We start from the raw sequence: 144,179 nt of genomic DNA, 5'->3' as shown, positions 1-144,179 counted from the left end.
GGCGAAGCGCGTTTCGGGAGAAACACCACCCTTGCTCACGCCTCTCAGACGGAATGCAAAATGGTATGCTTTTTTAAATACTTGTATGGTATAGTGCAGGAGTGTTCAACTCCAGTCCTCAGGCCCTCGCAACAGGTCAGGTTTTCAGGATATCCCTGCTTCAGCACAGGAAGTGCAGGCTTTGACTGAGCACTGATTGTCACGGGAGATCAATGCTTTTAACACAAAAATACCCGGATCCTTTGATTGAGCAAAACGCGAGATAAAATAAATTGTATTTTATTCACACAATGAACATACACAGCTTCATTTACAAAATAATATGAAAATACACTTAGTTACGATGTTAAATCTGGTTACAGGAAAGATCTTAGATGGAATCTCAGGAGAATCTTTTTACAGCATGTTGAATCTATCTCCTCACTGTTGCATGGACTTTTAAAACCTCACAAGTCCTATCTTTACACTGTGCAACCAATCGCCGTGGGAACAAAACAACCCACCTTTTGGCAACGTTCGCCCTTACTTCAGGGAGCCTGGCAGAGGCTTCAAAGTATGCTGCGAGCATGTGCGAACTTTGCCTTTAAGCCGATTAGCATACCTAGCCAAGCCCACCTCCCTGGTGACATGTCTGCCTTTCCCCTGACACCTGGACATACGTCAGAGAAAACTATTTACCTCTCCCCCTCCCCACTCAACATTTAACACTTGACAGTGTCAGTTTCTTTGAACTACCAGACACGGGAACCGAATCATTATAATTATGCATTGCTTACTCACTGGGATTTCCTGCCATGTATTTTAAAGCCTAGTACTCACACTTTAAGTGTTACCTCCTGTTCTGGACGCCTGAAGGAAAAATCCCCTTACTGTATGTCTATAATGTTAAAACAGTTAAACTATGGTAACTTTAATTCATCAATTTTTATAAGGCTTTATACAAATTGCGTAATAACCTTTTTAACGGTTTTACCCCAGCAGCGCTCACCTCAAAAACTCAGTGCTCTAGGACGTTCCCTGCCAAAGTTACCTCACTGCTTATGCGCTACACAAAAGGCTGCTAGTTTTTAAAAACCTTTTTCCTTTCTTGCGGTTGGCAGTGAAACACTATTGCAATGCGCACACGATGCATAACTGATACAATGTAACTCAGCATAATGATGTGATTCTCTTATGCTTAGCGGGACACACAGACAATTCTATCACATTTACAGGCTTGCAGCCAGCTGTGGGCTGCAGAGCTGACACTTCACATTTACCCCATATGACTGAGGGGAACTCTGTTACATGACTTGTACATGCGGTCCCCTTATACCTAGCGGGACACACACAGACACATTCTAACACAATTACAGGGTTGCAGCCATTAGTGGGCTGCATAGCTGACACTTTACATTTACCCACTATGACTCAGGGGAACCCTGTTACATGGCTTATACAGCTGATACATAGCATTACTCTCGCCCCCTTATCCCTGGAGGGAGAGACACAGGCATTTTGAATACATTCGCAGTATTACGACCCTTGCTGGTTTGCAGAGCTGACACTCTACAATTCCAAATCTGGCTCAGGGGCACCCAGCTGGGCATAATACCTGTATTTATTGTCTTGGGTACCCCCTCACCGTCACTGATTGAGCCACCAGTGCTGACGCTGCGATATACTGAAAACCTAACCTGTTGGTGGCCCCTGAAGACTGGAGTTGGCCACCCCTGCACTATGGAGTGCAAGATCCTTCTAGTCCAGTGTGGTCACACAGGTCCCACAGGTAATAGAGCATAAAATCAACAAAAAAGGATTGAACCCCAAAAATAACAGGAAAATAGAAAGTAAAAAGCATATAGACATTACTAGTTAATGCTTACTGCCTATACTGTGTGGGGGAGGGGGACCACCACAGGACAACGTTTCGGGTCTTGCAGTGCCCTTCATCAGGTCTGGGATTTCTATGCAAATAGAGACATCACAACGGAGCTGTCACTGAATCCTGAAACCTTTTGATTTAGGGATTGACTGATGGCAGTGAAAATGCATCAAAACATTTATCTCTGTTATTCCCAAAATCCATTTCAGTTAACCCATTCGCTAGGTGTAACATATTGCTTACATTATAAAGCCATTGGACATGGAAGGGGTTGAGAAGAATTATGGTTGTGTAGAAGCCATAATAATCTTTAGGTTTTCTAAAGAGTAATTCAAGTTATACTTATACTGTAGTAGCATTTTTATACGTTGCAGAATGTAAATACAATCTGGGGAGTTGCAGACAAAATAGAAACTGATATTTTGAGAAAATACTAATATGTGTTTCACATGTTTCAAAATCAATAATGCTCATCTCATTTCTCCGCAGGGCACCAAAAATGACTACTCCCCACCCCCAAACCCGCCACCACCCGGATTAAAGTAACGCTTACAATCAAGAATCCTTGGTTCACTTATATTAGAAAAATATGTCATTAACAGAAAAATTTAGCAAAACGTGCCCAAAAATGCAATCAATCTCTTCAAAAGGTACTAGGTTCACTTAGAGCTCAAAGACAGCAGTTATTACACGTTTTATTTAATATTACAAAAAAGTGTACAGCGCTTGTTACAGATAAAGAGGATTACAGACTATATAAATATAAATGTCGATAGTTTTTTTACAAAATAAAAAGGATTAAAGCAGAGAGCCTAATACATTACCAACGAATACTACTAGGTCCTTGAAGAGGGAATGAAGATTATACATATGAAAATCCACGTGTTATTAAAACACCTCTGGGTGAATTCTGACTGTAGATTAATAATCAAATAAGCTTGATTGGTATGACAGAAAAACATTTCAGCATTGCCAAATAACAGGGAGTAGGGTAGAAAGATTGCACAGTACATGAATAACAGGGGGTAGGGTAGAAAGATTACACAGTAAATGAATAACGGGGTAGGGTATAATGATTACACAGTACATGAATAGCGGGGGGGTAGGGTAGCATGATTACACAGTACATGAATAACAGGGGGTAGGGTAGAAAGATTACACAATACATTTTTAACTCCTCCCTCTGCTTTGGAACCTTTCCATCCTCCTTCAAACATGCAACAGTCATACCATTACTCAAAAACAGCAAGCTTGACCCTACCTGTCTTTCTAACTATCGACCTGTCTCCCTCCTGCCTTTTGCCTCTAAACTCCTTGAACGTCTTGTATTCTCTCGCTTGCTCCATTTTCTCAACACCTATTCTCTCCTAGACCCTCTACAATCTGGCTTCCGCACTGCTTACTCCACGGAAACAGCCCTCACAAAAATAACTGAGGACCTCCATGCTGCCAAAGACAGAGGTCATTACACTCTGCTCATATTACTCGACCTCTCTGCAGCATTTGACACCGTGGACCACCCTCTTCTCCTTCACATTCTCCATACTCTTGGTATTCGGAACAAAGCTCTATCCTGGATCTCAACCTTCCTCTCCCATCGTACTTTCAGTGTCTCTTCTGCCAACACCTCCTTCTCCTCTATTGATCTCTCTGTGGGGGTACCCCAGGGCTCTGTCCTGGGACCTCTTCTCTTTTCTCTGTACACACTCTCTCTAGGTGACCTAATAACATCTTTTGGGCTTAATTATCACCTCTATGATGACGACACACAAATAAACTTTTCAACACCCGACCTTACACCTGCTGTACAAACCAAAGTTTCTGAATGTCTCTCTGCTATATCATCCTGGATGGCCCTCCACCGTCTTAAACTCAACATGGCTAAAACAGAGCTCCTCATACTTCCTCCCAAACCTGGCCCTACTACCTCCTTCCACATTACTGTTGGAACTACAATCATTCACCCAGTAGCCCAAGCACGCTGCCTAGGGGTCACACTCGACTCCTCTCTCACATTCGCCCCTCACATTCAAAACATTTCTAAAACCTGTCGCTTTTTCCTCTGCAATATAACAAAGATACTCCCTTTCCTCTGTTGCTCGACTGCTAAAACTCTGACTCAGGCCCTCATTCTCTCCCGTCTTGATTACTGTAACCTCCTGCTGTCCGGCCTTCCTGCCTCTCATCTGTCTCCCCTACAATCTATCCTAAACGCTGCTGCCAGAATCACTCTACTCTTTCCTAGATCTGTCTCAGCATCTCCCCTCATGAAATCCCTCTCCTGGCTTCCGATCAAATCCCGCATCTCACACTCCATTCTTCTCCTCACTTTTAAAGCTTTACACTCTTCTGCCCCTCCTTACATCTCAGCCCTAATTTCTCATTATGCACCATCTAGACTCTTGCGTTCTTCTCAAGGATGTCTTCTTTCTACCCCCTTTGTATCTAAAGCCCTCTCCCGCCTTAAACCCTTTTCACTGACTGCCCCACACCTCTGGAATGCCCTTCCCCTCAGTACCCGACTAGCACCCTCTCTATCCACCTTTAAGACCCACCTTAAGACACACTTGCTTAAAGAAGCATATGAATAGCACTGTGGATATTCTGAACACATGATACATAAAGCTTGGCCCCCTGCAGACACACTTACCAGAACTCCCTCCTACTGTCTCTCTATGTTCTCCCTACCTACCAATTAGACTGTAAGCTCCTCGTGCCAGGGACTCCTCTTCCTTAATGTTACTTTTATGTCTAAAGCACTTATTCCCATGCTCTGTTATTTATTTGATTACCACATGTATTACTACTGTGAAGCGCTATGTACATTAATGGCGCTATATAAATAAAGACATACAATACAATACATGAATAACAGGGGGTAGGGTATAATGATTACACAGTACATGAATAACAGGGGGTATGGTATAATGATTACACAGCACATGAATAACAGGGGGCAATGTATAATGATTACACAGTACATGAATAACAGGGGGTATGGTATAATGATTACACAGCACATGAATAACAGGGGGTAGGGTATAGTGATTACACAGCACATGAATAACAGAGGGTATGGTATAATGATTACACAGCACATGAATAACGGGGTAGGGTATAATGATTACACAGTACATGAATAACAGGGGGTGGGGTATAATGGTTTCACAGTACATGAATAACAGGGGGTAGGGTATAATGGTTACACAGCACATGAATAACAGCGGGTAGGGTAGAACGATTACAAAGCACATGAATAACAGGGGGTAGGGTATAATGATTACACAGTACATGAATAACAGAGGGTAGGGTATAATGATTACACAGTACATGAATAACAGGGGGTAGGGTGTAATGTTTACACATAGATAAAACAATTAGCCATTCATAGCTCCAAAAGTAGCATAACAAATAGAACTAGCATGAGTCCCATAATATGTTAATAAACAATAAACAAGTGAGTCTGGGTATAGTCAGCAGCTTTAGTATGCAGGTGTGCCAAAACGACTGTGAACTAGTCCAATAGTGAGAGAACAGGAGATAAAGACTTTATATGAGCAACTGGTAAGGGGAAAGCACAACAAAGAAAAAGTAAGTTACCTCTGAAGCCCCATTCCAAATAGGAGTTCCTTGTCTGGTCTCGGATATCACGGAGTATGGCAGCTCTGAATGAATCACTGTCTCTTGCTTACGTCTCTAGTGTCGCGGTGTAAAGTGTGGCAGCTCTGAATAAATCACCATCTCCCGGTCCGGTCTCAAAAGTCGCAGTGCGGGGCGTAGCATCTCCGATTGAATCACCATCGCTGAGTCCGGTCTCCAATATCGCGGTGCAGAGTGCGGCAGCTCCAGATGAATCACAGTTTCCTGTTTACCTATTGAGCGTAAGTCCCATGTGTCGAGCCTGCACGGCTGCTGTGCGTCCCACCAATCAGGATTCGGGAAGCAAAGAAGTAGCAGGGGATAGGCTGCACTGCGTACCCATAGAAAAAGCACTCAACAACCCACTGGGAACGTATAAAAGTAAACACGATTTATTAGACTACATAATAAAAAACATAAGGACAAAACAGGGGAATAGCACTCCCACGCGTTTCACGCTTAGCGCTTTCTCAAAGAGTATGCTGTAACACAGACACAGGGGAATTATATAGCCCCTCCTCTTTCAAAACAACATCTGATAGTAATTAAATGTAATCAGATGATGGCATAAATAACCATGACAAACATTAACTTAGATTTAAAAAAACAACTGCATGAATAGTAGAGCATTGTTCTTTAAAAAAAGAAAAGGGGAATAGTGCATCTGTCACTGAATGTACACGGAATGGTAGTAAGTCAATGGATGACTAAATAAAATTGTTCTTCCCATTGTTTTAGACTATATTATGGCCAAAAAAAATAAAACAGTGTATATTCATCAATTTGGTGTAATTCATAAAGAATTACAATATCTAACCGCAGTGGTAAAGGTGTATCACAGATGCTGAAGCCATGGTATAACCAAAAAATGATACAATTTAGAATGAACCAACATTGATACAAACAGCAAGAGAATAACAACAAAACAATTGCCCAAATTTAACTATGAATAGCAAAAAGAACAATGGCAGCAAATCTCACATTAATTGAGACTAGAATAGCTCAGGGAAAATAAACACCTGCAAATGTATATTAACTCCTAATTAAATTAGTTAGCTATTAAGAGATAGTAATAAACACAATCTAATATCTAATACACTATGTATAAAAGAACATTATAATGCAACACAGATCAAAAAAGCTATAAATTCAACAAAGTGTAGTATAATAGCTAATCCATTGTTGCACTCAATGATACACAGAATATATCAAAGAGAGTGTATTATAATTACCAATCTGTCCTAATCAAATGTTGTTTATAATAACATCTGAGAGTTAAATTATACAACATAAGTTCCAACATGAAATAACCGTTGAAGTGCTATAAATAAATGGAATACAATCAAAAATATATCTCTTTACTTGTATCCAAAAAGAACTTATATCATTTGTCAAAAAGACAAATATCCTCAAAGGAAATAACAAGTATAAATGGTGTTTTTAATATCTAAAAAAGGATACAAGAGAGAAATATAATGATTGCAAACAGTTGACAAATTAAAACAAACATCAGCAATTATATTGAACCAAAAATCACATAAAAGTAAAGGCATGGAACAAAAATATTATGTTATTCTAATGTTATTAAGGAAAATATTTTAAATCCCACTCCGTATTTAACCCTTTTGGAATCAGAATATCAAAAGAGAATATCCAATGAGCTTCTCTCTTGTAAAGGGTATTAGTTATATCACCTGTTTACACTGGACATGGGTGACAGTTACACACAGGGATGTGGGGGTTAGTGGGTGTCTCAGCCTGTGACAGGTGCTGATATAGTGTGCAGCCAGACCTGCTGGTGGTTTGTCTTCTCCTAGGAGGATCGCTATTTTTTGGTTCTCTTCTATAGTATTAAAGTTCTGGATAAGAGCTGTGAGTTTCTCCATGTGGGCACTCCTCACTTCAGAGTACTGTGTGCAGCACAGCAGAGTGTGTTTCATCTTCTACCTCTCCTAGCTCACATCGCTGGCACAGTCTCACCTCCCGGGGCTTCCAGTTCTGTCTGTGTCTGCCTGTGTCTCTCACACACCTCTCCTAGCTCACATCGCTGGCACAGTCTCATCTCCTGGGGCTTCCAGTTCTGTCTGTGTCTGCCTGTCTCTCTCACACACCTCTCCCAGCTCACATCGCTGGCACAGTCTCACCTCCCGGGCTTCCAGTTCTATCTGTATCTGCCTGTCTCTCTCACACACACCTCTCCTAGCTCACATCGCTGGCACAGTCTCACCTCCCGGGGCTTCCAGTTCTGTCTGTGTCTGCCTGTGTCTCTCACACACCTCTCCTAGCTCACATCGCTGGCACAGTCTCATCTCCTGGGGCTTCCAGTTCTGTCTGTGTCTGCCTGTCTCTCTCACACACCTCTCCCAGCTCACATCGCTGGCACAGTCTCACCTCCCGGGGCTTCCAGTTCTGTCTGTGTCTGCCTGTGTCTCTCACACACCTCTCCCAGCTCACATCGCTGGCATAGTCTCATCTCCTGGGCCTTCCAGTTCTGTCTGTGTCTGCCTGTCTCTCTCACACACCTCTCCTAGCTCACATTGCTGGCACAGTCATCTCCCGGGGCTTCCACTTCTGTCTGTGTCTGCCGGTGTCTCTCACACACCTCTCCCAGCTCACATCGCTGGCACAGTCTCATCTCCTGGGCCTTCAGTTATGTATGTGTCTGCCTGTGTCTCTCACACACCTCTCCTAGCTCACATCGCTGGCACAGTCTCATCTCCCGGGACTTCCAGTTCTGTCTGTGTCTGCCTGTTTCTATTTCCAGGCTGTGGGCGCTCATTCTGTACTGGCCCAAGGTCTGTCTCTGCTTTGGGTCTTTCCCTTCAGTAGGTAGGGTGCCAGAGTGTACTCTCTCTGTAGGCTGTGATAGATCTCCAGCTTCTTTGAGCGCTGGATATCATTTTTCCACATACTACTCCTCCATTTCGCTGGCGAATGAGTTGATTTGTTTATTTGGCAGGTTGTTGATCTGTGTGTTGTTTTCTTCTGGGAGTGAGAGGACAAGTTGTTTGATGGCACAGGGTTTAGTGAGGAGCTCCTGGTTTTGCTTTGCTCTGTAGCAGTAAGGCTGTGGTTGGCTGTTGTTTAAGTGAGCCCTTTTTAAAACCCAAATTTTCCTCTGCGACCAAAAGCAGACATGAGACAACTCATCACTTTCCCTGAGGACAGTTTAATGACTGAATTCTCTAACGGAGGGGAAATTATTTTAATTAATTGGAGTATAAAATATCCCATAACTCTCTCTCTCTGTAACCATAAGAGTAAAAATACCCAAACCTTTGCATTCCGATAAATCTGACACACACGGACACCACTTTTTGTTAGTCCCACTTTTACCCTTGCAAAGGAAACTAATGATCAGATATCTGCAATACTAGTGTACATAATGTATAACCCTGTTCACTTAATGTAACTATGTATTTGAAACCATGTATTATTATTCATCATAACTCTGTGCCCAGGACATACTTGAAAACTAGAGGTAACTCTCAATGTATTACTTCCTGCTAACACATTTTATAAATTAATGAATTAATAAAAATACAGATATCTTCCCACGTTATAGCATTATCATTGTGTACTTTTGCCCTTTTCAGATTTATACTGGATATTATTATGGGTTGCATCAGATATGAATGATCTTACATAATGTGAGCCTGGAATGATAACTGATCGTCTCCCCTCTGCCACTTTTGGGTCTGCTGGTCAGGAATTTACAACGCCCTTGGAAGTTTCTCCTGACAGATTGCAGATACTGTATGAACCATACTATCTATCTGTCATCTCATCTCAATGTAAGCATGGCGCACTCTTAATTGTTTTATTGGCCCCTAACATTAGAGTCTGACCCCTGACATGCCTCTGGTCAGAAGACAGATTTTATTTTTTGATGGTTTTTTTTTTTTTTTAGTTTTTATTGTTAAAGAAAGTTAACTCATTCGTTGCCAGACTGCTCACAGCCTTTAACCCAGGGGTGGCCAACTTCAGTCCTCAAGAGCCACTAACAGGCCAGGTTTTAAGGATATCCCTGCTGTTATCAAAATGACTGAGCCACTGACTGAGCCACCTGTCCTGTGTATGGCTTTATTGTGACATGTACTGTAAATCCTACATTTCATTTTTGAAGTTTCCTTTCAACATACTAAGAGTACCCAATATCACAGCAAATGTTTGCTCAGCTCAGACTGACCATCTTTGAAACTCATTTTCTTCCCGAGGACATGTTTTATAAATTAAACTGATTGCTGGGGGGGGGGGAGCGTGCGGCGTCTGTAATAGAGCAGCCTTCCCCCATCGACGTTGCAACGTCATGTGATGCTACGTCATCAAGGCGACGCGACATCACATGGCGACACGTTGCCATGACAATGCAATGACACGGTACGCAGCGACATCATGACGCCACAACGTTGCCCAGTGGCCCCTTCCAGCATAGTTACACCAGTGGTCTGTGTCCAACGTCTTGTGCTAACCATGGGGCACACACCTTGTTCAATTTATGGGTGGCTTCTCCGAGCTACGCTGTGATGCTTTCCATGGTGAGAATGTACCAAACTCTATTCTTTGTAGCCGCAAGATGTGGTCCTCTTGTTTTGTTCCGGCAGGCCGCTATCCATCTTGTAGACATAAAGATATGAGAGAAGAGATCATCGGATGTTTTGGGCATGTTCTAGGGGGGGTTCTCCCTAATGAGCCAGCGAAGAGTCTGCTGGGCAGTGCAACCCTAGCATAGTTTGCTAAAGTAAAGGTCTGCCTCCACACCACCTCATCCTGGGACAGAACCACCTTGTGTGGGAAAGGGGTCCCTGTTCACAGCCCCGATAGCAGCTTGAGGAGTTTGCATTGTTAATGGCCTGCATCCTGAAAGGTGTTAGGTGCCATTTTATTATTAAGTTGTATGCGTTCTCTTTCACCACTGTGCAAATTGAGCTAGAGGCTGCTGCATCACAAATGTCTTGCCAGTCCTCTTATCTCTTGGGCTGTTCCTAATTGTGCTTCCCATTTTAGCATGCATGGGCAATCAGCGCCCGGTATGGTATTGAGATTTGATCACTTCTTCATGTTTTAATGCTAGTTGAGGAACAGCACTCCCCAAAAAAATATTATACTCAGACTCTCAGAAAGGAATGTAGAGGGGGCACAGAGCAGTGGGCTCACCCTGAGGACCATTAAAACTATTCTGAAAATGTAAGAGATATATTCTACAGCACTCAACCAAATATATGAGATTGGGGTCCAATGGAAAAAGTTTTTTTTACTCATACACTATACCAGGAGTGGCCAACTCCAGTCCTTAAGGGCCAACAACAGGACATCCCTGCTTCAGCACAGGTGGCTCAATCAGCAGCTCTTCGACTGAGCGGCTGATTGAGCCACCTGTGCTGAAGCTGGGATATCCTGAAAACCTGACCTGTTGGGAGAGGGGCTTGTGGACTGAAGTTGGCCACTCCTGGTCTCAGTAAAAAAAAAAAAGTTTTTTAATTACACTCCAGGGTCTTCTCATATATTTTGTTGCGTCCTGGATAATATATCTCCTAAATGTCATAATCACTTCTTAATGTGTTCCCATTAAGTGGGATGCCATAGTGTGTAGGATTGATGCATTTTTTGCCTCATAATGAACTGTGCCAATTATTACTGTTAGCTCTGCCTTAAGATTAAATGGTTTTCCAGCAGGGCTAAAATCGTGTGGCGCTATCATTTTATTTCCTCTATTTAAATTCTCCGAAAGTGAGAGTAATGACATTAACTTGAGCGAGTTTGCCGACAAACAAGAAACGTATATATATTGCAGGGTCTTGTGCCTTTATTTGTGTCGCGGAAAATCCCGGAAATCCCGATACAAGACATGTAAGAGAAGTGAGTGCAAAGGGCTGGCGAGCCGAGGGTCTCCTGTTCCCATTCTTCGACCCCATGTGTATGCCACTTAAATAACCCTATAAACCCAGACTCGAGATGGATGTATGTATGTCTTTATTTATATAGCGCCATCCATGTACATAGCGCGTCACAGCAGTAATTCACGTGACACAATAATTAGGGTGACCATATTTGCTCCGGCATAAACTGGGACTCATGTCATGACTGCGCATGTGCGAAGAGCGCTTGCCAACCGCGCATGCGCGATCGCCACTTGCCGACTGCTCTTGCGCATGCGCGATTGGCACACACACACAAACACACACACACACACACACACACCCACATATATATACTACCATTTTCACAGATTGTGGTGGAAATTTTCAAAATTGTTGAACCCTTCAGTATCCGTCTGTCCTCATGGAACCTGTACAGTACAGATGTTTTTTTTTTCCAGTTGTTGCATGTGCAATGTCGGCGGATAGGAGCCCATGGTTTATTCTAGATCTGGTCAGGTTTTCAAGATATACTAGCTTCAGCACAGGTGGCTCAATCAGTCCCTGCTTCAGCACAGGTGGCTCAGAGTCTCAGTCTTTGACAGAGGCTTTGATCGAGCCACCTGTGCTGAAGCTGGGATATCCTGAAAACCTGACCTGTTGGGTACTGGAGTTGAGCTGAGCACCCCTGCTCTTGATCACAATGCGCCTAATGTTGTGGAAAACCTCTGAACTACGTGTCGACGCTGTGTACAAGATTTATTTTATGGTACAATGGACGGCATTTAAACCTTTAATAAATCACTGCATGAAATACATCTCAAACTCTTGCCATATGTTCACAATTACAATACAAGGTAAATAAAGTACAATGGGAGAAAGTGCAGCAAGTGCATAAGGCAAAGCGGGGCCCTCCCCAGAGGAGCTGACAATCTAAATTGATAATCTATCAGAAAATAGATAGAAACATTGTAAAACCTTTCTCATGTTGGCCCCAAGTTGCAGCCATACCACATACAAAAAACATGCATTGGCAAAAGGTCTCTTATTAGAGGGATAGTGCAGGCGAGTTAGAGGGAGCAGAATGAGGTCAAAAGGCTCTTCTAAAATGGTAATTAGAATTCCTCGTGGGTGCAACCATTGGCTGGTCCGGTGTGATGGTGGTGCCGTGGGGGCTCCCGCTCTGAGCCCCGAGGTAACAGAAGCCCCACGCTCTTCCCCACAACAATTAAACCGATTGCCGGGAGAGTGGGGGGGCCTCTGTAATTGCCACTTACCTTCTCCAGAACGTCATCTCCTCCTGCAACGTCACGTTGTCATGGCGACATGACGCCGCGACATCACATGGCATCGTGTTGCCATGACAATGTGACGTCACACAGTGCTGCCTTGTCATCACATGTCGCTGTGTCACAGAAGGAGATGCCACTCCAGAGAAGGTAAGACGCCTCGACAAAAACCCCCACTGCACTGAACCCCACAAAACTCCTATCCGGCTCTGACTATTGGACATATACAAAATCCCCCGAGTAAAGCAAACAAGGTGAATTTGGGTCGTTTGAGATTCCTGCAAAAAAAAAAAAAAAAAAACGAATGAAATAGTTTATAAAGAACGTCTGAAGAGTTCTGCACGTTCGACCAAACGCAGCAGATTTTCCAGATCAATGAGAACTGAAAACCACCAAATGATGGCCATTTAAACTTGTGCCGCTGTTATCCAAGCAAGTCGAAAACAGGCTCTCACAAGCTTGAAAGTCAACCCGTGTGTAATATTCTCTATGCGGCATGCCTTAAGCAATTTACATTAAAAACACAAAAAAATCAGCCATATCATTTGCTCCTAATTAAATGAACAGCTGTGCCGTCAGTGTAATCAGAATAAAGAAGATACAGTAACTCATTATTCAACAGATTATGTGCATGAATTACAGATCATTGTTGGACTGCAACATAAAGCTACTTTACCATATTCTGAGAGAACCCTAGTAAATATCATGTAAATCATTGCACGTAATCTGCACGGCTGTATTTCTGCACAAATACTGCAGCGATTATTGTGTTAGGCAAAGGTTTCTTGCACTAATGAGAAATATGGTGGCTGTTTGCAAAACGTTCTTGAGTGAACGAATGAAGGTGGTTTATTTATCCGTAAATCCAATGTTTCGGCTGGAAAGACTGCCCTTTTCAAAGATGGCTAAATATAATAGTGTGGGTATATATACCCTGAATAAACCAACCCTCCTACCTTGGTAGGCTACCCATCCTCCAATTAGGTAGGCCGCTCCCCCATCTAGCACCCGTGACATCAGCCCGCCACACACACATTGCGTCGGTCAGCGCGGTGATGTCGCAGACGGATTTTGGTCGGTTTTATTCCGAGCAGATTCATCAAAATCCGCCATTGGATACAATCCGCCCACGGGTTGCAGAATCCGCAGAGTATATTGGTAATAATAATTAAAAATTCACAAAACGCAAATCGCCTTTTGCGAGATAGATCCGCAGAAATCCGCAGACCAAAGGAACCGGACGATCCGCTGCAGATCCAAATCCGCCCCCAACAAAAAAATTCCCCCATCTCTACCAATGTAGCGGCATAGAAATGAGAAACTTGTACAATTAAAACTGGTACATGAGAGTCTGATTATGAGACAAATATACATTGATGCATCTGACTGGAAACAATAAGGTCCGCATGTACATCACGATAAACATACAAGCATGACAATGTACATCGGGTAAGCAAACACATCTGGTGTGTAAATGGATACAAAGGCTCAGAACACTGACCTCCAGGAATGGAGTGGTGTGTATTTAACTGAGGTGGAGGCGGGAGGCAGTGTGTGACCACAGTGAAGGCTGGAGATAAGAAGACAGTTCTGTTATCTGGGCATCAAGGACACAGCTGAACTGTTGCTGATCATTTAGACCCATTGGATGCATTGTTTGAAGTTTAAATATCCAGAAAGGCTCTTGTCTCAATAAAAGAAAATTGCTGTCAAAACCTTCCCTGTGCGTGACCTGTTCAATTCCCTTGATCTTTAAGGATGCTACAGAATGTATGTACCAAAAGTGTGGGTTCAATGCCTTTTTAAAAAGACGCTTTTACTGTATTTTCTATGAAACATTGTTTCAACATTCTTTTGTTTTTTTTCCCCACATAGAGAAGGCCAGAAGGACACTTTATAAAGTAGATAACGTGTAGAGATGCAGGCAATTCTTGAGCTTAACATTCATTTGGTTCCACTGAGGAGATGTGTGACGCTATCACATACTGAGCATCCACAACATCTATAACAGGGGTAGACAACTCCAGTCCTCAAGATGTACCAACAGGTAAGGTTTTCAGGTTATCCCTGTTTCAGCATAGGTGGCTCAATCGAAGACGGCACCACCTGTGGGGAAGCTGGGATATCCTGAAAGAATGGACCTGTTGGAACCTCGAGGACACTTCCCTTTACTTACAAAGTGAGGGGCGGCGTAATATTTATTCTCATCAGTTTTGATCGATGCGTCTGAAATGTTTCTCCCTATTTTAGGTAAATTATAGGAGGTTTGCAACTAACCTGGGATTATATCTGGTCGTGTTGGACAACACACCAATGTCTGTGTATTGATATTTGTAAGAACTTGCTTGCCCCTTGTGAATTTGGTCGGGAATAGAATTGCATCCTCATGTGCTTTACCCTTCTGTGTATTTACTTCCCTGTATAGTGCTTCTTTTAGGATCTCTTCACTAGAGATGGACGGAACAGTCCAAATCAGATTCCTGGATTTTTCTAAATTTGCCATTCAAAATCCGTTCCGCGTTGCAAAATCCGCACGGATGAACCAAAACCGCCACTGGATACAATCTCCTGGTGGATTTGAACAATCCATCCACGGATTCTGCAAACCACTGATGGATTTTAAGAACCCAATCCTCGGATTCGTGGATTGCTGAAATCCGTCAATTTGTACATCTCCTGCGTCTCGGGCAGGGAGAGCCCTAGAAGCATCGGCAGACTGCTTAGACCAAGCCCATAACACAAGAGAAGTGCTCTAGGAATCCTTTTCTCTACCAAGAGTTCTTCCAACATTATTTATACATGACGTTTGTTTAACCTGTGTAGTGTTTCACGTCGTGAATAGGATAACCACTGGAGCTTGTGGGTACTGTAAGTAAATTCTCACATTTTTGCTGCTGCAGCAACATGCACGGCTAGCACAGCACAGATTGCACTTAGCATCAGTTTCTACAGTGATCCGCCATTAGTTTCCCCTTTCGGAACAAATTAGGCAGAGAAGAGAAGAAGAGGTGACATACATGCACAGTTAGTGTTTGGACATCACATGGTTAAACCAGAGGAGCCCTTGTCAGAATTGTGTTTTGTGCTGACTTCAATGCAGTCCCTGAAAAGTAAGGTGCCCTTGCGATGCTTCGGCTGTTGGCAATTCCAATAATAAGGGTGGATCAATGAAGTGAACAAAAAACACCACCGTGAATGGGCTACACTGCCTTATCTCACTTCTTTGCTGCCCCTCGGACTGTGAAAGGGGGAAATGCAGCTTCACTGGCTACACCTTGGGAATGTCTTTTTTAATGTCAACTGTTCAACGATAGTCTTATGTTTGTGTGTTTTTCTGTTTGCACCAGTTGTCCCCAGTGAAATGATTTAGTTATGAATGATGCAATGTTATCCTCTGTGTACATTAATCATGACCACTGAACAGCAGGTAAGTTATACACCTGGGCAGTCCGCCCCATGGCATTGTGATGTCATTGTAGCCTACAGGAAGTGCAGCTGCAAGAAAAGAGCGAGACAGGCGAGGTGTCAACACCAACATCGAACAACAGAAAACACATTACAAATACTGGTCGGAAGGCCATCAATTTGCAGTGATGATGCTTTAACGAAAAAGGCAGTTAAGGCAATAAAGTCCAGAGTTATAAAAGGCAAGATCTGTTGGTCATATTTACTACGCAGTGTTGTTCTATAAGACAACGTTAGGTTTTGGAATACACCTTTCGGATCATTCCCTTGGATGGGTTGGATGGGGTCTTCTGCTGCTGGAAGGTGTCTTACAGAATAGCCCCGCATAACCTTAATTGCACTGATTTAGCTGTTACACTGCATGTTTTGAGTTCCTGTTAGGCCAGCAGGAGCTATTAAACATAACATTGTGTGTGTGCAGTAGGGTGCCAAGGTTAGGAGACTTCCGCAGGAATTGCTTAGAAGTATCTCCATTCATCATGGGCAGAGGAACTTCAGTGGTACCTACTGTAAGGTGCAGAATGTGGTCGGGTGTGGCACTGCTTACTAAACATGGGCCACATTATTAGAATAGATTTAACTAATCTGGTACATTTCAAAAGCGATTATTTTAGCATAATATACCTCCACACAGAGGCAGTGGTTTTCTCTGACCATGCATCACACTGACATGAATGGAATAGGAGATGACCTTTCTGTTATTATATTGTCAAGAAGAATGATTTGGAGAGAAGAGAAAAAAGGCAAATCTCTATCGTTTAATCATCTGCTCGGATTTCGAGCACATCATCATTGTGATCTAACAAGCGGATTCGCTGATGGTTACCGGTGAAAATGCCAGGCACTCAAATTCGCATAATAACAATTATCACTTTTCTTCCAACTCCTGTTTTTCTTTGTCATTTTAATAATAATTTAAGACTGTAAAGACCCCAATTCAATAAGTTGTGAAGCAGTTGGGGAAAGATTCAGTTCTAATGAATGGGACATACATCTTCTCCAGCACTGGAAAAAGGCTTCACAGCATAGTTAATGGCACCCAAGTGATATATTCACTAATGTACAAAATGTACTATGGTATTTAATAGCCACGAAAGTACAGTGCATGGTCAAAGATGAGTCTCAATGCCTTTTTCACGCCCACCAAAGTTTAGGCCTGGGACATGGTGATATGAAGACGCTCATGCTCTCCTGCTCAAGCAGGAGATTTTTCGTGTCCCTGCATGAGCGTCAGCGAGCGCGCTTGTGTTTTCCCGGGTGGGAGCCAGGCGGGAGGCGGGGCTAGGGCGCCACATCACGGACTGCCATTGGCTTCTGGCAGTCACGTGACTGGCCCTGCGCTTCCCTCAGCGGCAACATTTTAACTTGCCTGTCTCCTGCATTTCCGCACGCCTGCGGAAGCGCCGTCTACAGCCGCGCTGATAGGGATAATGTTTCCGCTCAGCGCGCCTCAGCACGGTCTTTTTGACCATGTCCGAAGCCTTAGGTTGCATGACTGCTCTTGCTGAATCAGTGGGGAAACGAATGTATTGTAGAGAGACTTTCCGTGTTTCAGACCTTCGTTCTAGCCTAGCTTCTCCCCGTACTCAACATACTCATCCCCCTCCCATTCTAGTCTTCCAAGACTTTATTCCCCAGCACGCTCACCGGCCTCTTCTCACCTTAAAAGCAGCCTTGCAAACTCAATGACTGAGCCACTGATGTCGCCATCTGCGCTTAAGCTGAGATATCGTGCAAACCTCACCTGTTGTTGGCCCTAGAAGAGTTAGCCACCTTTTGCCTTAAGTCCTTATTTTAAGATGGCATGAGAGTGACCCACACACGAAGAGGAACAATTAAATAAGTAAAGGTACTAGTACAAATTGGAGACAACCTTACCCCAGCTGAGGTAGGACCAGAATAACTGACCAGAGGGGGAGCACGCCTCATACCTGTGTCAAACAGGACGGTCCTACCCCAGCTTGGAGGAGGAGTTATCCCGGCTGTTTTGGGCTGCAAGGGAGGCTGAAGAAATAAGAACTGCTGCCACAATTTGAGAAATGATTCATTTACACACCAGCCTGGATCTTATTTAGCCCGCGCTCCTCATCTCATACAACGCATTTTAACTGTCAAGAATAAATATTTCGCTCATAACACGCAGTGGGATTTTCAATATGAACTACTGTATAATCTACAGAAATAAAATGCAAATATTAACACCTCAGACGAGGAGCTTTAGGGGTCAGAGCGGAATATTTTCCCGGCTGCGAGTGAAGCTGCCGGCAGATAATCAATAATCAGGGCTTTTCACTGTATTGCATCAGGCAGCAGCCATGCTAAGTGGCTCTATGTTGCAAAATTGGAGCAAAATACATTTTCTATTTGCTTCCACTGATTATTCTTGGTAAGTGCGCACACACAAAATGTCCCTCGGTGCCAATGTTTTTTTATTGATACTTTTTATTCTCTTCACATGTTGTATTGGGAAATCGTCTGGTATCGTAGGCTTCAGCGCAAATATAAAATAGCGTTCATGCAGCCGATGAAAACATATCTACAATCCCCTCAAATAAACATCTAATGTTAACATTAGGAGGTAACCATTAAACACGGCAAAATGGAGAAGATGTTGCAGGCCTGAGTGCTTTCATATCTTTGCGACGCCAATTTCGTTGCTTAGTGGACCTGCTGTTTTAATTGACCCATGTAATTAGCAAAATGTGTCCGGTATGGATAAGAGATGAAGCCAATGTATCCGGATTAAAACAGATTTAGAATGCATTCTCCCCCGAGCTGCTAAATGTGGAGATAACTCAATATTTGGGGGATTTACTTCAAAAAGAATCAAAATAAGAATCGCTCAAACACAAAAGTTTTCTGTTAGAAAGAGATGGTCAATAATTTAGAAGTCAGCTCATTAAAGATTGATTATTTGGATGCAAATTAGCAGTCTGTGTATTGTACATATTTTGATTTCCCTAACTAGGGCTCCAGTTTAGATTTCTCACATTATCAACGAGGTATAATTAAGTCAATAATTAATGAACAAAGAGGCTTAAAAGAAAAGTGGTGACGCAAAAGGATGGGACTTTTTGGCCACGGCTCATCCTGCCACCACCGACTGCCCACTGGGGTTTAGCCGCAGGGACGGGGGGGGGGAACCTCCTCCGCGCTGTCCGCTTAATCGAGAAGGTAAGTTTTAGGGTAGGGAGTTACCTTTAGGGGTTTTAGTGCTTAGGGTAGGGGGTTGTTTTAGGGGTTCTAATGGTTAGGGTAAGGGCTTAGGGTAAAGGGTTTTAGGTTTTTAGGGTAGGGGTAGCATTAGCATTAGGGGTTAACATTAGGTTTTTTTTAGTTTAACGTTAGGGATTTCCCTTAGTAGCAAAGCAGCTGGCGGTTATAAATAAGCAATATTTATGTAGAGAGAGGGAGAGGCTTCCTAAAATTAATCCACCCCCCTTTTTTTTTTCTTTCTTTAAAGATAAAGTGTTTTTGTAAATTCGTGAATAAACTAAATGTTGTACTCGGGTGTGAAAGTAATATGTTGTATCCCCCCAGTATTATCCCACGTCAATGGGTATAAAAGTCTGGAGAAAATGATATTGTAATTAAAAATATGGCTACACTGAAAGGGTAGTGAATAGATGGGACAGCCTCCTGACCGAGGGAATATAGTACAGAAATATAAAACTGCTTGGGACAGAGGGCTGGTAAAAGCGTTTAACACAGTGATCTTCAAACGGGGTTTCGTGGCTGATGTTGGGGGTGGGAGGTCCCAACTGTCCCAGGCCTGGCGGCTCCCTGGCAGCAGCGGTGGCCTGGAAGCTCTCCAGCAGTGGTGTTGGCTCCTTGGCTCTTAAGCAGCAGCCTGGCTTTCACTGCTATCAACTTCCTCCTCCAATCAGTGCCGGAGGTCGGGTCCAACTTCCACCCCCGACTGGAGAGAGGAGGAACAGCGCAGTACGGTGAAGCTTCCTTGCCCCAAGGTAAGAGGGGGTGCTGATGTGTGTGTGTGTGTGTGTGTGAGGAGAGGGGGGAGTGTAAGATGGGGAGGGAGAGGGGGGGTGAAAGAGTTGGGGGGAGTGTAAGAGAGGAGAAAGAGATGGTAAAATGTACGATGGGAAGACGGAAGAGAGAGGGAGGAGTGTAAGAGAGGAGAGTGTAAGAGGGGAAGAGAGGAGAGCAGTGCAAGAGAGGAGAGTGTAAGAGGGGAAGAGAGGAGAGCAGTGCAAGAGAGGAGAGTGTAAGAGGGGGATAAAGAGGGGGGAGCGTAAGGCTGCGCTTATAGTGCCGGTGACAACGATGCCGCGTCAAAACAAATGCATTGCCGTCGTCGCGTGCGCTTATAGTAAGCGCGACACGACGGCATGGTCGCGATCGCTGGAAGTCATCTCAATTTGATTTTTCCAGCAGCCGTAGCCTGACGTCTCCGTCGCCGGCACTATAAGCGTAGCCTAAGAGGGGGAGAGAGCGGAGAGGGGTGGGGGGGGGGGGGGAATGATGAAAGTAAGAGTGACTGAGGAAGAGACAGAAAGGGATAAAGTGATGACGGGGGGAGGGGTGTAGGGGGAGAAGGGAGAAGGGGAGAAAGTGATGACGGGGGGAGGGGTGTAGGGGGAGAAGGGGAGAGTTGTTTTTTTCCACAGAATTTCACAACATAAGAAAAGTTTGAAAGCCACTGGTCTAACATTATGTTTATGATGCTATGTTATGCTTCTGGTGACAAGTCTGGAACATAAATATGGTGTATTCATTACTACGTCTCCTCCATTAACCCCATCAGCGTGGGAGGCCAACTTACAGCCAAGGAAGGAGCTGGAAACACACAAGTATTGTCACTGTGACATCTAGAGGAAGAGAAGGGAACAGCATGAAGCCCCCTCAATCCTCCACTGATTCTCTCTTCGTTGCAATGGGTGGCAACAAAAGGGTTACGTGCCATGTTGATTACAGATGTATGGTATAAATGAACTGTCTGTAGGGGTCGGGGGGGCATAGAAATGTGGAGGTGCTGACCACTGCAGGAAAACACAATACGGAAGGGCTGTGCTGCAGAGACATCGTTTTAAACCCTTTGCTGCTGTTGGAGTGTAGAGAACGTCCACTCATTAAAATACAACTACTGCAGTATAGTGTAGGGGTTCTCAACTCGTCCTCAAGACCTCCAACAGGTCAGTTTGAGGATATCCCAGCTTCAGCACAGGTGGCTCAGTCGAAGACTGAGAACCCCTGCTATAGTGAAATAGCCTTTGGTTGGGTTATTTAAACAACACAGTAGGGTTGTTTCAATAAAATATATATATATATATATATATATACATACATACATACATACATACATACACACACACACAGTTTAGAATGTCATTTTTGTTCTTCTCTAGGAAGATTTTGTGAAGAACTCGCAGCATTTGAAGCCGGTAAATTTGGTTCCAATCCCAGTCTCACATCCCTAAGACTTACGCAAGTCACCATCTCCCTGTGCCTCAGAGATCACAAATTAGATTGTCAGCTCTATGGGGCTTCTGTTCCCATCTGTAACATTGAACGTGCAATGCTGCATACACATAACATTATTATTTGTGCCTCTCTGTGAAAATGTTATTATGACAAACGCAATAACCTTTGATGATGATGATGATGATGATGATGATGATGATGACAAATGGCGTGGCATTGGTTGATGTTGCCTAACCGTGTATGCTCTTTCTCAATCAGCCACTTGTGGGATAGTGTTGTTTTTTTTTTTAACTGTACAATATATACTGTAGGTCTATTGATTTTGTTCTTCGCTGTACTCCTAATAGAAGGAGCACTAGCGCAGCTCACTGTGGCGGACAATGCTGCCTGCTGTTCACAGAGGGGTTGATGACTACCATCAACATGATCATCACCTTCCTGCTGCCACCACCGACATACACATCATTAGGTCCTATACTACTAGCACCATCCGAATCCCTTAACTCCACTGCTTGTGCAGTTTGTGCACCACACACTGTCAACACCACACTCATCATCTTCATCACCCTCAATCATCATCTACCTCCTCCATCTCTGCCTGTACACTTCCCGTAGTCATCCCTGCTCCCTCCACCTCCCCCGAGTCTTGAGATGGAAGAGCTAAAGCCTGTGCATCCATCCTCCTGCTCCTGCACATTTAGCTGAGGATGTAGGAGAGTCAGACCCTTCCCTCACAGGTAGATCTGCTGGTGCCCTAGCACTGCCAGAGGTTGAGACCTCTGCCCAGTCCCCTCCTCCTCCTCAACAGAGTCATTTCTCCCCTCACTGACACTAGCCGTAGCAATAGCACGTGTGCTTGTTGGAACCAATTGGCTTATTGGTGTGTTTGGCATGGATGGCTGCTCTCTCTGAGCCACTTCAAGTGGTGCCAGAACTTGTATTCCTCACCTGATGACAACAATCAGGACGATAATTGTTTTGATCCTTTTGGTAAAAAAACCCTTTCTGTTGTATTTATTTTTATGGTATGAAGCAGCTGCTGAGGGCCAAGAACAACTACTGCTGATTTGGAATTAGCAGTTACTAGTCTTTTCTCCTACTAATTAATAGCCTTTTCCTGATGCCACCAGGGGTGTGATTACCACCACCATCTTCCCAATCCGCCTCCTCTGCAATAATCCAACATCATTTTGAGTGATGTATTATGTGCATCTAGTTCCAATAGTACTCCCAACGCACAAACATGTTTGTATATGTCCACACTCCCTCCCTCATAAGCACATGGTGGGTGTGCCCAATTTATAGTCTCCTACTTGTAACGTTCATGCTCACCACAAACCAGGACCGGGCCGCGGGGCTGAGGTGGCGATAGTGAAACACTGACCTTAGACCACGAAGCCGGGTCCGGATTGCGTACTCCGTAGTAGTGCGTAGCCGGGTGAGGGGTTGGAGAAGGCAGGGTAATCCGTAGGCAAGCTGGGGTCAAGGCAGGAGGCACCTGAGTGATGGTCGAGGTCACGGCAGGCGGCACAGGAGCAGAGTCGAGGTCACAAGCTGGGGTCCGTACAGAAATATGCTTCAGCGTAGAGGCGTCGCCATAAGAATAGTCTCTTGAAGGGGGTTAGTAGCGGAACGTCGTGGACGGTCCTGGAAGCAGGGTATGCAGATCGGTCATCGGGGCTGTGAAGGTATAGCACAGGGGATCCAGCACTTCAGCACAGAACAGCTCTCTCTAGCCGGATAGGAGCTGTGAGTAGTGGAGGCTTCTGGAAGCAGGAAGAATGCAGACGACCACCGAAACACTGAGGACTTTAGTGTAGATGCTTCAGCGCGTTATAGGCGAAGTCTGTCAGGAGCAGGGAACTTTGGCACAGGGACTGCGGTACAAGAAGGCCAAGCGGGCCCAGCAGCAGTGCTTGTGGTAAGCACAGTTACAGGGAACTAGGATTATGCTCAGCACCTTCCTGGCAGGGGGGGGGGGGCTGACTCTAAATAGCCTAGACAGGCAATAGGGGCAGAGCTGCACAGGAGGCAGAATCAAGCAGACTGCAGTGATTCTGTCAGGAATCGGCGTTCTCCACACTCCCCACTCAGAGCACTCCCTCCCCGCAGGGAGCCCCTGGACACACACTACAATCCTGCCTTACTGGCCTCCACGGCTCCTCGCTCCTGCCGCCGTCGCGGGATCACTCCCCTCGGCGATTCCTCTGCTCAGCGCCGGGCGCGCCCACGCCCTCCTGCACGCACACCTGCACCGTCCACTGGCTCGGTTCACACGCGTACACGAGTTACGGAGCACGCTCAGTCTGCACACTCTTCTTCCCGTCCCCCGGACCTCAGGCTCCGCCCCCGCACACTGCACAGGCATACTCAGGTTACCAACTAGACTCACCTGGCCTGTTATGCCTGCACCAATCTGCAGTGTCTCCCTGTAGCTCTTCCTGTCCCGCCTCCGTTCCCAATTGGACCTCCCTGCTTTATCTAGTTCCTCTCTGCTCTCAGTCTTTGCTCGACATAGTCTCTGTATGGAAGTACTTCTGGATTCTCTCAGTGGTTTCACAGGTTCTGACGCAGCTCGTACGATACCCCCTCTGGCTCTCGATCTCGGCACTCCTTGGACAACACTCACTCTGGTAACCCCTTGAACACGGCTTGGACTACGACCTATCTCCACTCTCCACTCCCTGACTTCGGCAAGGCATCCTTCACTCTATCTCTACTACCGGTACCGGCAAGTATTGTCTACCTTACTACACCTGGCCTGGCAACGCTTCATACCACACTCCGGACACGCTCCCTTTGCTGCGGGTGCGTGTATTACCACTTCCCCCTTCAGCTCAGGGGACGGGTCTGGTCTGCGGGCAGCACCGGCGTAACAGATTCCAGGAGCAGGTTATTCTGATTGCCAGTACAGGAAAGGATTTGCTTAGAAGTTCCATAGCCCTGTAAGGCCTCGTCCAGGGTGGTGTTGAGCGGGCGCTCGCGCTCACGCTGGACACGTTGCGACAATGCATGTGGCCTGCGTGAGCGAGCAAGGAAAATTGATTTTGCTGCTTGCAAGCGCGTCACGTGAGCGGTTCGCCCAATGAGAGCGAACCAGCTCTGTGACGTTGTGGCCGCGCCCCCAGACACGCGCGCACCTAGCCGGCCGGTAATTGCCCGGCCGAGCGCCTGTTTTCACCCTGGACGAGGCCTAAGGATGAGTTCCAGTCAAACCCAGGACCGGATTCCATACACTACTTAAGCGATTTAGCAAACGTAATAAAAAATACAGCCCATTAACTTTTAGCATTAAGCCAACGTGTTGCAAACTTTTGTATCGCAGTAAATGTTTTCGCCAAATCGAAATGGGTGAAATTCGCAAAGTTCACTTAAGCGAGTGAAACTTGCCACATCGCCAGCATTATCATCTGCACGAAGTTGAAACACATCTGTTCCAATTCCCCATTTTTAAGCCACGCCGACCCCCGTGGACACTGAGGGCTTACAGAATCTCCACGTTTATGTTGACCTTCAAGAAAGGGAAACGTAATTCCCTGGGCCTGCCGACCCTTCCGCTGGCCTGCAGAAAATGTCTAGCTTTGCGCTGTGACATATACATCAATGCAATTAATTTTCAGCTCATCCCTTGGAGATGTCCAGACACATTGCAACAAATTGAAATTCCTTGCAGAAATAACGTTTATCAGAGGAAATCTGTCATTAGTTAGTGAGCTTTCATCTGATAGCCTGAGTCTTTTGCTAATTTATTACATTGAGCCATTGTTATTTTTCTACTGTTATAGCTCACCAGTGTGTAAGTTCATAATTTTATTTACTTGTTAACCTTTCTAAAAAAAAAATAGTTAAAAAAACATACAGGCCCATATATTTACTAAGCAGCACTCCGACAGGAGACAGGCTATGGAGAAGGTTATGCAACTCAGGTTCCTGGAGGAGTAATATATGGAGGAGCCTTTGGCCGCGTCCGTGCTCACGGAGTGCTCGCGCGCGCATGCTGCGCGATGAGTTCCATTGGGACAATAGGAATGTCTATGCTGCGCGCATGCGTGCACGTGAGCGTCGGTAAGAGCGCTGCGTCGGCGAGAGCGCTGCGTGCGGAGACACTTTTTTATTGTCTTCACGGCGCGATGGCCGGGTCACGTGAGCGGTTCGTCGAATGAGGGTAAACCAGCTCTGTGATGTCGTGGGTACGCCCCTCCCAAAAAAAAAACGCTCCGAATCAAGCCTAGCTAGAGTCCAGGAATCGCCTCTGCTGCAAACAAGTGCAACGTCGCAGCGCTCCGTCTCGCACTCGCTAGCTGGAAGCATGGACGTGGCCTCACTGTATATATTGTAGATATGTTCCTCAGCATATAGAAGTGAAGTAGGATCTGTCACCGTTTATTGTGTTGTAGTAAAGTCAATTGTCAGGACCCAGGACCACTGACAGATTTCCTGGGGCCTAACACTAGAGTTTCGACCGGGGCCCCACCACGTGTAGGCGGCCTTGCAAGCACCCACCCCCCCATTCACACTAGGGTTGCCAGGTGGCTTCTCCAAAAATACTGGACTCAATGGTGAAAGGTGCGTCAGGTCACTATGTCCAGGGAGATAATACCGGACACATACATGTCCAGTATTACAGTACCTTTGATATTTTACTGGACAGAGTATCCAAATACAGGACAGTCCAGTTCAATACCGGACACATAGCAACCCTAGTGCACACACACTCCATCTGTCTCCTACACATTTTGCGAAAGCTTGTGTCTTCATCGCTACCGCTTTTAATTTTATTTATCCGTAGCCTTAAAATACATGAAACTACACCAGTATATATATAGTAGCAGCTGGAATAACTTGACTTAATTCCGGGAATCTGTATACAGATGTAATTGAAAGAATAAAACACAATCGCCACGAATCTCAAAAGCAGAGTTTCCATTAAATAAATGGGTATTACTGCCAGGACTTAATAGACATTTGCTACCAGAAATTTTATTGCTTACTGTTTATTAGGTTTAAACAAATTAACTTCCATCCGACATAATATCACTTTATATCACACTCAAAGGCGAAGGAAACGTATTGTACGCATATGTCTATATATTCATTTCTTTTTTAAAGCAAATTTTCACTGCAATTAATGTGTGTGTATTCATTGTTTGTCTCACACTCCATTTAAGTGGGTTCAGCTAAAGTGCATTCACTTCTGGGAATACAAAACTACCAGATGTTTTCTGCAGTAATAATATTAACCTGCAGCGAGCAGCCTATAAGGTGGCAAGGCGTTGCGCCAGACTAATGGATTAATCTTTGCTGCGGGTAGGACCTGTAACCCGTTGAAATTACTGTTCCTGGAATGAACCGGTTAAAAGGAGCAGATGCTCCCCCCCATTTGTTTTACCCTAGATGGGAAGCAGGGGGTCTTTGGAGCTGAACCGTGTTAATTTCAGCTCCAGGGACCCCCTGCTCCCGGAGTTACTTACCTCTGTGAGGGGTGCTGGTAGCTCCTCTGCAGGTTTAAATATCCCTGTCACACAGGCCAATAGGAAGCTGCCAGGGATGATGTCATGGCTTCCTATTGGCCGGCGTGACGCTGGAGTTTTAAAGCCGCCATTTTGATAGCCCCACACAGTTCAACCGGAGCTGCTACCGGCACCCCCTATGGAGGTAAGTATCTCGGGAAGCAGGGTGTCCCCAGAGCTAAAATGAATGCTGTTCCGCAACGGAGATTCCCTGCTTCAATCCTATAACTCTAAAGAAAAGGAAGCAGGATTGCTGCTTTAAATAATATTCTCTTTTCCTATCATTTGACGCCGGTGACGTCACATCACATGACCCCGTAGTGTCATTTGATGCCACGTTGCCATGGAGATGCGTCTGAATCCCGGCATTTAATTTAAATGCCTTGGGGAGGAGCGCAGGACCTCTGCAACTGCCCGCGCCCCCCCCCCCCCAGACAAATCTCCCGCCCCCCAGTTTGCGCACCGGTGCCATACAGCCTAATCATAGCACAACTCAATTTGGTGGAGTGTCAGCTTTTATACCCGGGGAAAGGGCTTGTAACCCCACCTCATAACAGGGCAGGTCTAGGTGCTGACACCATATACATGTGACCCAGTCAGTACCCTCCCCAGGTATGACACTCCAACTGCCGGTTTAGGCCTGCCCCTGGATAAGGCAACATAGTACCCATCCCCCCCACCCCCACACACACACATATCTCTCCCCTCTCCCACTGTTCTGGCCTAAGCACACCCTGATGGATGAGTAGGGACAGGCAGCTTAACTCAATCCCATATATCAAGCAAGGGAACCTTCTTACTTGCTGAAGTGTTTATTTGGGGCAACAGCATACAAATAAAAAGAGGGGAGGGGAGCTATGAGGGAACACTGGGACATGAGAGCAATGGAGGGGAGGGGCAGCTATGAGGGAAGTGGGATAAATGCAGGATATAGGGATAGGTACAAATCAGTAACTTTACCTGGATAGGAGAGATGACTGCTCAGGATGGCTGCTGGTACTAAGAGACAGCATGCTGGTCTGGGGGCTGATGGGAAATGATCTGGGATATTACCCCCTGGCAAGGGGAGGGGTAGCAGTCCATCCTGGTAAAAGGCAGGGGGGTTGCCAAGGGCAACTGTCTGAAGCCAAGAAACCCACAAGGGGTCGCAACATTGTTGCAACAGCGAGCCTGAGGAGTGCTGGCAGCCTGAAGACAGAGAAAAACACAATCCTGTTTCAGGACACCCACCCACCTCTCTCTCCCACTCACCCACCCACCCTCTGTCAGTGGCCTTGCGAGACCCCCCCCCTCTGTGCGGGGGGGGGGGGGGTAATGTGTGGGACCGCCCTAAATTTAGTGGTTGTTCCTTTATGAGGAAGGCAGGTCACACGACTGGGAGCCTGAGATTGGGGCCTACCAATGTGCTCTTCCCTGTGGGGTGGAGTGTGAACCAATACCTCTGCCTCCGCTAGGGAGGTGGGGAAGAGCTAGGATGGCTGTGGGTGCCCTTGGCCTGTAGTGGCGGTCCAGGGACCATCTCCAGTGAGAGCTGATCTAAAGAGACTGTATCCGGCAGAAGACTGCTGAGTAGCTGTTGTGTTACTACAAAATGTGTAGTGATAAACCGTTCCTGTTTGCAATATACCTCCGGCCTGGTGTGTGATCTAACTTGAGGTACAATTTCTACCATGGGAGATCGCCACCATATCCCTGGAGCCTACGGCAGATGGAGGCGCTGCACTGCTAAGTATTATGTGGGGTATGGACCCCAGAAGCCTGTTCCTGTGTCCCAAAGTCATTGCGGACGACTCAGCCCTCTTGTTACCAGCAGATATGCACCGCATACACCCAGTAATGGCACCTATCTGCCATTGGGAGGGGGGGGGGGGACACCTTTACATATACATAATCCCACAGAGTGAAAGTTTAGGATTTAAAAGACAGGATTGTACCATTACGACCACTGTGTTGCAGGACAATTTTAAACATCAGCTTTTCTCCAGGAATGTGCAGTATTCTAAGACCACTGCAGCTCAGCACTGATACAGCTCAGCACCTTTTAGATGAACCTCAGTGCCTGAAAATTATACTCTAATCAAATGCTGGTATTTACTAAATGTGTCTGCAAATCTCATAAGTAATCAAAAGTACATTAGATGTTGTATTGTGTTAACTCTCCACATAACTAGTTAACTGTAACCGCTAATATAATGACATCCCGTGAAGCCTGTCAAATAGAATTCCTCCAGAATCGTGAAGTCAGATCTACTCTTTTATATTTTTCTAAACCAGTGAGAAGTGCGATTTCAGTGTAATATTCAAATAAAAAGCTGTGTAAAAGATAATATGTATAATCAATCACAGATCCCACTTCTTGTACTGCAGGATGCACTTACAATGTCAGCCAAGCAAAGAGGCTGATAACATATTCTTCCAAACTGAAGAAATATACAGTATGTTAATAAAAAAGAAAAAAAGAGAATACTTTCAAAATAGGTCAAAAGACCTAAAAGATTCAATAATCCGAGAAGGTGTATTTCCCGTGCTGGAGAAAAGGGAAGGTGCCTTCATGGTAATCCACAATGTTAAAGAATGTATAATATAACACAGGGGTGACCAACTCCAGTCCTCAAGGGCCACCAACAGGTCTGTGTACATTTGTGTTGCCCCAAAGGCAGACGTCTGATGGGGTTCCCCAAGAGCTGCTCCCCTCTGCACAGGACCAGTGTGCTAAGGGTTAACATGTGCTTTTACTTTGTGGAACGTCAACCCCACCCACTGGAATGTTAATGAGCCAAGAGGACACAAAGAACTGTTTGTTCATCCCTGCATTGAATCACAACCACTCCAGTGTACTTCTGCGTTGCCCCAAAGGCGGACAGCCTTTGGGGCAGCCAAAGGGTGTGAGCCGTTTGCTGCCGTTCGCTGATGTTAAAGCTGCTCTATTTTAATCTGAAACTCCCAAGCCCTTTATCCCTTGTACCCAATTTTCCAACTCGTATCTGTCATTGAAATGTCTGTGAATTGCTTATAACCCTGTTCTTTTAATGTCACCATGTATTTTCTATAACTCTGTGCCCAGGACATACTTGAAAACGAGAGGTAACTCTCAATGTATTACTTCCTGGTAATACATTTTTATAAATATAAAAAAGTTTTCAGGATCTCCCTGCTTCAGCACAGGTGGCTCAATCAGTGGCTCAGTCTTGGACTGAGCCATTTACAGTATTCATTACCCGGTCCATAAGATTAAGTCAGAACATTAACAAGTGAATGTAACACCCATGGGTGTTAAGAGTGGGCACCTGTAAGAGATGTGCGCAGAGGTACGCAATGGAGACCGTTTAAAGTGAAACTTAAATTAGGCTTTATTGCGCCTGTCCCTTTAACACAACAAAAACATTCAAATTAAGCAAAAGAAAACCTACTCCACTTTGGAGAATATCTACACATGTAGTCCAGCCATCTCTAACTGGGTGGTTAGCTAAGCTAATTACCAGCCCAAATATATATACAGATATATAACAGTCCAATAAGAAAGTCTTATCTGTTTCTTGTAGCTGTAAGGGAAGGCCTCTCTGCTCTCCTGGGTCAGCACCCTTGTGTGCTAAGGCAATATCTGTCTGGGTATAGAGGTCTGTTCCCCTTGTCTTGCTATCAGCATACAGCCCAGTCCTTCTGCAGCTCAAGACATCTTTTTTTCCTTGGTTCAGCCCCCAATTGTGAGACCAAGGAATCCGTCCTGTCTCAGAACAGGCTATTTCTGAGAGAGCTCTAATCAGCCAGGTGGAGTTGGTTAATTGCTGGTATGCAATTAACCAGCACACTGCTGGATTAGAGGCAAGTTTTTTTAACAGGGATAAGTCCCTGTTACAGCACCCATGGAAGAAATGTATCCGAAGTGATAGCGGTATGGATGAAATGAAGTACAACTATGAAATTTTTATTGAAACTGTGACTGCAATGTTCCCTACACTGAGAACATGAATAAAGATTGCAGTTGTATTATAAACACTCCTGGCGCCCAACTTTTCCATCGCCCAGCTGACCACATCCAGCACCCTGAGACAAGGTAACATCCATGCTGATGTTCAATACACAACTATGTATCAATGTAACCTCTCCAGGGAACCTGGCAGGGCGGGATACTCCAATGAGGAAGCAGACATTGTATTTTTATTTATCAACCAACACATAACTAGTATCAGTGACAGTGTAAAAACAAAGCTAAAATATGTATATATAGTGACTCGTCATGTCCAATGTCCAAACTAATCAAGACCCCAAACTTGCTATAATGTCTCTACAGAACCGCATTGAGCTTTCACAAGCTAATCAGAACATATTTGGCAGAGAGGTACATTACCACTCACCAAGTGTATGCTTACCGCACCCATCAGTATATAGAAGCCCTATACTTGTGCAGCACATCTCTTCAATGACGGAAGGGTTTCTTTTGTACTGTAAGTACCGCTGGCTTGCTGGCACGTGATGACTATTTGTCCAAGTGGAGTGTAAATCTCTGACTTATCCTCCTCTTTCGCGTTATCTTATTTTCAGAGGTGCTTTGCGATATATATCTTATCTCTTTGATATCACCGCATTAAGCTTTCATGTCTGGCGGTTTGTACTTGGTCTTGATTGTATAGGACTTAACTGTGCCGTTACCCAAGTCAGAACATCGTAAAACAGCACATTGATATTAAAACAGCCCTTCCTTCGTCTTATAAGGATTATTCAGAAATTTTGTAACGTAAGACATGCCAACATGAAACTGCCCAAATTCACAACGTAGGAGACAGCTAGAAAACACAGCCAGGCAACATTCAGTGCATTATTTATAAGAGATATTTGCAGGCAGAATTTACGTGTCCTCTTCAACGGCAAAATGCATTTTGATTTCAATAAAGCTGCAGTCAGTATAAATAAAGCAGCAAATATACTTTTTTGGCCATTGTTTTCGCAAGTGGCTGAGTGAGTTGAACTATAACTGGACATTCCATCCATATTGCTTGCTGTGTGATTCGTCAGCCCCACCCTCTGGAATGTTTCCTGCCCTGGACAGAGGACTTTCAGAGTACAGCTGAATTAATTGAGAACCCCTTCATCCTGCATCTGCGTCGCCCCAAAGGCGGACAGCCAAAGGGTGTCAGCTGATTGCTGCCATTCGCTGATGTTTGTCAATGTTACAGCTGCTCTGTTACAATCTGAAACTCACCAACCTTCTCATCCCCTGTATCCTATGTTTCAACTTACCATTCCTTATAGATTGTAAGCTCTATGGGACAGAGCCTCTTCTAACACAGCACATTGCAGGCCTGTCCTTCCTCTTCTAACACAGCACATTGCAGGACTATCCTACCTCTTCTAACACAGCACATTGCAGGCCTATCCTACCTATTCTAACACAACACATTGCAGGCCTATCCTTCCTCTTCTAACACAGCACATTGCAGGCCTATCCTACCTCTCCTAACACAGCACATTGCAGGCCTATCCTACCTCTCCTAACACAGCACATTGCAGGCCTATCCTACCTCTCCTAACACAGCACATTGCAGGCCTATCCTACCTCTCCTAACACAGCACATTGCAGGCCTATCCTACCTCTTCTAACACAGCACATTGCAAGTCTATCCTACCTCGTTTAACAACACATTGCAGGCCTATCCTACCTCTTCTAACACAACACATTGCAGGCCTATCCTACCACAGCACATTGCAGGCCTGTCCTACCTCTTCTAACACAGCACATTGCAGGCCTATCCTACCTCTCCTAACACAGCACATTGCAGGCCTATCCTACCTCTCCTAACACAGCACATTGCAGGCCTATCCTACCTCTCCTAACACAGCACATTGCAGGCTTATCCTACCTCTCCTAACACAGCACATTGCAGGCCTATCCTACCTCTCCTAACACAGCACATTGCAGGCCTATCCTACCTCTCCTAACACAGCACATTGCAGGCCTATCCTACCTCTCCTAACACAGCACATTGCAGGCCTATCTTACCTCTTCTAACACAGCACATTGCAGGCCTGTCATATCTCTCCTAACACAGCACATTGCAGGCCTATCCTACCTCTCCTAACACAGCACATTGCAGGCCTATCCTACCTCTCCTAACACAGCACATTGCAGGCCTATCCTACCTCTCCTAACACAGCACATTGCAGGCCTATCCTACCTCTCCTAACACAGCACATTGCAGGCCTATCCTACCTCTCCTAACACAGCACATTGCAGGCCTATCCTACCTCTCCTAACACAGCACATTGCAGGCCTATCTTACCTCTTCTAACACAGCACATTGCAGGCCTGTCATATCTCTCCTAACACAGCACATTGCAGGCCTATCCTACCTCTCCTAACACAGCACATTGCAGGTCTATCCTACCTCTTTTAACAACACATTGCAGGCCTATCCTACCTCTCCTAACACAGCACATTGCAGGCCTATCCTAACTCTCCTAACAGCACATTGCAGGCCTATCCTACCTCTCCTAACACAGCACATTGCAGGCCTATCCTACCTCTCCTAACACAGCACATTGCAGGCCTATCCTACCTCTCCTAACACAGCACATTGCAGGCCTATCCTACCTCTCCTAACACAGCACATTGCAGGCCTATCCTACCTCTCCTAACACAGCACATTGCAGGCCTATCCTACCTCTCCTAACACAGCACATTGCAGGCCTATCCTACCTCTCCTAACACAGCACATTGCAGGCCTATCCTACCTCTCCTAACACAGCACATTGCAGGCCTATCTTACCTCTTCTAACACAGCACATTGCAGGCCTGTCATATCTCTCCTAACACAGCACATTGCAGGCCTATCCTACCTCTCCTAACACAGCACATTGCCGGTCTATCCTACCTCTTTTAACAACACATTGCAGGCCTATCCTACCTCTCCTAACACAGCACATTGCAGGCCTATCCTAACTCTCCTAACACAGCACATTGCAGGCCTATCCTACCTCTCCTAACACAGCACATTGCAGGCCTATCCTACCTCTCCTAACACAGCACATTGCAGGCCTATCCTACCTCTCCTAACACAGCACATTGCAGGCCTATCCTACCTCTCCTAACACAGCACATTGCAGGCCTATCCTACCTCTCCTAACACAGCACATTGCAGGCCTATCCTACCTCTCCTAACACAGCACATTGCAGGCCTATCTTACCTCTTCTAACACAGCACATTGCAGGCCTGTCATATCTCTCCTAACACAGCACATTGCAGGCCTATCCTACCTCTCCTAACACAGCACATTGCAGGTCTATCCTACCTCTTTTAACAACACATTGCAGGCCTATCCTACCTCTCCTAACACAGCACATTGCAGGCCTATCCTAACTCTCCTAACACAGCACATTGCAGGCCTATCCTACCTCTCCTAACACAGCACATTGCAGGGCTATCCTACCTCTCCTAACACAGCACATTGCAGGCCTATCCTACCTCTCCTAACACAGCACATTGCAGGCCTATCCTACCTCTCCTAACACAGCACATTGCAGGCCTATCCTACCTCTCCTAACACAGCACATTGCAGGCCTATCCTACCTCTTCTAACACAGCACATTGCAGGCCTACCATACCTTTTCTAACACCATTTTAAATGTGTCTGTAACTGTTACATATATTATCTCTTAAATGTCCATGACATGTCCGTAAATTGAATGTACTGTATTGCCACTGTTCATTTAATGCAACCATGTATTGTTATAACTCTGTGCCCAGGACATACTTGAAAACGAGAGGTATCTCTCAATGTATTACTTCCTGCTAAAACATTTCATAAACAAATAAGCATTCTATAGATTGGAGATGTACAAACTCCATGTGCCCATGGTTCAACTAGTAATATAAGAGTGATAGAGCACTAAAAACTTGAAGTCACAAGTTATAATAATAACTTTATTTCATATAGCGCTTCCCCCAATGGGACTCAAAGCACGTCCCAGTTACAGTACAGCGCACGGTACACAGCACATAGGAATTTTACAGACCCAGTCCCTGCCCGGATGAGCTTACAATATATGTTTTTGTTCCTGAGGCACAGGGAGATCAAGTGACTTCCCCAAGGTCACAAGGAGCTGACAGCGGGTTATGCATCTCTGCTTAGATTGTAAGATCTCCACTGTCGCATTGTTCCCCTTTTATGGCCGTAGCACTTATTTATTTTCCTTGCGTTACAGCATCTTATGTGCTCAATCAATCTTCCATTAATGGGATTACCTACAATAATACTTTAAATAAAATGTGTAAATATGTCAAAGGACCCTCCTGCTAGTAAGTAGCACTTCCTCATATTTGGGAACTTCTGAATACGTTGCTGGAGTATATGGGACATCTTGTAGTGAGAGCATTTGTAAGGAGTCTGTTACCTGAATTCAGCCAATCCTCTTCTTCACATAAGACATCTTCCTCGTGTTCTGTGGCATGAGACATGGAGCACCCAAATTAACATTAGTCCCCACTATAACAATTCCTTTTCTTGGCAGGGTTTGTGATTGCAGAGATTTATTGTAATAAATCTTTCAAGGTCGATAAACATTACCGAGCCTGCGTGGGCAACTCCAGTCCTCAAGAGCCACCAACAGGTCAGGTTTTAAGGAGATCCCAGCTTCAGCACAGGTGCCTCAATCAGTGGCTGTTTTTGACTGAGCCACTGATTGAGCCACCTGTGCTGAAGCAGGGATATCCTGAACCTGACCTTTTGGTGGCCCTTGGGGACTGGATTAGCCCACCCCATGAACTAAAAGAAGAGAGACTATACCCTGTTTTATAATTTGTACAGTATCTGCATCTATGGATTCCCATATGCTAAGAGTGCAGAACTTACAGCGATATATGCACTTAAGTGCAAAGAAAAAATAAGATGGAACTACTAATCCTGCATTTGTGTTTTAGTAAAATCTGCACCTACTCCACTGCTGTTGTCTTTGGTTAACAGTTATTTATGCTATGCCCTTCAGAGACAGGCTAACCTTGTGGGAATCTGTGAGTGTATCTATAGATTGATGTATATACTCCTTGCAGATGTCAGCAAAATGCTTCTCCCTTCAATGACCACCAAGTTAATTAAAAGAGCTCGCTGCCGCCGCAGTCTACAGTAAAGGATGGTCTATGAGCTCTCTTAAGTATTTGGACAACACTTTTAAATCGAATCAAACTCTGGGTCCAGGATCAGTATTTAGTGAGGCATTGAGCGCTGCTAACTTAATATAATTTGTGTTATATCTGGCTCCGACATACTTTTAATGCACACCATGGTAAGACGACATTGCTGTGGTAATTAATGCATGGCTATATGGGCTTAAGTAACGCAGTTGATATTACTTTGTACTATTGGATACATACATTCATAGCATATTCTAAAATGTCTCATCTAATGTCAGCACTTTGTACATAATCTAGAACAATGGTTCCCAAGAGCGTGGGTACCACTGAAGGACTTTTCAAACTTTGAGATGCCCTGCTCTTCAGACCTTACTTATCCCTTCTTCGCTAAAACGCAACATACTCGCCTTCCTTTTAGCACACACTCCACACTCTACACCCAACGCAGAGAGGGGGGGGGCGAGCCGGGAGGTGTCCCGGGCCCGGTGGCTGTGGGTTGTCCGGCCGGTCGGTGCTAGAAGTTGGGCCAACTTCTGTATCCAGCTGTTGGGCCTCCTGGTTGCTGCAACCAGGCCCCGGTTAACCCCAGCTAATGCCCGCCTCTTCCCAATGTAAAAATGACAGTTAATAGTAATTATATTCCTTTCTTATATAGCGCTGACAGTATGCAGAACTGACCCTGGAATTTTTAAGCATCGATTGCCCATAGAGCTAACAATCTAATTTTGGTGCCTGAAGCACAGGGGGATAAAGTGACTTATACAAGTACACAAGGAGGTGACAGATATTTGGACCAGGTTTATCCATGTTAGAGACCGTGATTACCACTTGGCTGCTTATTTAGTTACTTAAACGAACTTAGGCATTCGTTACCATTGTTCTGTGAAGGGACAGTTAGTTTTGTTAATGTAAAGTGGGACTACTGTTAAGTGAAATTGGAATATAAATCTCAGGTTTGTTTTCCCCTGAAGCTAATGTCACAAGATAATTCGGTCTTAATGACTCCCTATGTCAGCTACACAAAGATACTGAGCTACTGAGCAAATCTATATAATTGAAAATCTTGTTTGTGAGTCTCTGTAGACCATTTGATTGGTCCATCGGTCCGCCCGCCTTCCCACGGCTCTCATTGGCCGGTGTTTCCCCCCCCCCCCCCCGTGTATCCTGCCCCCCCACGGCTCTCATTGGCCGGTGCGCTCTAACCCAGAGGTCCCCAACCCCCGGCCACACTGATGCTGCCTGAGGTGACAAAATGCTCCATGGTGCTGCCGGCTGTTGCTGCTGCTGGAGGGAAGCTTAACTGAGACCTGTGAGTATTTGCCCCCCCCCAGCTCCGTTTTTGACCCCACCCAGCTCCGTTTTTGCCCCCACCCAGCTCCGTTTTTGCCCCCACCCAGCTCCGTTTTTTCCCCCACCCAGCTCCGTTTTTGCCCCCACCCAGCTCCGTTTTTTCCCCCACCCAGCTCCGTTTTTGCCCCCACCCAGCTCCGTTTTTGCCCCCACCCAGCTCCGTTTTTGCCCCTCCAGATCCGTTTTTGCCCCTCCAGATCCGATTTTGCCTCCCCCCCAGCTCTGTTTTTGCCTCCCAAACCTGTTTTTGCCTCCCCCCAACACACACAGTGACACACACATACAGTGACAGACACACTGACACACACAGTGACAGACACACTGACACAGTGACAGACACACAGACACACACAGTGACACCCCGCCCTTCCCCCTCCCCCCTGGCGCCACTGCCTCCCCCCCCACCGCCGCCCCTGCCTCCCCCCCCCCCACCGCCGCCCATGCCTTCCCCCCCCACCTCCGCCCCTGCCTTTCAATGCCTTTCCCCCCCGCCCCTGCCTTCCCCCTCCCGCCCCTGCCTTTTCCCCCCGCCCCTGCCTTTCCCCCCGTCTCTGCCTTTCACCTGCCGCCCGCCCTCCCGCCTTTCGCCCGCCTCTGCCTTTCACCCGCCGCCCGCCTCTGCCTTTCACCCGCCGCCCGCCCTCCCGCCTTTGCTTTTCACCCACCCGCCTCTGCCTTGCACCCACTCGCCGCCCGCACTCCCTCCCTTCACCCACTCGCTGCCTCATACCCTGCGCCCCACAGCCGCCGCCCGCCCTCAACAGACACCTTCCGCCTCTCACCCACCCGCCACACTCAACACACACCTGCCGCCTCCCGCCCCTACGCACCAACATCACTAACCAGCCGCCGCACCCACTCACCACTCACCAGGCGCCTCCCGCCTCACACTCACACCCCTACACACCGACATCACTGACCAGCCGTCGCCCGCACTCACCAGACACCCACGGCCTCACACCCGCTCTCACCCTAGCGGTAGCCCCACCCAAAGCCATCACTCACTACCCACCCGCCACCCGTACTGAACACCCACCCGACGCCTCACACCCTAGCGGGACACACACCTCACATTTTTACATCACTTATGTCACCAAAATATACATTGTACTGTGGTGTGTTTACAATAAACCATTTTTAAACAACATCATATTAGATTTTCTTCCATGTTTCTTTTCAACATCATTATACAACCTTTCCACCAAATAGTCATCCTATTGTTCCCCTATTTATAAATAATACTACCTATTACGGATTTACATCCCGGGCAACGCCGGGTATATCAGCTAGTATTACCTAAAAGTGATAAAGCAACCTCAAAGCCTCGTCATCTCTTACAAGGTGACTTTTATAACCAGAGCTCGAGTATCAGTACCTCCAAGTGCTTGTATTGCCTTTGTGGTTCTCTATATTCAGATGTAGCTTTTGGGGAGCGCAGATATCACCATCTGTGGAAAAAAATAATTTATATAGTGTAGAATTTTCCAAAATTAATGACATCTAGGTATCAACAGAAATGGGGACTCACACTTTCCCAGTAAAGAGACAGCAGTTGGTACACAGATGTGATTTGGAATCTTCAACTCAGATAGATGGCAAATGGTCTCAGCGGAGTATTTATTTGCACAATGTAGCATAGACACATAAAAATTATAGGTGAGTGGCTCCGTCTTTCGCGATCTGCCCGGCTGTTGTAGTACGTTGCGTCACTTCCGGCGGCAAGCCGTGTCAAATCCGGGTACGATTTCCCGGTTTCGGAACGGCGATCACGGAGCAATCACAGGGCCGCAATCTCAGGAACTGCTGAGGAAGCTTTGAAGAAGCGAAACGCGTAGAGTCGGGTTGGAGAAGACTATCACTGTTTTAACACTTTATAGAGGAGCGCCTTAACCACTTTTTTGCACTGATTCTCTATATAGCTGGTTCTCTATATAGCTGTTTTTTTCCCCATATGCAAATTAACGCCACTAGATGGTAGTAGAAAATTATACATAAGCAGAAAGTTTATATTAGTGAAAAGGTTATGAGAACAATATCAGGAATGTCGTATTAGTGAGAAAGATAACAAAACTTGCATTTTTTTTAAATGAATAAAATAAGTACAACATCTCAATTGTGGTACAAAATAAAATGTAATTTACATGTACAAGTATGGTATTACAAGACATAAATCAATGCAATATATTATAGAAAACATATCCAGCAGCACGTGTTAACATTGTGGCTTAAGGAACAGAGGTCCAGATCCCCAAAACTCAGATAAAGATAAAAAATATACTTTAAAAAAAATGTGTTATTTTTAACGGTTAATTCAACCAACATGTTATGACATAAAATCACTCACATCAGTAAAATATGTATTATTTCTACCATTTCAGTATAGGATGAAGTTATTTTTTTTTACCATGTCCTCTCTGCTGAATTCATCCTGCTCCTCTCTTAAAAAATAATAAATAATTACATTAGAAGTCAAGAGTTTCTTGATCTGGGGTTACACTGGAGTGGGGGGCAGGTTTATCATAATGTGGGCAAAATATGTCACTAAAATCCCCACTGAAATCAAATATAAGTAGTTCAAGGTGGGCCGGCTTTTATGAAGGTTAGAAGTGAGAAGGGTTAATAATAATTAAATGTTGGCTTTTTCTGAATTGTGATGTGCGTATATCTTGTGGGGTTGTTTTTTTTTTTTTTGTTAAAATATTCTCTAGAATTGGGTTTTCTATTTAAAGTTATAACTTATCCCTCAAGCGACATTTTGACTTAAATTTTAACTTGAGTTAAATATACTGCATTTTTTTTTTGTTTTTAACTATGGAGCATATTTTCTGAAAATAGAAATGTCAGTCAATAAAAAATAACATTTGTGCATTAAACCGTATATTATTTATTTATTTTTTACCGTTATTCTGTTTCATGGAACATGGTGAATCTGGGCCAGAGTATGAAAATGTGTGATACTTTGTACCTATTCAAATGTTACTGCATCTTCCTAACACTTACAGTAGGACAGGGGTGAGAAACTGCAGTCCTCAAGGGCCACCAACAGGTCAGGTTTTCAAGATATCCCCTGCTTCAGCACAAGTGGCTCAATCAGTGGCTCAGTCGGAGCCACTGATTGAGCCACCTATGCTGAAGCAGGGGATATCCTGAAAACCTGACCTGTTGGTGGCCCTTGAAGACTGGAGTTGCCCACCCCTGGCTTGGGTGATGTAGTTGCATTAACACAGCATGTGCAGTGCACAAGTGTTTATGAACTATCGAAATGCCACATGTTTATAACACACACACAACAGAAGTTTATTGTCCATCAGGTTATTCCACCTTCTAAAGGACCAAAGGAGATTACTTGTTAGTAATCCATGCAGTGTTCAACGTCTAACAAAGACTGGGAGACTGAACTCAAACAGCGCAGATTTCTGCTATCATGACTCTAAATATAGTCTTACCCAAGTGTATTTGCAGAATTATCATGCTTTCTGCTCCAGGTTAAAAAACCACAATGTAATATGTCTGTGTGAGTTTCTGTATGCTGGCCTGTTTTATTATTCGTGATCTCAACAAGGTATTGCTTCGTTTGTGCGTTGTCCCACACAGATGCTGTACTGGGCATTCCCTACTGTAGTATGAACAAATAAATAATTTTCCTATCCATAGTATCCTTGCTTTAAACCCGAACGAAATAAAACTTGTTTTAATGCCTGCTCGTAAAAACACATCTTCATTATCAAATGCATTAAAAAAACGGATCCATGGAAAATATATATACGCCGCGCGATACGGAACAGCAATAGCAAAATAATACGCACGTTTGTTAAACCTTTACAAACAAACAGCTTACTTCCACTGGTGCATGCAGATGTGGCGTGCATTAGCATCCTTAGTGTCTGACTTCTACACATCTGGATCACTTAGCTCCTAGGTAAACGTGGTCACCTTGTTTCAGAAATGTTTAATTCAGTGATGCCTAAGCAAGCAGAAAGCACTGGAAGCAACAGAGATGGCTGATGGGTGAGCGGTCATCCAGGTATGTAAAAATACAAATTAAGCTTGTGACACCGTAACTGAGGAAGGAGAACGCTGTCTGCCGACTGCATGAGACGTACTGGGTGTAGAACTCATGTTGTTTATAATAGAAATCGCACTCCATGGCGGCCCAGTTTTCACTAAGCCGTAGTTACGCCATCTGATACTTTCCAGCAAGGGAACACAACTTGCAATCCATTCACGTGAATGGGCTAGCACAGGAGTGGCCAGCTCCAGTCCTCACGGGCCACACGTAGGTAAGGATTTATGGCTTTTCCTGCTTCAGCACAGGTGGCTCAATCAGTGGCTCTGTCTTCGTCTTCAACTGAGCCACTGATTGAGCCACCTGTGCTGAAGCAGCAACCTGACCTTTTGGTGTGGCCCGTGAGGACTGGAGTTGGCCACCCCTGAGCTAAAAGTTAGCCGTGCAATAAGGGGTTGTATGGAATAGCACTGCTTGGTAAATATGGGCCTACTGTCAAACTCACACAGACAAAAGGGGGCTCAAGGTGGTCACAGTCACACTAATAACTCTATTTCATATAGTGCTTTTCTCCCAATGGGACTCAAAGCCCGTCACATCACCTGGGAATTGAACCAGGTTCCCCTGATTCAAACTCAGTGTCAATGTTATCAGAGTCTATGCCTTTACTCACTGAGCCGCTCCTTCTGCCAGGGCATTCTTCTATTTGGGCATCAGAGCACCTGCTGTATATATGAGAGACAAACAGCACATCCTAAGCAAGGGCAGCTAAACAACACCCCTATTAAGGCAGCAGACCATGCTGTCTGTGCATTTTATTTTTATTGTTTTTACTTACTTTTAGAGCTCTCGTTTTGCCCTTTCCAATGCTTTTATTTTTTTTTACATCTGATGCAACAATCAGGAGATGTAGCTGTTTAGAATATGGAATGTGTAGGGGATTATAAAAGGTCTCTCCCTGTGCCCAGCACAGTAAAGGTAACCTCATGAGCTAGAGAAAATCGTGATTTTTAACACTAAAAAAAAATACTCTTTTTTTTTTGTTTTGTTAAAAAGAGACACTTATATAGGCATCCTTTATACGCACAACAAAGTGTGGTAGGGGGGTAAAAAAAAGTGCATATGAAAAGTCAAAATCCTTCCATCCTTAAGACAAAATATTAAGGCTATTTTTAATCTAAGATATGTCCCATGTTGATTTAATAGCAATATATGTTGTGTAGCCATCAGGTAATTGAAGCCGCCTCATTTAGTTTGAATAACTCATTTGTAAAGTGAAAAATAGAGTAGAATTTCGGCCGTGAATTGTGGTCGGGGAAGTGGGCCAAATTCCCTTCCTCCGTGGCCGTCCGTGGAGGACCAGGGGAGAAACGTTAAAACCACTTGCATAATTACAAAAAATAAAAATCAGACAGTGGTGTAATTAGGGGGAGGATTGTACAGCCAGCTCCCGTCTTCACCAACTTCCGTGCTGCAAAGGAGGAAGCTCCGAGCATTTTCTATAATGCCGACAACTACATGATGAGACATAGATGTCAAAAGATTTCCATGCTAAACCGATTGGCCAAAGTCTCCCAAAAGAGTGGTCCCTGTTACCTCAGGGGTGGATAATTCCAGTCCTCCACGGCAACAAACAGGTTAGGTTTTCAGGATACCCCTGCTTCAGCACAGGTGGCTCAGTCTTTGACTGACCCACTGATTGAGCCACCTGTGCTGGAGCAGCGATATCCTGAAAACCTGACCTGTTGGTGACCCTGGAGGACTGGAGTTGGCCAGCTCCTGCTTTAGCTGTTGGCGATGCCAGCTTTGAATTGCCCAGCACTCGCCTCTCCAACAGCAAAGGGATTAAGTGCAAAAGAGAAGGCTTTACAAACTGGCGGCTGCTGAAAAAAAAAACATCAGCGCGTCAAAATGCCTACCCGACAACAAAGCAAGAAGGGAAAATACGTAATAACGTCTATTTGGTGAGCACAGTGTTGGGTTCTCGAGCTTTCCAACGGCGAAACCCAATATTCACAGTCTTCTGCACCGAGCATAAAACTCGGCGTCCCACGAGTTTTCAGAATCATTTACACTTTTATGCCACGGGCACAGCATGTGGTCAAAACAATATCCATTCAAACTGTCCTGTCTTTTCCAAAAGGGATTCTTTGGAATGGCCGCGTCTTTGCCACAAATGCAATATACTGTACACGGCGAAATCAGGTGAAGGTGAGCGAACGAACCAGCCATCACCGTGACCTTTACCACGTGCTCTCACAGGTCAGCAACATTTGATGGAGGATTGTGTTTGCGGCATTATTCTGGTGTTGTGTTAATCGTCTTAAAAGGCATCTTTTTTTTCCAATAATGCTTGAAGCGGATGAACGTTTGTTTCTGAATTAAAACCAGGAGGGTGCATCTAGAATTAACCCATTAGGATTAGGTACTGAAAAGGCGTACACACTCCTCATTGGGTAATTGAAAAGTAGAGATGGGCAAAATGTGTCGAAATTTTGCTTGGCAGTTTATTTCCAAATTTCGCATTTTTAAATATTCTCTCATTTATTTCTTAGTCGGCGTTTTATTTTTTTAAAATTATTTTGCAATTTTTATTCCATCGCCTTCAAGTCGTGGAATATTCAAGTGAAAATGCATACTACTGGCGGCTTTTTTCAAACACCAACAGATTTGCAAATATTTAAAAATGCTAAAACCGCCATTTTTTTCGCGATGAATCTCAAACTCTATCGAGAGACAGAAAAATGTGCTCATCTCTATTTCAAAGGCATCCAACTGGTGAAATGGTTAAGGGGGAAATAGTAGCAAACCAGATAAAGCAACACAGTAAAGACACATTAACTTCACAGGTGCCTTTTCACTACATATATCCCAAGTTCTCCATCTCACTGCGGTAGCGCTGCTCAGAAACCTTGCTTTTGTGCTGCTTTGTCTCCAGATGCTGCCGGAACTCCAGCTCCTCGCCGGCGCCTGCGTTGCACATTGAACAATAGAACTGCCCGCTGGGAGTCACGCACATGGCCAAATCCCGGGGGATCCTCTGACGCGAACGAGGATTGAAGTATGGACCTGTGGCAAGAATCAAGAGTCTTTATCAGTGTCCCCGAGCAATAATGTCAACAGAAATGCGACATACACAGAAACATGCTGTAATGTTCACAGAAAATATGGGTGGACTTTCAGAAATACATCAAGCAGCCCTCTCGTTCCACAGGTATGTTATGACAGTTTTCCTTTAAAGCTGCAGACCAAGCAATATCCTACATGTGTGTTTTGTTTCAATAAATCAGTTCTTTACTATGGAAAATACTTGTGGTATTTTTTTTTAATAACTCTGAATGACATTTTTAATGTATTATAATGTAACAAACATTTTTTGTTTGTATAGTAACCATTTACAACGTCACATCCCCTTCCTCTTCTGAAACAGGCTCTGGCACACCCCTTTTTGAGCCCTACCCACTCTCTAGCAGTGCACCAATTGTATCTAGTGACTGCCTGGTCACATTATCTTCCCCACAGAACTTTGCATCTTTGGTCCTCTTCTGCTGCACTGACAGCCATTTAGTGAACCCCGAGCCGAATCTTCGTCAATTGATCACATGAGAACTGATCGATCGGTATCTTAGCTAATTACTTATCATTGTGTGGATTGTATTGATGCATATATAAAAGGGGAGAGGGGAACAGCAGTTTGGAAGGCTGCTTTAAGTACCATATTACTAAGCCATAAGCCGCCTTGTAGACTATTAACTTGAAAGGTGACAACCAAGATTGCTTGGTAAATATGGCTCAACATCTAATTAGGATGCTCAGATACCACTGAGCAATGTAATAGTCTGCTTACAATTCTTTCAGAGCCAACATGGAAATGTGGAAGCCGAGGTCTGCCAATGTACATTCATAATACATATATATTTGTGGCAAATTGCTTTTTCGTTCCAAGAGTCTGACTCCCACTGCACTGACGAGGTTAGAGATTCCATTTCCACACTCTGCTTATAAATTAAACTACTCGGGCAGCCTTTTGTATCCTTGCATTAGACATGCACAGGTGTCATATATCACTTAATCACATAGGTTGTACAAACTATACGAGAGTCAAATAATACCAACATGCTGAAACTTGTACACAACTGCGGCTTTGACATTAAATATTTATGAGTTGGTAAAGGTGGGAAATTGAATTTACGATGTCCCCTCTAAAACCACCCAAAGATGCATGTTCCTGAATCAGAATTCAGAAGAAAATAGCAGGTATCACAGGAAATGTGGTATCGCATTTTGTTTATTTCATTATGTCATGAGGTATTTTTACACTTTAGGGCAGGGGTGCTCAAATCAAGACAGGTCAGGTTTAAGGATATCCTAGCTTCAGCACAGGTGGCTCAATCAGATGCTTAGTTGCCGAAGGGCTCATCTTTGCATTCTGTTTTATTGCCTAATTATTTTTATAGGCCGTTCAAACAAATATATGTGATAACATTAGCACTTTTTTTTACTGAGATGATGAAGGGCTAATGGCCCAATTCTACCATATGGTTTCTCATAGATATAATTGAAATGACGGTGATTAAGACCGCGTCTGAAATTTGGCACGCACAATGCGCATTGGGGCGAACGTTTAATTAGCGGAAACATTGTCCGGCGCATTTCAGCAATTTCAAAAAAGTTGGGGGGAAAAAAAAAGGATTAACCCTTCAGCACCGGAGGTGATAAACAGATGTGGAAACTTGGGACAAGTTGGTCGCTGCCATTGTAAAGAATAATTTGTATAATGATAAAAAGGAATTCTACTCTCAAAAAGAGATCTACATTTAGGAAGACTGTGATCCAATATGCAGTACCTCCTAGTTTTTTTAGGATCTAGTATTTATGGCACAACATATAAGGTTAACATAAAATTCATTCATTTAATTAGTTGTTATTGAAGATATCCCATACATTAATTTGCACCCACATCTGCACGTCACTGCATACGATACCTGCAACATTCACAAAGGCACCCAGAATTCTTCATTCATTACCAAGGTAACTGCAAGACATTAAATGTGGCCGATTACCAGGCAAGATACAGATAATATTCCCAGGTACCTGTATTATTCTGAACAGTGCAAGCATTTCTTCGGCTCTGGGTCATTTTATGTTCATGCCCTTCTTTCCGAATCCTTCTCTTACTTTCTGCAGAATCCCTGGATGCAATAAAACCAGGTTATACTATTGTGCTGTTAACCAGGATGCAGCACTGCCACACGCTCAGCCACTTTTACATACAGGTCCCAGTAAGGACCATAATATGTAGTCATGTGGATTGTCAGCCCCCGATAGCTACAGGGGATAACTCGCCAAAGGGCGTGGGGCGACGTGGGGGTCCTGGAATAGCACATGCAGTATGTCCACTATGTCCTTAATAATAAAGATGCTGTTCGCAGTTAAACCAAGAGAACGCAGAAAAACCCACGTAATCTAAAAATATCAGGGCCCTTTCCATCAATCCTCCACAATACACTGTTGGTTGGATTATTAGGGATTCCTGACGTGATTCCATTGGCCATTAGATCATTGTCTGCCTAGATATAAATAAAAATAAGACATATCTTAGTGGGGAAACCCTGTGTCAGCTCCTCTTTTGACATTGGGCGGGTAACTTTATCTCAATGTGACCCAGACTCCAGCATTAGATTGTAAGCTCTTTGATGCAGGGTCTCTTTGTGTCTACAAAATGGTATGTTAGCACTATATCTATATATTATTATTAAAGATATGGTTATTATTACAATTCATATTATTAACACTGTCACTAAATCCTATGTCAAATATGATATATGTTGTGAAAAGCTATGTCATTACAATGACCACTGTCACGTGTGGCATTGCTGCGGTGATGGCGGTTATGGAGGCCACACATTGATTATATGTTAAGCTATACCTACACGCACGGGCTGCTCGGTGCCTCTGCCAGACGTAGTCTCTTAGCGTGGTTCTTTCCTTGATAGTGAGCCTGAGCTACGACCGGGGAGCTAAACGAGGCATCACACAGTTTGCAGTAATCGTTCTCTGTGGCAAGAATTACTCGCCCTCCACTTTTTGAAGATGTACCCTAAAACCAGGAAAAAGATGATTACATTTCTGCATGTGTTGATCTTTTTGTCACCACTAATAATCATTAGTAACCATGGACCAGTGATTCCCCCCCAAAAAGGGGGGGTTTCGGGAACCCCTAAGGGCCCAAGGGGTTGGCCCAAAATATGTCATTGCAGATCGGGGTCCTGAGCCCGCGTGGGGACTGCGCACCTAGTAAGGCCCAAAACTTCACCTTAGCGTGAGTGGTACAGCTATCCCTTGCAGCAGCAGCAGCAGCTTCTAAAGTCATTCCCCACAATGCTTTGCAAACACAGCGGCAAGGCATTGTGGGGTGTGACTTTGGAAGCTCCTGCAGTGATTGACAGCTGTGCCTGCACGCTGAAGTGCACTTTGGGGACTTAGTAAGCGCGTGTTCCGCCCACTATCTCAGGACACTATACTGCCTGGGATCAGTCACACAGTTTTGTTGGCGATAGTTCGATGAGTCGACAATAAGATTTATTGATTAGGGATTTGTGGAACAAAATATTTTCTTGCGGGGGTGGGGGGAGGGGGAAGGCAAAATGTAACATAAACCAGTGTTTACTTAATGTTCAATTCTGCCACAAACCACAAGTGCAAATGTTAGTGGGTATTTGAGACTTAGGTGTTTCGCCAATAAATGTATTCAATATTAAATTGCGATGGAATTATTAATGATAGAATAGCTGCATGTGTGGTCACGCATGGCAGGATATCACAAAATAAATATTATCATTGGTGCTCATGGGGAGTCCTCAAACTGTACTTTGCACTGAAAACCTCACATGTAGGAACTCAAACTTAGGAGGACTAACAAAAGCAGCAAAAGAAACACAAAATAAAAAACCTGCTTTAATGTTCGTTATATCAGTGTACAGCAAAAAAAAAAACACCACTTGTGAGCACATACACATCTCAGACGGGTCCATACACCCGCCTTTCCCCATTATCTCTTAGCATGCAATGCTTCCACTGCAGCCAGGGATTCTGCGTAATATGCACTCACAGTGTGTCACTTTTTGCTCCTTATCCATTTTAACATGGATCCCTCTTAGTTTGTGCCTGTCGCATTACACAGATTTTTTTCCGCACAGCCTGGGTTACAGAAGTGCGTGGCTAGTAATATATCAGTGAAATCGTACATTACACCAGCTACCCCACAAAATGACATTTCAAGCGGCAAGATTTTGTATTTTGTGTCGTTTCTTTGAGAAAAAGACAAAACATCCTGTTCCGATGACAGCTTTCTCCTGGCAGCCGGAGGCAAGGCTGACCATGGGTCATTTTTGGGTCCATCGGGCAAATATTCTTTGCCCGATGGACAAAGCGTCTCATCACTCAGGGAACCGGGCGGTCCCAGGACATGGATCACAGTTGAGTTCCGGGCGACCCCCCAGTTCAGGTTAATTTAAAAAAAAAAACCGAAAAAAAAAAAACACAACCTTAAAATAATCGCGAGCGACGTGGAGCGGGATCTTGAGACAAAATGAAGGCACGGGACTATTTTAGGGCTCAGAGCTTGTGGACACTTTGGTAAATCCCTCAATGAAGCACAGCTGAATAATTCAAAACTGCAAGAACAGAATGAAACATGGGGGTAATTTAACAAACGCTGACTGCATTGCACATACACAGTATTTGATTTGTATGGTAACGATGTGGGCAGACTTTATTTTTATTATCATCGGTCTAACCCGGAGGTTCTCAACTCCGGTCCTCAAGAGCCCCCAACAGTCCAGGTTTTAAGGATATCCCTGCTTTAGCACAGGTGGCTCAAGTTGACGACTGAGCCACTGATTGAGCCACCTGTGCTGAAGCAGGGACTAATTGAGTCATCTGTGCTGAAGCAGGGATTTCCTGAAAATCGGATCTGTTGGGGGGTCTTGATGACTGGAGTTGAGCCCCCCTGGTCTAACCTGTTAATCTGAAATGCTGTATACAGGCTGCACTTATACTTTGCATGGCTTTACATTGCAGCATTTTTTATTTGGGGATGTTCTAAATATAAAATACAGCATTGAACAATGTTTCTAGGCCAAAAAAAAAGCAGGGATAAACAGTTATTGTGAGAGAAAAAAAAGATATCGTCTTAAGGATATTTTATAAACACAACAATCTTGTTCTTTGATATCTGTTTATCTCCCCTTACTAAAAAGAAATGAAATTAAATGTTTTCTCTTGTACACAGATTAAATGGGAGATCATCGGTAATGTAATAATTACAAGACATAACTTAATGTGAGCTCTTCCCTTTGCTCAAGAAGGTTTCAGCTCCATCCAAATAAATAGGGCTTCACACCATACTCAAGTCTTCTGAAAGGGCGATCGCAGTGATACAGTTCATGTACTTAACCTCATATCCATATGGTTTGTACAGTATATGTTCTGCACAACCGCGCTCTTCAACTAAAGCCCCAAAGCAGAGAAGCCACCAGTGTTAGCAATATCATTTTATATACATCTAAAAGACCTAAAAAATGATTATTCTGCTGTAAGCATGTATAAAAGGGGTGGACAACTCCAGTGCTTAAGGGCCACCAACAGGTCAGGCTTTCAGGATATCCCTGCTTCAGCAAAGGTGGCTCAATCAGTGGTTCAGTCTTCTGATTGAGCCAGCTGTGCTGAATAGGGTTGCCAGGTAGCCAGTATTGAACCGGACTGTATTTGGACACTTTGTCCAGTAAAAATAATGAGAGGTAATGCTGGACACGTAAGTGTCTGGTATTGCTTCTCTGGACATAGTGACCAGAGTCAAGCGTGTCACATCTCTCACTATCGTGTCCAGTATTTTTGGAGAAGCCACCTGGCAACCCTAGTTCTGAAGCAGAGATATCCTGAAAACCAGACCTGTTGGTGGCGCTTGAGGACTGGATTTGCCCACCCCTGAAACATTGTATCACCTTTTCTTTCCAGTGAATTCCAGTGTGACAAATTGCACTTAATCTGCCTGAGCAACATTATACTAACAGGGGCCGACAGTCCCAGGGGCCACTGCATGGCCCCTGGGAGCCTCCGGCATGAAAGAATTCGGGACAGAGTATGAAGGTGGGTTCCGTGAGGCTCCGCAGTGTCTTTCCATCTGGGTTTCCCCTCGTCTCGGCGCCCTTTGCGGTTGGTCAGTGGTTTAAAACGATTAAACTGGACTCTTACATTTGGTGATGCAGACGCAGCCTGGGACGAATCCGGCTCTACCGAATGACTCATCCTGGATGAAGCCGGACAACTACTGGACGCGCAGTAATTGCGAAGCTTCTTGCTATGATTTTTACCCTAGAAAGTAATATCATTGTTAAGCATGGTTGGAAGAAAAATGGGTGAAACAAGCTCATTCGCCCTCACTGGCATGCAGCAGGAGAGGTTGAAGTGGATGGCGGACAAGTAACGGAGAGAGAAGTCATTACAGTGACGTTCTTTCCGTAGAGCAGACGTGGCAGCTACTTGGCCACTTTGGGGTAAGTGGCTGAATAATTAGTACAACGAAGTGTTGCAGTGCATGGGACTGGGGCAAGAAAGTTGCACCACTTTTCACAGCTTTAACAAGAGTTTAAAGCAGCTGTTCAAGCTGCCGTTTTTTTTTTTTTTTTTTTAAATCGATCAGCGAATATTTGGCTCGGGGGTTCACTAAATGGCCGTCAGTGCAGCAGAAGAGGACCAAAGATGCAAAGTTCTGTGGGGACGATCATGTGGCCAGGCAGTTGCTAGATACAATTGGTGCACTGCTAGAGAGAGGGAAGGGCTAAAAAAGTGGTGTGCCAGAGCCTGTTTTAGAAGAGGAAGAGGATGTGACTTTGTAAATGGTTACTATAGAAACAAAAAATGCTTGTTACATTATAATACATTAAAAATGTCATTCAGAGTTGTTTAAAAAAATTGCTACAGGTATTTTCTCATCGTACAGAACTGATTTATTAAAAGAACACACATGTAGGATATTGTTGGTCTGCAGTTTTAATCCATAACAAGGGAAAAGAAACAACAGACCCCTACTATTAATTCTGATGTGTTCACACGCAATATCCTATATGTGTGGGTTTTTTTTTTTTTTTTTAAATAAATCTGTTCTGTAGTCTTAGATACAGTAATACTCACTACATTTGTTTTTTTTTTTTATTATTCAACTCTTAATGTCATTTTTAATATACTGAGTATCCTTTGATTTCTATGGCAGTCTCCAGTAAGATCTTTGCAACACTTTCCTATTTGTGATAATTGGTTGCCAATATTCCCAGCAGTTTGAGCTGCAAACTGTACAATAGATCATGTTACCTTAGTCATTTAAGAATACATTGTAGCTGCTGAGTTACACTGACTGAAGGATTGATTTGAAACTGAAAGGCAGCCATTTAGTGAACCCTGGCAAGCAGGATCTTTGCTGACCGACCACGGGAGAATGAATCGATCAGCAGCTTCGGTAACTAGTTTTCAATAAAGGTAATCAACGACTGCATATATTAAAAAATAATAATCATCATTTTTTTTTAAAACTGCCGCTTGTATTGCGTCTTCAAAGAAAATCAGCTGACTAATTAGTACCGATGTTTTTATAAGAATCGTGGTATCGGACTCCAGGTCCGTATTGGAGTTTGGAGACAAGTCCCATTTCTCTTTCCTGTCCGAACGCCTTGGTTTCAATCTCTGCCTGGCTACTCAAGAATTCGGGAACACTACCAATAAAAAGGTCACCAAGATGCCACAAGTACCACGGTGACACTGCCGTCATTTATATACCCAACGCCACTGCCATGGCAAGACGATGGCAGCGGTTCCACATTGTATCCCACTATAGGAAAATGCATTGCTATCATCATCATCATCATCATCATCTTCATCATCGTCATTTACTGCCAGTAACATTTTAAGACAAGTCTATTGTGCAAAACAAATGTAGTTTACGCTTAAAAACACCCAGAAATGATCCAAAAATTCAAGACTAACCCCATTTTCGCACAGGTTTCATGAAATAAAAGGAGCAGGATCACGGGCGGCAGAATCTCTGAAAAGTTCAAACAATGTTGTAATAATAGATCTGTCATTTTAATCTGATTACCAGTGGCTCCTAAAATAGTACATGACTCGATGGCAATCTGCATTGCAACTCTAAGATATAGACATACACCCACTTTCCCTGAGAAACAGCTGTATCCAACGCCAGTGTAGCGGATTCTAAATGTTAAAAGGTATGTTACTGCCACGTCAAAAGAACGGATTCAGAGTAACACCACGAGCTGCCTCCCTAACTCCTATAGTGTCAGAGTGGTCAAGAACACATAGGCACAGAAGTGGTTAATCTATCAGGGATGTCAGATTCAGCACCTAGAAAAAAAAACCATAATTGTATTCTTCCATAACTTAAGTTATCAAGTGTTTGGCTTAGCAGTGCAAACATTCCCAGCCAATGTAATGTACATTGGCCTCTTAAAAACTGGGAAGACCTCATATTTCATATATATTGGTCATCGTACGCTTGGTCAAACAATGCGGCAACGTTTTATGGGAAACAGCATTTCCACTCACTTGTCCCCTTCGGAAAAGTAATTACTGTATATAACACCAATATTAGTACCAATTAGTAGCAATAATTAGTATTGTGGTTATTGATCAGTACTGCGTTCAAACCACATGGACCATCGGAACCAAATGATGACCCTTATCTGGATTCTGTAAAACACACTCCTAAAACCACAGCATTTACAGCAGACCAGCACTGGGTTGTCCTATTTCTTCTGGCCATGGCAACCTGTGAGCCTTTTCAATATTCTGCAAAGCTGCTTTAAATGAATGGAGTACACAGCTTTCCTGACATGGAGAAGTGGCTTCACAGTTGAATGAATATGAATGAATATGAGCCTATTTCTAGTCGGATCCAAGAGAGGCTGGATGACCCCACTGCAGGCTGCAACCCACACAGTTACATTTGGAGTTTTCAACAAGGCACACAGGTTTGGATTGCGTGGTTTAGGACTAGTTACTTGGCAAGGGTGGATATGCTGCTTTACTTTGGTTAGGGCTTTAAATGGGTCACTTTTAAAAGGATAGATGTGAATCCATCGCTGTTATATCATAGGGTTTCGCTCATCAACAGAAGCACAGTGACTTGTTTTTTCTGGGTAATAACACTTTCCATTATTTCAGCTGGAACGCAGCGTAAAACTTTCCAGCTTCCTAGCGCAGGCGCGCTCAACTGCAGTCCTCAAGACCCCCCACCAGGTCAGGTTTTCTGGATATCCCTGCTTCAGCACAGGTGGCTCAGTCTCTGCTTCAGCACAGGTGGTTCAATCAGTCCCTGCTTCAGGACAGGTGGCTCAGTCTTCGAAGCAGGGATATCCTGAAAACCTGACCTGTTCAGGAGGGGCCTGGTTGACTGGAGTTCCCCAGCCCTGGCTTAGCGTATCGTTGTACAAAATAATACCAACTGCTTATCTGGAACTCCAAATAATAATAAAATAAATTGGGGGGAGGGGATTAGTGTTTTCTAAAATGATACACAGAGAAATCTGAGGAACAATGCGTTTAAATTCCCTTTAAGGCCTAGCTCTAACTATTGACGCCTAAAATAAATAGAATAAAATGTAAGCAAATAAATGACGTCGGAAAAATAAATAATGTGAAAGAACAAGCAGCGGACTAGTAAATTCCAGCAGCAAGAGAACATTATTCAAATCACAATGTTAGTTAATTTGTAATGCTGAGAAAAACTGAATTATCCCGTCGTGTCTCAAACAACCAACAATAACATTGCAAACTTTTCGACGCCAACACTAATTATCTCTGGAAATTCTGCTATATAAAGTGCTGTGTACATGGTCTGTACTATCAAATAATATATTCTGTTTATTATTATAAATTACTCACACATTTCTCCAACTAAGTATACATGTATAGCAATACTTGGGTAATGACACTGTATATTATTCACTATTTCATTTTTTTTTAAGTTTGTATGTTATACTATAAAACACTACTTTGAACCACATTCTGTATAGGAATCTTTTCTACGTACAGTATAAAAAGTATTGGTCATGCCTTGATGTTGGCTGCGGGCTTACAACGCTTTTGCCAAAGGGTTGAACTAAATGACCCTTACCCATGAGCAGCCTAGCACTGAAGTATTGTACTGTATGTTGTGTCACTTTGTATGTTGCACTGGGCCTTTCTGTTTTTGTTAGTAGAAAAAGTATGTTGCCCTCGAAGCCTAGGAACCTGGCTCATTACGTTTTTTTAACCCTTTCAACCCGGGCAGAAAAAAAATGCAATATATTACAGGCAAATGTGGAATTTCCATGGTTCAAGACCATTAGGTCATGTGCTATAAGTTACTAATCCGATAATACCCACACAAAGTGTGTTTATTATAAGCGCTGTCTGACTGTCTCTTTCCCAAAATATATGCAGCATGCTCAAAACATTTCTGCGTCTGCACAGGATATCTTTAGCGGTGTGGAGCTGCTCGGGAAGAAAGGAAAAACCTGGTGCTCGGGCCAGCCTTACCTGGTAGTGTGCCGTAGCTTGTTGAGCAGAATTCAGAGTGACATTACACAGCTTGCAGGACAGAGGTTTGCAAAGATCCTCCAGAGAAGGGTCTTGTTCCAAGAGCTTTGCAAGTTCTTCATCCTGTGTGACCTCCAGGGGTGGTGGGTGGAATGCATGAGTCGGTGGTCTTTGCGACCGAGCAGGCAGCGGGAGGACCACTTGTCTTTTGCCCACTCCAGTGGCTGAAGAGAAAGCAGACTGCTCAGGGTGAGGTGGAGTGTTGGAATGCTGTAACACAATCATTTGCCGAGATGGGCTCTGGAAGGGCCGTAATGAAAGAGGAAGGTTTGCTTACAGGAATGGACCATTAAGTCCAAAGCGATATGAAGCATAACCTTTAAATGCTGAAAAAGACCTGCAAGGAAGACACAGAAAGCTTTTTTGGTAAGCATTAAGCACCTATCATTTTAGCCACAAGAAAAAACATTTCAGATAAAGAATGCCAATCAAAACGTAACTCGGGTATTGGCTAGCTGGTCTTCGAAATAAAATATTTGAAGGGCACTCAAATAGACATTTTGGCAATTGCCTAAAAGCTGCGATTTTCTAATGGACATGTTTTTATAGGACAACTAGGTTATTTCAACGTTTTCTATTCTGTTATGTCTTGTAAACAAGTAAATATATATGGATAGGTACAAATTATGGAATGCACTCCCGGGCCTTAAAAAATGGATACATTGATATATATGAAGTCATGCACACACTTAGAAGTGTGAAGTCCAGTCCAAAATGAAGAGTGTAATATATCCTCTATTTGTAGTTCTTGTAGGAGGGAACCCCCTGCATCTCCTCAAATTAAAGGCCAACATAGTGTAAAACAGAAGCACATAGAACAAAGAACACCATAAAAAATAATGCCACTTTAATGACGAATATCAATACAGGTTAAAAACTTGTCCCCAATGTGAGTGTCTAAAATATGCCAGTTGCTAGGCTCCGTTGGCTCAATGCTCCCTTCCAGGTAGCAACGCCCGGCAACAGCGCACTTCATCAGGCTGGGCTAAAGCAAGCGCAAAGCTGGCTCTCAATGATTCAGTCTGGCTACTAAGTTGTTTATATTGTGGTCCACCAGAGATATATATATATATATATATATATATATAAATATATATATATATATTATATATTATATATATATATTATATATTATATATATATATATATATATATATATATATATATATATATATATATATATAAAATCACTTATGAGCACATTCACATGGTGGAGTTTTCTTTTTTTGCCTTTTTCACTCTCCATAACTTAAAATGTATATGATATATATATATTTGGAACTGAGAATTGTTTTAACTGTTACAAGTTATCACTGTAACACTGACCAATCAGGATGGTCCCTTCAGCTCAGACAGTATTATTTTGCATAAGGAGAGTTTTACCGTATGCTCACAGCTTTCGGACATTTGGCTCTGTAATTAGCTCACCGGTTGCCATGGATACACGGAAACTGTCTCCTACTCACCTCTGGGAACCGCTTGCCCAAAAAAGTTCCATTCGCCCACAATTCATGGGAGAGACCAGCTGACACTTCAATGTCAAACACACAGATTTTCGGCCTTTCAATTTCCCTTGTGGTTTGCTCGGAGACCCTGATTAATAGTACGTTCCCCAGTCAGTGGTACAATGTTACCAATATGCAATAAGACGCTGTCTCACTTACTGGGTTCGTGGAAATCAAGGCGACTTTGCTTTGCTGTCAGGGAATCCCGTGCATGAGAGACACCCCATCATCAAATAACAAGGTGGCTGAGACACCAGATTCCTTACACTGAGACACTAACCCACAACACACTACCCCGGGGGAAATAAGGAACGGAACAAAAATCTATCAGTGGCTGTTTTACTTTTCTACATCATGAATGTATTGGACATGGTACATTATAGCAGGGGTTCTCAACCCCAGTCCTCAAGGGCCACCAACAGGTCAGGTTTTAAGGATATCCCTGCTTCAGCACAGGTGGCGCAGTCTTTGAGCCACCTGTGCTGAAGCAGGGACTGATTGAGCCCCCTGTGTTGAAGCAGGGATATCCTCAAAACCTGAAGCCTCGGAGGGCAGTCTTTACGGGACCCCTGCAGTACAACATACCGGATTTCTACCAATGTGCCTGTTATTGTCCTACTGTTTGTTCTGAGACAAGTCTACGTGGGCATCTGAGAACATCCGGACCCGCCAGATCGGACCCATATGTATGGTAGATCTAGTATATTCTATAGACTCTGGACTCTTTGAGGTGCTGATTACAGTCCTCGTTTCACTTCGTGTATTATCACTTAATTGTTGAGTATTTTTCTAGAAGTATTTTTTTTTGTCAGTAGAAGACTGAGCCACGGATGGAGCCACCTGTGCTGAATCTGGGAAATCCTTCAAATCTGACCTGTTGGCGGGTTATAGTTACATAGTTACATAGTTATAGAGCAGACGAGGATGAAAAAATACAGGCGTCCATCAAGTTCAACCTATGCTACACTTAGACGTTAGATACTTTATCCTATATTTTACAGTACAGTATATTGATCCAGAGGAAGGCAAACACAAAACCCCAGTGACACATCATCCAATGATATCTCATAAGGGGGAAAATAAATTCCTTCCTGACTCCAAGAATTGGCAATCAGATTACTCCCTGAATTAACATCCTTCCCATGTTTACTTATTTGGTATATCCCTGTATACCTCTCCTTTCTAAAAAAGAAGTCCAACATTTTCTTGAAGATATCTATTGTATCTGCCATCACAGTCTCCATGGGTAATGAATTCCATATTGTAACTGCCCTTACTGTAAAGAACCCTTTCCTATGTTGCTGGTGAAATCTCCTTTCCTCCAACCTTAAGGGATGACCCTGTGTCATTTGTGCTGCCCTTGGGATAAATAATTATTTTGAAATCTCCTTGTACTGTCCCCGAATATATTTGTATATAGTTATCAATCATATCCCCTCTTAGACGTCACTTTTCTAATGTAAACATATCTAATTTAGCTAGCCCCTCCTCATAAATCAGATTATCCGCCCCCTTTATTAATCTGGCGGCTCTTCCCTGCACTTTCTCTAGTTCTATAATGTCATTTTTATGGAGTGAGGACTGCAGTAGAGAATTCACCTGACCTTTGGCTTGTGGGGTTGTGTAATTTGCAACACAACGCCTTTTACATATAATCCTATAAAAAAGGACAGACATTATAAACCATGCAATATGCAATTTACTATATCCGAGAGAGATGAGGCGATGTGACTCTCCAACAGAGTCCTAAATAATGTCACCAGTAATCTATGCTTCCAGTTCAGTTTGCATCCATTAATATGTATTGCAGGATGAAAGGAATAATTTCAGTGGCACAGTAGAATATAGGGATACTAACAGAGAGTATTTACAGCATTGGAGAGGAATTCACGGCTGGTTGCTCTGTCACTCAATGGGTTAAAAGTACCAAGCAAAGAATGGACATTCCTTTATAGAAGGGATTCCTTGCGTTGGGAAACAGACGTTGGTATCTGATGGTCTTACCTTGTCCAATAACACTATTCCCCCACCTGTTACTATGACATACTATTGCAAATGTAGTGCCCGTCATTCATTAGGAGGAAACAGTAATACAAAGTGATGCATAGCCATATTATATATTATAAGACCGCATGTGCATTCTCAGCATCAGTGAGCTCATTGATTTGGAAGGATTCTCAGTCATTGGTCTAATACATTGAAATTACAATTCTAGTCAATTAAACAAACATTATAAATACGTCTACACAAATTATATATATATATATATATATATATATATATATATATATATATATATATATATATATATATATATATATATATATATATATATATATATAACACACATATAACCGCATCACTACCAGAAAAAATAATAATGGATCAAAAACTACATTTAAACCAAAAAATAAGGCGTGTAGTGGTGCTACGGGAAAAAATATAGAGAAACACAAAAAAGGCAGAAAGTCCCAAAACAAGCACTCAAATCCAAAAATAACACATGGCTAAATAATGAAAAAATATATAAACAATTTATTAATCATGGATCATTTGGAAAGAGGGAACAGGGAGAGAATAAATCCGTTGTGCCCTGTTCCTTCTGTCACTGATTCAGGACTGGAAACAGGCTTTCGTTCACGCCCAGGAGCACCGGGAATTGTATCATTTATAAAAAATATATATTTTATAAGGTGTGCAGCATTCACTTCATTTGTCTAATATATAAATCTACACACATAAATTAGTAAGATTAGGGTTATTAACCATGGAATACAAGTGTGAGTAATGCTGCCTTCCACTGAGTGATACCGCTGAGTGTAAGTAATGCTGCCTTACGCTGAGAGATCTGGCTCAGGATGGTGAGTGTGAGTAATGCTGCCTAGCACTGAGTGATGTGACTCAGGATGCTGCTGAGTGTGAGTAATGCTGCCTGGCACTGAGTGATGTGACTCAGGATGCTGAGTGTGAGTAATACTGCCTGGCACTGAGTGATGTGGCTCAGGATGCTGCTGAGTGTGAGTAATGCTGCCTGGCACTGAGTGATGTGACTCAGGATGCTGCTGAGTGTGAGTAATGCTGCCTAGCACTGAGTGATGTGACTCAGGATGCTGCTGAGTGTGAGTAATACTGCCTGGCACTGAGTGATATGACTCAGGATGCTGCTGAGTGTGAATGTGAGTAATGCTGCCTGGCACTGAGTGATGTGACTCAGGATGCTGCTGAGTGTGAGTAATGCTGCCTGGCACTGTGATGTGACTCAGGATGCTGCTGAGTGTGAGTAATGCTGCCTGGCACTGTGATGTGACTCAGGATGCTGCTGAGTGTGAGTAATGCTGCCTGGCACTGTGATGTGACTCAGGATGGGGAGTGTGAGTAATGCTGCCTAGCACTGAGTGATGTGGCTCAGGATGCTGAGTGTGAGTAATACTGCCTGGCACTGAGTGATGTGGCTCAGGATGCTGAGTGTGAGTAATACTGCCTGGCACTGAGCGATGTGACTCAGGAGGCTGCTGAGTGTGAGTAATGCTGCCTGGCACTGAGTGATGTGACTCAGGATGCTGCTGAGTGTGAGTAATACTGCCTGGCACTGTGCTGCAGGTTACTCACACAGTGCTGCAGGTTACTCACACAGTGCTGCAGGTTACTCACACAGTGCTGCAGGTTACTCACACAGTGCTGCTGCTGCAGGTTACTCACACAGTGCTGCTGCTGCAGGTTACTCACACAGTGCTGCAGGTTACTCACACAGTGCTGCAGGTTACTCACACAGTGCTGCAGGTTACTCACACAGTGCTGCTGCTGCAGGTTACTCACACAGTGCTGCTGATTACTCACACAGTGCTGCAGGTTACTCACACAGTGCTGCTGGTTACTCACACCGTGCTGCTGGTTACTCACACCGTGCTGCAGGTTACTCACACAGTGCTGCAGGTTACTCACACGGTGATGCAGGTTACTCACACAGTGATGCAGGTTACTCACACAGTGATGCAGGTTACTCACACAGTGCTGCTGCTGCAGGTTACTCACACAGTGCTGCAGGTTACTCACACAGTGCTGCAGGTTACTCACACAGTGCTGCAGGTTACTCACACAGTGCTGCAGGTTACTCACACAGTGCTGCAGGTTACTCACACAGTGCTGCAGGTTACTCACACAGTGCTGCTGCTGCAGGTTACTCACACAGTGCTGCAGGTTACTCACACAGTGCTGCAGGTTACTCACACAGTGCTGCTGCTGCAGGTTACTCACTCAGTGCTGCAGATTACTCACACAGTGCTGCAGGTTACTCACACAGTGCTGCAGGTTACTCACACAGTGCTGCTGCTGCAGGTTACTCACACAGTGCTGCTGCTGCAGGTTACTCACACAGTGCTGCAGGTTACTCACACAGTGCTGCAGGTTACTCACACAGTGCTGCAGGTTACTCACACAGTGCTGCAGGTTACTCACACAGTGCTGCAGGTTACTCACACAGTGCTGCTGCTGCAGGTTACTCACACAGTGCTGCTGATTACTCACACAGTGCTGCAGGTTACTCACACAGTGCTGCTGGTTACTCACACCGTGCTGCTGGTTACTCACACAGTGATGCAGGTTACTCACACAGTGCTGCTGCTGCAGGTTACTCACACAGTGATGCAGGTTACTCACACAGTGCTGCTGCTGCAGGTTACTCACACAGTGATGCTGCTGCAGGTTACTCACAGTGATGCAGGTTACTCACACAGTGCTGCAGGTTACTCACACAGTGCTGCAGGTTACTCACAGTGATGCAGGTTACTCACACAGTGCTGCAGGTTACTCACACAGTGCTGCAGCTGCAGGTTACTCACACAGTGCTGCAGATTACTCACACAGTGCTGCAGGTTACTCACACAGTGCTGCAGGTTACTCACACAGTGCTGCTGCTGCAGGTTACTCACACAGTGCTGCTGCTGCAGGTTACTCACACAGTGCTGCTGCTGCAGGTTACTCACACAGTGCTGCAGGTTACTCACACAGTGCTGCAGGTTACTCACACAGTGCTGCTGCTGCAGGTTACTCACACAGTGCTGCTGATTACTCACACAGTGCTGCAGGTTACTCACACAGTGCTGCAGGTTACTCACACAGTGCTGCTGATTACTCACACAGTGCTGCTGGTTACTCACAGTGATGCAGGTTACTCACACAGTGCTGCTGCTGCAGGTTACTCACACAGTGCTGCTGCTGCAGGTTACTCACACAGCTGCTGGTTACTCACACAGTGCTGCAGGTTACTCACACAGTGCTGCTGCAGGTTACTCACACAGTGCTGCTGCAGGTTACTCACACAGTGCTGCTGCAGGTTACTCACACAGGGCTGCAGGTTACTCACACAGTGCTGCTGCTGCAGGTTACTCACACAGGGCTGCAGGTTACTCACACAGTGCTGCAGGTTACTCACACAGTGCTGCAGGTTACTCACACAGTGATGCAGGTTACTCACACAGTGATGCAGGTTACTCACACAGGGCTGCAGGTTACTCACACAGGGCTGCAGGTTACTCACACAGTGCTGCAGGTTACTCACACAGTGCTGCAGGTTACTCACACAGTGCTGCAGGTTACTCACACAGTGATGCAGGTTACTCACACAGGGCTGCAGGTTACTCACACAGTGCTGCAGGTTACTCACACAGTGCTGCAGGTTACTCACACAGTGATGCAGGTTACTCACACAGTGATGCAGGTTACTCACACAGGGCTGCAGGTTACTCACACAGTGCTGCAGGTTACTCACACAGTGATGCAGGTTACTCACACAGTGATGCAGGTTACTCACACAGTGATGCAGGTTACTCACACAGTGCTGCTGCTGCAGGTTACTCACACCGTGCTGCTGGTTACTCACACAGTGCTGCAGGGATGCTGTGAGGACCAGCCTGTCAGTCAGGGTTGCTGATGCTGATGCATGCGCAGAGCTTCATCCTGTGAGAGTCCCGGGCCCGGGAGCAGCCGGCTGCTTTCCTGCTCCTGTGCAGCTGCTGCAGGGATCACACACCGAGCCCAGGCCTGGCAGCAGCTCCCTCCCTCCTCCCTGCGCGAGCTTCCGGGGCCGCCCGGCCTCTTATTGGCTGCCAGTGACTACAGAGCCCTGCTGCCCATGCAGCATCCCTACCCTCCCTACCCAGGTTAAATCAGGACACGCTGTGCAAGTACTAGGTGCATTCCCAGCTAAGGCCACACTGCTACTCACAGCTTCAGCAGGGTTAACTCTTTGTTATTCACCACTTAAGAAAAAGAAAAATCACACAAGTGTGTTTTTCACTAAAATATTTAATAGCATTTTATAAATAATAATAAGGATGTAACTGAACTGTATATGAAAAATTAAGTAAATAAACATATACATATATTTTTAACCCTGGCTGTGCTTAAAGCTGTGGCCATGCAGCAAGCTTAAGCCTATAGGGAACCATGTTTAAAATGATTTTGAAGCAAAAAGTGGCACTGTGTGCTCATTTGCATGTCATTCCCCAGAATCCCTTGCTGCAGTGAAAGTGCTGGGTGATAATGGTGAAAGGCGGGGTAAAAAAAACAATTATTATTATAATCATTAAAATTGCCATTAATTAAATAATAAAAATGTTTTTCATGTTACTGTCCATTAGTGTAATTTGGCCCTAAGTGGAACTAAACCTTTAACTTTTCCAGAGCTTTTGTGACATTTATTGGATGCCACAAAGGGTCCCCGCGCTGCTAGCATTTGTGGCGTTCAGTGACGGTCACGGCACATTTGCTTGTGGTCACAGCTCTACGTTATAAACGGGCAAGTTGTAACCATGTGATCCCTACACAAGTGATCAGATTATTACAATGCCCGATTCCTTCTGGCACGGAAAGGGGCATCTATTGTTGGAGCACCTAACATGTATACTTAGGTGCCCCCACAATAGATGCCCCTTAGGCTACGCTTATAGTGCCGGCGACGGCAATGTAAGGCTACGATCGCTGGAAAAATCAAATTGAGATGACTTCCAGCGATCGCGACCAAGCCGTCGCTCCGTCACGTCACGCTTACTATAAGCGCACGCGACGGCGGCAATGCATTTGTTTTGACGCAACGCCACGTCGCTGTGCCCGGCACTATAAGCGCAGCCTTGCGCCTACTTGAGGATTTAGACCAGGGCTGGCCAACTCCAGTCCTCAAGGGCCACCAACAGGCCAGGTATTAGGGATATCCCTGCTGGAGCACAGATGGCTCAATCAGTGGCTCAATCATTCTGAAAGCCACCTGTGCTGAAGCAGGGATATCCTTAAAACTGGGCCTGTTGGTAGGGTTGCCAGGGGTCTAGTATTGAACCGAACTGTGCTGTATTTGGACACTGTCCAGTAAAGAATTGAGCGGTAATACTGGGCGTTATGTGTATACTGGTGTTACCTCTCTGGACATAGAGACCTGACCGCCTGGGGGACTGCGGGATTTCCCCGGGCATGCAGAGAGCAGGGCTTTTGCTAGGGGGCTGGGCAGCTTCCTCCATCCTGATTGGCTGCATTACCCAGCAGCAGCCAATCAAGAGGAGGTGTCTGGAGCCTGGGGCTTAAAAGAGGAGGAAACAGCATGGAGTGGAGAGAGGGGTGTGTCTGTCTCTCAAGCGTGTCGCACCTTTCACCATTATGTTCAGTATTTTTGGATAAGCCAGCTGGCGACCCTACCTCTTGGTGGCCCTTGAGGACTGGTATTGGTCACCCCTGATTTAGATCGACCAGTGAATCACGATGCAGCAACGGTGCCCATGTAGAAAAAAATATATACTTTTTATACGCTAAACGCAACCTTTGACATGCTATTTAGGGAAACTTGTGACTGACCGCGCAGAACAGCAGAACAAATTAGCTGGAGACAGAGCGCTGTCGCAGTGCCGCAGTTTCTCTATCAGCGCTGGGGTCACGAAACTAGACATGTGCTTGTCTAGGACTTCTCTACAAATGTTATGGCTTCCCAGCCTGCTCCTTGGAAGGCACAGGTGCTCCTGTCTAAGGACGTGTTTATACCGAAAAACGCGCGGCACCAAAACAAGTAGCATAAATCCAATGAAACTGCTCATACCGCTGCCGACGGTCGCGGCGTACGGCAAAGCGGACGGCTGGGGAAGAGACGTCCAAATGTGTTTTTCTCTGGTGACGGTTCAGCCAATGAGGGCGAACCGCTCACGGCCACGCCTCCCTGTGTGCTCAGCTTCTTTCCGGTCTCTCCTGCATGATCAGATGCCGCTCGGCGGCAGCGTGAGAGTGATGTCATCTGGAACGCGCTGCCGCTCGGCAGCATCTGGTATAATCACGCCCTTACAGTTTAATATGAAGTTAGTTATTTTCTTGCCTGACATGGTAGAACTCATTACCAAGTTACTAAGGGAATCTTTTTTTCTTTCCCAATACATTAAGGGGGTAATTTTATAAAGTACAAAGTGGCCGTAAATCCCCAATTACTTTAATAGAAAAAGGAGTGGCTCAGTGAGTAAAGACGCTGACTCTGTAAGCAATGACATTAACTGTAAAGCAAGATAGCTTGGTCAAATCCGGGTGTCAGCTTTGTGATCTTAGGCTGAGGCCCCAGCGCCTCCGCTGCACGCGCGCCCGCGAGACTGGCGGCGCGTGCAGCCGATTCCCCGGTCTGCAGGGAGCTGCAGACCAGAAGACCAGGGGGGGGGGCGTGGCGAGGGAGTGACGGGGGCGTGGCCATGACGTCACCCGGCAGGTTCGCCCTCATTGGCTGAACCGCCGGGGGGCGTGGCTTAGCACTCCGTAGCGAGTCCTGCTCTCAATAAGCAACTCGCGCCACATCGCTGCGGCCCCCCCTCGCAGCGGGACCGGCGCCATTGAGGGGAGGGCTCTCGTCCCTGCAGCGTCCGCCACAGCGGGCGCTGCAGTAGCCAGCGGGATCAAGCCCTTAGGCAAGTCACTTTATCTCCCTGTGCCTCAGGCACCAAAAACATAGATTGTAAGCTCATCTGGGCAAGGACTGTGCCTGTAATATTCCTGTGTGCTGTGTGCTGCAACTGTGAAGTGCTTTGAAAAATAAAGTTAATATTAATAGGAATGTTGGGCTAATACGGCCCTAGTGGCTGTTTCGAACTATATACAATAAGACCAAAAAAGCTATATATACTAAGTCAGCGTTTCCCAAATGGTGGGTCGCGACCCGGCACCAAAATTGCCGGGTCGCAGCGAAGCTGGCCGCGCAGTGTCTCCCGTTCCCGCCCCCCCCGCTCAAGTTAAAAGCCCGCTCCCTTCCTCCCCCCCGCTCCCAACGTGGGACGGGGGAGGAAGTACCAGCTCCTACTGCGGCCTGCTTCCCCCGCGGCCAGCTTCCCGAGCTCACCTCCCATGGCACCCCCTCCGAGCCCACCTCCCGTCCCGGGCAGCAGGGGATATCGGGGGCAGCAGGGGATATCGGGGGCAGCAGGGGAAAGCGTCCGGTGGCAAGGTAAGTCACCCCACCCAGTCACTGTCACCCAGTGACTCTCTCCCACCCAGTCACTGTCTCCCACCCACCCAGTCACTGTCACCCACCCACCCAGTCAGTGCCTCCCACCCAAGTGTTCCTGCCCCCTCCCCACCCACGTATCCCTGCCCTCCCCACCCACCCAAGTGTCCCTGCCCCCCCCCACCCACCCAAGTGTCCCTGCCCCCCCCCACCCACCCAAGTGTCCCTGCCCCCCCCACCCACGTGTCCCTGCCCCCCCCACACACCCAAGTGTCCCTGCCCCCCCCACCCACCCAAGTGTCCCTGCCCAACCCCCCCCACCCACCCAAGTGTCCCTGCCCCCCACCCACCCAAGTGTCCCTGCCCCCCACCCACCCAAGTGTCCCTGCCACCCCCCCACCCACCCAAGTGGCCCTGCCCTCCCCCCACCCACCCAAGTGTCCCTGCCCCCCGCCACCCACCCAAGTGTCCCTGCCCCCCGCCACCCACCCAAGTGTCCCTGCAAAAGTGTCCCTGCCCCCCACCCACCCACCCAAGTGTACCTGCCCCCCCCCCCACCCAAGTGTCCCTGAACCCAAGTGTCCCTGTCCCCCCCCCCACCCACCCAAGTGTCCCTGGCCCCACCCACCCAAGTGTCCCTGCCCCCCCCCCACCCACCCAAGTGTCCCTGGCCCCCTCACCCACCCACCCAGTCCCTGGCCCCCTCCTACCCACCCACCCAGTCCCTGGCCCCCTCCTCCCAAGTCCCTGGCCCCCTCCTCCCAAGTCCCTGGCCCCCTCCTCCCACACACCCAGTCCCTGGCCCCCTCCTCCCACCCACCCACCCAGTCCCTGGCCCCCTCCACCCACCCAGTCCCTGGCCCCCTCCTCCCAAGTCCCTGGCCCCCTCCTCCCAAGTCCCTGGCCCCCTCCTCCCACACACCCAGTCCCTGGCCCCCTCCTCCCACCCACCCACCCAGTCCCTGGCCCCCTCCACCCACCCACCCACCCAGTCCCTGGCCCCCTCCACCCACCTAGTCCCTGGCCCCCTCCAAGGTACCCACCTACCCAGTCCCTTGCCCCCTCCTCCCTCCCACCCACCTACCCAGTCCCTGGCCCCCTCCTCCCAAGTCCCTGGCCCCCTCCTCCCAAGTCCCTGGGTCCCTAGCAACCCTAGCTGTAAGGTGTGTTAAAACGGCACACCAAGCAATATCCTACATGTTTTTTTTTTTAATAAATCAGTTCTGTACTGTGAGAAAATAATTGGAGCATTTAAAAAAAAAAAAAAACTCTGAATGAAATTTTTAATATATTATAATGTAACAAGCATTTTTTATTTCTATATATTTACAAAGTCACATCACCTTCCTCTTCTGAAACAGGCTCTGACACCCCCCCTTTTGAGCCCTGCTCTCTCTCTAGCAGTGCACCAGTTTTATCTAGTTACTAGCAGGGGCCAGCTCCTCCCCGGCTGTCCAATAGTAACGCTCCTGCTCTGGTCACATGTTCCCGGCTCCCATCGGCATCAGCTGTGATGTGTTCCGCTGCTCCGACCGGCTCAGCGATAACGTCCTCTGTTGCTGCTGCTCCCACGATGTCGCCGTGGTCCTCCTCACCCTCCGCTGCCGGGTTCAGGTAATTCAATGCTACCCGGGTGGGTGCCCGTTACGGCAACATTTCTATTTTTCCTCGGGTACCCGTCAATTCAGAGGACTCGGTACACTTATTCCCTCACCTGCTGTCTCTGTAAGTCTCCCATCATACCACTTAGATTGTAAGCTCTTCGGGGAAGGGGTTTCCTTTCCTATTGTCTGGATTTATGCTGCGCTTATTGTATGATTATAATTCCCTGTACTGTATTCTTTGTGAAGCGCCGAGTACACTTTTGGCGCTATATAAATAAAAAATATACATACATACCACTACTCACAGGAGAACGGATAAATTGGCAACTTAGCTAATTCTGTTGATTGTATTGATGCACATATTAAAGGGGATTTATTATTATTTTTTTTAAATGGCAGCTTGGACTTCTGCTTTAAGACTTATCACCACTTAGTACATCTACACATAAATGGTTTCTATTAAAGCAGCAGTCCAAGCTGTGTTTTTCTTTTATTTATTTCATTTTTTTCCCTTTAATATGTGCATCACTACAATCCACACAATGATAAGTAATTAGCTAAGTTGCCGATAAATGAAGATTTGGCTCGGGGGTTCACTAAATGGCTGCAGAGTATTCTACGCTCAGTGGAATGCATTTGCATATTAATATGACACAGTTCTGTGGGGAAGATCATGTGACCAGGCAGTCACTAGATACAATTGGTGCACTGCTAGAGAGAGGACAGGGCTCAAGAGGGGTGTGCCAGAGCCTGTTTCAAAACAGGAAGGGGATGTGACTTTGTAAATGGTTTCTATAGAAACAAAAAATGCTTGTTACATTATAATACATTAAATATGTAATTCAGAGTTGTTTTAAAAATGCTTCAAGTATTTTCTCATAGTGCAGAACTGATTTAAAAAAAATAAAACACGTGTAGGATATTGCTTGGACAGCAGTTCATAATTTAAGATATATTTAGTGACTTTTAAAATGTAGACTCCAGAGCCGAACCCTGAAAATCTCAAGATGAAATGTCATACCTAAGTGGCTGAAGATCTTTCAGGGCGGTGGTTAAGGTGGTGTTATAGTATGAATCAGATTATTATGTCACATTATTTTCCATTAATATTTCTCAGAAACAGAAAATGATTGGAGATTGTACCAAAGAAACATATGCAGAAGTAAAACATATATCTTTCCTGGAGTGAAAAAAACAGTACTACACCAATAAGGGGTCGTTTACTCACTACACGAGTCAACTTCAGCCCTCAAGCCCCCCAGCAGGTCAGGTTTTAAGGACATCCCTGCTTCAGCACAGGTGACTCAATCAGCGTCTCAGTCTTTGACTGAGAAACTGATTGAGCCACCTGTGCTGAAGCTGGGATATCCTTAAAACCTGACCTGTTGGGGGGCTTGAGGACTGGAGTTGAGCACCCTGGTCTGATAGACCACCATTGAACTGATATTTAGCCTGTTTATCGTCAATACTGGTGCCATGAAAACATGCTAGGTGATTTGACACTTTTTTTTTTGTAAAACATTTTATTTACTTTGCAATCAACAATAGTATGGCTTTTTTTTTTTTTAATAAAACAGAACGTATTGAGTTCAATTAGTAAATTAAGAATATTTAACAGAAAATGATACTTCAAAATATCGCCTCTCTTAATGTGCTGACCCTATTTATAAATATTGGTTTTTTTTCATACGCTTATAGACACAAATGACTGCAGTTTTACAAATATTTTTTAACCCCTTCAGAACAAGATGAACTACTTGTAATGAAAGTGTTAAAAAAAAAAAAAAAATTATGTAACAGTTGGAAAAAAATTCAGCATCACAGCTGGCCAATATGTTTACGGATAGTTTTAAAGGCAGAAAATAGCAATACGATCGAACTAAAGTACAGTGCAGACTGCTGGGTCAGACAGCTCTGTGATGAGCCTTGAAATGACTAATGCCCTCTCCCGCCTTAAACCTTTTTCACTGACTGCCCCACAACTCTGGAATGCCCTTCCCCTCAGTACCCGACTAGCACCCTCTCTATCCACCTTTAAGACCCACCTTAAGACACACTTGCTTAAAGAAGTATACGAATAGCACTGTGAACATTCTGAACACGATACATAAAGCTTGGCCCCCTGCAGACGCACTTACCAGAACTCCCTCCTACTGTCTCTGTACGTTCTCCCTACCTACCAATTAGACTGTAAGCTCCTCGGGGCAGGGACTCCTCTTCCTTAATGTTATGTTTGTCTAAAGCACTTATTCCCATGATCTGTTATTTATATTATCTGTTATTTATTCGATTACCACATGTATTACTACTGTGAAGCGCTATGTACATTAATGGCGCTATATAAATAAAGACATACAATACAATACAATACTAACATGTTTGACGGGGAAAAGGAAAACATTTGTCCGGTTTAGTGCGGGCTTTCTGGCCTGATGGCTCGGTGGGGAAATGGCTCACATTCTATGCAGACAAAACATTCTTTCTTGGCTCCCTCAATTCCCAGCTCTCTCATCAAATGACTCATGTTGGCCACAGGACTTCACTTTTGGAGGAACCATTTCAGTCCATGAGGTCATCCGAAATTCTTAGTAAATGACTTTGTCAAGTGTTCAAATGATGGTAAAAACAACTGCAAGGAAAGGATGCCATTCCATGTTTTGATCCTGACACGAGACACGTATATACAGTGTGTATATAAATAATAAAGAATACCACTTGTGAGCACATTCAAGGCTGGGGAGGTTTCCCATACACATTTTAAGTTATGGTGGGTGAAAAAGGCGGCAAAAAAACTCCACCGTTAGTATATAGCCAATAAAGAATATCACTTGTGAGCACATTCACATGTCTTAGACAGGTCTGCACCTAGGGTTGCCAGGTAGCTTCCCCAAAAATACTGGACTCAATGGTGAAAGGTGCGTCTGTTACTATGTCCAGGGAGGAAAATACTGGACACATACATGTCCATTATTACAGTACCTCTCATTTTTCACTGGACAGAGTATCCAAATACAGGACAGTCCAGTTCAATACTGGACACCTGGCAACCCTATCTGCACCCCTGCCTTTCACCATTATCACCTAGCATACAGTGCTTCCTCTGCAGCAAGGGAAATGGTGAAATAATGGTGAAAGTGAAAACCAAAAAAGGTACATGCTGCACACCTCTATAAACAGAAAAAAGGGGTTGATACACTTACCGGTGCTCCATGCGAGAAGATGATAGCCTGCAACATACTCAGGAACATATAAAAGGAAGAAATCGCAGAGCACCAACGGATTTTCTCATTCTGATTTATTAGAGCCAAAAACAAGCTTCGTTTCGACCTAGTGGTCTTTCTCAAGTGATATTGTGGCAGGATCCCTTGCTGCAGTGGAAGCGCTGTGTGCTGGGTGATAATGGTAAAAGGCAGTGCTGCAAATCTGTCTAAGACATGCAAATGAGCATACAGTAATATTTCCATTTGCTATATGCTTTGCTGTGGAGGGTTTTTGTCCCTTTTTTTTACCCACCATAACTTAACTAAGTATGGTGAAACCTATCCAAAGCTTCATTTTGCAGAGCCAGTATAACCAACCACGCACTGAGGAGACATATTAAGGTCGAAACAGCTGTCTGTGGGTGGGTTTACTGGCTATGCATCTTAACCCAGGTTGTGCTCAAAGCTGTGACCATGCAGCAAGCGTAAGCTTTAGGGGACCATATTATATGGTTTTGAAGCAAAAGGTGGCACTGTGTGCTCATTTGCATGTCACTTCCCAGAATTCCTTGCTGCAGTGGAAGCACTGTGTCCTGGGTGATAATGGTGAAAGGCAGGGCTGCAAACCTAAGGCCGCGCGTATAGTGACCGCGACGGGCGACGGTGATGCGACGTCACCCAAAAACAAATGCATTGCCGCCGCGTGCGCTTATAGTAAGCGTGACGGCGACAATGCGACGGAGCGACAAAGCGAATTTTGGTAGCTGCCAATATTTCATTTTTCAAGGGTTGTCGCCTCATGTGACAGCCCATGAACCAATCAAATGCCAGTACGCCCGTGACGCCGCCGCAAAGCTAAATATAACTTTCGCTAGCGGCGACGGGTGATGTCACCCGTCGCGGGCACTATACGCGCGGCCCAAGACATGCAAATGAGCACACAGTAATATTTCTCCAAAGAGAACTAATGGCTGAGTTTTGTTCAGTGGGTTCAATGGTTTAAAGAAATGAATTTAAACCTGTTCATGTTTCCTTATTAACCAAATGCTTTGGAGGTTTTTTCAATCTTTAATATTTTTGTTTTTGTGAAAATGCCTCTCAGATCCCAGTTCCTGGCCTGAGAGGTTGGAAAGCTTGTAACATATCAATTACTTGTTGGTCCAATAAAAGGTATCATACCATCTAGTCCCTCTCCCTCCTATGTTACCTCATGTATAGGTAGGGTTGCCAGGTGGCTTCTCCAAAAATACTGGACCCAATGGTGAAAGGTACAACATGCTCGAGACACGCACGCACACACCACCTCTCACCGCTCCATGCTGTTTCCTCCTCTCCTTGGTCCCACCACCAGGCTCTTGACGCCAATGGAGGAAGCTGTCCAGCCCCCTAGCAACAGTACTGCTCGGGGAAATCCCACATCCCCTCCCCCAAGCCGGTCAGGTCACTGTGTCCAGAGAGGTAATACTGGACACATACATGTCTTCTATTACCTGAACAGTGTTCAAATACAGTACAGTTCAATACTGAGCACCTGGCAACCCTATGGAGGGCTACTAGTACAGCACCCATAGGTAACACTGACTAAGGACCAATATGCTCATTGAAATAAAGAGCACACCGATCATAATATATCTGCCACTAAGCAAGGCAAGTGCAGGGATGATTTTCTATGTTTCCTGTAAAACGGGCTCCAAACTATAGGGGCCCCCAGTGTCTGTCTGTCTTCTCTGGGTTCCCATGTCTGCCCCTTTAACATAAGGGGTCATTGTGAGCATGGCACGTTGACCTGCGTGGGACTGACCCTTTAACATGTCACTGTCATTACATCACTATGGTCCCAGGTGGGAATAATGAGAGATAGGGGTGGGAAGAGGAGAGATAGGGGTGGGAAGAGGAGAGATAGGGAGAGAAGAGGAGAGATAGGGAGAGAGAGAGAGGGGGGGAGAGAGAGAGGGGAGAGAGAGAGGGGAGAGAGAGAGGGGAGAGAGAGAGGGGATGAAGAGAGTGAAGAAAATGGTAGAGGGGAGGAGGGGAAAGAAGAGGAGAGAGGGGAGGAGAGGAGAGGAGAGAAACGTTTCACACTCTCGCGAGACTCGCTGTACCTCGCGAGATCCCCGGGGAGTTTGCGCAGAGCTCTCCCTTCCCGCTTGGAGGCGGAGCGTGACGTCACGGGATGTACCACCGGAAACAGGAAGCGGGAGCGGAAACCGAGCGGCTGAGGGAAAAAAAAAAAGAAAACAAACAGCAGCGACCGCTTCTCACCCGCGCACCGAGCGGGACCCAGGAGCAGGACACCGGGAACCGGGAGACCAGACACCGAGCGGGAACCAGGAGACCAGACACCGAGCGGGAACCGGGAGACCAGACACTGAGCGGGAACCGGGAGACCAGACACCGAGCGGGACACCGGACACCCGCCCGGCTCGCTCCTTCCTCCCGGGAAGGATGGGGAGGGGCCGGCGGCGGTGGTGAATGGACCCTCAGGCACAGGGAGGGGGGGAACCGGAGGCCTTCACGGTGAGAGAGGGGGGCAAACCGGGCATGGGCAAGAGATAGCTGAGGCTACCTCCTCCGCACGCAACAGTGTGTGGCTGGGGACTGTGGCAGCGAAATGGTGAATGGGGTAACAGCGAGGGAGGGAGAGGGGGCAGTTATGTCTGTCCCTGCCCAACGAAGAGATATAGGGGGGTTGGGGGAGGGGCAAGGTAAGTGCGAGCATCTATTGCCCCAGAGGGGGCAGCATGATGGGGTTGCGCAGGAGCATTTACCTCCGTTACAATGGTTGCATATGCGATGTGTGCAGATAATAACGTGACATTCTTAGTTACACCCCCCCCCCCACCAAGGACTGTCATTACTGGGGGGAACATGTTGATTCCCTCCCCCCTCTTGGGTGTGGGGGTGACCTGGGAAAGTGAGGACCTGGGTTCTGCATTTTTTTTTTTTTTAATATTATTGCAATATTACTATCACGATATTGCTGTTTGTCAAGCATGGCAGTCGTTGATGTTTTTAGGGACAGGTAATGAATGACATGCAGTTTAAAACACTGTAGCCTCCTAGAAGGCAGAGCTGCCAATGTAAAAGGGATCCCAGCACCCCCACCCTTAACTCTCCACACCTCTCTCTTCACAGAGCATCAGTTTCCCCCTTTCTTTGCAATCCATTCTCTGAGATTCAATGGTGGGCTGAAGTCAGGACTTGCTGTATATTTTTTTAGTATTATGTATTTAAAACCACCCGTAATGTTATAATGAAATAAGTATACAAATCCTTTTTTTAAATTTTACATACATGTCAAAAGTTAATGTATTTTTTCCCTATTGAACATATATATGTTGCAATACATGCCAATATCACAATACGTGTCTTAATATTGTTGTTGTGCTAAAAAGATGGTATTCCCCTCCCTTATTCCCAGTAATGATGTTCCCATCATTTCAATTACAGTGTTGCTGGCTGTAGTCACCTGTCACTGGGATTAATAGACCTGGCAAGGGTTCAGTCAGGAGTGGATACCACTAATTGGTTGACCATTTCACCCATTAGCAGTGTCAGTGTCTTTCTAGACTGAAGTGCTGGGTTGTTTTATCTGATTTTAACAGATTGCATGAACCCGTGATAGTCACAAGATCATTCAGAAGGGTACATTTTTGGTGCACATCACAATAACAATTTTTAATTTTTTCGTGAAAAACCAGGTGAAAAAATAATCCAAAGTGATAATAAAATATTGTTAAAACTGACACGTAGTGCTTTCTGCTGTTACCAACCAACTTGTATGCACACAGTAGTGGTTGTGACTTTGCAACACGGTGAGGTATAAATGTTACAATATGTCAATAACAATTGTATCCTCCTGCTAGATATAATCAAGTTAACTTGTACATCTCACAGATGGTAATGTTGAAGTCACTCATACAATTACATTACTAGCACAGTACCTTAGCATATATAGATATTCATTATGTCACAATAGAATGATATATAAGCAAACCGTGTAGTTCAAGGTCACAAGAGAAATAGCAAAAGTACAATATTAATCAGAGAAATGAGGATGCACATTTGAATTATGGGAGTCCCTGAGCAACTAAACTGCCATATGAACGCTGTTTGCTATCAAACAGCACAGCTCCAACATCGCTGTCAACTTGTACTGGGAGTCCCTGTATCTAGGGGAATACTGTATACATAAATTGATTCACAAATGGCAAACCTAATCCTCCATGAAATAACACAATTCTCTGCGAAATACTTAGCTTAGTAACCGCTACGGCTCTACTCCCTTGGCGGTACACCGCCCTGCTCAGACCTCATGCACTCAACCGGCTGTGGCGGAATCAGCTGCACTACGTGTCATGACGTCACTATGCCCACGCCCTACGCGTTTCTCTCCAGGCGGAGCTTCGTCAGGGGCAGGTGGATCCACCTTGGTTTTTCACTATATGTATTTCACGAAAAATTAAAAATTGTTATTGTGATGTGCACCAAAAATGTACCCTTCTGAATGATCTTGTGACTCTATCACGGGTTCATTCAATCTGTTAAAATCATTAACTGTTGTACATTGGTGGCACTCACTTGTGTCATTAAACAGACACTAGAAAATGATATATTTAGATTGCTTAATTTAAGAGTGAGCGGCGTGCTATGTTCTGTGTTTTGTTGTTTTATCTGAGGCATTGTAAAATTACTAATACGTTTTATTTGTTGTGGGGGTTTTTTTTTTTTAAACAAGAAACCTAAATCCTGAGGATCTGGAAAGATGCCTGCCGTTCAGGAGTTAAGTTGTCAGGACTATGATACATTTTAAACTGTCCTTCAGTGGCTTTGCTGTTTCTGTTAATAGTGTGTTTATCTCTATGGACACAATGAAAGGTGTGTTCCTCTGAAGAGGTTAGATTTGTTTTGAGTTCTTAATGGCTTACTGAGAGAGACCCTGACTGAAATCATACTGTGACGAAACAAGGGATATTTTTTTAGATTTATTTCGCAATGTTCTTTGCATCGATCATCTATTGAAACTAATTGCTCATCATGTAACGCAGTTATATACTGAGTTGTTTGTAGTTAAAGTGTTGATGGAATCTCAATTTTAGAAAGCATTGTGTTACTTATTTAGGAGAAGCGATGTATAGCCGATGTCTGTCATTTTGTCAGTTATGTGGGTAGGGAGGTTTCCCTTTGCCCTGACTTATTTCCTGTCAGAGAGGAAATGGGGAACTAAGGATATGGGATGTTTTTAGGGCCTGAACTGTTTACAAGGGCGTTGTGAAGGGCTGTGAATCGGTTTGTATTTCCAGTGCTGGAATACAGGATTTTATACTGAATTATTTCCCCCAAAACGTGTAAAAATGTTTACCTGTTATACTGGCATTTTTTGTGAGTGGTTGGTTACATATTATGTCATTTGTTTGCATGGGTTATTTTTTTTTAATGGACAGTGAGACAATGTGTGTATTGAAGTTTAATTTGGGGAGTTTGTTGATCATTAGATAGAAATCTGACATAAAGCTAGTGTCTTCAAGGGACACCTTAATTCCCACGCCTATTGTAGTCGTTTTAAAATCAAGACGTTTGCTGGGGGGGAAAAAATCTTCCTTCATTATAGAAAATGTTTAAATACTTTTTTTTTTAATTGAAATTAAATAATTGAATTCTTATGATAGAAAACATTTGAGATTTCTACAAGCACTCTGATTTACACCGCCATGTTTGAGAAGTACTTGCATTAATATGTAGTTCACAGTTTTGGAGGTTCGGACTGTTGAAACTGATTAAGGTTCAGAAATTGTCACAGTGCGTTTTGCATCATTTGTAGACTTGCCTAATTTTGAGCAGGGAAAGTACAGTATGACACTTTCAATGTAATCTTCAGAGTTTTTTTTCTTCAGTGACATGAACTGCAAATATGACTTACTGTGAAATTCCCACGTTGAGACTGTCCTCTTCACAGCTGCCAGTTTTTGCGGGAAAAAACATTTTCTTTAACAAAAACCTCCATAGTCAGTTTATACTGGACACATCTGCTAGCTCTTACTCAAATTCTAATAACCACAGTTTACTAAATTATTGTTATCAGTAATTCAAATAAATCTTTTATGTTTGCACAAAAAACACTTTTTTATCCAACATTTGATTACAGTGGGGGATAAGTATTTCTTGGATGTATGTACTCTTTGTTTATGTATTTTTATAGTCTTTTATAGTTGCAATTGAAGTTATGGATCTGTATGCTTTTTTGCACTATCCACTTTTTTAAAAATGTTTGTACAATTAAAAAAAAAATTTAAGTATTGAAATTGTTTATTTCAGAAGTGGCCAACTCCAGTCCTCAAGGGGACACCAGCAGGTCAGGTTTTAAGGATATTATTGCATCAGCAGACAGGATGGACATCACAGACTGAGCCACGTGCTGAAGCAGGAGTATCATTAAAACCTGACCTGTTAGTAGCCCTTGAGGACTGGAGTTGACCACCCCTGGTTAATATTCTATTTGGGCTCCAGTTTGATTGCAGAGGACATTATTATTATTATTATTGTTATTATTAGTAGTATCTTTTTAGATTTATTTTGCTTTTCTTCTAAAAGCTACAATTGGTTTGGAACCTATTATTTGTTATACATCTGAGATAATTTCCTTTTTATAAATGAACATTTTTAAGAAGAAGAACCCCCTGCTATTTTTACACTCCACGTTGAAAGCAATTAGCGCTTGTTCAATTCACATTGTAATTTTTCTTCTTTACTTGCTGTGGGACAGTCACATCTGAAACTAAAAAACTTAGATGGCTGTAAAGAAACAACCTTGCTTTCTACTTTGCCATTCACCAACTTTCCTCCATGACTTAATCTACTCTGTCTGGAATAGGTCATTTTTTTATTTATTAGCATCACTATTGATTTGATGAATTTATTTGTAAATTGTGATGCAAGGGTTTTTTTTGTACAATATACAGGCAGTCCTCGGTTATCCGACACAATGCGTTACTCAAAATGGCGTTGGATAGCGAAACGTTGTAAAGCGAAACACGTTTTCTCATAGGAACACTGTTTAAATGAAAGGTTCCGTTCCTGCAGGCATTTTTAACACTAAAATACACAAAATATTTTACGCAGGCAATAAGGTATGCAGCACACACATAAATTATATAGTGTATATACTGTAATATATGTATATGTATTAGTATAGTATAATATAATATTATATAGTATAATATAATATTATATAGTATAATATTATATATATACGCTCTTACGACGCTTTGCAACGTTGTGTGTGTGTGTGTGTGTGTGTGTGTGTGTGTGTGTGTGTGTGTGTGTACACACACAAACACACAAACGTTGCAGAGCGTTGGATAAGCCATTTTGGCGTTGTAAAAATGACCATAGGTATGCATTGCATAGCGTTGGATAAGCCATTCGTTGTAAAACGAGGACTGACTGTATAGATAATTTCCTCAGATATATACATAATGCATGTTCTTATTTGCATGAATGTATTCATACCTATGATTGACCAGACAGGAGAAATGGCCCATTTATATGGCTATTAAGTTCTGTACTAAATACTGTATATAATTGTTGTCATTTATTTTGCTATTTTTTGGAACTGTACATAGATATACTGCCATCTTCAGGAACCATTGCAAGTATTTGGCACCAGTGGACAGGAATTGCATGCTCAACAGTGCTTGTGCAATTTAGGGGAGCTACCCAGGAGCATCAGCCCCATAACCTGATTTTCCTTTCATTTTAGGTTTCCTATACCAGATTCATGTATCGCTAACACAGTCACACTGAGATAAGAACCAAAAAACTTCGGCAATCATGCCACCAAGACCTTCATCTGGAGAACTATGGGGCATCCACTTGATGCCCCCAAGAATATTAGTGGAATGTCTATTACCGAATGGTATGTTAGTGACTTTAGAATGCCTCCGTGAGGCAACCCTGATCAATATCAAGCATGAGCTTTTTAAAGAGGCTCGAAAATACCCTCTGCACCATCTACTTCAAGACGAATCCTCTTACATTTTTGTAAGTGTTACACAAGAGGCAGAAAAAGAAGAATTTTTTGATGAGACCCGCCGACTCTGCGACCTCCGGCTGTTCCAGCCTTTTCTAAAAGTCATTGAACCTGTAGGTAACAGAGAAGAGAAAATTCTCAATCGAGAAATCGGTAAGATAGTTTTGACATTAAACACATGGAAAATATAAATAAATATCCTTCTGGCAGCTTTTCCTGGATATTTCTTCCGATATTTATTTTTATAATATGCACATAGCAATTCATGAGCAAATATGAACACAGCACCTCAGGTGGGTACGTGTCCACATTCTAAGCATCGCTGTTAAGTTCTTCCTGGCTCCCCTTAGATGGAAGTCTGTATTATACAGCTTTACTTCTGAGGTTTGTTTTTGAGTGCTCTGGCTAAAAATAACTCCTCCGCTCTGATATGAAAAGTTTTGATTGGGTAACATTTGCTGAAGCACCTATCTTCTGCAGGGTTCTCTCAAAGCAATGATAAGATGCATTGTTCAAATTTCAGCAATTTATTAGTCATTGTGTATTATATATTCTGATTACATTGGATTAAACTGGTTTCTCCATCTGATTTTCATGATGTATGTAAACATGCTTTGAAGTATCTATCATTTAAACACAATTATGCAGTATTGGACATTTTTACTTGGGTTTTTGCTAGTAGGTGTATGCTGCAGCAGTATTGTTTTATGGACATAACAGGATTATGTGGATTTTATTGCAAAATCTCTTGATTTCCATATTGTTTAAATCATGACATTTCTAACGGTCTTCTTTTAAAGAAACAAAATACATTTGTGACGTGATATATGGTTGTCACTTTGCTAATGATTAAAGTGTAAAAGTTCTCTCCACAATCTTCTCTGCTTTGAAACATTATCCAAGTACATCTCTGACATACTGTAACTGGCAAATTGGTTTTCATTACTTTAATTTTGATATTGCACATACTCTTGGCATTAGTGCAGACAGGGTTGGTGTATAATTTATAGCCCTTGTTGCTTTATCATTATGTCCTTATTCCTAATTAATACCAGGGTAATTTATCAACTTTTCGAAAACCTATTCTGTCCCAAATGGCTTCAATAAGATTTACCGGGCAATGGTTTATGAAAAAAGTCATTTTATCTAATTGTGGAACTGAAGTAGTCTTTCTCCTCCAAAAGGTTTTGCCATTGGAATGCCCGTGTGTGAATTTGATATGGTGAAGGACCCGGAGGTGCAGGACTTCAGAAGAAATATTCTGAATGTTTGTAAAGATTCAGTGGAACTTCGAGATGCTAATGGCCCCCAGAGCAGAGCGCTGTATGTTTACCCACCAAATGTGGAATCTTCTTCAGAGCTTCCCAAGCACATAGAAAGCAAACTAGACAAAGGTAAGGTAATGTCACTGGTCAATGTGCAGATCCTCTACAATTGTATTGTTAATAGTCTCGCTCGAAGCAATACAATTTCTAAGTTAGTATTGGGCTTAGATCCACTTAGCACCATTAAATCAGGGCAAATAATGTGATGTTGCCTAATGCGGGGACGGATGTTACTTTCCCTGAGTTAACGCCTTATTCACTAAGCAAGCGATAAGCAAAAATAACTGTACTAGAGCTCATTGGCATAGGTTAATGTCGTGTTATTTCAGGATAGCACTATGTTGTCTTTAAGGAACGGGACAAGAGCGCATACCGAGACTAAACGTTTGATACATTTAAACTATTAACCATATAGTGAACTAAGTGGCCAGCTAGGGCCACAATATTTACCTTCCACAAGCCTAACCTCCCCCCCTCCCCTGCGTACCAAACAGATTAGTAAACCATTACTTGACAGCATACTGAAATCTCCCTCCACCTCACCCCTCCAAGTCAAAACAAGACTTGCAGCCTTATTCGCCAAAGCTACAGATGTAGGTTATGGCACAATAACAAATGCAACCCTGCAAATGAAACAATAAACATTAAAGCATGCATTAAAAAAATGTATTGGGTGGTTATTAACCCCTTGATTGCTAGTGAGGCTCCCTAGGCTCAGTCTCTATGGCACCAACAAGGTTCATGAATATTTAAAACCAACAGAGATCTACTAAGATTTTCACGGTTCAGGACCACTAGGAACTAATTCACAGAGAAAATCCTATGGCACAATGCCCAACTCTTTGAAAAACAAAAAAACAGCCAAATACAATAGTGTTCTAAAAAAAAAAAAAAACTTTTTTAAATGCTTCGACACTTGATTGCCCATTGACTTCTTTTCATAAACGGATGTCCCATCCTGATGGTCCCTTCCCTGCCGCAGACGTGTGTGTGTTCTAGCTGGTTGCCCTCACATAATACATGGTCAGCGACACTGTAATAGATCAAGAAATCTACAATAAAGACAAACTCAAATTAGAATACTGAAATCATTATTTGCCTACTTATTAGTTTGGCTGATCTTTCATTGTCATTTGAAACATTCCTAGTATTTTGTTGACGTAAACATGGTACTGAACACCGCAAAGGAGGATAACCCAAATGCCTGGTTTTGCAAAAGTTTAAGACTTTGTTTGTAATGGGAACACTCTTCTTCTTGCAGGGCAAATCATTGTAGTCATTTGGGTCATTGTATCCCCTAACAATGAGAAGCAGAAGTATTCGCTGAAGATCAACCATGATTGTGTGCCAGAACATGTAATAGCTGAAGCAATCCGGAAAAAAACAAGAAGTATGTTGCTATCCCCGGAACAGCTCAAGCTGTGTGTTCTGGAGTACCAAGGAAAGTATTTGTTGAAAGTTTGTGGATGTGATGAATACTTGCTGGAAAAATACCCACTCAGCCAGTATAAGGTAAGAAAGATCTTTTCATGCCATGGTGTTTGTCCCTGGAGAAATTACAGCTCAGCTAGTACATATCAAATACACCGTTTTTGACATTTTTATAAATTTGTTAATATCTATGCTTGAACCGCCTTTAAAACATCCCTCCACACCACACACACATTGGAATAAAATTAAGAAAAGAAAAATGGTTGAACAAATGTGACTGATTCTTTAAAACATAACATTTCCTGTAGCTGTGCAGTTTCTGCTGTTTTTGTAAGGGCATGCCAGATACACCATGTTTTATGGGCGTGAGGCTGGGGGCCACTGCCCCAATTTTATAGAAGTAGAAACTATGGCCCCTAATCAGTATGTATGTATGTATGTCTTTATATAGCACCATTAATGTACATAGCGCTTCACAGTAGTAATACATGTGACAATCATATAAATAACATATAACTACAAATAACAGATAATGGGAATAAGTGCTTCCGAAATAAAAGTAACATTGTGGAAGAGGAGTCCCTGCTCCGAAGAGCTTACAGTCGAATTGGTGGGGAGAACATACAAAGACAGTAGGAGGGCAATATGATGTGAAGCTGCTCTCCAGTGCTGGAGAAGAGAGCTGCTTAACTGGCACATGGAAGTGTCTTTACAACATATTGAATAGAGACTGTTTACTGACATCCACCTGCTGCTTAGATTAAGAAGTCATTAAACCTCTCCAGTCTGTAAAGTAACTTCTGGTGTTTAACCTTTTCACTGCCAGGGGTGCCAGCAACACATTGCCCTCGAGCAGTGAAGGGGATAATATGCAAATGCAGGTATTTTGAAGTTAGATTAATTTTACACGATACAGAAAGGGCTCCCTATTCAGACTTAGAGCTTAAGTGAGGAACATATGGTTTAAAAAAAAAAAAAAAGACTGTTACAAATGTTTCCATATTTATTTATATTTCAGTATGTAAGAAGCTGTATAATGCTTGGTCGATTACCCAATTTAATGTTAATGACCAAAGACAGCCTGTACAACCAGCTTCCAGTGGACACCTTTACGATGCCATCGTACTCGAGACGCATCTCGACAGCAACACCTTACATGAACGGAGAGGCTTCAGTCAAGTCCCTGTGGGCCATCAGCAGCACCCTGCGAATAAAAATCCTGTGTGCAACCTATGTAAATGTAAACATTCGAGACATTGACAAGGTAATTGCGCACACAGTCTGTCTCCTTGGACTTTGGCAAATGTTGGGAAATGGTGTAAACATCACAGCTGTGTTTCTGCTACTTTTTAGATCTATGTCCGAACGGGCATCTACCACGGAGGTGAACCATTGTGTGACAATGTGAACACTCAAAGAGTCCCCTGCTCAAATCCCAGGTAATCCATGTGCTCTATCAAAGTTTTCTTGTACTTTTTCTCTTGCATACTGTGATTTTATCTTTATTAGCTCCGCCTCTTTGCATAGCATTAATCCTTCCTTTTCTGTAGTCACTTTTTTTTTTCTGTTCTATTTCTCCTAGTACAGTTGTGGCCAACTCCAGTCCTCAATGGCGACCAACAGGTCCGGTTTTAAGGATATCCCTGCTTCAGCACAGGTGCCTCAATCTTCGACTGAGATCTTCAAAAACCTGACCTGTTGGTGGCCCTTGCGGACTGGAGTTGCACCCCCCTCACCCTATTTCCTAGTAGTTTCCCAGTTAGTCATCCTCCCATTTGTGTCACACATTTACAGAGCCAAGTTACAAAGCATTATGTGCTTGCACCTGGCAGGAATCTCGGGTTGGGAGTCCTTGGTATTTACTAGGTTATTTTGGAGAGCACTTGAACATTAGTGAATTCGACACAAGTATTGCATATTTGTTTTTTCTTTTGGTTTACACAGTTACATAGTAGATGAGGTTGAAAAAAGATGTACGTCCAAGTTCAACCTATGCTAAATTTAAACAGATACATGATTCTATATTTGTACTTGCAGTATATTGTATTCATATAATATTGTACACAATTGTAGGATAAATGGCAAATAAGCAGAAAATCTTCACTTGACCCAACTACAATAAAACCTAGTACAGGTAGTCCTCGCTATACAACGTTTCACTTTACAATGAATGGCGTATCCAACGCTTTACAATGCCCCCCTATGAGTCATTTTACGAGGCCTGAATGCGTTATCCAACACTCACCGCCACTGATTAACATGGGACTCACTTTACAATGGTTTCACTATCCAACGCTACTTTCAGAATGGATTCCGTTGGATAACCGAGGACTGCCTGTGTGCGAGTTCCCACGTGGCAGGTCAAAGGCAACTTGGTGTAATCCGCTTCTTTAAATTCAGTCACACTGACTTTTCTGTAACCATACAAAAGATAGGAGCGTAGACTGCACACTCGCAATGTAAGGAAAATAACCAAAAATATTTAGCTGGTGCTTGATCATACCGAGTAAGTCTGCCAGAACTTCTACCCATAAATACGCAAAAAGGGAAACAAATACTATGTGGCAGACCGCAGCAATATCATTCATACAGAGCAAGTGAATACACGCCTCCATGAATGACATTGCGTAAATATCATCTCTATAACTACCAAGAAAAGGAAATCAAGATGCATCAACCAGTGTTTCCTGCTGATTAACAGTTGGTCTGTAAGATACACGTGGAATCCTCAGAAAAGGCATATATTAATATAGCATAAGCAAATCTTTTCCCCTATACCCTTTCCTGTGTGAACTGTTTTACTATAAACATATATAATAATTTTTTGTCCTTTAATTGCCAGGTGGAATGAATGGCTTATGTATGACATGTTCATCCCTGACTTACCTCGAGCTGCACGACTTTGCCTTTCCATTTGCTCAGTTAAAGGCAGAAAGGGCGCAAAAGAAGTAAGTGTGTAACTCTGTGTTGGGATTTTGCTGTCGCCGCACAAGAAAGATTTGGGTCAGAAAATGGCGTCAAGGGGAAAGCCAACCAGGGTGCAGGGAAGCTTCAAATCTCCTTGTGCACAGCAGGAGCACAGGGCAAGGCCAGTTCTAACACATTGGTTATGATGGGCAGAGCTTCTTTTTATTGGTCCGCGAGCGCTTTCATGTGTACTGTGTGCCAGTCTTTGGTTCAGTGGTGTGTTCTGCATTCGCCGATTGTTCTCTAATACTGCCGCTTGTAAAAATTATTATACATGACAGATTTTTACTTTCTCTACAACCAGTCTTACAAACATATATGCTAAAAGAATGAAACAGCAGCCCGTAGAGCCCTAACCGAGGCCCGCGGTGGCTAAATTAAGCAGTATTGTAAAATTTACTTCTCTTCCATTGCTTGACCCTCTGGGGGACAAGGGTGCCTGCAACACATTGCTCTGCTCTGACACTGAACATATCAAGTGTGCATTGGCACACACTGCAAGCAAACATCATGGTCAATAAAATATAGGTGTTTATGATCATCGGGAATTGAAAATGACATGAAAGCTTGTGACTTCAAATGTGACCCCCAGGGATTACCTATTTTGTAGTCTCCTTTTTGCCAACGCAACCTTTGCAATTTCTTTTAAAAGTGCAACCATTCAACCACTATTGAGGCGACGCTTGTTATGGTAGCTAATATCAGTCGTTGCACCTCTCATATCATTTTCCTTGTTGTGAACATTTATTTATTTTTGCTGACGTGTTCTCAAGAAAATGTAAAAGTAAATCCCATTGCAAACATTTGATACGCTGAATTGGAAATGCAAACACGGGCAATTCTGAGAGAACACGGACAGTGCAAGGTTGACTGTGAGGGTAAACGTGTCTCTCTCCCTCCGTTACCTCATCTAGTTGGGGTGAAATACTGCAGTAACTAACCTGTAGCAAAACTGATCTAAAGTTGTAGTGATTAGTCAGGATTTATAGAGTGGTTTTTTTTTCTCCGGGAGGGGGGAGGGGAATAAAAGGTGTTTTAAAGTAGCCCTGAAAAGAGAATATTTCTATAGAAATAACTGCAAAATATATGGTCCATTTAAACAAAACACAGAAGATAAATATTTGGGGGCTTTATGAGCATGTTCCTATTTCTTCATACTCTGCACTCTGTGCTCTGTTTACACTGGCAGTGATATCACACGCGTGGCTACAGAAACCTGTAAGCTGTGTCTTGATTACGTCACAATAAAACAATGCTGTCCTGTCGGGACAGTCTGAATTTTAGGTGGTTAACCTGATTCAGGTTTGAGTATATAAAATAGGTAGAATGAAGTTGCGTAAGAATGCGCATTGTTTCTTAAGGTCTGTTTGATAGCAGTTAGCGTGAAGCGCTATTATAACGCAAACTCCATAGGAAGTGGCATCCTCCTTGAATGCAGCTGTAATGTATAATATAAACATTGCTCAAGGAAGTGAAAAAGTATTCCTCATCAAAGTTTGCTTAGCGTCATCTAAAAAAAAAAAAGAATGTACATCTGTATTTGAGTTGCTCAGTAACAGTGAACACCCCTCTTAGGGGAAAAACACACCACATTGAAAATATATGTATCAATTCAGTTGACTGCCTCCATTTTTCTTTTCACTGTTAAAGCCGCAATCTGTGCTGATCACCATATGTTTTTTTAAGTTCTATTTTACCTGACTAGCTCTCTTTTCACCCTTTCCCAGCGCTGTTTTTATTTTATTCATCCGACGTTCAGTTCGGGAGATATTAGAATTTGAGTTACGTGTCCGGGAGGCTAAAATGGCCTTAACCCCAGAGCCCTGTACAGTCTAACATTTACCAGGGTATCCGTAGATACTAGAGAGCCTAAAATCATGTTTTTTCACACTAGAGAAAAAGAGCTAGGAACGGTCAGGGGTAAAGATACTAACGCCATATAAGTTAAACTCCTATGTGCTTCAGGAAGAAACTGCTGCTTTAAATTGGTTTACATGTATTATTACAACATTCTGTTTTGCTGTGCTAAGTGATCCATATTTGTTGACCTGCACACACTTATCATATAAAGTGCCAAGCGTGTGTGTACAATAAAGCATTGTGTGCTTTCAGAGCACGTCCTTTTGTCTTGTGGCTTCATTGTTGCAAATATTAACCTATGAAATATGAGCTTCCAGTGTCTTACTGTAAAACACGTTGAATTTAGTTCTTGAAGTAGCCTGTCATTCTATTTTACGGACTCCTGCTTGGTTTTTCTTTCTGCGAGTTGTTCGCTTGACCCATATTGAATCATTGTAACACTTAGACATTGCAATGTATCTTTTGCAGGAGCACTGCCCGTTAGCTTGGGGAAATATAAACATGTTTGATTACACGGACACCCTGGTCTCAGGAAAAATGGCTTTAAATTTGTGGCCTGTACCTCACGGGTTGGAAGACTTGCTGAATCCTATCGGAGTTACCGGGTCCAACCCAAACAAGGTAATCAACAAATGGTTTCAAATGCTTCTCTTTCCCCCCCCCCCCCCCTGCCTTCCTCCAATTGGCTTATTATTTTTTCCTGTTTTGCTTGTTCCCTAGACTAGTTTCTCTCTTCCTCCCCCCCCCCCCAGTATTCTAATAAAATGAAGATCCTCGTTACCCATGTCTCTTAGGAAACTCCCTGCTTGGAGCTGGAATTTGATTGCTTCAGCAGTCCGGTCAAGTTTCCTGATATGACTGCCATAGAAGAACATGCAAATAAGGCGCTAGAGCGAGAAATGGGTTACAACTACAGCCATTCTGGACTGGTAAACTATATTTATTTTTTAATTGAACAAGGTTATATATTTCAATAAATATTTTTGTATGTGCAGCCACAATAAAGAGAAAACGTTTGGTCCTTGAGTTTCACTAATCTGACCAAATTGCCGTTCCCTTTCCTGTTCTTATGTGAGGATGATTACCTAACTAAGACACCAGTTACCTCTTCTAAAAAAAAGAAGTATCGGCTCCCTCTGGCCATCATTACTCGCGTGGTTGGGGTTTATCTGTAGCAGTGAACAAGTTTGGCTCATTGGGAAGATTCAGTGTTAGATGTGCTACCTACAATTACCCTTTCTACTCTGACACTGGGCGTCGGTGAACCCTAAATCTATTGGCACATCTTTTGAGAAGTTGGTTGGTATCCATAGTAGTCATACTTTTCACTATTCATGTTTCTCTTTATCTGCATGATGGTATCTTTTCACCTTGGGTGCGGATCCTTCCTTCCCTTCTCTGTTTACCTGTGCAGTAAATACTATATAGTGAGAAGGGTCATTTAAATGAGTTAATGCACTGTTAGACGTGTGTTCTTGAATATGATCGATGTTACATGATTGCCATGTGTCTAGGGAGCGCAATGTTATTAAAGTAGTAATTGCACAGTAGTTTGATTTATATCTTACCAATGTATACATTGCTCTGCTCTCGTTAAATGGTGTGATGCATGAACCATTACATAGCAAATTTTATTCCCGTGTCTGTAATGTGAAGAAAAATCAATCCTGAGTTTGTTTTTCTAATCATTTATTGAATCCCCAAATATGCAAGTGTCTACGGTCTGTAAAATCGTTTTACTTGAACAATTGAATTTCTAGACATGTTACTCGAACGTTTTTAAGATTGTTTCATTTTTTTTGTGTTGCAGACAAACAGGATAGCCAGAGATAATGAAGTCCGAGAAAGTGACAAAGACCAGCTTAAAGCCATTTCTAACCGCGACACTCTTTCTGAAATCACAGAGCAAGAAAAGGAGTTTCTCTGGAGCCACAGGTATTCCACACGTATAATAAACCATGTACTGATCAAAAGATGAACATGCGTTAATTGGGGACCCTGGTAAATGGACAGCGGAGAAGTGTATACAATGTCCTGCAATATGTATGCTCTTGAGTGTTTACAAATAAACTCTTTATCCCAGCACGGAGGATTCTAAGGATATCTTATGTTTAATTTTTCTGTTTAGGGTTACCATGGTTGGTGCCTTTGGTAGAGGAGTCTGCTATGCCTCTCTGTATCCCTTTTTTGCTGCTTTAAACAAGTGTGGAGTTTTAGATGGTCCAAAGTAGAAGTGGCCAACTCCAGTCCTCGAGGGCCACCAACAGGTCAGGTTTTCAGGATATCCCTGCTTCAGCACAGGTGGTGCAGTCTGACTGAGCCACTTATTGAGCCACCTGTGCTGAAGCAGGGGTATCCTGAAAACCTGACCTGTTGGTGGACTGGAGTTGGCCACCCCTGGCCTAAAGTTTATATCACTCATGATGCTCGGATGTTAAGTATCAGTAGCTCAGTTCAAGTTTTGTGTCTGAAAGCAACCCAGCAATCTAAAATGACTCCCAAGGAGGAAGTGTTTGATTGTGACCTTCTCTGTAGTTGAAATAGGTGTTACTGTTTTATGTAGATAATGTCTGGCACATTGTGTTTTACGGTGGGATTCTAAAGTTTAAAAGATGATACTTCTACATTTTGCTGCGCAGCCTAACAGAAATGATAGCTAAATTATTCATATAAATTGGTGCATCGCTGACTTGTTTACATTTTTACTCATGCATTCTATTTCACTAAGCTCAAATATTTAATTTCACAGGCATTATTGTCTAAATACCCCTGATATTCTTCCAAAGCTGCTTTTAGCTGTGAAATGGAATAGCAGAGACGATGTTGCACAGGTATTTATACGCACAGTGTTTATTTACAAAAACATTACTTTTATTAAACAAAGTTTTAGCTTTATATTTAGATTAAAGCAGCAATCCAAACTGCTCCGCAGGGTTTTTTTTTTTTTTACATTTTACAGATTGGGAACTGGGGTTCTTGAGGTACTTACCGGGGAAGGTACGGGCGTCAGTCCCCACTGGGTGAAACAAAATGGCGGGTGGGGTCTCAAGCCAACTGGAAGCCGCAACGTCGTCTGTTGCCGCTTTCTATTGGATGACAACTCAATGTGTAATTCCCGTACCTTAACCGTAAGTATTTTGAGAGGGATCCCAGCGCTAAATAATAGCACGGTTCAGCTCCCGGGACCTCCTGGCTTCCATCCTGTAGAGGAAAAAAAAAATTAGGGTCGAACTGGCGGGATTATTGCTTTTTAATGCCAGTGAGAGCAATTTGCCCCAAATCTACTTTTAATAGTATTGCTTTAAAGAGGCAATCCCCGCCTGGACCAAAGTCGGCTAACAGCAGTGGTATGTTTAGTAGGCTAAAGTTCTTCACCTAAATACGATAGAAAGTATTTGGAAGATTTAGAAGTTCGAAGCCCTAAATTCCACAGAGCCTGAAAGCGTTGGTCCTCTTACTTCCCCCAACTCTGGTCATAATCTGTTCATTTCATTGGATAGTAGCGCATTTGTAAGCTTTTTATTCTATTAATTCATTATGATCTGTTTCTGGCCAATGTTATTGAACTTGTAATGAGGGATGCTTCCCTCGCCATGATTTATACCATTTACCCTTCTTTTTACCTCCTTTCTGTTTTGGAGGTATGTAATTTACATGGACTACACCAATTTGATTATTTTTTTTGGCAGTTTAAAAATTTTTTTTTTAAATGTAAGAACAAGCTTTTAGCAGGCGTATCACCAAAGTGGTGGTATAAGCTAGTTTGCTGTATCATGCATTGCATTCAGTATTTTTTGTTTTTTATTTTGGTGGTGGTGTTTTAACTCGGGTGCTCAAACTGGGGGGCACTAGATTTCTCAGGGGGGGTGCGGTGGTTGCAGAGGCCCCCACTCTTCCCCCAAGGCATATAAATGAATGCCGGGAGATCGCGTGAGGCCTCTGCAACTATCCTTACCTTGCCTTCGGCGACGTGTCAAGTGACGTCACGTGACCCCGCAACATCATTGGATGTAAGAGGTTAGGGAGGGGGGGCGCGAGCAGGCAGGGGGCGCAGCGTGGAAAGATTGCACCCCTGTTTTTAACTTGTAACAGTTGGAACCTGGAATACATTTTTTTTATTTCCGACTGTCAAAGCAGCATTTGCATCATGTTCTTATTTTGCACAGATGTACTGTCTGTTAAAGGACTGGCCTGCAATCCGACCCGAACAAGCAATGGAACTCCTGGACTTTAATTACCCAGATCGAATGGTGCGATCTTTTGCAGTTACGTGTCTGGAAAAGTATTTAACAGATGACAAGCTGTCACAGTATTTAATCCAGCTAGTACAGGTACATCCTCTTTCTCGCTAAATTCAGTACCATGTACAATATTTAACGCAGTATTGCTTGTTTGTCACCATAAACATGAATGGAGTCTTTTTTTCTTAAATGCTGAAGAGCAATCCACAGCAATTCCATTCAATGGGAGGGTCAGGATCCGAGATGCAAGGAACTAGAACAAAGTAACAATGTAGCGTTTCAATATTGTGGATTTGTTTTTTTTACGTCTGGAGGGATTTGAGATTTGATCTGCGCTCTTTAGCTTTCTGCTAATTGATTGATGTTGCAACACACTTCTGATCTAAGTCTTTCAGAGTAGAGGCCTACAACAAATTGTGTACTGAACACCTTTGTAGAAACCCTTACACTATGGTATTTCACTAGTTCCTAGGAGCCCTTGGGTTCCTCCGACATCCTTAAAAAGTTCGGTTCAATTTTCAGGTCATTTTAAAATTGTACCAAATACAGAAGAATGTACAATGCATCTGATCTCAGACGCGCTATTAGAGAGGGTTGGGGTGCCTTACAATGCATCTGATCTCAGACGCGCTATTAGAGAGGGTTGGGTTGCCTTACAATGCATCTGATCTCAGACACTGACAGGGTCGGGGTTTCGCAGAATTTCACAATACAATTATAGAGTTCCTTAACCAAAAATAATTGTAAAGGTGTCTTGGACACCTCTCCATCCAAACTGCACAGTGTTACAGCTCTTTATAAATTATTCAATCAAGTTCAACAAGAACTCTCTGTGGGTTTAGAATTACAACTGTAAAGACTGTGTGTGTCATCTAAGTTTTATCTCTGTTAACAGGTTCTGAAATATGAGCAGTATCTAGACAACTTGCTGGTGAGATTTTTGTTGAAAAAGGCTCTGACCAATCAAAGAATAGGACATTTCTTCTTTTGGCATTTAAAGTAAGTGAGATCGCAAATGAATGGACCTAGAAAATTGTGCACATCACCCAGATTGTTGAACCGTAGAAAGGACTTTGATTTGACAAATGTAATATGGAGATATATCTATATGACAGCAGGTAAACCATCCGTCTGGGAACAGAACTGAGATGTATCTTTGCACTTAAATATATTCTTTAAAAAAAGAATGCTAAAGAATATGGCAAAACATTTACTACAGGACCTCTAACGTGGGAGTGACCAAGTCCAGTCCTCAAGTGCCACAAACAGGTCAGGATGTCGGATATCCCTGCCTCGACCTGGGCCACTGATTGAGCCACCTGTGCTGAAGCAGGGATATTCTGAAAACCTGACCTGTTGGTGGCCCTTTGAGACCGGAGTTGGCCCACCCCAGATATAGTAGATCTGCTATTTATCCATTTCAGCCAACCATCTGTTTGACTGGAAAAGACTTTGATGTTGTTCCTTTTGGAATTTTCTCACACCAGGTCTGAAATGCCCAACAAAACAGTCAGCCAAAGGTTCGGTTTGCTACTCGAGTCCTATTGCCGCGCCTGTGGGATGTACCTAAAGCACTTGGGTAAACAGGTGGAGGCCATGGAGAAACTGATTAACCTCACAGATATTCTCAAACAGGAGAAGAAAGATGAAACACAGAAGGTATTTAAAGGCAGCAAATACCCGGCAAACCAGTAGCTCACGGGGTGGGCAATTCTAGTCCTCAAAGGCCACCAACAGGTCAGGTTTTCAGGATATCCCTGCTTCAGCATAGGTGGCTCAGTCTTTGACTGTCTTTCAGTGAAAGACTGAGCCACCTGTGCTGAAGCAGGGATATCCATAAAACCTGGCCTGTTGGTGGCCTTTGAGGACCGAGTTTGAGACCCCTGGTTTAAAGTATGTTGACTAAAAGTATGTCTGGTCGACTACATGGGATTGCGACTTTTTAAAGCAGACGTATGCACTGATTAGTTTTCTTTTAGCATTGTATCTTTTCCTTGCACTAAGATTTCTTTTTGCACCGCTGCTGTTTTAAAATATATGGTGCTCCGTTCAGGAAATGTAAGTCTGAAATAGTAAGTGTCCAGGAGGTTAAGATGGGGCTCTCCCAGCTCCTAGTGTAGTCTAATGGTTACTCCACAAGGAAGTGATTAAGAAAATCATGATATAAATATATTATTTAATTTTATTGAATTTTTTTTTTTTAAGATACTAACATTATATGAGAAACTAAATGTGTGCAGACTTCTGAGGGGATTCTGGTTTATGGTTACGAATTGAACATTGTATTTTAGGTGCAGATGAAATTCCTTGTTGAACAAATGAAACGGCCAGACTTCATGGATGCGTTGCAAGGTTTTACCTCTCCTCTGAACCCTGCTCACCAATTGGGAACTCTCAGGTATATCCAAAACCTGCCCTTTTACTCCGACGTTTAGTTGCATAGAACGATACGGCTTAAAACCTTCATATGGAATATAACTCTCTGCTTTGCCTTTAACTTCGATGCATCAACGCTTTTTTCTAAACCAGGAGTGGCCAACTAAAGTCCTCAAGCGCCACCAACAGGTCTGGTTTTAAGGATATCCCTGCTTCAGCACAGATGGCTCAGTCGTTGATTGAGCACAGGTGGCCCAAGCAGGGATATTCTTAACACCTGACCTGTTGGTGGCTCTTGAACTGGAGTTGGCCACTCCTGTGCTAAACCTTTCTCTGCCTATTCTGTTTCTAATGACACTGCTAGTTTGGAGTCTGTGACAAGACACAGGTTGTTGGAAGGATGCATTTTCTCTCTGTCAGTGACACACTAAATTGATCGTTTGACACCATACAAAGAATAAGAAAGTGTGTTTCACGCAAAAAAAACACTCATAAATACTACAAACATGTGGTCGACCAAAAAATAAAGTATTTGAGGAATGGGGCCTGGTTTCAAATGAGGATGTGGCCCCATCTTTGTTTGACAAAATGGTCCGCTTCAGTCACTCGAAACGTCCCGCTGACAACTTTATGGGGGCTCCCACTGGGTACAGAGCTATCATCAGGACTCTATATATTGATGACTTGTATATACAAGCATTTGAATTAAACAGTCTATGGAACAACTTGAATAATGTCCATTTTTTAATTCATTTTTTTGTTACTATTTGCAAACTTTAGGAGTACGAGGACTCTTCCTTCCTTTTTTTTTTTTTTTTTTTTTATGGTTTGACACCGTTAAAGGATCATGCATAAAATGAGCAGCCATGTAAACGGAGACATTCTGTGAATTTCCCAGGTTATGGAAGGTCCGTGTGCTGCTTAAGAGTCAAACTGAAGGCGCTGTCATTTCAGCCACCTTGTGAATGATCGTATTTTGTTAACTCACGTTTTCTATTTTGTAGGCTTGAAGAATGCAGGATAATGTCCTCTGCAAAAAGGCCACTGTGGTTAAACTGGGAAAACCCCGATATTATGTCAGAGATGCTGTTTCTGAATAATGAAATCATCTTTAAAAATGGGGATGGTAAGATTTTAAAGAAAACTTACTGTAATTTATTTAAGAACATCCTTGTTTTGTTTTTTTCTTTTTTTTTAAAAAGTGTATTAATGTACTTTGACTAGGTTTTAATTGGGGGGGGGGGGCCTCCAAAGCTGAACAGTGTTTCTTTCATCTCTGGGGATCCCCTGCTTCCCGAGAGTCTTACCTTGGAAGGGGGTGCCGGCTGGGCACCCAGTTTGGCCGTTTAAAGGTCCCGCGGGCCAATAGGAAGCTACGATGTAATTCCTTGCGGTTTCCTATTGTCCCGCATGATACAGGACCAATAAACCTGCATGAAGACCAGGGGCACCTTCTGATGTATGTATCTCAGGGAGCAAGGGGTCCCCGACGCTTAAATTAACCTGGTTTAGCACCGGAGATCCTCTGCTTCCCACCTTGGGGGACACCATTTATGTTTATTTTAGAGGCACATGTCCTTTTTAAGCTTGCAATCACTGGCTCTCAATTTGCAGTCGATTTCAGAGCATACAGCATTGACATGTAGATATAATATGCAGAAATGTATTTATTTCTAAGAAGTTTTACCAGGAAGTAATACATTGAGATTTACCTCTCGTTTTCAAGTATGTCCTGGCACAGAGTTATGATGACAAATAATATATGGTTACAAATACATAGTTCCTGAAGTGAGCAAGGTTATACATTATATAAAAGACATTGCATGCACGGTTAAAGATAATAGATGTGATAGGCGTATATAACAGTTATAGACCAGATTAAAATGTGAGACAGCTTTAGTTTTGAAAGAATTTAGAATGGTGGCGACTGAGTCCCCCTGTAGATTGTTCCAGTTGTGAAATGACATGGAAACAGCAGCAATACCTCCCTCCTCCTTTTTTTGTTGTTGTTGTTGAGATAATTAACTAAAATGTATAATTGTCCTAATATATTGCAGATGTTAAATCAACAAAAAAAAAGTTGCTTTCCAAGGACCGTAATGTTGCTAATTTGTTGTTAAATGCTTAAAAATTTCAGACTTGCGACAAGACATGTTAACACTTCAGATCATACGAATCATGGAAAACATTTGGCAAAATCAGGGTCTTGATCTTAGGTGAGTAAAAAGCAAAATAAGAGGCTTCTCAACTCCATGCCTTTTTGTTTTTGTAATCTCTGTAAGCATTGCCTGGACCTCAGTGCGTTAGATTACACGGGCAATCCATCAGTGAGTTCTATTCAGTGAGGCGTTTTGTATAGCCGTAAACTTAAATCGCTGGAGCTAATTCAATAAAGACCAAAGTGGCCGTTCAGGCTCTCTTCGCCCACAAATCCCCGTTGTATTATCTCCTTTTATAACATGGGGATAATTGTATTATTTTTTTTAGTTTAAAGCTTTGTGTTTCATCTACGCAACATTCAGCAGAACATAGCAGCTCACTTTCTCTCTTCTGAACAATATTTTGTACTTTAGGAACTTGAAAAACATTTCCAAAGGAAAAAACCAATTCGTTTAATTTATTCATTGGTCTCGTGCCCTTTTACATACATTTGCAGGGCAAAAGCGGTGAGAAAAACGCTTCTCGTGCATGAGTCATAAAAAATATCTGGGTGGTGTTTGGTTTTTTTGTTGTTGTTTTTAAACAATGTTTATACAAAACTATTTTGTGCTCTTACTTTTTAGGATGCTGCCTTATGGTTGCTTGTCTATAGGGGAGTGTGTAGGTCTGATTGAGGTGGTGAGATGCTCACATACCATTATGCAAATTCAGTGCAAGGGAGGCTTGAAAGGTGCATTGCAGTTCAACAGCCATACATTACATCAGTGGCTCAAGGATAAAAACAAGGGCGAAATGTGAGTTGCGTTCTTATTTTATTTTTTATAGAAATTCAGTTGGACTTTTTTTTTTCCTCCATTGTATTTGGTGAATGGAGCGAGAATAGTTAGAAGATATTAAGAAGTCTTTTATCTAGCATTGGATAGACACTCACTTCTTCTGCTGTTGGAAATGTGATGGTGGTACTTAACATAAGCACTTTATTTTCATAAGTCACCTTTGACGTCAAGACCAATCGTGGATGGAGGTCCCGTAAGCCATTTGTCAGTTGATCAATGATCAAATTGCTTAAAAGAAAGGTCGCCATTATTTATTCCATGTGCGCCATAGAGCATTTCTTTGGCGTTTCGTGGAGGGAGTTTTCTCTCACATCTGAATCTTCAGCAAATGAAAATTGATGGGATGTGTTGAAAATGCATACTTACGATATTCATTAAGATGAATAATTTTATTAGATGAATACTTTTGAATTGAATCCCAAAGTAAATAATGTTCTCACCATGCGGCCATATGGACACTTCCTTATTTCTGGTTACCTCTGCAGCCGGCTAGTATATAAATTCACCTGCCCATTTCTTTTCCATTAGGTATGATGCTGCCATTGACTTGTTCACGCGGTCATGTGCTGGCTACTGTGTTGCTACCTTCATTCTTGGAATAGGCGATCGACATAATAGTAACATTATGGTAAAAGACAACGGGCAAGTAAGTAACTTCTGTTTCTTTTCTTGTCCTGTGAGCTTGCTCACCTGTTGCGTTGTACTCCCCGAGTACTAACAATGCTTTTCTGTCAGCTGTTTCACATAGATTTTGGACACTTCCTGGACCACAAAAAGAAAAAGTTTGGCTACAAGCGTGAGCGAGTACCATTCGTCTTAACGCAAGATTTCTTAATCGTGATCAGCAAAGGAATTCAGGAATGCACAAAGACGAGGGATTTCGAGAGGTGAGAAAAGTGAACGTGCGATGAGGACACGAAACGAACAATTCTGTTTCTGGCCTATTTTAACCTCCTAAATGCCAGATCAGACCGGCAATGCAAGACATTGGGCTTCTTGCTGTGTTGGGAAATTGAATCTGTGACCTGAAGGGTTTAATGCTTGTAGTTTTGTTGACCTGTTTAATAGAAGATGTACATTTTACGACCTAATGTGCGGACCACGGACGGTGAACCAGTCATTAAATAGGACATTATGTACTTATTGCTTAGTCAACTTTAGATTTTAATTGGAGATTGTTTGTTTTTTTATGTCCCCTACATTAGACAAGATAAGCGCACCTTCTTACTCGCAACATTTCAACATTATAAATCTCTCTTACTTATTAGTGCTGCATAAAACCTCCACGTCTGTTTCTAATGATTTAATCTAAAAAGGTTTTGGGGCCTTATTCTATAATTGGCAGTGTGGCCGTTCGGATCATTTGCGGGCAAAAATTCCCATTGAAGTCTCTAGATTCTCGTCCAAAAAATGGCCACTTTGAAAAAAAAATAAAAAAATTACCTTATGTATTTCGACCAAAGTATGATTACTGTAGCTTGCCCACACTTCCAAGGTAACCATGTGCAACAAGCTGAATTTCCAGTGTTTCTCATTCTCCTTTTCATGGATGAATGCTCTTGCCCATATTTCGTAAACTGTAATAGCATCTATCTAGGGCTTTCTGTGCGCTTAATGCCGGAACGGTGCTAACAACCGTTTATTGAATCAGTACCTGTAACTTGCAAATTTAAGTGTCTCGTATACCTTGCTTAAACCTTTCTTGGATGGTTACCAACCTTCCAAAAAACAAATCCAGTTCCATGTGTTGTAATCTCACACAGCACAAACGGCATTTGTAATTTTATTGTACATTCAACCCCGTACGCAGAGGCAGGAATTGCAACACCTTGCAAACAGACGAGACAGATCTAACCAACGTGTAGGTAACTCCGTAAAAAGTCACATCTAATACTACTTTCATACCCATTAGGTTTCAAGAGATGTGTTACAAGGCTTACTTAGCAATTCGTCAGCATGCCAACCTTTTCATCAACCTTTTCTCCATGATGCTTGGCTCTGGGATGCCTGAACTGCAGTCTGTTGACGATATTGCCTACATTCGAAAGACCCTTGCATTGGACAAAACTGAACAGGAGGCCTTGGAATATTTCATGAAGCAGATGAATGATGCACATCATGGTGGTTGGACAACTAAAATGGACTGGATCTTCCATACAATAAAGCAACATGCTTTGAACTGAACAGGAAGCTGAGCAAGCCGGGAATAGACTGCACACCCATTTTCTGGGTCCCACACGGCACTGTTAAAACGGACAGGCAGTACAGGCAATTCATATCACAACAGCGGCTACAAGAAAGCATTAAAACCATAAACACGAGCAGGGTCTACAGAAAACACTAAAGTAATACTGTACATTTCAAGAGCTTCAGTCGGAGTTTCAAAAGTTATGCCTTAAGCCCAAACAGAAGGCTAACCCTCGGAGCGTGTGTTTTACTAGCCAATGTGAATGGTTACATACAGTCTATTTGATACGAATAGAAGTTTGGGGTAGAAAACTATTTTTGTGGTTCCTATGTGTGTTTTTGGAATAGGCTGGTTGTGAATAATGGTGCATTAAGATGAATACCAGAAAAGGAGCTGAAGGGTATTCTCTCTTCCCACATGCCGCACAGTATTGTTTAACTACAACGTAATATTGGTGCAATTGGAAGGTCTAGTTTCTGTTTTTAAAAGCGATACCATGGAAGTCTCAGAAGGGACACTCGCCTGTCTTTTTCCGATCATTTTTTTTTTTTTTTTTTTTTATCTTTGTTTATAGTCTGAGAAATTGAATTTGGATTCTCTGAACAGTGCAACTAAGTCCTAGGATATAAAAAAGATACACTGTGTGTGTGTGTGTGTGTGTGTGTGTGTGTGTGTGTGTGTGTGTGTGTGTGTGCGTGTGTGTGCGCGCGCGCGCGCGCCCCTATATATGTTCGTGTTAAACGTAGCATGCCTATGATGGTCAGACAAATTTTCGTATATCATGTCCAATACAAAAAAAAAAAATCTCAGACCACCAGGCAATAGTGTGTGTGTGTGTGTGTGTCTGTGTGTGTCTGTGTGTGTGTATTCCCACTCTTATTTTTACGGTCTTCCTAGACTATTTGGGGGAATTTGACAAAGGGCTATCAGATAATTGTTTATTGGCATCTGTATTGGCATGAAAGGTTTTCAACCCCCATTTGTTTCAAAAAGTTATCTTCAGGACAATTTATACTCCCCTTAAGGTGTGTATATAATATGTTCATGCTACATACACACATGACAGTGGGTTGATGCTTTCAGCAAGTGTGTGTGTATAAATTATACACACACAGTTCGTGCTGAGTGGGGGTGGTGGTATTCATTGCTTTATATAGATGCATTTATATACTGCTTCTCTCTAAAACCTTTATATGTATGAGATCAAAATTCAATGTGGAGATGCTCAAAAAGCACAGATATTCAAGAAAATGGCAGTATTGAAAGATCATGGCTATCACACTTCCGGTAATCTCTCCCTGAGAGTTGTAACTTTCCCACAAGCACTTATTTTGCCATAACCCTATTTTGTGCCAACAGCTAGAGCGGGTAATGTGTCCAGAAAGGCACTACGCAAGTTGTGTGATCTCCGAAATCCCTCACGATCCCCTGCACACTCAATTTGAATAACCACTATCCTAGTGGGATACAAGACCTTTAAACTTTTTTTTTTTTTAATGTAGAAATGTGGATTATCTGAAAGCAAATGCCATACTCCTGCAGTGATAACGAGAAACACAAATCATAGTGGAATAAGATATTGTACCTCCAGTACGTTAATTAGAAATGCAACACCCGAATAAAATAGATTATCCTCCTATAGAAAAACAGAATTTGATGGAAGATAATAACCACTGGGCCAAGATAGTCTGACCACTTTCCTTTCTGCTGTGCAACCTCAGTCCTTTTTCAAGCCTTTGCTTTCTTTTTAGAATATCCTTATCTTTCCTAAGCAATTGTGAAATCCCTTGCTGTATTGGGCTGTGCTTATAGGGACGGCGACGCGACGTTGCGTCAAAACAAATGCATTGCCGCCGTCGCGTGCGCTTATAGTAAGCGAGGCACGCCGGCACTATAAGCGTAGCCTTTTCCGCCTCTGCTGGGAGGCTATGCCACGAATTCCCCACCCTTTCCATGGACTAGCACTTCCTCACCTTCCCCCCCTGGAGACTGCCGCTCTCCTGCGTCAGTGCAGCATACAGATCAGTTTAAATATGTTGTCCATTAGTAGAGGTAGATAACAGGGCAGGGGTAGCCAAGTTCAGTCCTCAAGGGCACCACCAACAGGTCAGGTTTTCAGGATATCCCTGCTTCAGCACTGTGCTGATTAGGCCACCTGTGCTGAAGCAGGGATACCCTGAAAACCTGACCTGTTGGTGGCCCTTCAGGACTGGAGTTGGCAACCCTGCAGTAGTGGCAAGGACATACAGCATTGTTTCCACACAAGTTTTGTAGTTGGGATGCAAACTGAATGACGGTGGCAACATTCAGCGCTCCTATAAAGCAGCATATCCAATCTATGCTCCCAGGCATTGAAAGGATTCTATTATTTTATTTTCAATACTTTTAGCTTTGATTTCATTTTATCATAAAATGGGGTTTTGCACTGAAATATTTCCTTTGTAATTGGACATGCAATCATGCCTGATGGTCCTTCTTAACCCTTACCCTTCCTTTACAGCCATGTTTGGTTCTGTATCTTAGGGCAGAGGAGGGGGAGGGAGATGCTGGAAGTACAAAGCATTCAAAGTCTTATTTGCTTAGTTCCAAACAGCAATGTTTTTATTCATATGTCAAACTTCTGTTCAAGAAGTGTAAACTACAGCTGATGAAACCCGCAATGTTACCTTTGTTTATTTGCAAAATTTAGCTGTCTGTGTGTCTGTGTGTCTGTGTGTCTGTGTGTCTGTGTGTCTGTGTGTCTGTGTGTCTGTGTGTCTGTGTGTCTGTGTGTCTGTGTGTCTGTGTGTCTGTGTGTCTGTGTGTATACATGTACATACACACATGTATATTTTATTTCTGTTTGCCTAATCAGACAGGAGTGAGACAGACCTGTGCAATTGTAGTTTATAATATAAGGCACTCGCCATCATGGCTACATTACGCCTTATGGAAGAATATAACTTTTCTAGAAAACTTGCCTTAGTGCACTGTTTATTTCATTGGATTATGTACACTTGTATTTATTTAGGACTTTTGTAATGTAATTCAACTGTGCAATCAATAGGATTTATATAGTGCAGCAATCCTACACACAGGACAGCTGAAAGAGCATGATTTATGCAAAGTTTTTAGGTATTTGAGGTGCACTATTGCATTTACAATGAAGCAAACCCATGATTCCTGTAGTGGGCTTATTGAAAAAAAGGAAATACAGGAAAAGCCGGCATAACAATCTAAAGAGTAACGGTGATTCCTCTTGTAATTGAAGATTCTGTCAACCTTTCCATATTACGATAAGTATATGCACCTTTTTGCTACTGCGTGAAACATTTCCTAAACGCCGTGTCATTTTCATGTTTACAGTATTCAAAAACCAAACTGGATCAGCACTCGAAAAGTAAACCAAAGAAAAGGAAGGGCTTGCGTTTTCTTATTCATCTCACCCACTTTTCGAAGGAGCCAGGAGGCCTTGAAACGTTGCTCCACTGTGCACATATAACAGTGTGTGTCTGCTAACTTTTCCTCTTCCCGTGTGTGCTGATATTTTTTCTGTATTGCCTTTTTTTTTTTTTACTTAAAATAGAAGAAACTTGGGTGAGATCGAAAAGAAAACGCAAGTCCTTCATTTTCGTTGATTTTAACTTTTTGAGTGCTGATCCAGTAGGGTTTTTGTATACAGGCACTCCTCGTTTTACAACGCTTCGTTTTACAACGAATGGCTTATCCAACGCTACGCATACCTACAGTAGCGGCCGGGCTGAATCTAATGCGGCTGCCCCCGCAGTTTAAAAATAGCGCCGGCGGCGCGCGGCTGTCTTCGGCCGAAAACCGGCCAGTTTTCCCGCGCCTCGGGCGCTTTCAATAGTAAGCGCCATTAGCGCTTATCTATTGAAGCGGCCGCCGCGCGGGAAACTCCGTTTTTAAACGGAAAACAAACCCGCGGCTAGCCCGCTATGCACCCGGCGAACGTTGGAATAAGATTGGCCGGGACAGTATGTTCATTTTTACAACGCCAAAATGGCTTATCCAACGCGCGTTTACGACGCTTTGCAAAGTTGTTTGTGTATATAATATATATATTATACTATATTATAATATATTATATTTTTATATTATATATTATGTAATATTATATATATAATACAGTATATGCACTATATAATTTGTGTATGCTGCATATCTTATTGTCTGCGTAAAATATTTTGTGTATTTTAGCATTAAAAATGCCTTCAGGAACGGAACCTTTCATTTAAACAGTGTTCCTATGGGAAAACGTGTTTCGCTTTACAACGTTTCGCTATCCAACGCCATTTTGAGTAACGCATTGTGTCGGATAACCGAGGACTGCCTGTAGTTGTAGTACGTATAGATGCAGGATTATAGTACCTCTAGCTGAATTATAGTAGAAGGGGTGAGCACTAGTTCATTATTATTTTTTATGTTTACAGTATTGGTATCAGCTTCCACGCAACTGGGCTCCAGCCTTTCCCAAATGTTGGGTTTCACCAGCAAAATTTGCTATGTAAAATGTTGTTCTTGGCACATTTGAATATTAACCGCTTCAATGCAGGAGGGCCTACCGTATGAGATGTTCTACTGCAGTAGTTCCCAACTCTAGATTTCAAGAACCCCCTCTCTTCTCTCCCCCCCCCCAACAGGTCAGGTTTTAAGAATATTCTGACTTCAGCACAGGTGGCTCATCAGTGGTTCAGAAACCTGGGCAGAAAGAGGGCTATCCTCAAACTGACTTGTTGGGTATTCTTGAAGACTGGAGTTGGTAACCCTCTAATAATGCATCTCTCCAACAGGCAATAGGTTACACTCTGGTCATGCAAAACAGTGCTGTGTCTATGAAGCAGTGAAACCTGCACGTGTTTGGTATGGTTTGTCTACATTTAGAAGGCATCCATTGAGCCTGAAGACAAAAAATAAAATACTCAATCCTGCTGACATGGTCGGAGAATGTACAGTATTTGAAACTGATTTTTGGGAACAAAGTAGGGCTAGGGTACAGCAGCACTGCATGAGCTGCATTAATATGTACCTTTTCAGTTACACTGAGATTCATTTGGAAGCAGTATGACCCGTGGTTTTCTAAATTAGAAATGGATTTTACACGATGGGTTACAGAGTTTAGTTTACTGTTTTTGCTCATTGATTTGCAAACCAAAAGAACAGTTTCAAACAATATGTTAAGATGTTGAGTAGATGGGCCCTTCCTGCAATGAAGGGACGTTTTAAAAAAATGTGTTCTTGATTCAAACCAGATTCCTATGAAGAGCAATTTGTTGAAATGTACATACAGTATAAGGTCTATGAGTCGTGTCTTTTTATAGCACTTTCTGCAAAATCAAGCAACTGATATTTTGTTTACGTTTATGCCCTTGGTTAGTAGTAAAGCACTAGGTAATTGTCATACTGACTATGATTAAACTTTAGCATACTTTTTTGATGTGTACCTCAACTGTGAACCTGGTTTAATAGTATTGATGACAAAACAGGCTGCTATGGAATAAGTGAGAATATCCATCACAAAGTGGATTTTGTTTCTATTTTGTATCCCCCTTGCATTTCTTTAGTCCCATTTGAGAGGGTTGTACATAAGTCTACATTGCGTAATGAAAGTGAGAAGCCCTTGTATGTTAAAGGTGCATTCACTCTTGCATATATATCCTAATAATGACTCGTAGAAGCTCTCGCTACTACTAATGCGCTTTAGTTTCACTTAAAGGCTTGTGCTTCAGTGTAAGACGGAAGCCTGCGAGCTCCAGTGTTCATTTGCAGAGCTCCCTCATTACTACTAGAATCCAATTCCGCTTTCTCCTTTGTGTGTACACACCCCATTGATCCCAATGTGTTGCATGAACAATAAATATTCATGGGAAGTTATATCAAATGTCTGACTTGCAGAAAACGTATTTCTTTCACTACTTGCGCTTACTTTAATCCGGCAAGAACTACTACATGAGTAACAGTGAATGCACTTTTATGGCATAATATTGTCAGAGCATGTAAATAACATACCATTTTCCCTCATATATTGATGTATAAATCAAAGGCACTTAATCCTTGCAGTGCAAAGTAGCCATTTCTACCTGTTTTTAAAAGGATTGATTTGGTCTGGTTTTTCAACCTGCATGTTGAATGCTGCATAATTGTATTTTCCCCTTTTTGTGCATCTGTTCAGGTTTTACACTTGGGCTGCAACCAATTAAAGCCCACTAAAATACATTAAAGCACCCGGGAGCTGTGAAGGAGTTCAATTTATTCCGCTTTAAAAACGTGCAACAGTGGTCAATTGTGACTGCGCTTCTGTGACTTTTTATTTTTTTTTATGTTTGGGGTTTTTTTTTTTTTTGGTGATTTCTACATTTGTTTTTTTTATTAACAAATATTTTGTTTTTAAATGGGTTAACCTGGGTGATGGAACATTGTAGGTTGCTGAAGTTTGCTTTTCTGCCTGTTCTACCCCATAAATTCCTTTTAATTTCAAAGTGAATCCTTTAAGTAGGCTTTGTAGTTTATGCCGAGCAATGGTTTAGAAAGCATTGCCAAAACTGTATTGCTGTGTTATAAATGTGCCAATATTTGTACAGCTAACTCACGGTTTGTGATGCCTCTTTGGTTCTATACATAAACTTTCGAGACAAAGTAGCTTATTCAGATGTAACCACACATTTATGTAAAACCGCATCTAACATTCAGTATAGCTTTTAGATTGGCTGTGTGAGGCTCCATCCACCTTTTATACAGTACATAATCCCATACATTTGCTGTAGACTGGAAGTCCCCAAGGTCGCATCACTAACTTGCATGAAAATGCTTTAAAGGCAGTGAATTTTAAGTCCTTCTGGCACTAAATGCTTTCAGTTTGAGACACAAATCGCTTCGATCCATGGCACATGGCAGCATTTTTGTGATTTATAAAACCAGGATCTTAAAGGGAATTTTTATAGCTAGTAAGGGCATGGTTTGCACAGTGATAAAACACTTGCACTACTGTTGGTGCTCAAATGACTTTGAAAGGGTTGCATCCCTCTGCATTGTCATAGAAAGGAATTTGAGTTAATTTGTAGTAGAGTAGATTAGCATTCATTGCAAGTTTACAGGTCTAAACAAATGCTGTCTGTTACACATACATTGTTTGGGGTGTAAAATATAGATGGATATAGATATCTATGTATAGATAGATATCTATATATATATATCTATATATATCTAAAATGCTTCTGGGTGGGATCACAGTCATCTGTATAGGTACTGTTTATTTACTTGGGCTGTCATTTTCCAATTGCATGAAGATAATGTGATGTTACTTAATCTTTTAGTGAAAGTGCTCCAAAAACACTGTTTTTCATTTAACGATCTATGCCTGGCCCTTTAACAACTGTACTAATCGTTCAAAATTGTAACTGGCAAAGCCTGCTGTATAAAGCAATATGAAACAAATTTCTTGATTTTTTTAAAACTTCTGGGCAATAAACACCTACCTTTTGAAATCCAAACATTTTCATATTGAAATACTGTATAGTCTGTCTGGTTCATAGCTCACAAATTGTTCATTAGAAAGACTTTGGGGGATTTTTGTTATGTTTTTTTTTTTATGCAGATTACACTGTGCTAAAAATGTAAAACGTAATCTTTGTTTTTGTTATTTTTATTATGAAAAATATTTGTTCTTGAATCCCAGATGTTAAATTCTTATAAAAACGGATACTATTAGCTAATTCAGGGGTGCCCAACTCCAGTCCCCCCCCCCCCCCCCCGAAAAGGTCAGGTTTTCAGGATATCCCAGCTGCAGCACAGGTGGCTCAATCTGTGGCTAGGTTGAAGACTGAGCCTCTGAGCTGAAGCAGGGACTAATTGAGCCACCTGTGCTGAAGCAGGGATATCCTGGAAACCTGACTGGGGGGGGTTAAGGACTGGAGTTGAGCACCCCTGAGCTAATTCTACATACAACCATTGATTTGGTGGCCTGATTATGTCGCCTGACAACTCATTAATGGATACCTTTGTATAGTGACTAACCCACTTGATGAACTGTTTTTTGTTTGTTTGTTTAACACACCCTAATAATATGAAGGGTTTTTAAAAACAATGTTATGGGCCAAAATAAGTCTTTCTAACACAATGGGACGTGTATTTTGTATTCCGAATGTGGGCGTACTCGTCACTGGGAGCAGTACATCTGAAGCCCGCATAGTATTGCTTTTACCCCATGACTCCCGCCTTCTCACTGCAATAGTTGCCTCCCATCTTCCAGGCCTGTTTTGTCAGTGTAGTCACAAAACAGAATTTGCCTAAAATGTCTTGTAGTGTTTTTTGTTTCTATATTGGTTCCATGGAAAAGGTCTGAAATACTTCTCTTTTTTTTTTTTTTTTTTTTTTTAAGTATAACTCCCCTGTTGTTGGAGAGACCTGCTGTACATTGCGGGGCGATCCATCGCAGGCCTTGGGGGGGGCGGCACAGGGGTTGAAACCTGCCATCTATAACGCATCATGTTGTTAAAATTACTTTGTACTTGCTTTGGTTCAACACATTTTGAGTGTTTATGTAAGTAATATATAAATAAATGTATTTATAATTTCGTTCTGTTTGCTTTGCTCTGGCAGAAAATACTGATTTTGGGAAGGTCCGTCACGGTTTATTGAATTTGACAAGGGCACAACATCCTTTTCAACCCATTCAGTAGAGAACGAGGTTAAAAACAGGCATCCCCCTCAACTGGGTGTGTTTTTTTTTTTATACTTAACTGCACTAGTGAATTGATGCTATTGCAATAATTAACTAAGACTGGCATAAACAAGTGAACGGTTTGAGAACTGTTATCGATCACTTGCGCAGACTACATTCAATTTGTATTGATCATGTTCCCTGACATGAACATTCTCTCTTTGTTGTACTTGTGCGAGTAAGCCTTCCTAGCCTGAATTTGAGAGGCTCTGGTGCACCTCGCAATCATGTCGCCATATATACAAACAAGCGCAAATTAATTTTGTGAATAAATTAACGCAGGTGAGTGCATTTAAAAATAAAAAATAAAGATTATGTGGAAACAACCAGAGATCCCAAATATCCTCAAGATTCGGAATCGATTATGGTACATATGCCAGATGGAAAAATGTTTGGTCAATGACACTGGCAACAAATATCTAAAAGTCTGGATGCCTTGGCTGGCACAGACAGATATCCCGGGGGTGGAGGTAGCCACAATTTGGCAATGATAATCCCAAATGCATTCTCATTCGAAGAGGGCGAATTGGACTGCGAGACCTATCTGAAGGTACATCTTATGAGCATATAGTGTGGACAGAGTGGGTAGAAAACACAGCGGCTTAGCCACTCAAGTTAAGGCGGAAGAAGAGAGTGCCCGCGCCCCCCCTCCCCCCCTGTATTTTATTTTCTTGTTCCCCCAAGTTTAAACTGCCTAAACGTACCGGCTGGTACTAAGGAAGATATATTCCTCTAGGATTACTGTAAGTGCCAGTGGGAGAGACTATATGTATCATATATGAATGTAATATATTGAATGTCCAAGTTACTTGTATCACGATACTATTTGTACTGAAAAATTCAATAAACTTGAAGTAAAAAGATTATCAAAAGGTGAGTGTGGTGCAGCTCTAGAAAGATTTGTTGTCACTTTGTCTTGATTGTAGCCCACCAGACATTATCTTCCGAGCGGAAACACTCACATGTGGGAAATAAGAAAACGCCAGGAAAAAAAAAAAAAAAAACGCAATTGTGCAGCTCTCTTTTATGAGAGAGAGACTTAAATTTTATTGAGCATTTTTCTTACAAAATAAGAATTAACAAAACATATCTATCTATATATTTGTCAAACCGTCGTATGTCTGTCTGTTTGTCCTCTGTCCCTAGGGGAAATCGCATTGGACCTTGGGCCTGTCACTCTGCCTCAGGCCAATGAGATGGCTCCCTTGGCCTGCCCGCCCCTGCACACCTCTCATTGGCCTGAGGCGGAGTGACGGGCCAAAGGACACACTCACACACTCTCACACACACACACACTCACACACACACGGGGAGCGGAGCGAGCGGCCGGGACACAGCGGGGGAGCGGCCACAACACGCTGGACGGGTGGGGGAGCGGCCGGACGGGTGAGCGAGCAGGCGGACGGGTGAGGGAGCGGCCCACAACAGGTGGGACGTTTCGGGGGGGGCACAGACGGAAGATTTCGGGGGGGGGACAGACGGAAGGTTTCTGGGGGGGATGACAGATGACCGGCAGACACTGGGGGGAAGGTGGAGCAAGCGGCCACATGATACGTTAATTGTCACTTACCGCCCCCCCTCACCTCACGCGCCCCCCCCCCACTTCCCTTCCTCCCGCCCCCCACTTCCCTTCCTTCCGCCCCCCACTTCCCTTCCTCCCGCCCCCCACTTCCCTTCCTCCCCCCACTTCCCTTCCGCCCCCCCCACTTCCCTTCTGCCCCCCCCACTTCCCTTCCTCCCCCCCCACTTCCCTTCCTTCCCCCCCACTTCCCTTCCTTCCTCTCCACTTCCCTTCCTCCCCCCCACTTCCTTTCCTCCCCCCCACTTCCCTTCCTTCCTCCCCCACTTCCCTTCCTCCCCCCCCACTTCCCTTCCTTCCTCTCCACTTCCCTTCCTTCCCCCCCACTTCCTTTCCTCCCCCCACTTCCCTTCCTCCCGCCCCCACTTCCCTTCCTCCCGCCCCCACTTCCCTTCCTCCCGCCCCCACTTCCCTTCCTCCCGCCCCCCACTTCCCTTCCTCCCGCCCCCCACTTCCCTTCCGCCCCCCCCACTTCCCTTCCTCCCCCCCCACTTCCCTTCCTTCCTCTCCACTTCCCTTCCTTCCCCCCCCACTTCCTTTCCTCCCCCCCACTTCCCTTCCTTCCTCCCCCACTTCCCTTCCTTCCCCCCCCACTTCCCTTCCTCCCCCCCACTTCCCTTCCTCCCCCCCACTTCCCTTCCTTCCCCCCCACTTCCCTTCCTTCCCCCCCCCACTTCCCTTCCTCCCCCCCCCCACTTCCCTTCCTCCCCCACTTCCCTTCCTTCCCCCCCCACTTCCCTTCCTTCCCCCCCCACTTCCCTTCCTTCCCCCCCACTTCCCTTCCTTCCCTCCACTTCCCCTCCCCTTCACCTCCCGTCACCTCCCGTCACACCCCCTTCACTTCCTCTCACCCCCCCCTTCACTTCCCCTCACCCCTCCCTTCACCTCCCGTCACCCCCCCTCCCTTCACCTCCCGTCACCCCCCCTCCCTTCACCTCCCGTCACCCCCCTCCCTTCACCTCCCGTCACCCCCCCTTCACCTCCCGTCACCCCCCCCTTTCACCCCCCGTCGCCCCCCCTTTCACCTCCCGTCACCCCCCCTTCACCCCCTGTCACCCCCCTCCCTTCACCTCCCGTCACCCCCACTTCACCTCCTGTCACCCCCCCTTCACCTCCTGTCACCCCCCCTTCACCTCCTGTCACCCCCCCTTCACCTCCTGTCACCTCCCCCCTTCCCCCACCTCCCCCCTTCTCCCCTTCCTCCACCTCCCCCCTCCTCCACCTCCCCCCTTCCCCTCCTCCACCTCTCCCCTTCCCCCCACCTCCCCCCTTCCCCTCCTCCACCTCCCCCCTTCCCACCTCCCCCCTCTCCCCTCCTCCCCTCCCGTCACCCCCTCTTCACCTCCCATCACCCCCCCTTCACCTCCCCCCCTTCACCTCCCCCCCTCCACCTCCCCCCTCCACCCCCCTTTCACCTCCCCTCCACCCCCCCTTCACCTCCCCTCCACCCCCCCTTCACCTCCCCTCCACCCCCCCCTTCACCTCCCCTCCACCCCCCCTTCACCTCACCTCCACCCCCCCTTCACCTCACCTCCACCCCCCCTTCACCTCACCTCCACCTCCCCTCCACCCCCCCTCCATCCCCCCTCCATCCCCCCTCACCCCCCTTCACCTCCCCCCTTCCCACCTCCCCCCCAGCCCCCCACCTTCCCCCTTCCCACCTACTCCCTTTGCCTCCCCTCCGCCCCACCTTCACCTCCCCTCCGCCCCCCTTCACCTCCCTTCCGCCCCCCCTTCACCTCCCCTCCGCCCCCCCTTCACCTCCCCTCACCACCCCCCCTCACCACCCATCCGCCTGCCCTCACTCCCCCCCCTCACCTCCCCTCCGCCTCCCCTCACCTCCTCCTTCACCTCCCCTCCTTCAACGCCTTTCGGCCACCCTCCCGCCTCTGCCTTTCGCCCACCCGCACTTCTGCCTTTCACCCGCCCACCGCTCACACCCCTGCGCCACACAGCCGCCGCACGCACTCAACAGACACCCGCCACACTCGACACACACCCGCCGCCTCTCACCCACTCGACACACACCTGCCGCCTCCTGCCCCTACGCAACAACATCACTGACCAGCTGTCACCCGCACTCGCCGCCTCACACCCTAGCAGGACCCCGACCCACAGCCAGCACTCACTACCCACGCGCCACCCGTACTGAACACCCACCCGCCGCCTCACACGCTCACACCCTAGCAGGACACACGCCTCACATTTTTACATCACTTATGTCACCAAAATATACATTGTACTGTGTTTACAATAAACCATTTTTATACAACATCGTATTACATTTTCTTCCATCTTTCTTTTCAACATTATTATCCAACCTTTCCAACAAATACTCAACCTATTGTTCCACGATTTATAAATACTACCTATTACGGATTTACATCCTGGGCAACGCCGGGTATATCAGCTAGTAACAGATAAAAAGGGGGGTGGTGGAGGAGGGGAAGCATTTGTAAAAATAAAGCATTGTACACAACAGTTTAGTTACCACATGTATCACTCTGTTCCGAATATTCTAATCTATATATGGGGATATACCTGCATGACGAAACCAGGGGGCCCAAATCTCAGAAAATCGCGAGGTAGAGCCGTTCAGATAGGCAGAGAGTTTTTCCATATAAACTATAAGCCAAATTTTATTATTTATTTGGTTTAAGGATGGGGGGGCAGGTTGTTTCCAATTTTTGTCAATTGTACACCGTGTAGCATTTAACATTTGGGCTAGTACTCTAGCTTTTTTTCGGGGAATATTGGCTTGCCTAACAATATATATACTGGGTCATGTGGGACAGTGATTTTTAGGATCTTGTGTATTAAGGTGAACACTTCCATCCATGTTTGTTGGATTTTGGGACATGACCAGAATATATGCAGAATATTCCCCACTTTGCCACAACCACACCAGCACAGTGGGGAGTTTTTTAACAGTAACATGTGAGTTGACTACCATTACTGAAACCAACACACCACAATTTATTCATAGAGCTACACAATTGTTTTCTTTTTTTTCCCCCACATGTGAGTGTTTGCGCTCGGAAGATCCTGCCCCACTACAATCATGACGCGAGTAATAAATGGTAAGGTGGTGGTACGTGAGCGAGTGCTTTTACTTTATTGCAACTGCTATATATGGCACTATGGATTTAAGTGGGAAGAACTTCCTTTTGTGCATTCAAAATGTTTTTTTTTATTTATTTTCCTGGGAGGTTTTAACGGCATAGAGCCACTGGATTCCCCTTGCTCAATCGCAGGCCAAAATATATATATATATATATCTCGGGTCATCAATAGAAAGCAGTCATGTCCACTCCTGATGATGTGGCGTCTTTCTATTGGAGGCTTCTTAAATTTTTGAGTATCTTTGCCTTGTATCTGATTAATGCGCTCTATGGAATCTTGTACCAGTCACATATCATTTAAATCCAGGTTTTTAAAGTAAATTTCCACTTTTTATATATATTTTTTTAAATATATACATGACGATTTTCCTTTATTAGTGGATATTGACAACAGGAAAGGTGTCGAGTTTCATTTAGCAATGTGACTGTTTATAATAAATACTTCAAACATTGAATAAAAACATCACACTTCACTTTTTACAAAAAAAAATTATACTGCTAGAAAGTATTCCAAACACCATTAGATGCATTCGTCCCTTTTTAAGCATTCGTCTGTTTTTGTCTTCGTTTGTAAATAAATACTTATATGGGACCCCTGAAACATCAGCGGTTTGATGAAGTTGCCTTGAGCGCTTCCTGACCACTTTTCAGTTAAACGGAGCATTGTTCATATTCTGAGAATTCAATCGCCACCTTAGAGACTTGCCTTCCTTTTTCGTTCTGCTCTGCTGAGAGTCAGCACTGGGCGTGACGGTGCCAAGCTCATCTCTCGTTGGACTGCAGTACACTTTGCACAGCAAGGATAGATGCTGTGTTAGTTTTACCATGCCAACAATGGAGGCCCCCCCAAATAGCATGAGAGTGGGCCAAAAGAGGCAATGAAAGACCACCATTCTGTCGTACTTTTTGACCAGGATGACGTCTTCGGGTTTGCCATCGAGCTGATGGAAGCATGCAAAAGGTGTGGCATTTTTATGCTCAAAGTACTCTTTCACGTCCATGACATGGTCAAGTAAATCATTCTTGTCTCGTTGGCACTTTGGAATGTAAAAGCACTGGATGGAATAAAAATATATATATATTTACTCATTAGAATAGTACAGCAAAAAAAAAATACCTAGTCGTGGGCAGCTTAACTCCAGTTTAGGGATTTATCAAAGTTTTACTCCACTTTTATTTACTATATGTAAAATCGATTTTTATTCATAAATCAGCTCTACCTATTTTCAACAAAAACTGGTGGTATTTAGTATTTTAAACTCTCATAGATTAATGGTCATTTAAATAAAATCTTATTCATATAGGCGATGTTGAATTAACACACATTCCCAGTAAGCTCAAACCCCAACACCCACCACTATGTGTATGTGTATCAAAAGGACTGCTACGGAGCGTGGCAAATGTCGGAAGCCCAATGCTACATCCAATTGACACAACATATATGGTATAAAGTGTAAATACTTCAATAATAATATTTTTCTTGGTTATTTAGTTAAACCCTTTGGCCAAAGCGTCATAAGCCCGCATATCACGTCAAGGTATAACCAAATTTTGCAGGTCCTAACACTTGACTGGGAATTTTCCTTTCCAATATTATTATTGAAGTATTTACACTTTATACTTATTACCATATGTTTTGTCAATTGGATGTAGCATTGGGTTCCCCCTGTCCGATGTTAAGTTAACTAAGCCATTACTTTTTGTGCGTTTGCTTTTGAATAGGGCGTAGTGCAGGGTTCTATGTCCATTACAAGTTGTAGTTGCGTTCTTTGTGTCTCAGAAAGCATCATCATGCCTGTCTGTTGCGTGTTTTAGGTTCTACCACAAGGGTTAAAAGGTATCGCCCTCAATAAAGCTAAACTGTTCTGGAAAGTGTCATTTATTGTGGATGGTTCTGTAAGTTTCTTAGTTGCAGCGTTTTGCCTTTCCAAATAGAAACAGATCGTGTTGGTCTGGATTACCAAATGGGAAAACACATTGTCCGCTATCAGCCTATAGTGTCCACTGACTGGTAATAGTGCTTGCATTCATGCATATATACGCAGGATCATATGTGCATACACCTGCAGTAGATAAATACTTATGCTCACATACAGTACATATGCCGATAAACAGTGCAAACTGATTCCCTGCAGCTGCACGGAAAGAGATTGCTATGGAGCAGTCTCCTGAATCTAGTTGAGATTTTGGATGTTTCCCAGTCTGGATCTCGAGGGTCCAACTGCTATTGGGGCCCAGCAGGAACTTCCCCCAGGTTCCCCCGGTCCTCTGGAAACAGATCCCAAAATTCCGACTTGTGCATTTCTCCATAACAAATGGCTACTGGTTCTTACTTTGGGGTTTGTCTGGACAGCTTCTTCATTGTAGTGTAGGACGGCCATCTGACCAGAATGGGACACGTTGACCAATATCTGAAGACAGGGATACTTTGACTGGCCATGGCACTCAACACCACATGTAAAGGAGCAGTCCACCCAATCATCCATTATATCTGCCTGGATAATGGTGCAGTTTGACTCTTCATTCCAGCTACTTAAACAAAAATACATATTTTAACTTACAGAATCTGTTTTAATGTAACACAAGCTGAAACATCTGTATTTTCTTACGTCTCGCAGGGCTACCTCCGTTAAATCACTGCTTCAGTCCCTTCAGTAGCAGTAGGGGTTATTTAGTAGATCAGAAAGTATATTGCTAGAGGCTTTAACCAATACATATTTGAACAAACAAGACTAGTCTAATGTGTATAGATACGGCAAATCATTTTTTTCAAGCAGTAATAGCAATGACTCTGTTTATCTACACAGTTAAGTATATTTGATAGTGCTTGAAAGGTGTTTTCCACTGTGAGCTCTGCATAAAATATACCTGCCGCTCTGATTTGGTGGGAAAGAGGGCTTATTTATGCATGAATCTACTATCTGAAAGGTTTATATTGCTATAGGTTTGAAACTAAACTACCTACCTGTGGTCACAGACTAACTATACACATAGACATTACCATCTTTACATGTAGCAATAAGACTGGTATTTGAGTGTGTCCTGTCTTTTATAAGTATACAGGCTAACAATCATACTTGGTATACTAATATATTACCTCCAAGTTGTGCATTGTATGTTGTAATTACCCTAACTACATACATTTATCTAAAGTGGGATATACTTACCAATTATTGGTTACCCATTAGGCAGGATATCCTGGGTTGCCTTATTCAGGGATTTTTAGATCACTGTATATAATTTTCACTTGCGTCGTGGTTATTATAATATTAATAAAACTTTATTTTTGTGTAAATTTAAGCTACTCTTTATTAGTCATTCCCTTGAAGAAATATTAGGAATATTGACATTCTGTGACCGATCGAGATAGAGATAGAGAGATATATATATATATATATATATATATATATATATATATATATATATATATATATATATATATATAGCAACTGTAAATATTCCTGTATATTCATTTGCATGTCTTAGACAGGTCTGCAACCCTGTCTTTCACCATTATCCACCATAACCTTAATAGTGGTGGTATATATATATAGATATATAGCAATTCTAGAGGGATCTAGTGTAGGCATCTTGCTATACACTTTGTTTGGGGGGTTCTTTAGTACCAAATGGTTTATGCATTAAAAGTTTTGGTACCAAACCTATATATTTAATATATATTTAATATATATATTATATGCGCTGGTTTTGAGCACAAATTACCCATTAATTTGTCTGAATGGCCACATCGGACTAGATAGAATAAAGCTGCGGCCAGGGTGACGCTGAGCGAGGGAGCTACAATGTGTGTGGCCAGTGCACCCATGAGCGCACGGCGCTCAGCTGCTTGCAAAGACAAGTACATTTGTTGCTGGCGCATCACGTGAGCGTTTCGCCCAATGAGAGCGAACCCGGTCTGTGACGTCATGGCTGCGCCCCCTGTGCGCACACATGGCTGGACACATCCCCCAAGAACAATGAGCATCGAGCGCCAGCGCACTCGGCGTCACCCTGGCCGCAGCCCAAGACCGAAGTCTGACTGATATAATAACGCCAAGATAGGCAATAGACACATCCATCATTATGAGCTCACGGGAAGAAAGTTATTTCTCATTGCTGGGAAGTCTTTAGGAAGTCTTTCAATCAAAATGTCACTGTGATAATCAATTTCGTGTGCGCGGAAACAATATAGAGGAACACAACAAGACACTAATCATAGTGTCAAATGTTTTAATCAAGCAAAAAAATGTAAAATCCACAATGATTGCGCTCGCAAGTGTAGCGTTGTGTAACATTTTAAGCCTGACGTCACAAGTTGCCTGTTTTGACCAAGGAAGATTAGTTTGCCTTAATGCAAACAATAAAAGGAATTGTATCTCAACTTATATGTTAAATTGAAGAATATTCTAAACTTTGCGCAAAGCAACTAAACATTTCCCCCAAAAAAATTGACGTTTCAAGAATATTTGAAAACTTTGCAAAAAAAAAAAATTAAAAAAACCCCGTAAAAATATTGGAATTTGAAGAATATTGGAAGATTTGGTAAAATAGAAAAAAAGATTATCGAAAATTAATATTTGTTTTTTTTTTGTTTTAAATCATGAATGTTCCTGTTTCTGAACATGGGGGGGAAAAAAACCTCAATTGAATTTTGACACACACCCCCATCTCTTGTCATCCCCTGTTTTTGAAGCACATTTAACTCCTCTGGCTTAATATTTATGATTGGTGGGTTGTGGGTGGATACTAAATCCCGCCTGAAAGTGTGCCAATTAGCCATCCAATAATGGCAGCATCACTGGACGTGCCAGTGGACCACATACTTTCTAAAGACAGGGTGTGTCCAGTTTCAGTTGGCTCTCTGGCCAACAAGTGATGGCAAAGTCAACCTACAGGAAATATGACATTATCTCCATATACCATGGTATTGCAGGATAATAATCGCTGATTCACCAAGTAATGCCCGTTCTGAATGTATATGGGGTAATGCTCATGTATTGCTAATATATACAGGAAGGATCATGTTCTATTTATTGAAATAACCCAACATGTGTTTACAGGGCAAATGCAGGTAAGCCTGGTTGGTGCTGGAGGTTCCTTCAATGCATTGCAGAGAAATGGATCCATCCCTGATTGACTCACCTAAGCATGAATGGCTTTAGAATGGTGACCCCGAGTAGGAAGAACATGAGCACGGAAAGCCCCATCATGGTGAAACCCAAAAGCATTGCTCGGTCTTCTCCAGCGGTCGAAGCTTGCTTCTTCATTTTGGCTGATCCTTTCCCACCATCACCATTCTCTTTCCTTCTTACCTTGCCAGGTACGGCAGAGAAGGCTTCCCTTAAAATAACAGAGCATCCCGTTAGAATCGGGACGTTTGTGCCTCTAGAGCAGTGACTCCCAATGGGAAACTACCTTAGGGTTCGTGTGGTGCCTCCAAGGGGGTTTGCCGCACACAAAAAAAAAAAAATATGTAATGGCTGATCACAGGAAGTATTGTGGGTTCCTGAGCCAGCCCGTGTGTGGCCTGCACACTTGGGAAGTCCCCAAACTGCACCGTAACATGGGGTAATACAGCTGTCACAGCAGGAGCTTCCAAAGGTGCTACCCACAATGCTTTACATCCACAGTGGCAAGGCATTATGGAGCATGACTTTGGAAGCGCCAGCAGTGACATATCTATACCGCCCCTCCCAGGCGGTCTGCACACAGTTTGGGGCCTTATAGTGTCTGTCTGTCTGTCCCACACACAATGTCGGGACACTATACTGCCTGGAAACAGTCTAACCATTTTGTTAAAGCAAAAAAAAAAAGGCAGCGCACTGCCAAAAAAACGCAGGAGGAGGCTCACTTGTACAATAAAAAGTTTATTCCATAAGGGGATCACACATCACCCCTAAACAGCTTCAAAAACCACCACACCAACGCGTTTCGGGTAGTGTGCCCTTTATCATGGTGTATTACTTTTTATTGTACAAGTGAGCCGCCTCCTGCGTTTTCTGGCAGTGCGATGCCTTTTTCTGTTTACCTGCTCTTTGTTACCTTGCTGGTGGATCTGCACGCCTCTTAAGAAGGAACCGCAATAGGACCGCGCTGGAGGATGAAGCCGAACAGTGAGTTACCCATATGGGCTTATGCTATCACTCATTAAGTTTATGGGACAATTTATGTACTATATTACTGTGTCAGTGTACACTAGGTACTAGTCCCTGTCCCCAATAGGGATTATATATTTATCACTACCCTCAGTGCAGAGGTCCAGGCGGATATACTTATATATACACACATATGTATATGGGATTAATCTGTTTCTGATGTGCCGGCCACTTACATCTTATAACCATTTTGTTAGAATCAGTCTGATGAGTAGGCAATAACATTTATTAATTAGGGGTTTGCGGGGAGTAAATATTATAGCACGGGGTACACAATCTAAAAATGGTTGGGAACCCCTGGTCTATAGAGGGATAAGGAATAGCCGTGTGTGAGCATCACTGATCATTGAAGGGGATGACCAGGACTTTTATCCTAGTGACATCGTCTGGCCATCTTTATATAATTGAGTTATGTTTTGCTGGTCCTAATTGGGTTAATATCGCTACGGAAGGAGCCATGTCCGGTCTAATGACTGTATCACTGGCCACGAAACAGCCAAATCGTACCGGGATCAGCCAAAAACCCTGATGCAAGTCAGTAGGAGTTTTGAGGTTGATCGCTGTGTGACAGGTCAGTTTGGGGCTTAAGGAATCTGGTCCCTTGAGGAATAGCCCGAACAGTCGTCATGCAAAGCGATTCATAACCATGTTAAATAATTTAGAACCACGGTCTTCGAAGTCAGGAGGAGGATAACATCTCTCAAATGAATAAACAATCAGTAGAATTCAGTTAGTGACCTCCGATCACAAGATCTGCGAAGCATAGATTCATGGTGCTTTAATTATTCCGCTATACACCGCACCGCATACACTGTACAAATTAAAATAATAAACCATCGTTCCCTATCCATATTTGTAACGTGTGCGATAGTGCAATTAAAAACTGCTTTTGTTATCGTAACCCTCTTTTATATAACACTGACAGTTACCATTTTTTTTATTTAGTTTAATCACAGTATTTTCTTCTTACACTGATCCGCTTTCAAATTCTTCTGTGTTTTTTTTATTGCCCTTTTCCATAGTGCTAAAAAAAAAGGCCACAATTTTCTCACAATTTAAGTAATAATAGGGAGTAGAGGGAGTAGGGGTACTGTATGTTACCTTTAATTGGACCAACAAGTAGTTGATATGTTACATGCTTTCCTACCTCAGAGTGGGGGTGATAAGCAATGAAGAACCCTGAGAGGTTGGAAAGCTTGTAACATATCAACTACTTGTTAGTCCAATGAAAGGTATCATACCCCTACTCCCTCTCCCTTCTGTGTTACTAGGACCAGAACGGCTCCCCGTCCTTCTTTGCTCACAATATAAATAACCGTTTTGATGTTCACTTGATACATGCAGGATATGCTTCCTAATAAAAAACTGAAGAGCATTAAAAAGTGCTGCATGCTAGAAACATACTTTGCATTCGTCTATTTTTCTGAAAAAAAAAACATTTTTAAGGGGAGGGAGTATTTTTACCTAAACAATATATAATTAACCTTTTGCTGCCAGCAGCACCTGCAATGCATTGTTTGCTTTGGCAGTGGATGGGTAACACAACAACAGCGGACAAGTTGGTAACTGGCTGTCTCACCTCATCGGGCGCCTGCCTTGTAGAGTTATCTGGATAGGCACACTGAATGACTGCCTATGTGCTACTGGTTGCTTGAACATCTCTTCTTTGGAGAGTCCCATGAATAAACAGGATGGAAATACACAGGAGGCAGAGAATCTGAGGCAGCAAAGCCCAGCCATCAACTAAGCATAATTCCCACTGGGCATAGATCATCGGACCATCTTCTGCATCAGCTTATCAGCTGACATAACAATGTTCCAGAGTAATATGTTTAAACAAATGTAAATAATTTTTTTTTAAAAAGAGTATGTAACTTCAATAGCCAATCAAGGGCTTGTCTCCTGTGAAGGTAGCAGGCCTTTCATTAATGTCGCTCTAATAAAAAGCATATTTTATCACCTGCGTGTTTCTGCTTCAGTAACTGACATGTTTCTATAGAAACCCCATACTCCAGTGGGAAGTTGTGGTGTCTCCAGGGCACACAATGAGCCAGAGGGGGATGTTTTGACTTTTTACAGCTGGCTCTAGTACAAAGTCAGAGGCAGATTTGTCACATACGAATGAAAGGTTTTGCTTTACTAGGGCAGTTTGCAAATGATCTGCATCTGCACATATATTGAGCCGCCTGTGCTGAAGCAGGGATATCCTGAAATGTTGACCTGTTGGTGGCCCTTGAGGATCACTAAAATGCACTCCTTTTGTTTTTTTTGTAGGGTCCAAGTTTTTTAGAGAGTCCAGGGCTGCTTGTCTTTTCCACATTGAACACGAAACTTAATTTATTTAAATAACAGCAAATATTCCCTCTCCCAAGTAAAAGCTTATGTGAGGTTTATTAGGGTTAAATGACTAACGCACATATAGTTATGGAGGAATTTTGTGGAGGTCTATAAAAAAAGGTTTAGATCAATATTTCTTCCCATGGCACGCAGCCAAAGGGTTAAGCAGTAATAATTGCAGCGTTTTTAAATGTTAGTTACCATGGATGTGTGGAAGTATTACTGTAATCAGCTCAGATCTCCTCCTGCCAGGGGAATTGATTCAACAATCTCTTCCCAATGTGAATTCCTGACGGGAAGTGTTTGAAATGTGAATCCCTTTCCCAAACATCAGCTCTCACTTACCTGTAATAATAATAATATGCATGTATAGGGAAATTATAAACCCAGCGTTTCCCTTTCTGTCCTTGCTGAATACAATAACAATGTCCCCAACTTAACATGTAAGGAATACCAAGTCTTTTCCACAGGCTTAAAAAGAGACAATCCAAGCAGCACTTTAAAAAAAACTTTTTTTTTGTTTTAATATATGCAGCCTTTGATTGTCTTTATGGGAAACTAAAAGGCTGCCTTTCCGTTTCAATCAGTCATTTAGTCAGTGTATCTCAGCAGCTACAATGTAGTCTTATATTACTAAGGTAACATTATCTATTGTTACAGTTTGCAGCTCAAACTGCTGGGAACATTGGCAACAAATGATCACAAACAGGAAAGTGTTGCAAAGATCTTGCACTGCTGGAGAGGTGGGATAAAGCCAGCTATAGAAATCAGAGGATGCTCAGTATATTAAAACTCATTAAAAATAGCATTAAGATTGATCAATAAAAAAAGATTGCAGTAAGTATTATTTAAGACTACACAACTGTTTTTTTTTTTTTTTTTTTTAAAACGTGTAGGATATTGCGTGGATTGCCTCTTTAAGCCCCAAAAAGTTTACTCGTGGCTTCATTTAACCCCTTCAGTGCCAGAGCAGCCTACAACACATTGCAAAGCAACGGCACTCAGAGGTTTCACGTTTTATTGTTAGGTTGCTACACAGTTCCAGAACCCCCAGGCAGGAACAGCGGCTGTAAGTTTGCAATGACAGACCCCACGGTTCTACCTGCAGATGAATCACGGCGTGAGTGGCTGCATCCACCCTTTTGGTACCCACAGATAGTGTGTACCTCTCTGTCATTGGGAGAGATTAGCACTCGCTAGGCGTCAAAGCAAAAATGTCATCCTCTCCGATTTCTTCCTCTCTCGTCTCCAAAGTTTTCATCATCGTCGCAAACGCTAAACAAGTTGGTTAAATGATATACTTTACCCGACAGTATGAATAGAGGGCCTCCAGTTTCCCTCTGAGCGGGTATCTTTGGGCTGGTCATCTTTCATGCACCCTTGATTGATCTTTGCTTAATATCCCCTGAAAGTATTTTATAGCTGAAGCCTTTGTATCCCCGAACATGTTGATGTGCCAAGTTTTTTTTTTTCTCTCCCAGCAGCCCGAGTGGCCTGTGAATAATTGATGAATATTTTGTTGTCTCTGAGTGAATGGCTACATTTGTATATCATCTTTCTGTGCGGAAGGCTAAGGCAGCTTTAGCTACACAGTGGCTCATACATATTTTAACAGGTGGCATCTGGTTTTGCTTATCTAAGTGGCCACGGAAACTGTACAAATGCAAGAATAACACCTGGAATGTGCCCAAGTGTGAAATAATTACCCATCACCCAATGTTATTATCTTTAGCAATCACTCCATAATATATAGTTGATTTATTATTTTCAATATTCCTAATTAATCCCACTACTGCCACAGGAACCAGCAACATTGCAGATATTACATAGTTACATAGTAGATGAGGTTGAAAAAAGACGTAGGCCCATCAAGTTCAACCTATGCTAAATTTAGACAACAGATACTTTATCCTATATCTATACTTACTTATTGATCCATATTGAAGGGTTTAGGTATTACATGTAATTATCATTGGTCATTGCAATGCAATTTTTGTTATTTTTACTTAGAAGGATTTGGGACCAAACTATTTTGAAAGCTATTCCAGTTTATAACGTGATTTCATTCAACATAAATTTCATTGATAATTTGTCTGTCTTCAGGAAAAATTGGTCGTGCAACGTGGCGGCCAAGAGAGCTAGTGGGCCGGCCCCACTGAGGGGCGGTTCTTGTTCCTGAAGCGGCCGCCATAGCAACAAGACACACCACTGTCATTTTAACCGTTTGAGAAATTGGGGTACCGAGGGATAGTGTGACGCAGCTACTCTCAATACCCCTGAAGAAGCCATAGCGAAACGTGTAGGCTGCTTTCTCCGCGAGTAGAGAATTCTGCCGCCTGGACACTGAGGGTGTTAGTCGCGAGACGAGAAGGCTACTATGTGATGCGGAAGAACAGTGCACCAGATGCCTTAGAGGAGACACGTACCGGGTGACGCGGTGGTGAGGAAACATCTTATATCACCTTCAGACAGAGTCGGTTGTACTCGAAATGCGCAATTTATGCTGCTAAAATGTGAGTGCGATACGCATCTCTTTCACGTTCTAGTATTTTATTAAAACTTGATTACGCTATGTTGGCTTTCCCTCTATGCCCTACATTAGGGGGACTCAACTCCAGTCCTCAAGCCCACATAACAGGTCAGGTTTTCAAGATATCGCTGCTTCAGCACAGGTGGCTCAATCAGTCCCTGCTTCATCACAGGTGGCTCAATCAGTTCCTGCTTCAGCACAGGTGGCTCAATCAGTCCCTGCTTCAGCACAGGTGGCTCAATCAGAGCCTCAGTTGACTGAGCCTCTGATTGAGCTGCCTGTGCTGAAGCAGGGATATCCTGCAAACCTGACCTGTTGGGGGGGGGTTTGAGAACTGGGATTTAGCCCCCTGCCCTACACGTCCTTTATGCTGAGTACCTCCAGGATCATCACTATTAAGGATACAAGACAGAGGATCTCTTCCTAACAAACCTTTCCAACTAAGGCTGAGTCCATGGTGACTCAGCCGTGCGGAGGCGCGCTGAGGGAAAGTGGGGGCTCTCCCTGGCCTTGGTTAGCGCGCCGGCCGGGGGCGTGTTGGGGGGGGCGAGCCAGTGACATCACGGAGCTGGTTCGCCCTCATTGGGCGAACCGCTCACGTGACCGGCCCTGCGCTCCCATGAGCGCGAAAATGTAAAATTTTCATAAGACACATGCTTCCGCACGCTTGCGTAAGCGAGCCCCTGCTAAAGCCGCTCTCATTGCGGCTGCAGGGGCTCAGTGCCGAGCAGCAGCGCGCCTCAGCACGGGTCAGCGCATAAGCGCTGACCATGCCCGAGGCCTAAGGCTGCTTTTTGTGATTTTTTTCTAAAACATTTTTGGTGCGAGATTAGTATCCTCTCGGACAACGTTTTGGGTGCTTTCCGTTGCGCTTTAGGGTTTTTTTGGTGCATCTTTGCTTTTCTATCTCTAGGGATGAGAGTTATTACCTTGGCTGCAGGGAAAGTTATAAAAGTTTATACACACTGACATTGTTTTGTGCGCTTATTTAGATTAGGTTGTGCTGTTCTGTATTCTTCACCTTAGTATTCTTAGTCTCTAAAACTGCTTAAAAACAATAACACCTATTGATATCCTCTTCTTCAGTTTGTAGCTGTGCCTCCAGCACTGCTCCCTTCCTCCACTGGATATATAGTCACAGAAGACTGTTGTGTGCAAGTCTTTTGTTATCCATCCTTGCCAGGAGGGGTCTAGCTTTCTAGGTAGAGCTCATACAAATACACAAGGCAGAGACACAGGGGGTGAGGTAAAAGCACTGCAGGTAGGGAACAATCTGATAGCACACTTTGATTGGCATGCAGAAGGGTTTCAGCTTCCTCACTTACTACACAGGATGTGCACTGCAGGTATGGAACCTACTAAATAATTAACAACAAATAAATTCATTTGTGTGTCAAGGGGATCTCTGTTTTGATTTGATTTTATACATTTATGTGGCATGCAGCTATTTATTGCTGATAAAAAAAAGGCCTTTATCCTCCAACTCTGTTATCCACGCACAGTCTGTTCATGAATGGCTGGGCAAGAATAGAAATGTCACTCTAAGCTCTCCGTGCTGTGAGTTAATGGCTGTATAGGGTCCTGCTCTCGGTATTATAAGAGGGGCACATCCTCAGGAGGAGGTCGTCGGAGATATTAATGCAAAGCGGGGCTGTCATTTCACCCAGGCTGTACGAGCCGATATATTGTGCAATTAATTTAGATTGTGTGTGTTATTAATGTATTATATAGTTTTAAAATGTTAAAAAAAGACACGTTGTGTAAGACTAAATTATTTATTAATATTACACACACACACACACTACAGCGGCGGTAGCGGTGCGAACACGTACTTTTCGCAGTCTTCCCCCCTGTCGGCTGGTTCCACGCTCACTGCCGTGCACGGTCCTATTATAGGACGGCTGGCTATCCACAGCCAACTATAAGTGCCGCGCGCGCCCACTATATTACGGGCCTAAGAGGGTGGACCTCATAGCAGACATGTGCCGAAACTGTGGCTCACAAGCTGCTGCTGACTGAGCTGCGACCAGTCCCATCTTGCCCATGGCATATCGCCACCACCATTGCCACCGCCACCAGCACCAGTGTCCACCCCCACCACCATGATCATCAGTGCCAGTTACCAACTTGCCAGTGGCATCATTCCATATTATAGTTATTTTTTACCATTGGGTGAAGGCCCAAACACGCCAGCACTCATACAGCGTTGCCAGCCACCGGCGTAACATCCGTGTTGGTGCAGCGCTTAACGTGTTCTTTGTATGTCCTAACTGTTTAATCTCTGACGCCAGCTAATCTGACACATAAACTGAGATCTGACCCCTATATAAGAGCCCACTATACGTGAGTTTCAAAATATAAACACTAGAACATTTCAATACAAAAGGTATCGCAATAAAAGTGAGGATGTCCACGTGTCTACTCTCCGGCCAAGAGGTTCCATCACATGAAGGTCTCATGACAATGGTGGCCCACTAGCCAGCATGGGATGTCCAAAATGGATATAAAAGTTATTTCTTCATTTCTATTAACCCTTTTACCACCACAGGACCTGCAACTGGCAGTGCAGAGGATAACAGGAATAAGGGAGCTATAATGAGAGGGGGAAAAAAGTAGAAAAATTACCCATTAGTCAATTGTCACGGAGATATGGGATAAATAAAGATGGCCGTAGGGTTCCATCCACTGCTTTAAACTGATAATCTATGTTGGTGCCTAAGGCACGGGAAGAATTGCTGTAAAAATGTTTCACATTAACGTTTTTCTAGTTTATTTCTTGAAAAACAATAGTTTTTTTTTTCCAATGGCTGTGTAATCAGGGATGATAAGAAGGAAAGCAAAGACAATTTGCAGAACACGATGTGGCAGCCGTGCGCAAACTGGGGGGCACGCTGGATTTTCTGGGGGGTCACGGCAGTCATAGAGGCCCCGCGCTCTCCCCCCCCCCCCCAGGCATTTAAATTAAGTGCCGGGGGACCACGTGAGACCTCTATAATACACTTACCTTCCCTTCCAGCGACGCATCGTCCTGGTAAACCGGCGTCAAATGACGCAGCGGGGTCACGTGACGTCAAGTTACCATGGTGACATCACATGACCCCGCGCGTCATTTAACGCTGGGGTCGAGAGAGGGAGGGCGGGCACGAGGTGCCGAGGAGAGCAGGCAGGGGTGCGCACGGGGAAAAGTTTGCGCACGCCTGCAATGTGGTGTCATTATTTTTTATTTACAATCCCATAACCCCGGGGTGCGCAAACTTTTCAGTCTACGCCCCCCAGCCTGCTGTAAATGATGCAGCTGGGTCATGTAACCCCGTGGCCTCTGTAACCGCCGCGCCCCCTCCTGGAAAATCATGCGCCCCCACGTTTGCGCACCCCTCTGCACCCACTGCATCTTTATTTACAGACCTACAGTAAATACCTACAGTACAGTTCAAATCCCTTTAAAGGAAAAGGTTTTTATTTGAATAAACCTCTCTCCCTTTCCAGTTCTAGAACATAAATATTAAGTCCATCTTTATAAATGAGCTCCAAGAAGCAATAAAGTGAACGAAGTGTCGATTGCTGAATGGAAAGAGATTCCCTATTGTTAGGAGGGACTCCCTGTGATGCACGGCCCAGATGGTTATGTGTTTAACCTTCAGTGTCTCCCGGGATTGCAGCAGGAAGCAAATAGCCAAAGGAACAGAATAACACCCTGCTCTCTATATCTTTCAAAGCCCACATATAATTGTAATCAGAGCTGCTTTGGCAGAGGAAGAATGGGAACAATTTTAATGATAACAGTTTTAAAAACAGTTATAAGGGCTAACTTCTCGTGTTCAATGCAGTGCAGGCAGGATAACTTAATCACATTGGTTACAAATGTAAGACCGTATTTTCTGTGGTAGCAAAAAAAAAAGGAAGAAATGAAATTATATGAACCACTTTGCTACTAGAGGGGACAGCTATGCAAAGGGGGCAAAGGGTATAATGGTGAAAAAAGTAATATACTGTACGCAAATTTGTAACCCATAGGGTGCCAGAAATACCTGCGTGCGTGACAGTTCGTTGCATGCCCACAAAGCCGTGAAAGATTGCAAAGCACATTATAGAAATACAGCATCTTTAGGTTTAGGGATTTCTTTATTTTGTGCCTTGATACCTAAGCTGATTGGAAGGTTTTATAGAAAAGTCTGCAAGGCTGGAACACAAAAAATCACTGCCCACAAATGGCATTTTACTCTTTGCTAAATCTGATGCTTTTCCTTCTGTGTGTGCGTGTGTGTGTATATATATATATATATATATATATATATATATATATATATATATATATATATATATATATATAACGGAAATAGCCGTGTCCATAGATTCCTTTGTTACTCAGTATTACCGACCTGAGGAAGAGAGAAGAACTCTCGAAAGCTTGTCCTATAACATAAATTGTTAGTCCAAATAAAAAAGGTATCACCTAATACTGAAGTACTTTATATATATTCAATGTAACATCGCCGGAGGAAGAGATCAGTGTATCTCGAAAGCTCGCACAAATAAAAGCATTTTGTTAGCCACAGAACGGTATCGTCTATTCATATATATATATATATGAACCAATCCTTTCCCAGGCGAGAAAAGAAAGAAGCAGCACTCAAAGCAATATGGTAAATAAATTGTATTAAAGACAATACATCAGCACAGATCAAACCAACGTTTCGGTCCAGAAAGGACCTTCCTCATAATGGTGATAATAGTGAAAAGCAGGGTTGCAGACCTGTCTAAGATATGTGAATGTGCTCACAAGTAATATTTTTATATGCTATACGGTGGAGGGTTTTTAGTCACCTTTTCACCCACCATAACTTAAATAATGTGTGGTGAAGACCTACTCATGTCTCAAGTTGCAAAGCCAGTACAACCAACCTCACACTGATGAGACCCACAAGGTCGAAACAGTCTGTCTGTAAGTGGGTTTATTGGCTTTGCTTCTCATCCCAGGCTATGTTTAAAAGCTGTGTTTAAAGCAGCATGCATTGGCTTAAGGGTTTAACCATGTAATGTGGTCTTGAGACAAAAGGTGGCACTGTGTGCTCATTTGCATGTCATTTCCCAGAATCCCTTGCTGCAGTGGATACTAGGTGATAATGGTGAAAAGCAGAGTTGCAGACCTGTCTAAAGACATGTGAATGTGCTCACAAGTAATATTTGTATATGCTATACGGTGGAGGGTTTTTAGTCACCTTTTCACCCACCATAACTTAAATTTATATAATATATAAATATATATATACACACCATACATTTTAAGTTATGGTGGGTGGAAAAGGCAATAGAAAACCTCCACCGTTAGCATATAGCCAATAAAGAATATCACTAGTGAGCACATTCACATGTCTTAGGCAGGTCTGCAACCCTGCCTTTCACCATTATCACCTAGTATCCACTGCAGCAAGGGATTCTGGGAAATGACATGCAAATGAGCACACAATGTGTCACATTTTGCCTGGAATATCCATTCACATGAATGTGCTCACAGGTGATATTCTTTATTGGCTATATGCTAACGGTGGAGGTTTTCTGTCGCCTTTTTCACCCACCATAACTTAAAATGTATGGTAAACCTACCCAGCCTAGAAATATTTCAAAGCAAGTATATACCAACCTCACACTGATGATACCCATCAAAGTTGAAACATGTGTGTGAGTGCTTTAAACTTGCTTTGCTAGTCCCATGCTGTGTTTAAAAGCTGTGTGAATGGCGATACATCAGTTTAAATGGGCTCCATGTGAATGGATATTTCAGGCAAAAGGTGACACGTTTGCTCATTTGCATGTCATCTCCCAGAATCCCTTGCTGCAGTGGGAGCACTGTATGCGAGGTGATAATGGTTGGAAGGCAGGGTTGCAGACCTGTCTAAGGCCTCGTCCATGATTGTTGCTTGCTGGCGGAGGCGCGCTGAGGCGCGCTTCCGCTCAGCACTGAGCCGCAATTAGAGTGGCTTTAGTAGGGGCTCGCCTACGCTTCCGCAAGCGCGCGGAAACGTAGGTCTTAGGGAAATTTTAAATTTCCCCGCTTGCCGGAGCGATGAGAGCGAACCAGCTCCGTGACATCACTGGCCCGCCCCCGGCCCGCTCCCTGACGGCGCGCAGGGAAAGCACCCGCTTTCCCTGATACTCAGCACGCCAGCGGGAAGCTTGGCCGAGGCCTAAGACATGTGAATGTGCTCACAAGTGATATTATTTATTGGATGTGTGTGTGTGTATATGTTTATATGTGTGTATGTATATATATATATATATATATATATATGTATATGTATATGTATATGTATATGTATATGTATATGTATATGTATATGCATGTGTGTATGTGTGCATATGTGTATATATGTATATGTATGTGTGTATATATGTATGTGTGTATGTGTATATATGTATGTGTGTATGTGTATATATGTATATGTATATGTATGTGTGTATATATATGTATATGTATACGTAGTTACTACATATTGTACAGTATTGTATTGTAATGTAACCTTTCCTTAATATACTGTGCTCCCCCTGGGCGCCCTGTAGGTGTCGCTGTGCCCGTCTCCCGGCCCTCGTTCCCCCGGTGCCCATCTCTCCGCCCCCCGCCCCCCCGCCTCTTGTTGCTCTCAGGCCTTGGGCACGGCATTGAAGCAGCCCCATAGTGATTGAGTCCTCGGCCTGTCAGTGAGCGCGGAGCCTGAGCCTCTTCCAGTCTGCGGCCTCTCAGCCCCCCGCTCCTCCTCTCCTGGAAGCTGATGAGGTGAGAGCTTAGCGCCCTGGGTGTGACCTTGTCACACTTAGATCACCTTCCTGCAAGGACACTGCCAAATAATGCCATGTGTTGTTTGTGTCTCCCACCTATTGCGTAGTGTGTGTGTGTGTGTGTGTGTGTGTGTGTGTGTGTGTGTGTGTGTGTGTGTGTGTGTGTGTGTGTGTGTGTGTGTGTGTGTGTGTGTGTGTGTGTGCGCGCGCGCGCGCGCACGCAGTGGCACCAAACCTAATATCCCCCCATATAGGCCGCAATAATACTGTCTGCAGCACAAGGATATCACGATATTCATTATAATATCACTGTCACCTTTATCTTCTGTGTTGCCCTCCCCCACCCATCCTTTAGTTTGCCCTCCCCCACCCATCCTTTAGTTTGCCCTCCCCCACCCATCCTTTAGTTTGCCCTCCCCCACCCATCCTTTAGTTTGCCCTCCCCCACCCATCCTTTAGTTTGCCCTCCCCCACCCATCCTTTAGTTTGCCCTCCCCCACCCATCCTTTAGTTTGCCCTCCCCCACCCATCCTTTAGTTTGCCCTCCCCCACCCATCCTTTAGTTTGCCCTCCCCCACCCATCCTTTAGTTTGCCCTCCCCCACCCATCCTTTAGTTTGCCCTCCCCCACCCATCCTTTAGTTTGCCCTCCCCCACCCATCCTTTAGTTTGCCCTCCCCCACCCATCCTTTAGTTTGCCCTCCCCCACCCATCCTTTAGTTTGCCCTCCCCCACCCATCCTTTAGTTTGCCCTCCCCCACCCATCCATCCTTTAGTTTGCCCTCCCCCACCCATCCATCCTTTAGTTTGCCCTCCCCCATCCATCCATCCTTTAGTTTGCCCTCCCCCACCCATCCATCCTTTAGTTTGCCCTCCCCCACCCATCCTTTAGTTTGCCCTCCCCCACCCATCCTTTAGTTTGCCCTCCCCCACCCATCCTTTAGTTTGCCCTCCCCCACCCATCCTTTAGTTTGCCCTCTGTATCTCCCATTCCATGCCCTTAACAACATATAAATTAGTATATTAAATGGAAACAGCAGCATGTTATACATTTAAAGTAACACAAACTGTAGAAGGTTACATAGTTGCTAGAAACTATTTTTTTGTATAATGTGGCACAATAGACGGATGCCTAATGTATTAGATGGAGTGTTTTTACTTATTGAATACAGGGTAGTGTCTGTTTAAAGTGGATGAGTGCGTAATCGGTTATTTTCTTACAGCTTCTATCCTTTTTTATTGAAGTTGCTCATTACATTCTTATACCGGCTATATGTCTGTGAGAGTCCCATAAATCTGCACTAATTCCTCTGTTAAAATTGAGGTGTATTTAGGACAATATAAATGGTAATTCTGTTTTGGAAGTGATTACTAGAAATAATAAAAGCTCAGCCATGTGCTTTTCACTGGTATTAAAAGCAGGTGACTATCAACCTTGCATGTGCAATTATTTAGCTCGATTGATTCTCACAAAGGATAGTGTTTAGAGACAGGAAAAATAGACCTTTCTGACACTGAACTAATATTTGTTAGCTGATCCACAGGTAAGCTGATATAACCTACCAGGTATAAGGTAACCTACCAGAGACTCTCATATCTACCACCAGCTTAAGTTCTTTCAAATCTAAGGCTGTCTCACACTTTAATCTGGTCTGTAACTGTTTTATACGCTCATAATGTATATTTTCTTTAACTGTGCACGCAATGTCTTGTATATAATGTATACCTTGTTCATTTATGTAACTGTACTTGTAACCATGTATTATTTGTTTTACTCTGTGCCCAGGACATACTTGAAAACGAGAGGTAACTCTCAATGTATTACTTCCTGGTAAAATATTTTATAAATAAATAAATTGTGGGTTCTTTCATTTTCCTTATCTTTACAGACTATTTAAGTGCTTCTTCGGGCATCGACTCTTCCCCCGTTGGCTGAGTATCCTGTTTCTCATGCGTGAGCAGTTACTGTGAGTTTTAAAAAAAATTGTACCAACCTTTGCCAGCTTTCTATTGCCAAGATGTTTGTAATATTGGTTTTGTAACTCCCTGGGATGAGGTAGCTGTGAGACACTTAGGGGCCTATGCAGAGAGCAGCGCTAGAGTAAATTGGAGAGTTTAAGAAAAAGTAGCTTTAATGGAGAGTTTTATTCTCCATATGAGAAATGGGTGAAATCCGCTATTTTTAGCATTACTGCATGTGGAGAATTGTAAATGAGGAGATGCGCGCAGCTGAAAGGGAGAGAAAAAAAATCGCGCATTTTTTTTTTCCCCCTATAGCCGGCGAGCTCCTGCTTCTTGGCAACTTTAGTTGGCGGAGAAAATTGAAGAAAATCGCGCCAAAAACACCCGCTAGATGGCGAGCGCGCCTTTCTGAATTTGGATATTTTTCAGACTGGCGAGATGTAGTTTCTCGCCAGCCGCGCGGCGAGATTTTCAAATAGAAAAAAAAAATGGCGCTTTTTTCCTACCTCGCCATTTTCAGCTGTTTTTTGCGCGATTTTCGCTGGAAAATGGCGAGATTGTAAATAGCGCTGCTCTCTGCATGAGGCCCTAAGTGTCTGTATGATTCACTTGTGTTAGTGTGTGTCACTGGATGGGCATTAATTACCTTATTAGTGAGTTGAGCTTCAATGAGTGAGAGCCAATTGGTGTGGAAGGGGTGGGGGGGGGGGGGGGGGGGAGGGGGTAGGAGCTGAAGGGAATCAGAATTGTTATACTGAGTGCCAAAGTAAGTCGGTTAGTAAAAGTAATGAGAATAGTGACACCACATAGTTATGATGATTGCTTATTAACCCTTTGTATCTCTTTAACATCTTTCCAAAACCTCTGTTTGTTGTTCTTCAAGTAGACAGGATCTGTCCTCTTCTCTTCAGATTGCATAAATATGAGTGAACATCCTAAAAAACGAAAAAGGAAGACCCCTTTTCCATCCCGTTATGCAGGTCAGAGTGTGGCTGACTCTCCTCCAAGTAAGCTATTCATTTTTTTAGGACAAATAAAGATAGTGTGCAATATCTATTTAACCTTTTGACTGCCAGTCCCCTGAGCAGGGAAGAAATCTTCTCTACTTGTTCACATGAGTAGCCATGCCTGACGTGAAGAAATTAACTTGTATGATGGGGAAGTGACTGGTCTTCTAAACTGTTTTTCTCTCCCCCCCCCCCCCCCCTTCTTCTTCTGTTTCCAGATGCTGTAGGGCCAATCAAAACTGTAGAAAACAATGGGATCTTTTCTGATCACTGTTACAGCGTCTGCTCAATAACACAAGCAGATCCAAAAGTTTCAGAAAATGAAGGTGAGTACAGTATTTATAGACTCGCACTTCGTCGTCTTATCCTGTGAAAGCAACTTTGGTCTTTTTCAGAAAACATTTTGAGAGAGAGAGATCTACAGATAAAAATGTGATTTCAGCATAATACCATAAAATGCAGAAACGAGGAAAAAAACATTGCATTCAGATCTGGGGAGGGGCAAGTGTAATGAGGATATGTGTATAAATGAAACCTGGATACAATTTAGGATTTCATGTGGGTATTTTATTTCCCTTTCACCGGGTATTGTTTTGTTCCTTTGTTATACCAGTCCTTGGTGTTTGAATCATTGATGAAATACTGTGTACATAGTTTGTATGTTTTCTTTTATAGTATGAATGCATCCAAGACACAAAGTACTTGCATCCATACATACTATGTTAATGGAGCGATCTGCCTGGGGACCTTAGTTTTTTGTTTTAAACTTGCCTGAACAGAGGGAGTTGATCGGTGGTCTCCCAGTGTTCACTCTGCTGACTGGAAGATTCAATATCATTGCAGGGTCGGGGCTCACTCCGATGACATTGCAGCTTTCTGTTGGTGACGCTGTACCATGTTAGACTGGTGGCATATTTGTATTTATTTTGTGTTAGAACTGGCACAACAAAACACGAATATCTTAGGCACTTGGATGTTGGAGACCCACTGATCACCTCTAGTTCTGATAAGGTAAAAAAAATAAATCCCAGGTGAAATTGCTACTTTTAAACTATATAATGTCCTGCAATAGAACATACTCCTTTAAGGCCACATGTTAAGACTCCACACTTCTGAGTTCTCATAGACTTCATAATTTTTATGGTGGATGAACGTAAACTGAATAGAAAAACAATTTCTTAAGAGTTTTGTCCCACCAATTAAACCTTTCTCTCCTGCTGCAGTACATGGCAATCTCCCAAAACACAGGGTTGAATTGAATGATCAGAAAGAGCATTGTTCAAATAAAAATATACTGCTTTTTCATTGCTTTTTTTTTAGAGGAGCCCATCACTAACGGGGTGTGCGCAGAGACGTGTGATTCTCCCACAGTAATCCCGGAGCCAGCTCATGAAGATGCAGTAGTAGAAGTTCATACTGAAGAGCCTGAGAGTGTCCCATCCCCTGGCCTCGAAGAGGAAATTAAGGAGATCACACTGCAGTGTAATGAAAGTCCTGAGGGAAGCCCCTCCTCCAACCTGACCACCCCCCAGAAGTGGCCCCTACTCCGGGCCAACAGCAGCGGCCTATTCAGATGCGAGCAGTGCGACTACAACAGCAAGTACTTCTCGGACCTAAAGCAACACATGATCCTGAAGCACAAGTGCACAGAATCCCACCTCTGCAAGGTGTGCAAACACGGCTTCCCGAGCGACGACTTGCTGTTGGAACACGAGAAGCTGCACGAGGAGGAACAGCTGAGCTGCAAGCACTGCGACTACAAGACCAGCGCCTTTGAGAGCCTCAGCCAGCACGTTGCAGACACTCACTTCAATGATTTCCTGTACTGGTGCGAGCAATGCGACCTGCAGTTTTGCACAAGCAGCGAGCTGTACCTGCACTTTCAGGAGCACAGCTGCGACGAGCAGTACCTGTGCCAGTTCTGCGAGCACGAGACCAATGATCCGGAAGACCTGCACAGCCACGTAGTGAACGAACACACGTGCCGCTTAATAGAGTTAAGTGACGCCTACAACAACGGAGGACGAGGCCAGTTCAGCCTCCTAAACAAAATCAGCTTTGACAAGGCCAAGAACTTCTTTGTCTGCCAGGTGTGCGGTTTCAGCAGCCGGCTCCACACCAACGTGAACAGACACGTAGCGATCGAACATACCCGTTTCTACCCCCACGTGTGCGATGACTGCGGGAAAGGCTTTTCCGGCATGTTAGAGTACAGCCAGCATTTAAATCTGCATACGTCCGAGGGAGTCTATCTGTGCCAGTACTGCGAGTATTCCACAGGTCAGCTGGAAGATCTGAAAACTCACTTGGATTTCAGGCACTCTGCAGACATGCCCCATAAGTGCGGCAACTGTCTTTTGAGGTTCAGAACAGAAGAGGAACTTAAACACCACCTCCCGACACACGAGCGAACATGATTTGATTGGTAGAGAATAAGTTTCCATGTGTAAGGATGATGGTGTGTCCCAAAAGACACAAGGTGTTTGGGGCTGGTTAGCGAAGCATTCATGTGGTTACCAGTCCTTACCCTGTGTGTGACTCCAGATTTTGTTAAATTTCCTGAATCCCTTTAAGTGAGTCGGCAGTAAAGGGTTTCACTGCCAGCCAAGGGCGTATGTCAGAGAATGTATCTGTCTTGCCCAGAGAATGTAAAAGGTGCATACGTTCTTGGTCAATAAGTACAGTTTGAAACAGATTACCTAAACACTTGTCTCTTTATTGTAGTAGTTGAGTAGCTGTGCATTTGAAACGGTTTCCAGAAAAACCACGTAACGTGCATGCTTTGTGATGCCTTTTAAGACCTTTCTGCACAATAGTTTCCTTCATCACAAACACCTGTATTTTAGTGTTGTCCGGGCCATTGCTGTATTTTTGTTTACGTATACTTTCATGGAGCCTGAGGCCAGGACAAAGGTAGAAATATATCTTAAGAAAGCTTCTAGGGAGGCCAGAAAAGTCTTGGTTTTAGGCCTAGCTTTCTAGTCCTATTAACGTTGAAAAGGGTAAAACAAAGATTGAGCTAAAAGACTTTAGTTTCAGATTTTTTTTAGAAGAGTGCATGCAGCTCCGAACATGCAATAAATAAATACATGTACAAACTATAACCTTTTTGAAGAAAATGTGTAATGTTTTGTGTTAAGATACGGTCAGTATGTAGCAAACATGCAGTGATTTTATTCATTTGCAAATTGATAGCCGCCATTAGAGAAGCCTTTGAAGACACATCCTTCCACGTCGTCTCATTTGAATGTACAAATCCAAGCTTCCAGTCACAATGTCCTGAAATCCCCATGTCTTGTGTAGATTTGTGAATTTGGTGCACGGTATGAGGATTTAAATTTTTTTTTATTTTATTATTATTTGCACCTTTTTTCCTGGGTGCATGGCTTATTGAAATATTAGTAAGACAGCAATATTTAATGAATTCAGATTTTGATTGATCAAATACTAGAGAATTTGCTAACCAAGGGGCCTGCAACAGTGTTCGCGAGTTGGCAGTGAAGGGGTTAAAACATAGAACCCGCCCTTGAAAATGTGCACGTGCCGTGTTAGGGCGTGCTGCATTCCATCCATTAAGGGGTTAAAGGACAAAACGTAGGGCTTTATTTTGCAGGTCTCCTCTAATAAAAATCTAAGCATGGCAACAGTTTATTTAAAACCCGGTCCCAGTACATACTGTTTAAAATAAATAAATAAAAATAGACACATACATACACTAATCACACTACGGTATGTACATAATGGGAAAAAAAACTGCACACATGCATTTTTTAAATCAACTGGGAGAGACCTACAATGCATTTATTAGCCCAGTGTTTCCCAACTCCAGTCCTCAGGGAACCCCAACAGGTCAGGTCTTAAGGATATCCCTGCTCCAGCACAGGTCTGATCTGCTGATTGACCCACCTGTGCTGGAGCAGGGATATCCTTAAGACCTGACAGGTTGGGGTTCCCTGAGGACTGGAGTTGGGAAACACTGTAATTGGCCACATTGCTGCTTTTACATAATTGTGTCCGTAACCTACAAATGTTAGTTTGAATTGGTAGTACAGAAGGGCTCCGTTCCATGGTGCCGCCGAAAAGCCTACCCTTCTGCGCCTGCGCAGACTTGCAGTCCCCCTTCTGCGCATGCGCAGCCACCTTCTCGGTATTGGCGGATCGCTGAGAAGCGAAACGCCAAGAAGCGGGGGGCCCTGCTGTATACTTACGTTTCATTGATAAATCTGCCCTGGTGTTTCTGGTGTTTAAGCACTGGGTCCCTCTGTGGCAGGGGTGGGCATTGCCAGTCCTCAAGCTGCCACCCCCCACACAAAAAAAAAACCGGTCAGGTTTTCAGGATATCCCTGCTTCAGCACAGGTGGCTGAGACTGGGGGTGGCAGCTTGAGGACTGGAGTTGAGAACCCGTGTTAGCAGAAAGAATTAAAAGTAAACAGACGTCAGGTCTCTGTGTGTGTTTTATCTCTCTAATATATTCTGGTGTTATAAAATCGACCTTGATTTGGGAAACTGTAAATCAAAGTGCGTTGTTTTGAAAGACATGTAGATTAAACAAAGATGATTAAATGAGTTTGTTTCTGATTTATTTATTTATTTTGTTTCCTGCAGCGCTGCCTTTCCCCATTTATCTCTTAGCATACCGTGCTTCCACTGCAGCCAAGGATTCTGGGTAATCGCCTGCAAATGGGAACAATGTCACTTTTTTTGCTTTTCTTTTTTTAACATGGACCTCAATAAGCTGTTTAAAATATAATGCAAAATCATTCATCAGCTATAAAACATTGCAGCATTTGGGGTGAGACTCAGCGTGTGTGGGGGGGGGGGGAGATACATGAGGTCCAAACCAGGGACCCTTCCACAGGAGTACACAATAAACAATGCAATTTACTATATGCAAAGATACCATTTTTATTAGTGATGTGATCTCCCCATTACCCCCACCACCCAACTCCCTCTCCAGCTGATCAATCTTCAGGATGCTTTACCCCTTTGGGTGTCCCAAGATGTAGTTACTATGTTCTGGGGTCTGGCACGTGTAATGGTTGGGTTTGTACCCAAGGAAACGTAATGGCAAATAGAAGAGGACTCGTGCGTTTCTGGGTAAAGGCCTGCCGCGGTCACATGACGGTGCTGGAGGAGCCATTGCACTCAAAGGGTTAATTAAGGGAGACTTCAGTGACTGGCAGAACTATGTACAAAAGGCACAGCTCAATATAATAGGTGAAGTACATTAAAAAACAAAACAAGTATGGTACCTGATAATTAGATAGAGTATACTAGCTGATATACCGGGCATGGAGTGGAAGGGGGCAAGGGGAGTGGAAGGGGGGGGGGGGGCAAGGGGAGTGGAAGGGGGGGGGGGCAAGGGGAGTGGAAGGGGGGGGGGGCAAGGGGAGTGGAAGGGGGGGGGGGGGCAAGGGGAGTGGAAGGGGGGGGGGGGGCAAGGGGAGTGGAAGGGGGGGGGGCAAGGGGAAGGGGGGGAGGGGGGGGGAAGGGGGGGGCAAGGGGAAGGGGGGGAGGGGGGGGATAAGGGGGGGGAAGGGGGGGAGGGGGGGATAAGGGGGGGCAAGGGGAGGGGGGGGATAAGGGGGGGCAAGGGGAGGGGAGGGGGAAGGGGGGGGAGGGGAAGGGGGAGGGGGGGGGGGAAGGGGGGGGGGAAGGGGGGGGGGAAGGGGGGGGAGGGGGAAGGGGGGGAGGGGAAGGGGGAGGGGAAGGGGGAGGGGGGGGGAAGGGGGGGGGGAAGGGGGGGGAGGGGAAGGGGGGGGGGGGGGGAGGGGAAGGGGGAGGGGGGGGGGAAGGGGGGGGGGAAGGGGGGGAGGGGGGGGGGAAGGGGGGGGGGAAGGGGGGGAAGGGGGGGGGGAAGGGGGGGAGGGGGGGGGGGGGAAGGGGGGGAGGGGGGGGGGGAGGGGGGGAGGGGGGGGGGGGGAAGGGGGGGAGGGGGGGGGGGGAGGGGGGGAGGGGGGGGGGAGGGGGGGAGGGGGGGGGGGGAAGGGGGGGAGGGGGGGGGAAGGGGGGGAGGGGGGGGAAGGGGGAGGGGAGGGGGGGAGAGGGGGGGGGGGAGGGGGGGGGAAGGGGGGGAGGGGGGGGGAAGGGGGGGGAAGGGGGGGGAAGGGGGGAAAGGGGGGGGGAAGGGGGGGGGAAGGGGAAGGGGGGGAGAAGGGGGGGAGAAGGGGGGGGGAGAAGGGGGGGAGAAGGGGGGGGAGAAGGGGGGGGAAGAGGGGGGGAAGAGGGGGGGGGAAGGGGGGGGGAAGAGGGGGGGGGAAGGGAGGGGGGGAAGGGGGGGAGGGAAGGGGGGAAGGGGGGGAGGGAAGGGGGGGAGGGGGGGGAGGGGAGGGAAGGGGGGGAGGGGGGGGAGGGGGGGGAAGGGGGGGGGGGGGGGGGCAAGGGAAGGGGGGGAGGGGGGGGGGCAAGGGAAGGGGGGAGGGGGGGGGCAAGGGAAGGGGGGGAGGGGGGGGGCAAGGGGAGGGGGGGGGGCAAGGGGAGTGGAAGGGGGGGGGCAAGGGGAGTGGAAGGGGGGGGGCAAGGGGAGTGGAAGGGGGGGGGGGCAAGGGGAGTGGAAGGGGGGGGGGGGCAAGGGGAGTGGAAGGGGGGGGGGGGCAAGGGGAGTGGAAGGGGGGGGGGGGCAAGGGGAGTGGAAGGGGGGGGGGCAAGGGGAGTGGAAGGGGGGGGGGCAAGGGGAGTGGAAGGGGGGGGGCAAGTGGAGTGGAAGGGGGGGGGGGCAAGGGGAGTGGAAGGGGGGGGGGGCAAGGGGAGTGGGGCAAGGGGAGTGGAAGGGGGGGGGGCAAGGGGAGTGGAAGGGGGGGGGGGCAAGGGGAGTGGAAGGGGGGGGGGCAAGGGGAGTGGAAGGGGGGGGGCAAGGGGAGTGGAAGGGGGGGGGGGGCAAGGGGAGTGGAAGGGGGGGGGGGCAAGGGGAGTGGAAGGGGGGGGGGGCAAGGGGAGTGGAAGGGGGGGGGGGGGCAAGGGGAGTGGAAGGGGGGGGGGGGGCAAGGGGAGTGGAAGGGGGGGGGGGGGGGGGCAAGGGGAGTGGAAGGGGGGGGGGGCAAGGGGAGTGGAAGGGGGGGGGGGGCAAGGGGAGTGGAAGGGGGGGGGGGGCAAGGGGAGTGGAAGGGGGGGGGGGGCAAGGGGAGTGGAAGGGGGGGGGGGGGCAAGGGGAGTGGAAGGGGGGGGGGGCAAGGGGAGTGGAAGGGGGGGGGGGCAAGGGGAGTGGAAGGGGGGGGGGGGCAAGGGGAGTGGAAGGGGGGGGGGGGCAAGGGGAGTGGAAGGGGGGGGGGGGCAAGGGGAGTGGAAGGGGGGGGGGGCAAGGGGAGTGGAAGGGGGGGGGGGGCAAGGGGAGTGGAAGGGGGGGGGGGCAAGGGGAGTGGAAGGGGGGGGGGGCAAGGGGAGTGGAAGGGGGGGGGGCAAGGGGAGTGGAAGGGGGGGGGGGGCAAGGGGAGTGGAAGGGGGGGGGGCAAGGGGAGGGGGAGGGGAAGGGGGGGAGGGGGGGGATAAGGGGGGGGCAAGGGGAGGGGAAGGGAGGGGGGGGAGGGGGGAGTGGAAGGGGGGGGGGGCAAGGGGAGTGGAAGGGGGGGGGGCAAGGGGAGGGGGAGGGGAAGGGGGGGAGGGGGGGGATAAGGGGGGGGGGGAGGGGGGGGATAAGGGGGGGGCAAGGGGAGGGGAAGGGAGGGGGGGGAGGGGGGAGGGGAAGGGGGGGAGGGGGGGGAAGGGGGGGAGGGGAAGGGGGGGAGGGGAAGGGGGGAGGGGGGGGAAGGGGGGGAGGGGAAGGGGGGGAGGGGGGGGAAGGGGGGGAGGGGAAGGGGGGGAGGGGGGGGGAAGGGGGGGAGGGGGGAGGGGGGGGGGAGGGGGGGGGGGAAGGGGGGGAAGGGGGGGAAGGGGGGGGAGGGGGGGGGGAAGGGGGGAGGGGGGGGGCAAGGGAAGGGGGGGAGTGGGGGGGGGGCAAGGGGAGTGGAAGGGGGGGGGGGCAAGGGGAGTGGAAGGGGGGGGGGGGCAAGGGGAGTGGAAGGGGGGGGGGCAAGGGGAGTGGAAGGGGGGGGGGGGCAAGGGGAGTGGAAGGGGGGGGGGGGCAAGGGGAGTGGAAGGGGGGGGGGGCAAGGGGAGTGGAAGGGGGGGGGGCAAGGGGAGTGGAAGGGGGGGGGGGGCAAGGGGAGTGGAAGGGGGGGGGGGGCAAGGGGAGTGGAAGGGGGGGGGGGGGCAAGGGGAGTGGAAGGGGGGGGGGGCAAGGGGAGTGGAAGGGGGGGGGGGGCAAGGGGAGTGGAAGGGGGGGGGGCAAGGGGAGTGGAAGGGGGGGGGGGCAAGGGGAGTGGAAGGGGGGGGGGGCAAGGGGAGTGGAAGGGGGGGGGGGCAAGGGGAGTGGAAGGGGGGGGGGGGGCAAGGGGAGTGGAAGGGGGGGGGGGGCAAGGGGAGTGGAAGGGGGGGGGGCAAGGGGAGTGGAAGGGGGGGGGGGCAAGGGGAGTGGAAGGGGGGGGGGGCAAGGGGAGTGGAAGGGGGGGGGGGCGCGGGGAGTGGAAGGGGGGGGGGCGCGGGGAGTGGAAGGGGGGGGGCGCGGGGAGTGGAAGGGGGGGGGCGCGGGGAGTGGAAGGGGGGGGCGCGGGGAGTGGAAGGGGGGGGGCAAGGGGAGTGGAAGGGGGGGGGCAAGGGGAGTGGAAGGGGGGGGGCAAGGGGAGTGGAAGGGGGGGCAAGGGGAGTGGAAGGGGGGGGCAAGGGGAGTGGAAGGGGGGGCAAGGGGAGTGGAAGGGGGGGCAAGGGGAGTGGAAGGGGGGGGGCAAGGGGAGTGGAAGGGGGGGGGCAAGGGGAGTGGAAGGGGGGGGGCAAGGGGAGTGGAAGGGGGGGGCAAGGGGAGTGGAAGGGGGGGGCAAGGGGAGTGGAAGGGGGGGGGGCAAGGGGAGTGGAAGGGGGGGGGCATGGGGAGTGGAAGGGGGGGGGCATGGGGAGTGGAAGGGGGGGGGCATGGGGAGTGGAAGGGGGGGGGCATGGGGAGTGGAAGGGGGGGGGCATGGGGAGTGGAAGGGGGGGGGGCAAGGGGAGTGGAAGGGGGGGGGGCAAGGGGAGTGGAAGGAGGGGGGGGCAAGGGGAGTGGAAGAGGGGGGGCAAGGGGAGTGGAAGAGGGGGGGGCAAGGGGAGTGGAAGAGGGGGGGGCAAGGGGAGTGGAAGAGGGGGGGGCAAGGGGAGTGGAAGAGGGGGGGGCAAGGGGAGTGGAAGAGGGGGGGGCAAGGGGAGTGGAAGAGGGGGGGGCAAGGGGAGTGGAAGAGGGGGGGGCAAGGGGAGTGGAAGAGGGGGGGGCAAGGGGAGTGGAAGAGGGGGGGGGGAGTGGAAGAGGGGGGGGGGAGTGGAAGAGGGGGGGGGGAGTGGAAGAGGGGGGGGGGAGTGGAAGAGGGGGGGGGGAGTGGAAGAGGGGGGGGGGGAGTGGAAGAGGGGGGGGGGAGTGGAAGAGGGGGGGGGGAGTGGAAGAGGGGGGGGGGAGTGGAAGAGGGGGGGGGGAGTGGAAGAGGGGGGGGGGAGTGGAAGAGGGGGGGGGGGAGTGGAAGAGGGGGGGGGGAGTGGAAGAGGGGGGGGGAGTGGAAGAGGGGGGGGGGGAGTGGAAGAGGGGGGGGGGAGTGGAAGAGGGGGGGGGGAGTGGAAGAGGGGGGGGGGAGTGGAAGAGGGGGGGGGGAGTGGAAGAGGGGGGGGGGAGTGGAAGAGGGGGGGGGGAGTGGAAGAGGGGGGGGGGAGTGGAAGAGGGGGGGGGGAGTGGAAGAGGGGGGGGGGAGTGGAGGGGGGGGGGAGTGGAGGGGGGGGGGAGTGGAGGGGGGGGGGGGAGTGGAGGGGGGGGGGGAGTGGAGGGGGGGGGGGAGTGGAGGGGGGGGGGGGAGTGGAGGGGGGGGGGGGAGTGGAGGGGGGGGGGGGAGTGGAGGGGGGGTGGAGTGGAAGGGCGGGGGGGGGTGGAGTGGAAGGGCGGGGGGGGTGGAGTGGAAGGGCGGGGGGGGGGGGAGTGGAAGGGCGGGGGGGGGGAGTGGAAGGGCGGGGGGGGGGGAGTGGAAGGGCGGGGGGGGGGAGTGGAAGGGCGGGGGGGGGGAGTGGAAGGGCGGGGGGGGGGAGTGGAAGGGCGGGGGGGGGGAGTGGAAGGGCGGGGGGGGGGGAGTGGAAGGGCGGGGGGGGGGGGAGTGGAAGGGCGGGGGGGGGGGGAGTGGAAGGGCGGGGGGGGGGGGAGTGGAAGGGCGGGGGGGGGGGAGTGGAAGGGCGGGGGGGGGGGAGTGGAAGGGCGGGGGGGGGGAGTGGAAGGGCGGGGGGGGGGGAGTGGAAGGGCGGGGGGGGGGGGAGTGGAAGGGCGGGGGGGGGGGAGTGGAAGGGCGGGGGGGGGGGGAGTGGAAGGGCCGGGGGGGGTGGAGTGGAAGGGCGGGGGGGGGTGGAGTGGAAGGGCGGGGGGGGGGGGAGTGGAAGGGCGGGGGGGGGGGAGTGGAAGGGCGGGGGGGGGGAGTGGAAGGGCGGGGGGGGGGGAGTGGAAGGGCGGGGGGGGGGAGTGGAAGGGCGGGGGGGGGGAGTGGAAGGGCGGGGGGGGGGGAGTGGAAGGGCGGGGGGGGGGAGTGGAAGGGCGGGGGGGGGGGGAGTGGAAGGTCGGGGGGGGGGGAGTGGAAGGTCGGGGGGGGGGGGGGAGTGGAAGGGCGGGGGGGGGGGAGTGGAAGGGCGGGGGGGGGGAGTGGAAGGGCGGGGGGGGGGGAGTGGAAGGGCGGGGGGGGGAGTGGAAGGGCGGGGGGGGGAGTGGAAGGGCGGGGGGGGGAGTGGAAGGGCGGGGGGGGGGGAGTGGAAGGGCGGGGGGGGGGAGTGGAAGGGCGGGGGGGGGAGTGGAAGGGCGGGGGGGGGAGTGGAAGGGCGGGGGGGGGGAGTGGAAGGGCGGGGGGGGGAGTGGAAGGGCAGGGGGGGGGGAGTGGAAGGGCAGGGGGGGGGGAGTGGAAGGGCAGGGGGGGGGGAGTGGAAGGGCGGGGGGGGGAGTGGAAGGGCGGGGGGGGGAGTGGAAGGGCGGGGGGGGGAGTGGAAGGGCGGGGGGGGGAGTGGAAGGGCGGGGGGGGGAGTGGAAGGGCGGGGGGGGGAGTGGAAGGGCGGGGGGGGGAGTGGAAGGGCGGGGGGGGGGAGTGGAAGGGCGGGGGGGGGAGTGGAAGGGCGGGGGGGGGAGTGGAAGGGCGGGGGGGGGAGTGGAAGGGCGGGGGGGGGAGTGGAAGAGGGGGGGGGGGAGTGGAAGAGGGGGGGGGGAGTGGAAGAGGGGGGGGGGAGTGGAAGAGGGGGGGGGGAGTGGAAGAGGGGGGGGGGAGTGGAAGAGGGGGGGGGGAGTGGAAGAGGGGGGGGGAGTGGAAGAGGGGGGGGGGAGTGGAAGAGGGGGGGGGGAGTGGAAGAGGGGGGGGGAGTGGAAGAGGGGGGGGGGAGTGGAGGGGGGGGGGAGTGGAGGGGGGGGGGAGTGGAGGGGGGGGGGGAGTGGAGGGGGGGGGGGAGTGGAGGGGGGGGGGGAGTGGAGGGGGGGGGGGGGAGTGGAGGGGGGGGGGAGTGGAGGGGGGGGGGGAGTGGAGGGGGGGGGGGGAGTGGAGGGGGGGTGGAGTGGAAGGGCGGGGGGGGGTGGAGTGGAAGGGCGGGGGGGGTGGAGTGGAAGGGCGGGGGGGGG

The 144,179-nt window shown here is 45.2% G+C and overlaps 4 protein-coding genes across 11 annotated transcripts; 2 read left to right on the top strand and 2 right to left on the bottom strand.

Moving 5' to 3' along the window:
* Positions 1-40,667: 40,667 nt before the first annotated feature.
* Positions 40,668-62,781, bottom strand: ZMAT3 (zinc finger matrin-type 3). Of its 5 annotated transcripts, none has more exons than XM_075570743.1 (6): positions 62,585-62,781; positions 55,142-55,538; positions 50,804-50,923; positions 47,482-47,648; positions 46,643-46,740; positions 40,668-44,617 (listed from the first exon to the last, which is right to left on the bottom strand). In XM_075570743.1, the coding sequence occupies exons 2-6, from the start codon at positions 55,424-55,426 to the stop codon at positions 44,409-44,411; spliced, it is 879 nt and encodes a 292-aa protein (XP_075426858.1). In that variant the 5' UTR covers positions 55,427-55,538; positions 62,585-62,781; the 3' UTR covers positions 40,668-44,408. The 5 variants fall into 5 exon arrangements, with proteins under 5 accessions (XP_075426858.1, XP_075426859.1, XP_075426860.1 ...); XM_075570744.1 differs by lacking the exon at positions 62,585-62,781 and adding an exon at positions 60,565-60,625; XM_075570745.1 differs by lacking the exon at positions 62,585-62,781 and adding an exon at positions 60,379-60,418.
* A 10,333-nt stretch (positions 62,782-73,114) lies between these two features.
* PIK3CA (phosphatidylinositol-4,5-bisphosphate 3-kinase catalytic subunit alpha) lies at positions 73,115-106,948 on the top strand. Of its 2 annotated transcripts, XM_075570741.1 has the most exons (21): positions 73,115-73,481; positions 78,724-79,146; positions 80,178-80,387; positions 81,580-81,830; positions 82,768-83,013; positions 83,103-83,188; positions 84,592-84,697; positions 87,045-87,197; positions 87,371-87,505; positions 88,387-88,511; positions 89,326-89,407; positions 90,743-90,907; positions 91,713-91,816; positions 92,305-92,476; positions 93,109-93,215; positions 94,198-94,319; positions 95,331-95,409; positions 95,977-96,147; positions 96,718-96,835; positions 96,925-97,076; positions 98,102-106,948. In XM_075570741.1, the coding sequence occupies exons 2-21, from the start codon at positions 78,795-78,797 to the stop codon at positions 98,370-98,372; spliced, it is 3,207 nt and encodes a 1,068-aa protein (XP_075426856.1). In that variant the 5' UTR covers positions 73,115-73,481; positions 78,724-78,794; the 3' UTR covers positions 98,373-106,948. The 2 variants fall into 2 exon arrangements, with proteins under 2 accessions (XP_075426856.1, XP_075426857.1); XM_075570742.1 differs by lacking the exon at positions 90,743-90,907.
* Positions 106,949-112,297: 5,349 nt separating this feature from the next.
* Positions 112,298-119,791, bottom strand: KCNMB3 (potassium calcium-activated channel subfamily M regulatory beta subunit 3). Its single transcript, XM_075569452.1, has 4 exons — positions 119,529-119,791; positions 116,937-117,134; positions 114,128-114,326; positions 112,298-112,849 (listed from the first exon to the last, which is right to left on the bottom strand). The coding sequence occupies exons 1-4, from the start codon at positions 119,687-119,689 to the stop codon at positions 112,442-112,444; spliced, it is 966 nt and encodes a 321-aa protein (XP_075425567.1). The 5' UTR covers positions 119,690-119,791; the 3' UTR covers positions 112,298-112,441.
* Positions 119,792-129,442: 9,651 nt separating this feature from the next.
* Positions 129,443-137,125, top strand: ZNF639 (zinc finger protein 639). 3 transcript variants are annotated; one of them, XM_075570738.1, is made up of 5 exons: positions 129,443-129,588; positions 131,479-131,556; positions 132,463-132,558; positions 132,777-132,884; positions 133,879-137,125. In XM_075570738.1, exons 3-5 carry the CDS (start codon positions 132,474-132,476, stop codon positions 134,973-134,975), a joined length of 1,290 nt encoding a protein of 429 aa, XP_075426853.1. In that variant the 5' UTR covers positions 129,443-129,588; positions 131,479-131,556; positions 132,463-132,473; the 3' UTR covers positions 134,976-137,125. The 3 variants fall into 3 exon arrangements, with proteins under 3 accessions (XP_075426853.1, XP_075426852.1, XP_075426855.1); XM_075570737.1 differs by having other exon boundaries at positions 132,438-132,558; XM_075570740.1 differs by having other exon boundaries at positions 132,435-132,558.
* The last annotated feature ends 7,054 nt before the right edge of the window (positions 137,126-144,179 follow it).

The sequence above is a fragment of the Ascaphus truei genome, chromosome 14 (assembly GCF_040206685.1).
Source record: "Ascaphus truei isolate aAscTru1 chromosome 14, aAscTru1.hap1, whole genome shotgun sequence".
NCBI classification, from domain to species: domain Eukaryota; kingdom Metazoa; phylum Chordata; class Amphibia; order Anura; family Ascaphidae; genus Ascaphus; species Ascaphus truei.
This window is presented reverse-complemented; position numbering and strand designations above follow the sequence as displayed.

Bases quoted from the DNA above. Each gene is read 5' to 3' on its own strand.
- ZMAT3 (XM_075570743.1), bottom strand. From the start codon at position 55,426: ATGATTGTGTTACAGCATTCCAACACTCCACCTCACCCTGAGCAGTCT. The intron at 47,649-50,803 runs GTAAGAGTCCAG...TCCTGGTTTTAG, and splicing joins CTGCGTCTGCATCACCAAAT to GGTACATCTTCAAAAAGTGG. The intron at 44,618-46,642 runs GTACCTGGGAAT...TTCTTGCCACAG, and splicing joins CACTGTTCAGAATAATACAG to GTCCATACTTCAATCCTCGT.
- PIK3CA (XM_075570741.1), top strand. From the start codon at position 78,795: ATGCCACCAAGACCTTCATCTGGAGAACTATGGGGCATCCACTTGATG. The intron at 81,831-82,767 runs GTAAGAAAGATC...TTTATATTTCAG, and splicing joins ACCCACTCAGCCAGTATAAG to TATGTAAGAAGCTGTATAAT. The intron at 90,908-91,712 runs GTACATCCTCTT...CTCTGTTAACAG, and splicing joins ATTTAATCCAGCTAGTACAG to GTTCTGAAATATGAGCAGTA.
- KCNMB3 (XM_075569452.1), bottom strand. From the start codon at position 119,689: ATGGCTGGGCTTTGCTGCCTCAGATTCTCTGCCTCCTGTGTATTTCCA. The intron at 114,327-116,936 runs GTGAGTCAATCA...TTTTTGTTTAAG, and splicing joins CTAAAGCCATTCATGCTTAG to TAGCTGGAATGAAGAGTCAA. The intron at 112,850-114,127 runs GTAAGAACCAGT...TATTCCATCCAG, and splicing joins CTGTCCAGACAAACCCCAAA to TGCTTTTACATTCCAAAGTG.
- ZNF639 (XM_075570738.1), top strand. From the start codon at position 132,474: ATGAGTGAACATCCTAAAAAACGAAAAAGGAAGACCCCTTTTCCATCC. The intron at 132,559-132,776 runs GTAAGCTATTCA...TTCTGTTTCCAG, and splicing joins TGTGGCTGACTCTCCTCCAA to ATGCTGTAGGGCCAATCAAA. The intron at 132,885-133,878 runs GTGAGTACAGTA...CTTTTTTTTTAG, and splicing joins AAAAGTTTCAGAAAATGAAG to AGGAGCCCATCACTAACGGG.